Source organism: Aptenodytes forsteri, unplaced genomic scaffold (assembly GCF_000699145.1).
Source record: "Aptenodytes forsteri isolate BGI_AS27 unplaced genomic scaffold, ASM69914v1 Scaffold264, whole genome shotgun sequence".
Lineage (NCBI taxonomy): Eukaryota > Metazoa > Chordata > Aves > Sphenisciformes > Spheniscidae > Aptenodytes > Aptenodytes forsteri.
This window is the reverse complement of record NW_008795936.1, coordinates 1,167,940-1,311,346: the sequence shown is the minus strand read 5'-3', so window position 1 is coordinate 1,311,346 and position 143,407 is coordinate 1,167,940. Positions and strand designations below refer to the sequence as shown.

At 46.8% G+C, this 143,407-nt stretch overlaps 2 protein-coding genes across 4 annotated transcripts in view; one reads left to right on the top strand and one right to left on the bottom strand.

The window, feature by feature from the left end:
• MLPH (melanophilin) overlaps window positions 1–4,516 on the bottom strand; it is a 28,202-nt gene extending 23,686 nt beyond the window's left edge. The window contains exons 1-2 of one of the 2 annotated variants that reach the window (XM_009285112.1): window positions 4,398–4,516; window positions 53–274 (exon numbers count right to left, since the gene is read on the bottom strand). In XM_009285112.1, the coding sequence (XP_009283387.1) occupies window positions 53–274; window positions 4,398–4,507 (332 nt within the window). In that variant the 5' untranslated portion in view covers window positions 4,508–4,516. The remainder of the gene's footprint in view (window positions 1–52; window positions 275–4,397) is intronic. The other variant, XM_009285111.1, reaches the window with a different exon arrangement.
• Window positions 4,517–25,445: 20,929 nt separating this feature from the next.
• On the top strand, window positions 25,446–90,311 carry COL6A3 (collagen type VI alpha 3 chain). Of its 2 annotated transcripts, XM_019473623.1 has the most exons (46): window positions 25,446–25,634; window positions 34,368–34,514; window positions 35,432–36,049; window positions 39,894–40,496; window positions 44,617–45,219; window positions 48,073–48,672; window positions 49,981–50,547; window positions 53,256–53,876; window positions 55,021–55,620; window positions 56,230–56,832; window positions 57,246–57,848; window positions 59,507–59,853; window positions 61,051–61,129; window positions 61,483–61,628; window positions 63,031–63,123; window positions 63,558–63,611; window positions 64,621–64,692; window positions 65,663–65,689; window positions 65,807–65,851; window positions 65,950–66,003; window positions 66,186–66,248; window positions 66,656–66,721; window positions 67,404–67,457; window positions 68,108–68,143; window positions 68,654–68,716; window positions 69,023–69,085; window positions 69,795–69,857; window positions 70,536–70,598; window positions 71,372–71,422; window positions 71,962–71,997; window positions 72,103–72,165; window positions 72,313–72,375; window positions 73,018–73,050; window positions 73,157–73,193; window positions 73,301–73,312; window positions 73,474–73,967; window positions 74,619–74,718; window positions 75,220–75,918; window positions 77,161–77,269; window positions 78,024–78,304; window positions 79,589–79,849; window positions 81,659–81,733; window positions 83,894–84,073; window positions 84,386–84,439; window positions 89,083–89,253; window positions 89,457–90,311. In XM_019473623.1, the coding sequence occupies exons 2-46, from the start codon at window positions 34,427–34,429 to the stop codon at window positions 89,495–89,497; spliced, it is 9,654 nt and encodes a 3,217-aa protein (XP_019329168.1). In that variant the 5' UTR covers window positions 25,446–25,634; window positions 34,368–34,426; the 3' UTR covers window positions 89,498–90,311. The 2 variants fall into 2 exon arrangements, with proteins under 2 accessions (XP_019329168.1, XP_019329167.1); XM_019473622.1 differs by lacking the exons at window positions 25,446–25,634; window positions 34,368–34,514; window positions 84,386–84,439; window positions 89,083–89,253; window positions 89,457–90,311 and having other exon boundaries at window positions 35,976–36,049; window positions 83,894–84,128.
• Window positions 90,312–143,407: the final 53,096 nt, after the last annotated feature.

Below are 143,407 nucleotides of genomic sequence, written 5' to 3'. Positions count from 1 at the left end.
CCTCAGCACCGAGGCTCGCCTTGCCCCTTGCCCTCCATCGCAGGAGTGGTACCTGGAGATACGGCAGGGATCGCAGACCCAACCTTGCTCCTTCTTGTTGTAGCGGCTGCAGTTCTTGCAGGTGTAGAAGCGGCAGTCCAGGCATTGTCGCTTGCTGTTCAGCAGGAACTTGAAGGGCTGGAGGCAGTGGATGCAGTGGGTTTCGTTGAGGTGGGACTGATTCGTCAGAAACTCTCTCTTGCTGCTCTCCTGGTCAATCTTGCATTTCAGCTCCCTGCAGAAAACATCCCAAAACACAGGAACTTGGTTTTGTTAGCACTTCACTGCAAACTTTCACATGGCAAACCCCATCACGCTTCCATCATTTCAGGAATGATTTTCTAGGGAACATCCTGAGTCCCGCAGATTGTGGAAACAGCTGTAGGGCAAATCTAGTAAATAACATATCATGAGTTAAATAAGCTGAACAAAGAAGTGGGCTGCAGATTCAGGGCAGGTTACTATACATTAGGATCTGCTGCTGTTAAATTTAAGATTAGATTTGATTGTGCCAAAACCTGTCTTGTTTGCTTCACAGGGCATTGATCATAAATCCCAGGAATCTCAGGAGAGTGGGTCTTCTCAAAGTCTTTGGCTGCATCCCAACCCAACACAACCTTTGATCCTGAAGTCCAGCTGGGAATTAAAAGCTTTCTGGAATTCTCAGTTTAAAAAAAAAAAAGCAATCTGAGATTAAAAAGGATTAAAAGGGGTTTTGATCTAGTCCTTCAGTGCTAAATTCAGCAGAGACTTTTATTAAGGGCAGAAGTGATGTGCAACGAGGTCCTGGCTGTTCAGAGGACAGCAACTGGAGGAGATGCTCATGATGGTCCCATGAAAGCCTAGCCAACGTGAGCGCTTTCCAAGAGCACCTTCTCCTGGAACTCCATCACTATGGGCTTTCTTCACTATCCAGACCCGGCTGTTAGAGCAGGTCCCCACACAAGAAGGTGCCTGTGCGAGGCTGAACCCCCAGCGACAGCTAGGGCCACCTAAAACACCTGCCGAGCCAGCAGGGGCCCCCTGCGCTACCCAAAGGCTTTCTGTTTGTTCTCCATGCCACACGCTACCTCAGGTATGTTTGCCTTTGGGGCTATGGCTGAGAGGCAATATTTGACTTGTAGGAAAGGTCCTAGAAGGTTGTTTTCTGTCTAGGCAGGGATAGGAATCTGCATTTTTCAGAGCAGAAGTCAGCCTGGGCCAAAAACCCCAAGCAATCAGGTCTGGAGGCTGCTTCAGGAGTACAGCGTGGACCACGAGGCTTCTGGTGATGCTTCCGGTGCCCTCCAGGCACTGGGGAGATGGGCTGACAGCGGGGTGACGGCAGCAGGAGCCTTGCTGGCATGGCAGCGTGGTGCTGGGACATCCATGGGAGCAGCGATGTGGCTGGTGGTGGGAACTACATGAATGTAAATCAAGCTAATCTCTGTTTAACCAAATCAGTTTGCACATTAGGGATCAGCTCTCATTTTTTCTGGGGAAGACTTATCGCCAGCTCACTGCCAGCATGCCAGGCTGTGTTTGCTGTTACACTGGAGTGATACCAACTTGCATTAACTGAGGATCTGGGACACATAAAAATCAGTATAAAGACTGAACTGGGCACCTAGTTTTTATACTCAGCTATTCACCATCCTAGCAGTATTTCGAATGACCTAGTGCAAATGTCCAGCAGTAAATTTATATGTGACTACTAAAAACAAACCCCCAAATAGAAAACCCTTGGGTTGGGCTCAGTGCTCCTTTTCCACCCCATGCTCAGGCTGTTTCCAGAAGGATCCCATCTTTCACCAGACTGCTTTTTCTGGTTCCCAGAGACTGGTTGGATCCTTTTACCTCCCCTCCCTTGTCCACGAGACCTGCCGAAGGAAGGGCAAGTCTCAGCCAAACCAGATTAAAACTTGAAGGAACTGCATGCGTCTTGTCTCCTCTCGCTGGCAGGAGTGCAAGCCAGTCCTTTCTCCGCTCTGCTCACGGCAGAATAAATCAGCGGTGGTGGGATGCCAAACTTCAGCGGGGTCCAGCTGAGCTCCAGGCGAGCCATTCCAAAAACAGGGGGTTGCTGGCAGGGATGTTTATGGAAAGAAGCAGGGAGAGCCCCCACAAAGTGGCCAGTTTTTAATTTCTTGGGCAAAGCATTACCCTTGCATGGTTGTGCAGTTTCTGGCCAGCTGAAGCCTTTGTCTGTTGTGGGTGAATAGCTTCTGCCAAAAAGAAAACACAGAGAAGTAGCAGAAAGGGGAGAAGATGACCAAGCTGGCGGGGGACATTTCTTCAAGGCTTGCAGGTTGAGACAAGCCCAGTGAATAGAAAAGCAAATGAATAAAAAAGCAAATGAGGATGGTCAGAGCACAGGGAGCAGGGTGAATGGCTGCAGGGTCTCCCATAACCTCACATCATGTCTCAGCTTGTTACAGGCAGAAAATGCTCACGTAGCTCCGTGTCCGGTATGCAGGAGCGTGGCAGACTTTCCCAGACTGGTGGTCTGGTCTATGCCAGGTATTACAGAAATATCTAATGGATGGACTTGGCTGTGGCTGAGCCTGCGGAGAGAGGTAACCAAGCCTCAGATCAGGTAACGTGCTCTACCCTAGAGACTTGGGCAGTGCCAGGCACTGCTGGGTTAATGCCAGCCCTCAGCAGGGCAGGATTAAATGGCAAATTTAAAAAAACAACAACCCAGGACTGCTGGGACAAAGGGAACGTTGCTTAGGGGAGACAGCAGCAGGGTAGAAGCATCCTGAGACCTTCCCCCTATCCTGCACACCCTCTTGCACCTCTCATACCAGGGCACTCAATTTGGGAGCCTCCTGGGCATCAGAGCGGACCCAGATAAGCCAGTCTGGCACCAAGGTCAAGTAAGTAAGGAATTCACCTTGCCCACTTCTTTGCTGCAGGGCACAGCAACATGAATCCCCACCTCCTTCCTCCAGGCAGAGCTCAGATCCATCACAAGGCAGATATTCACCCTTTCCAGGGTGATAATTTTTTTAAACACCCTTGTCTGGTCTCCATCCTGTACTTCAGAGCTACCAGCAGAGGAAGGCAGTAGACGATGATACGGAATTATCTCTACCTCCCACACAGGCTGGGTTTTCTTAGGCAAAATAATAATCAGGAGGTTCAAAAATATGTGACTGAGAGCTTCTCATGGCTAATGGTGTAAACGGAGAGGGTCCCATGCAACCTTTCATGGAAACCCATGACAGCAAGCTTTCGGGGGATGCTTCGACAGCTCAGATGCAGATATCCCAAATGAAGAAGGATGACCCTCACCCCACACCTTTTCCTTGGGGTCTGATAGAGGAACCAACGAGCTTATGGTCCCTAGAGCAATACTGTGCCATTGGAACTAGCCCTGGCTCACAACATTTGGAGCTAGGAGCGTATGAGGGCTCGGTGGGGGTGCAGCACTGCCCAAACCCGGCCTGGGAGTGCAGGCCATCCCATCGGGATAATAACAAGAACATGGCCAGACCCTGAACAGGGATGCTGCAGCTTCTTGAAATAAAGTTAAGAAATTATTAAGTTCAATGCCTGATATAGGTAATGAACAAGGCCTAAAAACCCACAACTCCTCATGCTCAAAATTTAATCTAATCTGACTGAACATTTTTTAAACAGCACTTTTGTCAAATGCCCTATACATCCATTTGCTGCTCCAGTGATTTTCAATATTTTCGCAATCTGTGGCCCCTTAAAACTTTCCCAGAACAGCATGGCCCCCTGTATAGCATATTTAAGGCTACTACAACAGGTTTACTACTCCTCTCAGTTATTTTTCCAGGATCTTTCAGGAGTCTGTGGACTCCCAGGACCCACTGAATCACTGAATACCCCTCCTGTCCTAAACGCACGAGAATCACCATATGAAACAAAAGCAAGGGAGCCAAGCAACCTGATTTAGTTGAAGATGTCCCTGCCCACGGCAGGGGGGTTGGACTAGATGACCTTTAGAGGTCCCTTCCAACCCAAACTATTCTATGATTCTATGATTAAATCCCATCCTTTGCTCCAAGGTAAGGTCTCCCTGTGAGAGCCACGCTAGTGTCAAGCCCCACAAAGGCATTTCCTGAGCAGGGGCCAGATATTTGTCCCCATAAACTGTTGTAGTGACACCGATCCGCGTCACTGCCGATGGCATGGCGCCAGTTTGCACCTTTGCAGCCTGAATGCGTCACCTTGCCACTGATAACATAATCTATTAACCACTGGGTTTGATTTTAACAGCCAGGTCCTGGCTGTTCCTCCTCAATGCGTTGCTTTATTCCTACAACCCATATGCAACAGGACGCACAGGGATCTACGGCTACAGCTTGCTTGTACCCAACCTCGCGGTCCAGAGAGCAGATACTCACTCCAGCCGTTCCTCCTCTTTTTTCCGCAGATCAAAGTCCCGTTGAACGACTTCCCAAACATGCTTGGCCTCTTCATCGGTTAGCTTGGAGAGGTCCAGCTTCCTCCCCATCTCGTCCCGGCGAGTTGAACCCAGTCCTGTTACTCACTACCCCGAGCGCTCACTCTCCTGTACCCTGGGATGCTGACGGAGGGGGAAGAGCTCAGCCCCACCTCCGTGGCTGCCCCTATAAACAGGCAAAGGCAGAGCTGTGGGCAGGCAAGCTGGCTCCTGGCAGCACTGCAGCCGGTCTGCTGGGCGAGCCTGCCTGTGGAGGCGGGCAGCAAGCAGGACTGGCGTGGCGCCTATCTGCTGCAGGGATTCCCCGTCACCCGGGCGGGCAGCTCTGCCTTCCCCCGGGGTCCTGCCCAGAGCTGCAGGCAGCTCCAGACCTCGTCCGCCTGGCTGGAGTTAAAGGAGAAGTTTATTCTCAGATTAGCTGCCTGCTTTATGCAGGGTGTGTGAATCAAACGAAACCTTCAAACGCCTCCCCGGGGGAAGGCAGGCCACAGGGTTTGGGAGGGGGCTGAGCATCTCCGGGAGGAGCTGTGCCTGCACACCCGGGAGACCGGCTCCATCACAGTGGGTCCTGCCCCACCACCAGCCTCTGCTCTCCTGCTGCTCGCTCCCCGGCTCACTCTTCTGTGTCTGATCTCGTTAAACCAATTTCCCCCCCTGCCACAACAGCTTTGTAAGGAAAAATCAAGAGCATCTGGCTTCCCCCCACCACTACGGCCGCAACGGGGACTGGCCTCCCGCATTTGCTAACTGCTCTCACAGCAATTCAGGAAGCAGAGCTTTGCTTGTAGCAAACAGCTTAATTAGGACACAGTGCTCCCCTCATTTACAGTTAGCAAGAAGACATGGTTTGACAGGATTTTAAGAAAACTGCTAAACGTATCACATGCCCAAAGGGATATATATTGCAATAATCCAACTACCAAAGCTGGTCTCTTGCTCAGTAAAACACTCCCTTTGTCTCTGAGCAGGAATTCCCCAGACCTTGGATATTAAAAGAAACCCATTTCTCATCTTCATCAGAGTAAATACCGATACTGATGACACTTTTTTTCCCTGACAGGTATCTAAACAGGGAGCAAGATGGCAAGACCAAAGAGGAAAACTATTCTGCCTGGTGGGACCAGCCTCCCTGCCGCTCAGCCACTGCGCTTACCCAGGGGGTGTAGGGAATTATCCACCCCAGTAAGTCATTTGAAACAAAGATTAGATTAAACTCTATGAACAGGGCCAGAAAAGGATTTTGAATCCAAACTTGGATGAAATTTATGCAGAAAAGGTGATGATTACAGATGCAATGTTGAGCCTGGATATCAGGAACACATGATTTTCGCTGGAAGCCAAAATTTGATTTCTAGCTCCTCTCCCAGCAGAGATGTTATTCCGGCAAAAGCAATTAGTTTATTGGCAGGAGCCAGACATCAAGTTGGGCTGCTCCTTACATAAGCGTATTTGAGAGCCTGTGTGCGCCCCACTGCATCCGGATGGCGGAGCGGGTCAATAGATACTAATTAACATCACAACGAGACCCTGTTCCAGGGCCTGTCGGTACAATCACGCCAGGAGCTCCAATGCCGGGGTTTTTGCTGCCTGGGTCCGAATACTTTCTTCTCTGAAAGGATAAGGAGGTTGCATAAAATCGTGAAGATGTGGCCTGCTATGCCATGAAAATGTGAAAAATGCAAGTGCTCAGCAGTGCCAATACCCCCAAAAAGTGATGATTTAGCCAGAAAACCGCCGTGTGGGAAACATCCCAGGTGCAGGTCCACAGAATAAATTTCAAGTATTATGTTGCCCTGGGAACTGCATCTCTTTAGGGAAACTCCTCCCCCAGCTCGGTGGTGTATGTACCAGCAAAGAAAGACTTTTTTTTCCCTCTTTCAAAGCAGTTTGTTGAATTTTGTAGCAGTCCAGACCCAGCAACCACCAGCTTCCAGCAATCCTCTGGTTTGAGAAGGACAATTAAACCCGCCTGCCCACAGCTCTTTCCCCTATCATCCAACCATGAATAAAGGCTCCCAAATCTTATGAACTCATGCAAAAGAAAGAAAAAACAAACCCAGAGCCACTCCCACAGACACTACTGTATGTCATAGGGCCAGATGATGTTATATGAAGTTCACCAGCGCCTGTGGTGACCACACGTGCGTGGGGTGGAAGTTAGGAGTGGGGATGCAAAGCACCAGGTGAGTTATGTGTTTCCTGTTAGCTGGAGGCTGGAGGCTCAACTGGACCTCAAGTCCAGTTGAGTTCGGGGTCTAGGTACCTGGGTGGCAAAACGGAAGAGAGAAGTGTTACAAGCTAAGCCACCGGCTTTAACATGGATGTAGGAGTTATGCCAGAGACCAACGGTTCAATACATCTTAAATGTGAAATGCTGATGGACTGGGCCAAGAGTACTTCGATACTTCAGAGATCACAAGATCTAGGATGGAGGAGACTGCTGATTAGATAGGCCAGTCCATTCCCACTCCTCTACAGCTGGTGACGAGGGCACTGATCCCCTATCCTTCCCCGTGCTCCACAAGAAGACTAGACCAGATCACGACAGTCAGGTTTTTACCCCTTCTCTCTGGAGACTGTGTCCTAGCCTATCTCAGAGGGCTGGGCTTTAATCCACATGTCCAAATACCCTCCATTGCAATAGCCTAGAATAGCCTGACGACTCCTCAGTCATCACTGGCAGAGGTGGAGGTCTTTGCAAACAGCTTAAACACAGCATAGGCCATAGTAATCTTGTCTCGAGGCAGGGGATGGACAGCTGCACTATCCTAGGATAGTCCCATCTAGTTCGTAGTATAACCTAGGGTTTTTCACACCATTTTGACAACGATGAAGTGGAAGTTTTGCTACAGACATCAAACTCGAGCGATCCCAGCAAATGCCCAAGAGGGTCATCCTGACAATTGCAATTTTTTTTCCCTTTAAATCTTAAATGTAATTATGCTGTGCCTGGGATTTCAGCCTGCAGCGAGGACTTGGATTAACACTATCCATATGGAAAGCAATGCTGTGGAAGGGGCTGGAGGCTTCACCAGTTACTTTACCAGATGCTCACCTGAGCATCTATGAAGACGTGAAGAAGATCAGAGTTATCGGCTAAGGGCACTAACTGGATGTTCCTGTTCAGACAATTAGCAGGGTCAAAAATGAAACAAACACAGTTTTAGAGAGCTAACCACCTGAGAAACGAAGTAGCTTGTGCATGTCTAGGGTGCTTGCTCCAGGCTGTCTGAAGGCACAGGCTGTCATTGCTGAACTCATTCCTGCTTTGCTATAGCCCAGAGGGGTCTCTACCATGGTAAGAGGCCGATATCACTGCAAAGAAGAAACAGACCCCAAATGTCTGTCCTTTGCTACTGCCTGTCTGCTAAGAGATGATGTTGGGGAGACAGTGTAATGAAACAGATGATAACAAAGGACTCAGCTTGTCTAAAGGACACCAGAGGCAAGTCCCTGGAGACCAGTGGAGATCCACAGGTGTCAAAAAGAAGAAAAATCAAGCCTAAAAACAGCTTGGAAAAGGCTTCATTGCTGGGAACCGGAAAAGCAGACCATTCCCACCAGAGGGAAACCCCAAACCAGAAAGTGTCCTGGAGGTCTTGTTGACTGCCCACACAAGCAATCACAGCTGGCTTTTGCTTTTTAACTACCCAAGATGGTGATCAGGACAAAGGACCAGGAAGGGGCTCAACATCTTCCACGATGAAAGCCCTGAGGCCCCGGAAAGGCAGAGGACCCCAACGCAGGCCCCATGGACTAAACCATAGCCTCTCCAAGGCCAGGTGGGATGGTTTCCACTCTGGAAATCCCTGTATACCCTGAGCACCCTTACCTCACTGAATGGGGGTTTGGGGGCACATGGGAACCAGGATTTGAGCTGGCTTGTGTTCTGCTGGGAAGGGCTGCTCCTGGGCACCAGGTTGCAAAGTCAATCTCCTTTTGCCTTCAATATTTAAACACTGTAAACAGCAACCAAGCAGTTGCAAGTCCACAGAAAGAGCTAACATGAAAATCCTAAAATCCAAATCCTTTTTACCCTAAAACCATGCACATGATGCATTTCTCAGCCCCCTGAGGAGCACCATGTCATGTGGCAGAGGGGTAAAGATAAGCTATGCTTGGCACCTGACCAGGAGGAAGACATGACTTTCTGAACTATTAAGCAGAAGATAAGTGTATTTGAACCCTAGGGCCAGCGCCAGGCAACGGGGCCGGAGCTTGGCTACCCGTGACCCCCCCAGAGGAGGCGGAGGGCAGGCGTCGGGGCCAGTCACTGCTGCTGAAGAGCAGCTTGGCACATCTCTGCCGACCTCAGCGAGATGCCCTAATGGCAAAACTCTCCTTCCCTCACCCTGTCTATTAGCCTTATTTATTTTTTTCCTTTGTAGAAGCTGAAAGTTGTTCTGAGCTAATTTGTTAGGCCTGTACGGGCTCATCGTGCCTAAGTCACTGGCTGCGGGGGTGTGCCCATGCTGTGGGATGTTTTCAGATTATCGCTCTATTTGTTTTTAATAAACATTGAAACAAGTAATTATCTTTTCTTCTGTTACCTCCCAGTAACCCGCTGGGATGTGAGGCAGCGCTTCAGCACGCCCAGACCTGTCCAGGTGCATCCTGCTCAGAGATGTCTCTGCCTTTACTCCAAGCAGGGGTGTGGAGCAGGAAGGCATGTCTCGGGCTAGAGAAAGTTTGGACAGGCATATGATGGGGCAGATGCAGGCATGGAAATGAAGGTGCAGAGCGCAGGAGATGGGCCCCGAGGCTAGGGACAAGTGGATGGGCAGTGCCTTTGGCTTAGCCCCGTGGCCTGCATCTCCATGGATGTCCAGCCAAAACCCATCCCCTCCATAACCACGTGGCTTTTTTACCACTGTCCATGCTACTTGCTGTGGCTTGGGTTTGGACCAACCAGCACAGAGCCTGAAGAAGCTCCCTGTGATAGTTTGCCCTCAAAGGAGACCTGCTCCATTCTTGCCACCCAGCCCTGGGCACCTCCTGGCCGTGCCTGCCCTGGCAGCCATCCCCATGCTAGTCTTCCTGTGGTCTTAGGCAGCACCCTTCTTTGCTCTCAAGATGGGTGGCTTGGGCACCAGCCATGGGATTTGTTTTGAGCTGCAGCTTGTTTCCAGCCCGCTGACCTGCCCTAGGCTCTATTTTGAAGCTCCAGCTTTCAGGAGGCTCCCTGGTCCCTCCTGAAGCTGTCCCAGTGCTACATTGCCCTCCTTGTTCAAGACATGAGATGCCTTCCAGCTAGAAAAGACAGAGCATGTTGCTTTTCTCCCTGCCAGACGCGTCCCTGGAGGGATGGGGAGGACTGGTGGGAGGCAGCCGGCAGCCTCGGCACTGTGCAAGCATTCCCAGCAAGGTCACCTAAGGAGAGCCTTGCCGGTCGATCTGCTCTCTAATGAGTTTCCACGTGTCTGCCTCTGCCCCGTACCACCAGTGGGCACCATTATTCCCATCCTCTTTTGAACGTGCTGCTGGCTCCCATCGCCTTGCTGTGATGAGGTGGCCACTCGCCAGGGCTTGGAGCAGGCAGGGGGAGGGAAGGCAGAGTTCTTCTTCCAAATACGAACAGGCTGCAGAGGGGGAAGGGTGAGGAAAGAATCCTTCCTGCAATTATCTGGTCCCTGAATCCAGAAAGCTCCTTGCATTACCTTGTCTTGGCACCACTCCCTGGGGAGATGCGGGGAAGACAGGGTGCATCCCAGAGCCCAGGCACCTGCCATCCCTGGGGATATGACAGCCCAGAGGGCTGCTCCCTGCTGATCTAACAAGCGTCTGATGAGCAGGTTCAAGATAGGATCCGGCTCCTGTGCTTCTCATCACCGTTCCTGCTCATCTGCTGCTCCAGGCCACGGAGCCAACATCAGCCCTCGTCCTTTTTCCATCACTCACAGCCTACCCCTGCGGGTGACCATGCTGGGGTGCTGCTCATCTGGGTGGAGCTGGAGCCACTTGTGTCACTGCAGGATGCACACATTATATAATATTACATATATATTTTTTATGTATATATGATGCAGTGGTAGTGCAACCTAGCATCCTTGGAGACTTGCCCGGCCCTGAGGCTCTGCACTGCTGGGCAGGGCTTTTCAGCTGGGGCAGGGATGGCTGTGCCTGAACAGACCTGGCTGGGGCACAGGGAGGCTGCAGGAGGTGGTGGGGGGCAAAGCTGGGCTCTGCCTGCCCCTCCTGTTTCTGTGAGCTCGCACTTGAGATCGCCAGCCTGCTGCAGCGTGGGCTTGGTAGTGGAAATATTGAGGGATGAGGTCCTTCATCTGAGCATCGCCCATGAAGCTCCCAGCTAGCACCTCAGCAGCAGCTTTGCACCGAGGTCCCCCAGCTCTGGTCCTAGCCTATGTCCTCTGTAGCACCTCTGCCATCGCAGCCACGTGGGCAGGGCAAGAGGCCTTTGTCTCTGCCAGATTTTAGGTGCCTCCTAGTCTGTGAAATGCCAGCCACTTCTCCAAAGCCTCTGCAAGCCTCATCACCTCGCCGTACCTAAAAAAGCCCCCAGCAATGCCAGACCTTGGCTCCACAGAGGTAAACGCTGACCTGGCAACTTGCACAGCACCGAGAAGGCGATGGAAGTGAGCTGGCATGAAACTCCCCCAGCAAAGCTCTCTAAACCTCACAAACTACCCGTGACATGCTGGCTCCGTGGGATACAGTTCATCTCGTTTGGCCACCGGAGATGCTCAGATAAGTCATCTGCTTATCAACACCCTCGTGTTGTACCGAGTAATAAATGAACATAAGCTGCTTTTATTTTCCTCCAGCCATTGAGGCAGGCTGAGCGAGCAAGCTGGAGGGGAAACCAGAAGCCTGGCTGTGTTTGTGTGGTTTTGGGTGAGTCATATGAGTCCTATCCCCCCCCTATCTGAGCTGCCAAGCCCACTTCGCCCCTGGAATAACAGCAACGATGAGAGTGGGCTGGCGCAGGAAAGGCATTTGTGGCATGGTTTAAAATTGCAGGCTTTTTTTTTTTTTTTTTTCAAAGAGAGGTGCAAAATTGAAGTGTCTAACTTCTGGTGGCTTGAAGCAGGCATGACTTGCTCAGTCTGGAAAGGGGAGCTGCCACCCAGAAATACTCTGGCTGGAGGGGTAAAGGATGGTCTGCGGGACATGACAGAGTTGGCAGGCTACAGGTCCTCGGATTGACAGGAAAAGGTAAACTTTTTAGCCCATCCCAGCCAGAAAGCATGTTCCACTTCATAAAAGAAAAACAACCTCCCATGCATCTGTAGCTGTGGTTTCCTTCTTTGCTGGCATTTCTGATAACGCTCCAGCCACAGCCAGGCTCACTTTCTTGCAGCTTTTTCCGGTGTAAATCAGATTTCATCCTGGGGTGCACCCAGGGCTGGGGCATTGCGGGTACCCGATGTCAGAAAGGCCCCAATGAACAGCTATGGGAAGGGGAGGTATCCCCACATGGGTGCAGCAGTCAAAATATGACCAGCCCCAAATCCTTTCTTGTTTTGTTAGCTCCCAACAACAACAAAAGCGTCGTGCTGTACATCACCCTGCTCAGCATGTCCTTTCTGGGCACCCAGAAAAACATTGCTTGAGCTAAGAAGGAATAATCCACATGTAGGATTTTTCCAGTTCTGCTGGAGGCTAGAGCTGAAGCCCCCCAGCCGGTTGCTGGTGCAGACCCAGTGCCAAAAGGTGCAGTTGGGGGAGCCCGAGCAGCCTGGGGATGCTCCTCTGGAGAGAGCAGTTTCCTTGTGCCACCTTGTGGAGTCCAGCAAAAAATACAGGCAGCATGCATGGGAAGCCAGCACATGAAAAGGGACTTTTTATATTAAAAAGGGTTGTTGCTTTGCAAAGCAGCTCTCTTTTTGCTGCTCCAAAGCCGAGTGCTCTGATTTCTGATCTGTACATTAACCCTGAGAGAAATCTCCATCCCTAATGTGCATCTTGATGCCTTGCCATTCACTCTCTCCTGGTTGCCAGCCCAGGAGCAAGAATAGCTATCCGTCAAGTATATTAAGCCCCCCATCACCTCAAATGATACCTCAAGGCTGGAGGTATTTGCCTCAGCTCTGGATGCTGAAGCCACCCCCCTTACTCTGTTCAGAGAGAACAAGTCTGGGCCATCACCTAAAGGTGGAAGCATCCAAAGCACCGCTCGAATGAGCTCTGGGCCAGGAACATGGTGTTCATGCCCAAAATCACACACCACCAAACAGCTCTGCCTGTCTTCTTCCTATCAAACAGACCCAGGAACTCTTTTCTAGAGGGCCTCTCTAGTAAACCCCCTTTGCAACCTGAGGCAACCATGATCTCTGGTGACATGTTGCCCAGGAGCAGCTCAGCCAGGGCTCCTGAGCTCGGGCATGTTCTGCATGCTCCACCGCCCTGGCTTGGGGCTGGGCATGGAGACAAAACACTGGGATTTTTGTCTATAACGGAAGACACTGCATATTTCTCCTTCATAAACAAGTTTTTCACAGCTCTCTTGCCAGGTACTGTCAACAGCGAAGTGTCCTCCCCACCCTCCCAAAAGCTTAAACCATGGAAAAGAAACAAACACCATCTCTAACAGTCCCTCTTATTATTTTTTTTCACCTTTGGAAAGCTTTCCCAACCTCTGGGGAGGGCTTACAATTGCCCTTTTCTCCTCCCTGTTCCTTCTCCTGGTAGAGAAGGAAAATCCCAACTGCTATCCCATGACTGGTGAAGTCCGACCAGGGTTGGCCTCTTATGGGGGGAAAAAAACCAAATCTCCTCCTCTCTCTTCCTGGTATTCCTCATCCTACTTGAATACAGGCCAAATTGGCATTTCCCTGAAGAGCTTCAGGTCATTTATGGAAAAATCACTCCTGCTGTTAAATACCAAAGAAGATTTGACCCTTGTTTTCTGTACATCTAGAACTCCCTGCAGCATCTTCCTTTAAATACCACCCCTCTCCTAGTTAAAAAACCTCACGGCCAACTCTGACTTCGTTGTGATGCCTATGGGCCACCAGTTTGTGATGTGAAAGTACTCGTTTTTGGGGGAAAATGAGTGTTTTCCACTTCTCTTTGTGCCATTGACCTCTTTGATCTTGTCCTTCGGACCGAGAGCCCTGGGGGACTGAAGTAATTTCCCACCCTGTGTTTGTACAGCACCTTGCACAGCCTTGACCCAAAACAGTGCTCCTGGGCTCCACCAAAGCACAGCTGGAGGAAACCACTGCCTCCGAGGCACTCCTCGATACAGGACCTCGTATCTCTATAGCCATATAGGTCAGCTTAAAGCCACACAATGCAAAGGCAATTTACCTGTGATGCCCCAAGCCCCCAAAACATCACAAGAGTCAGCAACCCTTGGGAGATGTTGGACACAGAGGTGATCCCTGAACATCCTCTGAGCCTGTTCCCTTTTGTGGGGGGTTTATCCAGCTGCCAGGATGATGCCGTAGGTGCAGGGAGAGCATCCCACCCACCAGGTATCCAGTTACTGCATCATCTCGCTGGAAACAGTCCTCCTGCTGTTAAGGCATCGGACAGATCGGGCCTTCCAGGGAAACGAAGTGTCAGCACCCTGCAGACATCCCCACTGCCTGCTCTGAGACACAAGTCTTGGTGGGGGATCATTTCACGTACAATGGCTTTTCATTCAGCCTGCGAGTGTCTAATTTGATCCAGGGACTCGCAGAGCGGAGAGCTGGCGAAACTAGATGACCAGATGTTTTCTGAGGAGGCTTGCACTCCTCTGTGGCACAGTGAGAAGGATGTTAGTGGCAGCCTGCTCGAGAATATAGATCAACGGAGAAATTAGTGAGAACATGCTGCTGTCAACACGAGCGACGTACATGCTGTACTCTGTACATCACTGCACGTTCCTGCTCCACCAAAGCCTCCCTGCTGCAGAGCAGAGGAGGAGGTCAAATTACTGAACCAGTGCTTCAGATCCACAAAAATCCTTTGGTGTTAGCTCTGCAGCAGGTTGTCCTCTGCCCCAGCACTCTCCCTTGAACTGGGGGCACTGGCTGGTATTTTTATGTCCGTTTGGTGCCAGGTTTTGGAGGTAAAGAGGAAGCGGGATGCTCTGCAAGGCTGTTGTGGCACCCTGGTTCACCATGGCCCAAGGACTGGACCATGAGCTGCCATGCAGCAGTGTCCCCTCCTTGGTCTGGGCATCATGTAAATGCCCTGCCATTGCTCACCTTCTGGCGTGCGTGCACAAACCGGGAGGGGAATGGCAATTTGGAGAAGCTGATGGACAGCCTCGGACCCCAGCGCTGCAGCATAGGCTGTGCTTTTGCAGGGTACAGCCTTTACCGTTGTGCTTGAGCCACCAACGTGCATGCCCTGTACTGGAGGAATCTCTGGCAAAAGACGGGTTATAAGCTGTGGTCTAATAATACATTAACCCCCAGGAAGGTGCTGGCATGGCCACCCATCACTAGGTCAATCCTTACATCGTTAGCACCCAAAATGCTCTTGTCGCCAGAGAAGGTGCCCTCACTGAGGCAGAAGGTTAGGGGCAGCCTGGTGGAGGTCATGCTGAGACCAGCATGAGGAGCTGGAGCACAGGGGGAGGGTATGGGGAAATTTAACCCCCTGCCTTGTCAGCCCGTCGGCAGGGTGCTCATCTGACCTCCTCCCAGAGATAGCTGCAAGTTGCTTTTGTCTTCATGTTTGTGCTCAATGTGATTTTGGACGTACAGGTTAGGAAAGGCCTCACACTAAGGCTTAAGCCCCAGCCTGCCAGCAGCATTTCATTCGCAGCGGATAATGCTTCCCTTACAGGTAAAAAAGGACCGCAAACACCATATATATAGCACAATTATTTTCTGGTTGGCGATAACTTCACCTCTAATCAGCACAGCAAGAGAGGTTTGGGATAGGCACTCAAAATAAGCACCTTGAGTGATTAGCAAAGGTGGTCCTGCTGTGAGGCTTCCTCAAAGCCAGATGTAAGGATGAGCTCTGCTTCATCTCCAAAGCCATTTCTGGGGGGACAGGCTGGAAGATGAGGTTAGCCAGAAGACTGGGTCACAGCCATGGTGCTGTAGGTGTGCTGGCAGGTTTCACCACAGCAAGAGATGGAGAGTGCTTCTTGGAGTAGGGGCAAGTACGTGCTGCTGTAAGAGGCGATTTCCTCTTTCATTTCCGTGTTTTCATCCCAGGTAGGAAAATGCATCTCAGGAGGCTTGCGTTTGAGGGCAATGAACTAATTTACCTTTTACCTTCATGTCTGACTCACGTTAGGAGTGATTTTGGGACAGCTGGCAACCTAACAGCATTTCACTTTCCTGGGAGGACTGACCAAAACAGTAACTCACCAGACACCTGTCCTCATCGCCAGAAGCTCTACCTTTCCTTTGCAAATGAAGCAAAAGCTGGGGAGGTCCATCTCCCTGCAGTGCCTGCCTCCCTGCCAAAGCTGCTCCTGCACTGACAATAGGGAGCGAGAGAAAACTCATCCTCCATGCAAGATGCTGCTGGCACGAGACCCTGCAAAACAAAAACACATGTCAACGGCGGCCAGGCTGGATGTGAGTCTTTCTAATTCAAGAACAATAAGTTCGATGGATTGAGGAATCAAAGCTGCCAGTGCCAGAGGACAAAAAAGTCTTCAAAAGTATTAGATTGCTCCAAAGGCGGGGGGGAAGCCTAACGCAGATTAACTGTGATTTGGGGAGAGGAAACAAAATAAAGAAAGGCTGGTGTTTGTGGATAGTGCTCGTTGGCCACTTGGCATCTGTCTCCTCTCTATTTGGAGGACCAGAGACCCCTGACTGTTAGATAAAGCAGGAAAAAACACACACAGAGTAAAGCAATAAGAGCCAAGCGTTGGGACCCATCCCCAAAGAGGAAGAGGAGCATGTTGGTACGCAACCTCCAGTCTCACAAGTGCAGATGCACACTGGTGCATCCCATGGAGGTAAGGCTGGGCTTTGAGCAGGACCATCAGTTGCCTGAGATACAGGACCTTGCCCTGGCACGCAGCTGCCTTGCTGGGCAGCAGCACTCTGTCAAAGCTGCTGGGCTGCAGTTTTTTGCATCTTTACAAAGCCCAGAAATGGTCTGAAGTAGTGGGGTTTTGTGCCCAGCAAGCCTCTGCTGATCCAGCATTTACCAGAAGGTTTGGTGGAGAATGAGTGTTTAAGATGGAGAACGTTTGCTAACCCACCTCATTTATCAGACTGGAAAAGCAGAGTTTTGACTGCTCCATCTTTTTACTGAAATGATTCATTACCTGGAGGAAGGTGGACAGCCCCCAGCATGTTTGCCTTCAATCCAGCTCCAAATCATCCCCACTTTGGAAATTCACAATAAAACCATCTCACCCTGCAGATAGCCTGAGGTTGGGACAGGATGATGGAGGCTACATATATTTGGAGGGGATTGAATTAGACATGCTTCAGCTGTACTTGCTCGCAAGAGGATAAAGCGCTCCCTGTGAAAGCTGATCAGGCTTGATACGCTTAAAAACTCCAGCATCTAAGCTTTGGAGAGCAGGTTCAGATGAAAGGATGAGCGCTGGGCTGGACTCTGCCATTGCCGGGGGAAAGCTCACCTTTGCGGGCAAACCCTTGGGATGATGGCACAGAGTGTCCGTTGGCAGCTGGTTTGGGAGCGACAAATTAGGAGAGCGCATCATCTCCCATGGACTCGCCCTCTCCACGTGCCTCCTCCCTAGGAGTGGCGATGTACCATCCCAGAGGGAAGGGGCCAGCATGCATGGCCACGTTATTCATGGACCACAGGGAGCTAGAACAACTCCATCAGGCTTTGCTGGCACTCAAGCTTGCTCCTCCTGAGTTTTACTCACATAGATGCTCGGTCCCATAAAGATCAGCCCCGTTCCAGCTTACTTGTAGTTGACAGGTGACTTGCTGCTAGGTAGCGCAGGGATTTTTTAGGGACAAGCGTCCTGTTGTTCTGCCTTGGAGAAATGATGCAATTTTCACGTGTCCCTGCTGCAGAATGAATGAATGAGACATTTGATGGACGACACATTAGTAAGGCTGGCAAGCCTGCTGGCTCTGGGTTTTATAAGGAGCGCTGAAGGCTTTTTTTCCACTTGTTTCTGCCATGAGCAGTTAGAAAGGGTGATAAACAGCAACAGTAACCATGCAAAGCCGTCCCCACCTCTTCCTGCCTCGCGACAGGTTGATCTTTCATGTCCAGGGACATCCCTAGCCCAGGGGCTGCGGCAGGGCCCCAGCACCACAGGAGCTGCAGGTGCCTGCGGAAAGAGGCAGTTGCCCAAAGGGATGCCTAAGTTTGCAGGGAGGGGGGAAAGGTTCATTGCCACAGAGGTTGCCCAGTAATCGGGAGATGTTTCCATAACCTCCTGAGCCTCTGCAGCCAATATTTGCTCCCCAAAACTGAGGTACAGGACGAAAAGACTCAACTTCTCCTTTGGCTCTGTAAAACCACGCTGGTTTCCTCAGAGAGGCAGTTGCCCAAAGGGATGCCTAAGTTTGCAGGGAGGGGGGAAAGGTTCATTGCCACAGAGGTTGCCCAGTAATCGGGAGATGTTTCCATAACCTCCTGAGCCTCTGCAGCCAATATTTGCTCCCCAAAACTGAGGTACAGGACGAAAAGACTCAACTTCTCCTTTGGCTCTGTAAAACCACGCTGGTTTCCTCAGAAAAAAAAAAAAAAAAAAAACAAAAAAAAAAACAAATCCACTTGCCAAACTTACAAACTTCAGCAAAACAGCATTCTTTTCCCCAGGCAAATAATTGAAATGGTTGTAAAGTGTTCTAGGTCCCTTTCCTGGAAAAAAAAAAAAAAAAAAAAGTCAACAAACAACAAATCCACTTGCCAAACTTACAAACTTCAGCAAAACAGCATTCTTTTCCCCAGGCAAATAATTTGTTAAAGCTTTTTTTTTTTTTTAAAACACATTGTACACAGATTTTAAGTGGGAGCTTATATCTGTCATTTGTACAGCTTTGTATCAGGTGAGTTTTGGTTTTTTCCACCCCTGTGACACCTTTATTTGGTATTGAAGTTAATTCCACTTACTTACTAGTTTGCATTTGATTGTGTGTGAATAACCTGGCAGTGCTGAGGAACTGATATTTGCTTAAAGAAAAACTATCCAATTAAAGGTTGAGGTCGTGTCTGCGTCTCTGAGGCAGCTCATGCAGAAAAATACATTGCTCTAGAAATCATCCAGACCAGCCAGAAATGCACCCATACTTTGAGTGAGTTTTTAGATGAATTTGGGCAAAAAACTCGGCTTTTTAGCTCCTAAAGGAGCTCCAGCCATTTACAGGGGAAAACTCAGCATCTCCCAAATGACGCCTCATCAGCTCTACCCAAAGCAGTGAACGGCACAGTGGAAACAACACAGTTTTACCTCCTTTTTAGAAACTCAGCATCTCCAGATGCCTCAGACACAAACATCTCAAGCACAAGTTGTTCCATATGCTCAGTGCAAATCACAGACAAGCCCCTGAGGAATAGATACATACCGACCGCATACATGCTCTTTCCTGTTTTTTTTTTTAATGCTAACTCCAAACAAAACAGCTATGATGTGGAGACGCTGTTTATATCAGCTCCCCATCAAGCGACGGGATGTTTATAAGGGAGGGAGCAAGATTATGTAGCCTGGACCCCTATGCCCACCCAGCGGGACTCCCTGGCACAAGGAGCCCCGTGTCACCCAGCTGGGGACAGCAAGGACCCCCTCATGCAGGAGAAGATGAGAAACAAGTGCATCCCACCCTGGGGTACCTTTAGCAACAGCAATGCCAGGATGCAATGCAACATGAGGATGCTCAGTAACTAACGCTACTTTTTGTTATCACCAAGGAATATGGTGTCACCCTCTGTGTTGCAGCAGATCCGTGATGTCCTTGGGAGCAGCAGCCACCTCTGCCCATCACAACCCTCCCCAGGCAGGGGAGCATGCTGCTGTGGGAGGCAAGGCTTTGCTGCCAGCACCCCGCCAGCTCCTGCAGTTGCTTACACCCTCAGGAAAGAAAATACCAGTCCTATATTAAGGCCCAAGAGACCGGAGAGGGACTATCAGGTGTGGGATGAAGCTGAAGGAATTAAGCCCAGGGAGGAAACCAAGAAGCTACATGATGTGAGAGATGGAGAGAGGAGTGGGGATTCAACCCTGCTCAAATCCATGCGATCGCCTTGAGCAAGATGTGGGTTTTTTCCCAGCTCTTTTCAATTCAGGGGAGTGGCCCAATTTTCACAGCTGAATTAAACCTGTTCAACTTAGCATTGGCTCCAAAGGTTAAGAAGAAGCAGTGTTTCTGGCAGATGACCTGGCAGGAAAACACGGTGAGGGCTGATTAAGAACCTGGTGCCCCAGGGGAGAAGCAGCAGCCCTGGCAAGGTTGGGGTGCGGGTCATGATCCCCATGGGGTGTTTCAGACTCCAGCATTGCTGCTCCACTGGCTTTGTTCTCACCCTACCCGCAAGCAAGAGCTGCTCGTGGAAAATGCCATTTATCATGGAAAAACCCACATGGGCAAGATAAAAATACATATTCTTATTCCTTTAATAGGGAACCCTAACAAGAGCATACCCCCCAGGGACTGGGATGTATGGTACATCAATACAGAGCTTTACATTTCCAGTGCTGTCCTCTCCCTCTTAGCATAACACACAATTTTTTTCTCTTTACTGCTGGTGCACAATGACCACAGGTTTTCAATGAACTGGCTACAGCAAAACCTCAGGTCTTTTCCCGCCTGTATCTTCCCAACTAATATAACACTCATTCATGGGTATGAATAATTCCCTATAATTCCTCTTTGGCTCGTCTGCCATTACGTCATCCTGCCTGCGTGGGCAGCGAGTATTTCTGGCTTTTCCCCGACTCCAGCTCTTTTCAAGCCACCTCACTTCCCTCCCCAGTAATTAGTAACGGTTTTTTTCCATCACAAAATGGGAAGTTTCATTGAACCGTTGAAATTCAGCCCATTTCAAACAGATTTTTATGCAGCACAAGACTTTGAAGTTGCCACAGGACGTGGAGGCCAAGACTTTGAAAGATTTTTTGATCCCCTTGTGCAAGGCATCACCTGGAAATATCTAATGCAAGAAAACAGGAGCAACGCAAAGCAATGTCTGGCGACGTCTGTGTTGGCCAAACTGCATCTCATGCATGCTCCCCAAGTTATCTTTTATTCTGAAAAAGAGCTCAGCTAGCATCTTTCCTAGAAGCCGAGCATCACGGTTCACATTACAGTTTACTGACCTACAAGCTGGGCATTGTGTTAGAGGGGAAAATATTCACATTATTTACATATTTGAGAGTAGTTTGTTCTTTGTCATCGTAGACACTGAAAAGCCCTTCCAGCAGGAGGGCTTTCTTCAGGATGCAGTTGGTCAGGGCTCCAAGTTTCTTTGAGTTACAATCTCTCCTATAGGCCACAGATTAAGAGTATATATACACTCAGATAATACATGCAGCCCTGGTGTAGATTTGCTTTTATTGCTTCTTCTGGGGTTAGCCCGTTGCCGTGATTTATTAGCAGTATTAGCCTCAGAAATGTTACAACAAAACAGGCATCCTTTCAAGAAATCACTGATTTATAAGAAGAAAAACGTTTTCTAGCATACGCAGAGATTTTTAAAAGCTTTGCTTTGGGGAAAAAAAGACACACAACACAATGCATTTCAGTAATTCTGATAATAATTTATATTAATAAATAATAATATCAATAAAAATAATTCCTAATAAGCCCTACTAGGTTAAGCTTTTATCGCACCTTTGGTTTTAAATGATAACACTTAAGAAGCGGGAAGAAAGGAAGGAAATGACTTTTCAATTAGCCCTAAACAATTTCTCCTCCCAGGAGGGTTTTTCCTCCAGTCGCATGGGAGATGCTGAAATTTTTCGTTTCCTTCTTAAGGTTTTTCCTGCTGTTGCCTTTCAAAATTGTAGGAACCAAGACCAAAAGACTCCATCCTGCGCCTGACACCACACAACAGCTCTTTCTCCTATAGCAGTCACACTGATCACCACTTTTTGCCCTTCACATAGCTAGGGAGGCAAACCCCGCTGTCTTACGGATAAGGAGCTGAGGCAGAACAGACAAATTACCTGTAATCGAACAGCTGGTGGCAGAGAGATCCCAAGATTACAGTTCCCCCAGCACTACCCCAAAGAGCCCTGGGAATGCACTAATATCCACCCCACCGACCTGTGCTGGGGCACAAACCTCCCTCCCCTGGTGCCAATTAGGAGATGTGCCCTTGATTGCGATTAAGCCCAGGTTGCTGGGATGCTCATAGCATCCCCAAGGCTTTCCCAAGCCCCCTCCTAGTGCAGCCTGTCCTGAACCCGCTTATCACAACTTCATCCCTGAAGATGGGAGGGAGATTTTGCTGGTGTTTTAATTTCTTCACCAGGGCTGCGGGATGGGAATGGCAGAGCCAGATGGCTCTTCTCTTGCCTTAATTCCCACCCTGACCTGCCCACCTCACTTTCTCCCCACCCTCTCTGCATGCTCTAGAGATGCTCCTGCACTTTCCTCCTGCCTGTCTCAGTCGAGGGTGGTATCAAACGTGGCACAAATACATCGGGAGACATTTGCGTAGAGGCAGACAGACAAACAGAAAATGTAGGAGAAAAGCAGAACCAAGAAAAGCTTCAGAAAATATTTCCTGGACAACTTCCTAACCAGGGTGCTGCTGGTGGGGGAAGTATTTGGACAAAAGCAACGGCAAATCCTTTGGAACTAATGAAAGCCATCTATTGTGAGCAAAATGAAAATGCAATCTGCAACCCTGCCCTTGTTCTAGCAGAGCAGCTCTGCCTTGCTTTGCAAGCAGGAGAAAGAGCTTGTTCTTTGAAATAAGGGTGTGAGGGCCACAGCTGGACCCCACACCTCCAGTCCACTGTGCAGATGCTCAGACTGGTGATGGAAAAATAATGGAGCAACCCTTGGTTTTGGCGGTACCCACCAATTTCAGAGTGAGCAGCGGCCCCATCTTGCAGGAACAGGTTTTATTCAAGGGAAAGAAGGTGACCTTGGGTTTGGTGGATGCCCGAGGAGTCTCTGGAGGAAAAGCCAGCAGATGGTGCTCAAGGATGGAGCCAAGGCAGGATGCTCCTGGGTGTCCCCACGCATACACGACCCAGAGCCGTCGGCCCTGTGCTTGTGTGAATCACATAGGGGAAATCCACAGAGCATTTCTTAAATTGGGGGTAGAAATGGCCCAGCTGAAGCATATCCGCACACAGAAAAGAACTGCAAGATTTCACCACTGCCTGTTTCACTGAAATTTTTTTTTTGAGGGTCCCAAGCTGAGACCCTTATTGTGGGGATGGGAGGACATCAAGGTCCCCTTTGCATTCAGGCAAGGATATAGCACACAAAGCTTTTTTGTCATGGGTGGAAAGAGAATTCCTCAAAACCCTCTTCCTGACTCATAGCATTAATCACATCTAGTTATTAATACACCATGGGGGAAATCTTGCTAAACTTAGTCCCAGCTGTCTCTAGAAATTACCAATGTGATGTGATTCAGTCTTTTACTACTGACCAGAGAGGATAGTTTTGGTGTCTGGGGATGGAAAGAAGTCTGTCCCTGCAGATGTCACCCCTTCCCGGGGTTTCACTCACCCCTGGAATATCACAGCAGCCATGGTGGGGACCTGCCCGGGTTCCCCACTGCTGCCGTGGCAGATGGGGACTGCTTTGCAGGGGGTCGCCAACACAAATATAGAGGGAACTGCTAAAGGAAGGATTGGAAAGGATCATGAGTGGAAGAAAAAAAAAAAACAACCACCCCAAAATGCCATCAGCATCCTGGCTGCCTGCTCTCCCCCTGTGCAACAGTTACAAAGCCCCTTTCTGGAAAGGAAAACCTTTCAGCTTGGTTATTAGAGTCATGAAGGCAGTCAAATGGGAATTTAAGACCTCTCGTAGTCTCATTTAACTATTGGAGCACTTGGTAAAAGTCACTTCAATATTAAACCATATTAAGACAGATTCTGCACTGCAAAAAGAATAAATTCTAACTTCCAAGTTAAATATGTTCTCAGTCAAGCTGTGATAGGCATACAATGCAGGTCATACGCGTTTTGCCAATATTGTTACATTACTTATCTCCTATCTTCTATCTTGGCTGTTTTTCACTACTGTTCTGGGGTGGCTGGAGCTCTCCCATGTTTTATTATTTTGTTTTTGCCAGTCACTTAAAACTGTTTTCCTGCGTTCCTTCATTGCCACGCAGAAAACTCTGGTTTTTTAAGGTTATCTGAACTAATGGCAATACAGATCCCAGTTGCCATTGAGTTGATATGACCAAACCATACTGGTTTCCACTGGTGGTGGCAATCTGGAACCGCTGGACCCCACTCGGTGGATGTAATTCTTGCCGAGTGTGTCGTACAGGTGACAGCAGGGCTGAGGTGCACAGGAAAGGTGATAGCCTGAAAGACCAATGGCAGGAGAAGATGCAGGGCAGCACATCATCTGTGCCTGCCTGTTCTGTAGGAGGCTGGCAACAGGGTGAGAGCGCCCATGGCCACATGCTGCTGCTTTATGGGGTTGGCCTGGTGCCACCGCAGCATCCCCACTTGGGCTTTCCCACCTGACAGCTGAATTAAGAAGGAAGATAATTTGGTTTGGACACTTCTGCCAGCAAAGTGCACCTCCATCGTATGTATTTTATCCTTTAGCAGCTGTCTCTCACCCATCTTGGCCACTGTTACGTGTTTGTCATTGCTTTCTAGTGGACCCCATTTCCTCCATCCCCTGTTCAGCTGCCTGCCAACACCCAGCGAGGAGCTGCAGCTCCCTTTGGCCAGGCATATTTATTATTTGGGAACACCCTGCCTTTGAGCTCCAGCTCACCAGATTTGGGGAGGGGGACATGACACCCTGCTCACTTTTGCGCACACAGCTGGGGATGTTTGCACTGGATCCCTCTGCAACATCGGCACTCAGTCTCTGCAAATGCCAAGCCAAGCACCATTTCTAAAATGAGCTATTGCATCAGTTCAAGGGCTCAGCACTTTCCTGAAGCATTCTAGCTATTTCTTTATGTAGTTCATCTTTCAAACAGCACAAAACCTAGAGCAAACATAATAAATCCCCATTTGAAATGAAGAGAATTTGACTATTTGATGCCAGGGACACCATCTCAGTTCCAGCCTTATATGGAACCAAACAAGGGCAAGAGATAAGAATTACTGTTTCCATACCACCATTTCTTGCAAAACACAACCCAGTCCAGACTGAAATGTTTAACTTTGGCCAGTGACATGCTGTCACTTGAGGCAGAGGAATAAAATTAGCCCCTCAAATATGCCTGAAAGGCTCTGCCTAATAAAAGGTTAAAGGTATTTTTTCACAGCACATAGGTTTTTGAAAAAAAAGTCACCAGTCAGGAACATTCAAACTTTTACTTGAAACTTTCCACTAGGCTATATATACTTTAAAATATTTATCCTTATGCTAAAGGGTTAACTTTTATTTATAAGTTATGCTATAACATAATCCCCCCACTTCTTCCTCCCCATCTGGGCAGGTAAAAAAACATGTTATATGTAAGTAGGAAACTGCATTAAGAACAGATTCTCTCACCCTGTGCACTGATGCTCATAACCGTGCAGGGGGAGAGGCTGAGCTTTCCACAGCCTCAAGCATCTCCGTGCATCAAACGGCACTTCGCTGGAGCCCTGCGTAACTTGGTATGGTCCTTGGCACATCCTGGCTCCTGCAAACATCCAAGTCCAGCCCTTCCCTACTGAAAGGCATAGTTAAATCAGCTCCTGCAACCCTGCAGGACTTTTTTCTTTTCTTTTTTTTTAAAATATATTTCTTCTCACTGGTAACAGGGAGAAGCATTTTGGAGACAGCAAGGCCAGCACAGGAAGGGGAAGCCACACAGCACAGAGGCGTCCCCCGGGGCGGGGGGACCGCGTGTGATGAGCAGCTCTGACCTCAGCCCCGGGAACGCCAGCACCAACCATCTGGATCCCATTTGCGACGCCGGATCGCCCGGCCCCCCAGCACTCCTGCGCCAGCCGCCTCCTCCGGCCTCGCTCAGACCTGCAGCGGCCGTCTCGCAGGGACCAGTGCACCCCCATTTCCCTCGCCCCGCCAGTGCTTGTACCCCACCAAGCAAGGCGAGCGGGGACTGGGAAGGCTGAGCAGCGCCAGCACACCATGAAGCAAGAGTGAGAGGTGCTTTGCAGCGGAAAATCCTGGAATAAGCAACTTTTTTGGGGGTTCGCTCAGGGGTAAGTGTTGCTTTCTGTGTGGGAGCCCTTAGCTTGGGCTCAGCAGCTGCTGAGCTGTGTTTCTCCTCCTCAGTGGGGTGTTAGTCTTTGGGGAGTTTTCATGGAATTTTGGACAAAACCCATCCCATGCACAGAGCGGTGTCCTCAGAGGAAAGCTACCCCCAGGCTTGCATTGTGCTTGGAAAAGCAGAGCGATACAGCCTGTTTGCTCACACCAGGAGCCTCCTCCCTGAGCTGATGCACCGCAGGTGCATGGGGACACTCTTGACCCCACCAGTGCAGGGGAATTAAATTCATTCAAACGCACCAAGTAGAGCATTTCCCCTGCTGCTGCAGGATGGTGCTTGCCTTTGATGCCTTGAAATCACCGCAGCAGCAGCAGCTTGGTGGGGTGGGTGTCCCAAGGAGGGCATGTAGTGGTTTGGGGAGCTGCTTGGGCACAAGGAGGTGGGTGCATGAATGGGACCCTGCAAGGAGTCCAGCTAAGGGGGTGTCTCACTGCCCCTTTCTGCTCCTGAGGCATGCCCCCAGGGCTGGGGGTTGTTTGATAGCAGCCCTCACCGCTCCTGCCTCAAGGCAAGGTAGGATGAACTGGCCAGAGATGCTTGTCAGCCTGTTCACCCCATTCAGGTCCTGCTGCTGGGAATGTCCCTGCTGCTCCAGGGTGGGCCAGCACTGTTGTGGCTCCAGGGACAATCCTCATCCTCTCGTGGTCATCCACAGAGAGGGAAATTGGCCAAACATCGGGTATTTTTCCCCTGCCAAGGACTCTCCAGCCTTGCATGGAGCCACCTCCCCTCTCCACAGCCCCCATCCCTGCTCCCTCCTGCCTTTCCCCACATAGCCCCAGTTGCCCTCGGCTCCCTAGGGCTTTGCACACAGCAATGCTCTTGCTGAGGGGGCGGCTATGACTAATCATAGAGACACCCTGCCACTGTCCCTCTTGGCTCAGCAAAGCCCTCCCTTCCCAACTGGAGTCCGAGGCAAGAAAGGGTTGCAGCCAAATTGGTTTCCTGACTAGGCACAGGGGCCAAAACTGGCTGGAGCAGAGGTGGCCAAAGCCACTCTGGTTCCAGCGGGTGCAATGGGAAACTCTCAGCTCATTTCTGGTTACTGTGATGATTCATGTACGCCCTCAGGGGAGGAATACTGCATTTTTCAAACTTCTGGCTTTACCCCATTACTTATTGGTTTAAAAAAATGAAAAAAATCAGTATTTATGGTTGGATAATTACTGTGCTTATATAGTGCTGTTTCTGGGGCACAGCCACTCAGTTTGGGAGCTTTGTGGAGGCTAGAGAGATGTCTCCAGCTGGAGGCTCTTGCAGGGAGCTGGGGGGACTCCTCCAAGGTCATGTAGTATTGTGGTGGCAGAGCAGAGACCCAACTCTGCATCTCCCCAGCACCATCCCTTGGCTCACCAGTACCAGAGCTCCTGGAAACAGGCTTTCCATCCCAAAACTTATACCCTCATTCCACCTTGGTCTTCGCAGAGAGGTTGACCATGACCAGGGTGCGATGGCATTTTTAAGTCAGGAATGCAGGGCTGCACACTTGCTGCCACCGCATCATCCTTCATTCATTCCCTTCCCATTCTTCAACAGTCTCCCTGGTTCCCTTCCTGGTTTTTCAAACATCTTTACAACTTTCCATTCAAATGCATTAACATTCCCTGATTTCAGGGTGAGCTAAACCAGCCCCTGCTGTATTCCCACATGTCAAGGAGGAAAAAAAAAAATGTTGTTCCTCTCCTAAATTTTGCTACGTGCCTGTCTGGGAACAGGAGGAAAGGGAAGGGGAACATCATATTCCTTCCATCAGTGCAAACTTGGGTAACTGCAGAGTCTTGCCAGCCTTGGACTGTATCATCCCAGCCTGGATGCATTTGATTTGCAAAGGGACGAACCTGCCTCCGCATTGGGCATGCACAGCAGCAGGGCTGGCTGCGGGTGGCATTGCATGCCTGTTCTCCACCGTGAATCGCAGCCAGCCTTACCCCTCCATATGCCTATCACTTTTTCCACCTTTTTAAGTGATCTGTGTTCCACATTAAGGAGCCGATTTGTTTGGGTGGAGAGGCACTGGGAGGCTTAGTTTACTATACATAAAGAGTCATTGATCTTTAAGGGAGTTTCCTCTTTTTTTTTTTAGCAAATGGATGCATTTGATTTGCAAAGGGACGAACCTGCCTCCGCATTGGGCATGCACAGCAGCAGGGCTGGCTGCGGGTGGCATTGCATGCCTGTTCTCCACCGTGAATCGCAGCCAGCCTTACCCCTCCATATGCCTATCACTTTTTCCACCTTTTTAAGTGATCTGTGTTCCACATTAAGGAGCCGATTTGTTTGGGTGGAGAGGCACTGGGAGGCTTAGTTTACTATACATAAAGAGTCATTGATCTTTAAGGGAGTTTCCTCTTTTTTTTTAGCAAATATTCCCTTTCTTATGAACTACTCTATTTTAGTCTCAGTTTTCAGATAAAAAAAAAACCAGATTTTAAGCCAACAGCATGCTTATAAGAACAGAAATGAATATGTGATTCATATTAAATGTTAGCATCCAGGGAACTTGCCTGTGTAGGATGTGTGACATAATTCTGTCGCTTTGCTGAACGCTGGTTTTCAAAAATCAAAGCTCAAGTGGCTTGCAAAAACAGGAAGATTTTCCACCCTTTTAGACTTGTTTGCTTTTAACACTCAGGTCTACCTTTGTAGGAAGAAATGTTTTCAGGAGCAGCCCTCAACCCAACAACCCTCACCTTCCCAGTGCCATCAATGCCAGATGGCAGCAATGTTTATGGAAACACTTCAAAAGAGCTGGTGCAAATTGAAAGGGCTCCACTCGACTCCTTGGATCCATGAATAAATTCAGAGTCTGTTCCATACAGGTCATCCCAAGTCTCTAGAAATAGCCTTGCTTCTCTGGAGGCTGTGTGGCCAGGTGATATTTGGTGCCGTATGATGAAGAGGTAGCCAGGTGCCTAGAGGCTTGGGAGGCTTATGTCCCTTTTCAAAGGTGACTGAGTTATTTCACAGGGAAAAAATCATGGCATTTAGCCTCCTAGGTGTCCAAATCACTGCTAGGAGTGGCTTTTGGCTAATGTTTTCCCCAGCTCAGAGCTCTTAACAGTGCAGAGAAATTTAAGGGGAGATTCATACAACAGAGAGGAGCATGCATCACCTCCAGAGGGCAATCTGTGCTATCATGGCTCCATATCAGGATTTCAGGAGCTGTTTTTCCTCCCTGCTTGCTCCACAGCTACAATGGGATGTACATCCCACTACTGGGACTGCAAATAGTTGTTCTGAGTGGCCAGTGTCCACTTTCAAGCCACTGGCAAAGCTTACAGCAGCCTCATGGCTTCACTGCTGCCTCCAAGTGACATGCATATAGCAGAGAACAGCCAAGTCAAGGGGACTTCAGGCTGAGCAGTTTGGTTGGGAAACAGGGTGATGATGAGGCATGGGGAGATCCCCATGAAGCAAACACAGATGAAGGCAGAGGCCCCTTGGTTTTGACCCTGGCATCCCCATGGAGCAGGCTTTTAGAGGGCTCCGAGGATGCTCACAGCATTTCATCTCCCACACCATCTGTAGGACAATGTTTTACCTTCCTTCTGGTCCTGCCTGATCCCCTTGCAGAAAAGCTGTTGGGACCCAGGTGGAAATGCACATCTTTCTCCCAGTACAAGATGACCCACCCCACAATCAAAGGGAATTTAGGGCCACAATTGCTTTGCAGGCTTCTATTCAAGCTATTTTGGGGGGATGCGCCTGGGGCTGGGCAGGAAAGTTGGACCACATGTACTTTGGCTGAGGGCAGTGAGGTATCCCAAAGGTCCTTGGCTGTGCCAGCTAGCAAAGCTGCACAGGCTGCCCAAGGCCAAGCCCAAACCAGGCCATTTGTCCCCAGAAGAGCACATGAGTCATGGCTCTGCTTACTGTGGTTGCTTTGGGTCCTCTGTTCTTTCCCAAAGACTGCTCACCTCCCTGCAGCAACAGCACTGTCATGGGGAAGGAGAACTGATGGGAACAGATTTCACAAATAAATCACTAGTTTTGGATTTCCTGGTTATCACACCCCAAGAGTCAGTTCTGCCCAGCTCAGTCCTTTAGTCTTGAAGAAAAGCATCAGGCAACTACAAAACACTAGTACAGAAAACCCATCCGACAGCTTGACCTGTGCTATCCAATTGCTTTCTCTTATAGTCCAGCAAGATAGATAGCATCAGTGCTTGAAGCACTGCCCAGCTGGGAGTTCAGGTTTAAGAGGTATTTTGCAACAACATTAATTATTCCCTCTACCTGCCATAGCACCCATCCATATCTATGCATGACACACATCACATTTCTATTCACACCAAAGCCATAGATACTCCCCCTCCCTCTCAAAGCCAGCCAGCCCAGCTGAGAGGCACATGTAATGAATCAAAGTGATATGTAACAGCTGTAGTAATTTTTCTGTCTTTTATGTTTTGCTTTTTTAAGTGTACTCATCTGCTTTGCACTTTTACAGATTTTATTTTAACTACACTCTAGTGAAAAAACACACAAGTGAATGATTGCTTAGAAAGTGAATTTGAAACATCCACTCAAATAAAAAAATTATGTAAAATATCAGATTTTATGCACAGAAAAGTATGCAATAAGCAAAAAATAGCTGCTGGGAAAAATATTTAAGGAAATCACTTCATTGCGTTAGTGGTAGAAATGAGTGCCTTTTGAAAGCATTATTAGTAACAGATGTATATCTTCTGATGAAATGGAGGACATACCATAATATTAAGAGGTCACCACACACTATATAAACTCTAGACAGACATAAAAACTTCAGACTATTGAAAACTACATGAGTTAATCTTTTAGCACATGAATTAAGAGACTGGCTCCCCAGGTTTTGGTGCTAATTCTTAACAGTTCAGGAAAAAGCTTTCCTTTCCTAAAGGCACTCAGTAGTTAGGTTTTTCAGCATTTTTTCCCAGCTTGCAGTGGTTATATGAAAAGCTCCACAGGAACTTTCACCTCCCACTTTTCATTTAAAAAAAAAATATCCAGGATGAAATTGCCTTATTGAAAATAACAACAATCCAGGAGAATAAAGTTGCAAAACAGATACTTACCATAATGAAGAATTAAAACAAATTAGCATAAGTTCACATCCCTGGTTTTATCCTCCACCCCCTGCAAGCCAGTGCCGCCTCCAGCTTCTGTGACCAGTAGTAATTTGGGCCACAAAGCAAGGACACATTGAGCAAAGCAAGTTACTTGTTGTGCCTCACCGAGGCAATCCAAGCAAGACCTACCTCCAAGCAATAAAAAAATCACATCCTTTACTGTCTTAAACATACTTTGCTCACTGAGCCAGAGACTTAGTGTTGGCTCAGTCAAACCAGATCTGAGCAGAGTTTTGGTTCAACCCCCCAAAAAAATCACATTACCTCTACAAAAAAGCTGCTGTCTTTGCTTCTTCTCAAGGGCTATCCCCTACAGAAAGATCATCTCCTCACCTACCCCTTTCTGCAAGCACCCAACTCTTCCTCCTTTGCTAACAAAGGTGCTGTGGAAGGGGGAATATAAGGGAAAACCCTGATCAGGAACACCTGTGCTTAAATGCGCCTCTTTTTCCTTAAGTTGTCAGTCAGTCTCTAAGAGACATCAATCACCTCTTCCTGCAAAACTTTGCTGCTTCTTTCCTTCTAATAACTAATCTCAGGTCCTGTGATTTTAGGATGGTTTTGGGGAAGCATAATGCTAAAACTCATCTCTTGTTGATGAACAAGTCCCTCTGCTTTCATATAACTAAAAATACCATGATGGAGGTCACAGAGAAAGCTGGAAATAGATCTGGAGGCCACCTAAAGGCTAAAATGGAAAAGAAGGTGACTAAAAAGAACAACGAACTTATTATTTCTTGAAAAAGACATTGTATTTCCCAACTGGCCAGGGCAAATAAACGAAAGCTGAGCCTGAGTGTTGTTTTAATATACTGTAATATCCAGGTTTATCTCATGGTGCCCCAAGGGCTGACTCATGACTTTCAATTGTTTGGGTTTGCCAGGATGGAGGTACATAAAAAATAGCCGGTGGTTTCTCTGCCGCAAGGCTCTGGGGCTGAACCATGACCCAAAGGGACCTAATGGAGGTGGGCTCAGCCCCGATTCTCCCCCAGGCTCCCTGTTTGAACATGGGCAAGGCAGTTCTTCAAGAGGTTTCAAGCCATAGCAACCCTAAAGATGTAGGTGTAGATCCACCATTGAGTTTGGAAATCCCATTCAATGTAAAGCTCAGTTGCCCACCACTGTGGGACAGTCATGGGGGGTGTTGCAGGCAGGGGAGATTTCATAGCACCAGGGAGATTTGCTTTTCCCTTCTGCTGCGTTTCATGGCTGTAAACAGCCCCATAAGTCTCTCCGCAGCTGCTCAATGTTAAAATCAAAAAACCCTCAAACGTTTGCTTCGGTCCTGTGATTTATTAGCTGGCAAGACATTAATTTTCACTGGTTTATCTTGATGCTCTGTTCACCCCCAGCTGTTGCAACTGCAGAGGGATAGGATACCAGCAGCTAATAAACAGGATGGTAACATAACTTCCTGCGTTTCGGAAAAGAAATACTAGCACTCTTACGGCGTACATTATTTTAACGGGCTGTTTTTCCATAGCATGCATTTTATTTCACATTTTTCATTCATTGCTAGCAGCATTTTTACTCCCAATGGATGCTGCAAAGCAAGTCCATCTCAAAAAACTTGCAGCTCTTCCATAAACCTCTTCTGCCCAGAGGGGAGATGCTCTGGTGGGGTTGGATGGGTGGTTGTCACAAGCTCAGTGCTTTTTGCAAACCTCAGCTCTGGGACCTACAGACCTTTCTGTATTTGCGTGCTCAGGGGACGAACCCTGCCGTGACACCCATGGCTAATCCTGCACCCATGGGGAAGCAGAGCCCAGCTTTCCCCTCCCCACGTGTCCTTTGGGTGAAACTAGGTTTTCTGGGAGCAAGCTGTAAATTAGGGGCACGGTCCAGCACAGCAGGTTTGCTCCCACTGGAGGCACTGGGAGGTTTGGCTTGGACTCTGATAGCCGGGGGGATGGATGGGTGCCAGCTAACAAGGATGATTTTTTAGTCTCTTTATCAATGACAGCGATACCTCTGGGCTGCAGCAGCTGCCTCTATAAATCAAGGAGTTGCCAATACCAGGGAAGACTTGTCACGTCTTAATCAATGCTGCGTGCTAGCTGCTGGGTCTGGATGCCTATTAAATGTCTTTCCATCTGGTGCTATTATGATTATTATAGACAAATGTGGGGGGAAAAGTAGAGTCTAGCTTTTGCCTGAATCATGCTATATGGCATTCATAAATGCCGTCTGGAGCACACGGAAGAGCGAATGCTGCAAACCCCTTCTCCCAAGAAGGACCAGACCCCAACCCAGCTTTGACATGCAGGGAGCCAGTGGAAGTGTCAGGATTGCATCGGGTTTTGGGAAACTAGGTGGACGTTGTCCCCTCCTTTCCACTGAACCCCCCTCTGATAGCCCTGAGGAGTGTCTCTTCAGTGGAAGATGGATCAGCTGTGCAGATGTTTGTTTCCAAATTTTCCCTAATTCCCAGCACTTCGTTCTGTTTCCAGCTGTGCCAGTGATGGCCATCTGTGTAACTACCATGGCTTTCCTTAAAGAGCGGGTTAGTCTTCCCCCTAGCCCTCTTTGGCTCTTGTATTGGTCATAACTCTCTGGATTGATGGAGTTAGCAAGGATGGTAATAAAAAAATCGATTTTTTTTTTTTTTATGATGATCTGGTTAATAGCTTGATGTATTTGTATCACTTCTGGCTCATTTGAGTAATTGAGCTCCTTTTGGAGAATGAAAAGTATTAAAATCACTGCATTCCCTTTCAGGAGGATATTTTCTCAGTTAAGCAATCCTTGCTGGTTTCTGCTCTGTAGACTTGGAAATGAGGATTAAATAATAAATTGCCCATCTCTATGACAACAGATACACAGCTTTCCTGAAGGAGACATTGTTTCAGAAGGCTTGCCAGGTGGATCACAGATAAGAAAACTGCATAAATTATATTTTTGGCTCCAGCATGTAAAATATTATTCTTGGTGCTTTTCCAAAATGTGATCAGCCGGCGCAGGCTATTCTACTGCTGGGGCTGCGAGCTTGAGGGAGTCCAAGGGCTTTTTGCTGTACAGCCAGAACATGTGGCTCACTTGGGTCTGGAGTAATTAAATTTCCATTTATATGTTTGGGACAGCTGAAAAGGTGAGCTGAGGCAAAGAGGGATGTTCAGGGCAATTATTATTATGGTATTTGTAAAAAATAAAATAAGAAAGGGCAACAGCAAGAGGGAACATGTTGGCCAAGATGTTTCAGCTGGTCATCCATGGGTGAGGAGGATAAGAGAAAGGCCATCATATATTTTGAGGGTTGGTGGAAGAAACCTAGGCTGACCACTTTCCTATATATTAGGTATTACCTGGGACAGCATAGGCAAGAAGCAAGCCAGCTAAGTCCACAGGGATGATTAAATGCCAATTATGTGAGCGATGATTCCTCTTCCAAAGAAATGCTTGCTCTGAAGCAGACTTTGTCCAGCATTAATTTTTTTTTTCCTGCTGAAGTGCCACAAAAGCATTGCAAAATCACATGGTTTGGTTTTTCTATCTCGTCCCTCATCTGTGCCTGGCCAGCACTGCTGCTGTTTCTCACTCTCCCTGTTTTTCTCCCTTAGGTCTCACATTGGGTGCTTTGAAACAAAGAGAATAAAAGGAAAACTCAGATAAGACCAAAATGAGGAAACACCGACATTTGCCCTTTGAGGCAATGTTTTGCCTGCTACTCTCAGGCTTTTGCTCAGTTCGTGCCCAGCAGCAAGCAGGTAAGACCAGACTCCTTTACTCGACTTCACCCCCAAACAAACGTGCTGCTAGTTCGCACTGTTTGGTTTTCAATATGCATGTTGATGGTACATTGTGTTTTATCTTCTGCTCCTCAGCTCCCACTTGGCTGAGGGTCCTTTCGGACCCAGACCTTAGCCAACGCACACGGTGCCTTCCTGAGCATGTTGCTGGCCGGTGGTGTGCCTTTGAGGATGCTCTGCGGGGGATGGGGGTGCGGGTTGTGCACCCAGGGTGGCCCCAAGTGGGTTTTCTCCTGGGCAGAGCTGTTTTGCCCTCCTTGCATGTGTAGGAGGGCTTTTTGCAGTGAGAAGAGCACTGCTGCCGACCTGCAGAAAGGTTGTTTGGTTTTTTAAGAGCTGGTGCCTTTGGGACCAGAGCTGGTGTCACGAGGCGGGGTGTTAGCAGCTGGAAAAATATGGAAAACTCATGCCAGCACCCAGGCTGCTTAAACCAAGCAGCCCTTCCTTCCTCAAGCACCGCCGCAGAGCCAGCAAAGCCCTGCGTCAGCAAAAAATGTGCAGGAGACCATGGGCAGCTAGAAGCTGAGCATGCCTAAATTCACATGTGAAGCTGCAGGCATCTTTGTCTGGCTCAGGGCTGGTGTCCAAACCTGTGCGGCGAGGGTCTGGGAGGGGAGAATCATCTTGCCGCCTCCTCCCTGGGAAGGGTAGGTCGCATGCTGTCCCTTCCTGTCTCCCAACGCCTGCGGTGTCAGGGCGCTGATAGCTGCCTGGTTTTTCTCCAGTGCTTCTTGTTTTGTTGTGGGCAATAAGGGGAAGCTAAGCTTCACTTTCACCATGTGAAGGAGGCTGTCGGTCGTTTGGGTGAGGAGGAGGAGGAGGCATGCTTGCGCTGACCGATAGAAAATCCTAAACCCCCATCTGTTTTTTTAAAGCTGTCAAAACCGTTGCTGTGGCTGATATAATATTTCTAGTGGATTCCTCTTGGAGCATTGGGAAGGAACATTTCCAACTTGTTCGAGAGTTTCTGTATGATGTTGTAAAAGCTTTAGATGTGGGAGGAAATGATTTTCGCTTTGCCCTGGTCCAGTTCAGCGGAAACCCCCATACAGAGTTCCAGTTAAATACCTACCCCTCTACCCGAGACGTCCTGTCCCATATTGCCAACATGCCTTACATGGGGGGAGGCACCAAGACTGGAAAAGGATTAGAGTACCTAATCGAGAACCATCTCACTAAAGCTGCTGGAAGCAGAGCCAGTGAAGGCATCCCCCAGGTTATTATAGTTTTAACGGACGGACGATCCCAGGATGATGTGGCTCTGCCATCATCTGTCCTTAAATCGGCCCGTGTAAACATGTTTGCGGTCGGCGTGCAGGATGCAGTGGAAGGGGAGTTAAAGGAAATAGTGAGCGAACCCTTCGATATGCACCTTTTCAACCTAGAGAATTTTACTGCTCTCCACGGCATAGTTGGAGACTTAGTGGCAAGTGTCCGTTCATCCATGACTCCAGAAAAGGCTGGGGCCAAAGGACTGGTTAAAGACATCACAGGTAATGGCTGACTGCTGATGGCTCCCATCAGCATGGTATCTGCTGGCATTGCGCTGTTTAAAGCCTTTGTAGGGGCAAGACTGAGATGGACGTTCAGAGGTTTAAAAACAAAGGTTTGAAGCATGTGGCCCCGTGTTTGTAGCTATCGAGCATGCTGTTGTTTGCAGACCAAGCTGGCATCCCTGCCAGAGCTGCCAGGAGTTAGCGCAGGAGCCCTTGGATGGGCAGCGGCCCATTGTGGCCATCCTTTTGCACCCATGGCATGGAAATGCAAACATAGGGAGCTCTGCAGAGCTATTAAATTGCCCCATCCTATCCACTCCCAAGGCAGGCAAATAGGGGATGAACACACCAGCCGTGATGGTGTCTCTTTGAGGTCCTGACTGAAAACCCTCTGGAGACCGAGAAGGTCGCCGCTGGCTGCAGGGATACCATGCGGGATGTCCCCTTGCAGCTAGCGGGCGAGATAGGCAATGTGCTACTCCAGAAAGTCACATTCTTGGCTGAAGACAGCAAAAGTAGTTTGGTGGAGAACTTCTCTGCTGAAACCCCATCCCTGAGCTGGCCCTTAGCCTCTCTCCTCATCTGCTTGGAGAAGGTGTGTGTTGGAGAGTCCTTTTTGCAATGCCACTCAAATGCCTTCTTTACAAGCCGATGGCTTCTACTTGCCGGAGCACTGGACCCTTCCTGTAACCGAAACCTCTCTGCAAACCATGTTGGCTTCAACGGATCTGCGCTGACCGCAAGCTGGGGGCCCAATTTGCCTGGGAAAAAAAAAAGACAGTCTTCCTCCGTCCCTTCTCTGTTTATGAAATTTTAGCGTGGAAAGGGCCTTCTGAGCAGCTTTGTTGCATTTCAAAACAGAAGTCCCAGAGATCAAACCTTTCTTTTTATTCCTGAGACTCCATCTGAAGGTCAATAGCTTGTGGGGTGATGTAAGGCAACGGCAGTGTAATGAGGCAGTGTAACATTAATCCCCCTGTGTTGTCTTGCCTGATTAACCCTCACGCCAGCCCCACTGGGTGCTCTCCATCACTGCATGACACCGAGCAACACCAAAAGGCTGTGCTCACATGTATTTTTATCGTGCAAAGTGCTTGACAGGGCAAATATCCAGATCACGTGAAAGCCACAGGGAAGAAAAGCAGCTGTCCCAGAAACATGACATAAGGTTCGCCAATTCTAAGAAAATCATATCAATATATGTGGAAAATGAATGTTATACCCAACCTGCTGAGAGCACTGCAACAGCTGTTCAGCATCTTTGCCATGAAGGACCCCAGTGCTTCCCTGTTGAAATCAATAGGGGAATTGGTCTTTGGCTGCTGGCTGTCCTACTCTAGGGCATGTCAGCAGGTAACCCCATAGTACATAAACATCTGGATTCACAGACATTTCTTTAAAAGCTTTAAAGGCAAATTCCTACTTCATGTATATCATGCATGATAGTTCATTTCTACTCAAAGATCTTTTTTGCAAGCATTTCCTTCCCCCCATAACACAAATCTAAGCTAATCCTACTATTGTAGTTTTGCCCCTGTGTGACTTGCATGGGCCATCTACGGAGTATCATTAAACAGGGGGAAAAATGTTACAGGTCCTAAACATTGGATGACAATAGTGTGCAAAGCATGGTACGAGTAACTGTTTGCATAAGAATTTAAGAAGTCATTTATTCAGCTGCTAACTCCATGTAGCATTAAAATGTATAAAAATGCCATGGATGTTATGCTAGAAATGAGCCCTAGTATGAAACAGAAATGTAAAAAAAAACCCAGTCCCATAGTACTTCCAGTATAGAGTACCAAAGCTGTTGGTCTGTGGCAGTCCCCAGAGCTGACTAGCGTAAGTATGAAAGTCAGCCCCAAGTTTGCCCTGATGTATTTGTTAAATCTTAGCTGTCTGTCTCATCTGACCCTCCTTGCTTAGTCGTGTAACAAGCATGCTTTTATTTGTTCTCCAGCATCAGCTTGTTCCATAAATGTGCACTGAAGTACAAGGTTTTTTACAGTGATGACAAATTATCCAACGCATCTGTTTCATATCTATTTTCTCTCCTGTGGGAGCGACCCGTGCTGCTGTGATGACACACATTGGTGTCTGAAATCTCGTTCCTCAAAAAGATGTCCAGGGTATCTAAAGCAGTGCTGGGTACAACCGCTTTGAGATTTCCCTTTCATTTATGTGATGAAGTAGAATGTGTACATCCCAACTGAAAATGACACAGTAAAGACAACCCTAAGCACCCCTAAATTTCAACTCAGTGATGGAAAAATAAATCCTGGAGCCCTTTGCAATTCTGAACCACGTTGGCGTTCTCCAAGCCAACACTGGCTATTGAGTTGGCCCAGGGAAGCAATGATGCCCTGGAGACCTTCTCCTTTGTCACTGGAATTGCGGCATTATTTGAATCTCTTGGTGGCAATGTATGAAAACATTTACTAGAAAAACAACTAAACAGGCAAAAAAAAAAAAAAAAATTGACACCGCTGGTTAATAGCACAGACCGCAGGTTTATTCCTGGTCTTGCTAAACTACATGCCAGCTTTGCTACTGGTTTCACCTTCAGCTTTCAAAAGTTGAGAGCTGGGTGGGATTTCCAAATAATGCTTGTCATTCATTTGCAAATAGTCTGAAATTTGATTTCTTGACAAGATTGGAGAGTAATAGCATGGAAACATCTGAGCATGCTTTGGGGTCTTCTTCCCCCCCTTTTTGCAAGCATACGGCTCTTGGTGATGTTGATGGTAAAATTAGTTGAGCAAAAGGAGTAAGAGCAGATACCAGGGCATTTTGGGTCTGCTTTGGTAAGTCTCACAGCAAAAATGCTTCCCCCTCAACAGCCATGTTCATGCCATATAGAAGTTTTGTTTGGTGTATGTATATTCTCAGCAGATGCTTGCGATCATCTGGGTATAGTCACAACACATAGAGTTGGATAATTGTGTCATGACTGATTTCATCACCCTGTTTTAACCTGATTCTGCATTCCTTGATTGAATACCCAGAGTCCATATGAAAAATACAGACCAGACCTCTCTATCGATAATCAATGCATCTTTGTGCAAAATAATTAAAGTAAGACAATTTTTACGTGGCATGGGTTGACAATTGTGCGGGTTAGCTTGCTGTACAAATACCATCGTGTGTATGCTGGCAGCTGGTAAAGAGTTACAGTGCAAGAATAATAACCAAAACATTTTCAGTTGTTTCTAACAAATGCATTTCAAATAATAATCCTTCATGGTGGGAGAAGCCAATATATTCAGCTGCTGTTTTTAACCAGAAAAAGAGCAGAATTGCAACAGAGAGGCTGAAACTTTTCAAGCATCCAGGAAATGGTGGCTTTTTTCTTCAAAAAAAAAAAAAAAAGAAAAAGAGACTGCAATGAGGAAAACCTCCTATGAATATTACTGTCCTCACCTGCTATCTTCAGGGTGAATTACCACCAAAATCCACCTTTTTCTTTTGGCTCTGTCTAAATATTTGGACAGTACTGGCCACTGATGGAATGGATCTAGATATCCAAAAATTATATTTTGCCAAGTTTTCTTCTCGCGTGCCAATAATGCTGACCCCTGTGTAACTGCAACCACCGGCTCAGGTTGTGTCTGCTCGAGCCATCTCTTGATGGGTAGCGGATGCTACTGGGATGGGGCTGGGAGCTCGTATTCAATCAGAATGCAGAACTAAGAGGCAAACATCACCTCCTCAGTGAACATGTGTTTTGTTTTCTCATTTTCGTGTTTCTTACTGGTTTTCCAAGAAACATGTCAGAACACTGTACAACTGCATGTAATCACTCATTTTAATGCTTTCACCTTTTGCATTTCTTTTTTTAAAGCTCAAGAGTCCGCTGACCTTATTTTCCTTATTGACGGATCAAACAACATCGGAAGTGTCAATTTTCAAGCCATACGTGATTTCCTTGTAAATTTGATTGAAAGCCTCAGAGTTGGAGCTCAGCAAATACACATTGGGGTGGTGCAGTATAGTGATCAACCCAGAACCGAGTTCGCTTTGAACAGCTACTCCACAAAAGCGGATGTTCTGGATGCCGTGAAGGCACTTAGTTTCCGCGGTGGCGAGGAAGCGAACACCGGTGCGGCACTGGAGTTTGTGGTGGAGAACCTCTTCACCCAGGCGGGAGGCAGCAGGATAGAGGAAGCGGTGCCTCAGATTTTAGTGCTGATAAGTGGTGGAGAGTCTAGTGATGATATCCGAGAGGGCTTGTTAGCGGTGAAGCAAGCTAGTATATTTTCATTTAGCATTGGGGTCCTGAATGCTGACAGTGCAGAGCTGCAGCAGATTGCTACTGATGGAAGCTTCGCATTTACTGCCCTGGATATCCGTAACCTTGATGCTCTTCGAGAATTATTACTGCCCAACATTGTTGGAGTGGCCCAAAGACTCATTTTGTTAGAGGCCCCAACCATTGTGACTGAAGGTATGTATGCCTTTCTAGACTGTTGCATTTCGATGAATCGATGAATGAATGAGGTTTTGCACGCTTTAAAAACATTTTTTTTTTAATTTAAATTTTTTATTTTTGCAATGCATCTCTCTGGTCTGGTTATGGAGAAACAATGGGAAAGACAAATAGTCCTGCGGCTAATGTGCAGAAACTCATTTGCCCAGTGTGTTATCTTTTGAAAACTGTGAGGTTTTGTGTCGATAACTGGCATGGCATGGGGTTTTGAAGGTCACAAGCAGAGTATAAAAAAGCTCATATAATCCTTATCGGGATATCTAAGCACCCCGGGGGTAAATACTGTAGCACTGTCAATTCTGAAAACATTTATGTCACATAAGCTTACATTGTATGTCAGTTGAAAGTGTCATGAGAATGAAATTTGACTAGGAAAACTAACAGGGATGTTAAATGGATCTGTCACAGAGTTGAAGTTATCAGCTTGCTAAAACAGTAAAATTCTGTACCTCATTGAAACTGTGCACTATCCTTGGGAAAAGAGTGAAACTCCTGTGTTGTTGAACTTAAAAGCAAAACAGCCGTTAGTTCTTCTGAAGTGAAATCCTTACCTTGCTGATATATATTTCCCTTCAATCCATAAGGTGAGAAAGTTTACAGCTTTCCATGAGGCCATGGGAAATGAAAATGTAGGTGGCAATATTCCACTTAGGTCACTTTGTCACTCTTAAGTCCCCATTGACATTATTTGTGGACTAGCATTAGCTTGGGTGCAGTAGAATAGTGAATATCTGGTGATACTCACTGTAGGTGATTAAGAGTTTCTCACCCTACGGTTTTATGACTAAGTTAAATTTACTGATAGAGAGGCTTTATGAAAGACACAATATGTTGTATTTCAGAGGCCTCTGGAAAGGGCCAGGCTGGAGCTGCTGCACTTAATTACCAGGACGCTTAATGCAAACAAAACTTTTGGCATTCAAGTGCCAGTCTGGCATTCTGTACATACCGTTCAACTCATGATGTATGTTGACATATAAAACTGCATTCCAGATGTCTTTGCTGATGCTGATCTATGTTTAAACATGATTGCTATCCTGTGGCTCAAATCAAAGGGAGGAATTTGCCTAAAAGATCATTTTATGACCTTGCCTTGATTATTCCAGGAAAGAACATAAAGAACTTTTGCTTGTAGCACCCCACAAAAACCGTATTTAGCTAAATAAGCTGAAGTCTGCATGTCTGGCTAAAATGTGCATGCCAGGACCCATGCAAGTCAATGGAAAACCTCTCTTTCTGCCCCTCTGATTTTTAACAGTTTGAATGGCAAGTTTAAAAATGTTGGTACGTTTGGTTTCATCTGCATTTGCATATTTTTCACTTAAAATGCCAGCTCATTTGCAGAAGGTACTACAGTAGCATCAGCCTGTGCAATTACATATAGATGGATATGCTAAATGGAGAAGTGGGTATTTTCAAAGGAGCTTTAGAGAATTTCCTTTCCCTAGCATCCATGGAAATTAATTTTGACTGGTCTGCTTGATTTACATCAGTGCCTTAGAAGTCTGCAGCATAAAGCACGGGTTTGGGAGACGCACTGCAGCCCGAAAGGGATGCCAAACCCATTGAGGTGCCAAGCATTCCTGTGAAATACTGAAGTCACCTCACTTCATTTTAGCACTCCAGCTGTACGCTAGTCTTCCTGGGATGAATGGGTGTCTCAAAGTGCCTTTCTGCCTCTCTTCTCCCCTCTCCTTTAGCTAGTTGGGGAGCCTGGATGATTAAATTAGATGAGCTGCTTCACCAAAGATAGCTGAGATGGCAATGAGGGAACTATGCAGGGCTGGGTTCAATGCTGACACCCTCCAACATTCCCAACTTTTAGAGTCAAAGATATAATGCTTTGATCCCAAATCCTTTGAACTTCCTGGGAGACTTGTCATCAGCTTTACTGGGCTCTGGATCAGACCCTATAAGATGTGTACAGCCTTGCCTAAATGCTTTTGCTTTAATTGTGTCCGTTGAAATTAGCACAGTGTTTCTTCCTGTGGGTTTTGGTTTCGGTTCTTGCATTCCTCTTCTCTAAGGAAACATACTGCAGGATTTGAGAGCTGCAAGTGGAATGAGTAGCGGAGGGAGCTATTCCTTCCCAGCCTCCCTCATCTTTGCAAAGCCCCTTTGATGTTTCCCACAAACTTCTATATAAAGTCAAAAGTTTCCAGGGTCTCCATTTTTGGGTATCTAGCTGCTGACAAACTAAGGAAGCGCTTTGGACATCTCTCCTGGGTGACACAAAGCCAGAGATTTCAGCCCTTGTTATCCATTTGGAAAGTTTCCTGTTTTCAGCTGTCTCCTCCATGGAGTAACTGATAAGGTAAAAAAAACTGTCTGGGGGGATGAATGCTGGAAATCATGGCTCTGGGAAAAGGATCATTTAAACGAATTCTTGTTGCTTTTTGAGTAGCTCTGTTTTGACAGCCTGGGCAGTCAACTGCAAGCCACCAGCAGCTCATGTGAGGCTGTGGCTCGGGGAGGGTACCACCACATTCACTTCGTGCAGGTTCTCATCATTTTGTGTCCCACAGCACCATGGTGGACTATTTTAAGCTTCAAATTTTGACAATCAGTCCTTAATCAAAAAATTTCCAGCAAGACTTGCTGGTGGAGGCAGGTCTCTTGGGGTCCAAGGGCAGAGGGGGCAGCTGAGTTGCAGATGGCATCTCCAGCTCTAAATCACTCCTTGGGGTAGCCCAATCTCATGGCACTCACCCGTAATAAGAAACCTGACAGAGACCAGCCTTTGGGAGCACTGCTTTCCGTGGCCAGGTGGTGTCCAGCCAAGGAGGACTGCAGCCAAAGCTTTGTTCTTTGTTCAAACCCAAAGTAAATAGCCTCCACGCAGAGGAGCCCTGATGGGCCGAAGGGCTGCCCTTTTCCATCCAGGCAGGACAAGAGAGTGTTTGCTACCACTTGCCCTGAGGGGTGTGAGGTCTTGACGATGCTGGATCTCCTCTTCTCCCAGGCTGTGCACTGGGTGTAGCAGTGAGCCTGGGAGGTGATAGACCTGCCATCTTGAATATTGACCCCATCTCAGGAGCTCTTAGGTGGGCAGGCGATTTAAGGATACCCCAAGTCCAATGTAATGCAATGATCCATAATGCTCTAGCGTAACTTGGAAGCACTACAAGGTTTCCTTTTTCACTTCAATGGCATGAAATCAGAGAGGTGATGATGTGAGTGGGGTTGTCTAAAAGATGGTGTTAAGATTATCTCCCATGATGATCATGTATAATGCTTTTGTCATAATGGTATTGGTTTTGTTAATATTTACTGTTTTTTCATGTACATTTGCTGTATTAAATATGATGATGCTTTGGTTCCAATGCCACACAACAGGTTTTTTTTCCTCCCTAACTATCTTCCTTCAAACTTAGCCAGGGAACTGGAAAGCTAATTGTGCTCTTTCTGTGTCCTATGCCATCGTCAATAATAAAGTTTCAGAGATTACAACCTAGGGGAGCCGTTTTGTTAAAGACATGGCAACCAGAATATAATTCAGCTCTTCCATGACTGGGCTAGCTGTGCCAAGAAAAATCGTAACTTGTTTTTGTTAGATAAGGAGTAAGATGTAGGATGTGAAGACCCAAAGTCCAGGTATGTTGAGCAAGTGGAGACTGTTCTTTACTTGTGTCATTGCTCTTGGGAACCTAATGCTTCTGAGACCAAACCACGCTCTGGCATGATTCAGATGGCTCCACTGCAGATAAAGGGAGCATCACCTGCTTATTTTATCTCATGTGCCAGCTGAGCACCAAGCTTTCTCCTGACTGTTTGCCTTTCTTGTTTTGACATGGATATGCATTTTAATATTAAGTTTTATAAACAATGCAATTCTTGCAACTCTTCAACTCTTCTGTGTTTTAGAAAGGGGAAACATTCAATCAGATTTCTTGTTAGCCCTCTGCTAGAACCTAAAAAATAATTCTGTTTTGAAAGCAAGACCCTTTTAAAGGTGTTGAGAGTAACAGTACTTCAAGCAAACAAGAAGTCCTAAACGTTGCTGAACTGTTGATGTAGAATTGATGCGCAGAGTGTGGTGAAGGCTCCTGCTGACACTATGTTCATGTGTTACTTGCAGTTATTGAAGTGAACAAGAAGGATATAGTCTTCCTGATAGATGGCTCAACTGCTTTGGGGACTGGCCCCTTTAACGTAATTCGTGATTTCGTTGCCAAAATTGTCCAAAGGCTGGAGGTTGGACCCGACCTGATCCAAGTCGCGGTGGCACAGTACGCAGACACTGTGAAGCCAGAGTTTTATTTTAACACCCACCAAAGCAGAAAGGATGTGATGGCTAACGTGAAGAGAATGAAGCTCATGGGTGGTACAGCACTCAACACTGGCTCGGCACTGGACTTTGTGAGGAACAACTTCTTCACCAGTGCTGCCGGGTGCAGGATGGAGGAAGGGGTGCTTCCCATGCTGGTGCTCATCACTGGCGGTAAGTCCAGGGATGCCGTTGACCAAGCTGCGGCAGAGATGAAAAGGAACCGGATAGTGATCCTTGCCATTGGGTCGAGAAACGCTGACCTGGCAGAACTTCAAGAAATTGCCCATGAGAGAGATTTTGTGTTCAACCCAAATGACTTCCGTGTTCAGTTCATGCAAACCATTCTTCCTGAAGTGCTGTCGCCTATCCGGACACTCTCTGGAGGACTGATTATCCAAGAACCACCATCAGGTAATTAATTACCTTTTTCTAATTAAGGAGATATGGTTTATATGTTTGTCAACTCATATTCTAGGACATGTAGAGATAAGCGGGAAAAAAGCATCAAGCATATGTTTCAGCATAGCTATATGTTGTCTCTTTGATTTGCAAAATGTGCATGAACAGATTGGTGAATTTGGTAGCATGGTTGTTGTTACAGGTTTGTCATTCCTCCCTGGAGATTTTTGTCCCATTCCATATTTGTCACCAACATTTAAAGGACTGGACGTGGAAGATGTGCTTTACTAGTTAGGTACTGAAATTGTTCAGTGGAGGCTTTTTCTCTCACTTAGGGTTTGTGTAACCTATGAACAGGACACACTGTGAATGTTATAATCTCTTCCCCAGTTTGAAAATCATCTGTAGTGGATATTTGCTCAAGAAAGCTTAAAAGTTTCTCCTGAGTGTAAAGAAAATAAGCAAGTTTGTTCATGGAAATGTTCAGAGAAAGCTAGGTGTTGGACTGAAACTCACCCTTTAAGAACATACTTAGAGTTTTCTTATCATTTACTCAGCCTAAGCCCTAAGAGACATACGAGACTATTGCGGCGTTGATTTTAATTTAACCTGTTTAGATGATGATCCAAAGCCCCGTGAAACCAGTGGATTCTTTTTACTTGGTCTTGCCATTGACATCAGTAGACTTTGGAAGCAATCCGATCGCTAGAGTCATGTCTTTTGAGGCAGATTCCCCTGCATTTCAAGAGGTGTTCTAGCAGCATAGATTTTATACCAAATTTCTCAGGATTTCTTCCCGATAGAGATGCTTGAGGTTGAGTTAATGTTGCGCTAGATCATATTTGAACCTTGCATTTCTGTCTCATGGCATATAAACATTAGAAAAACAGGACTTCTTCCAGCTCCCAGTAAGGTCAACAGTGAGGTTCCCATTGGCTTAAGTGGGTGTCAAACCATGTCCATATTTTTTCTAGTTTCTCCAAGTAATTTAAAATTGTAAACCACAGTGCAAAAGAAACTCAGTTTTTGGAAAGGGTCCTTAAAGAATTAAAGCCTATGACTAATTTACATGAAAAGCAGACATTTTAAAATCAGTTTGCCAATACTTGTCCTTAATTAAGATGAATATCACGAGACTTATAATTTAATAAGCTTTTTTTCAGAATGTGTTTCCTGCTAATACAGTTTTGCATGGCTATACACCAAACCTGACATTTTTATTTTTCAATGTAAATTAAAAATGTTCCTATACTTCCATGTTCTTTAAAGCTCATTCACGCAGCTTCTCTTTTTTTCCAGTCCTTTTGCTCTAGTGTACTCACAGCTATTCACGTATACAATAAGCAAGCAATCATATCCTACTCCATAAAATTACTATTATTAGTAACATAACTGATTTTGACACGGGGCAGTCTGTTACAGTTCAACTACATATTGTCTCACCCTGGGTCTTGAATGGCACTTTTCTGGGAAAAATTAAAAATACAGAAAGCCAAGGCAATCTGTAAAATCTGAGAGCAATGCCTGTACTCCGAAGAACCTTTTTCTCCCTTTCGGTTTTAATATCTCAGTATTTATATATTTTATATATAGGACAGCAAGCTTACAGGGACAAGGCAAGCTAGAGAGTTGGATGAATATAGCCATATACCCATAGGTAAATGCTTTAAACAGAAAGATAATGAACAGAATTAACAATGGGCATAAATATATTCTCAGATAACTTATTTGGAGGAAGGTATCCGGGGGGGATGCATTGGATGAGCCCACTCATCAGTTCTCTGAGATCTTATTTAAAGTTTCAGCATTTTGGTCTGTCGTCTGGACATGACGCGTTTAGAGCAAAAAGCACAGGCGGATGATCTTGTCGTGTCTTTGGGGTGATGTTGCAGATCTGTGTCTTGGGGATCAGATGCTGAGAGACAGCTCAGGAAGGATTTAACCTTAAAAAAGGAGCCGAGAACTGGCTGGTTACTGCCAAAAGTGGGAAATTTCTCCCCCTTCAACAGCCCACAAAATGGATGTCTATAACTGCAGACATCAAAATACAGTTTTCTGCATCAAATGCAGACATCAAAAAGGCAGGTGTCTCAGGCAGGTGTCTCAGGCAGCCGTTGCAGCCTTGTCTGGACCAGCTTTTCTAAGCCTATTAGTAAAAGCTATTTTTAATACCCACTCAAAACACCAACCAAATTGGTTACTTGCCAGAAGTGTTTTCCCATGCAAGTGGAGCCTAACTGCACCACAGGCCAGCTGCTGCTGGCTGTGCAGCATGACCATGAAAATCACTGCAGAGCAGGACATGGTTCTCTACACCTAGGGATGCATGGGAGCACGTCCGTGGAACGGGGGATTGCTTAATAAGGGAGTGATAGCATTGGGTGTCAAAGCACACTTTAGGTGCCAGAAAGCAGAAATGTTCCCTAAAGCTTCATTGGAAAGCCCCAGGTAAATGCGTGGTGACTTGCAGATAAGCAAGGTGTCTGTAGGCGTAATTCGGTGTTGCTCCACCAAAATCAATGAAGCTGCCTTTTACCAGCTAAGGATCTGTCCCAGAGCATGCAACTCTGGCATTAGCAGCCGTTGAAAACATCTGCCATGACAGAGGCTGAGCCCTGTTGATAAACCTGACTTTTAAAAGACTTTTCAATACAAGTCAGAAACCTCCCATGCCCCATTAAGTAATTTCCAGTAAGGTCCTTGTTATTTCTGTGCTGATCACACTCTTTCTCTTCTCTTTTTCTCTCCCCTTCCTCCTAACAAGGTTTACATGCGTGTACAGCATATGCTGTATGCACACATGAAAAAAAAATTCTATTTTTGTTTTCTGTGATGTCTCATGTTATTTTCTGTGCTCTACTGCAGTTCAAGTAACCAAAAGGGATATCATCTTTCTTTTGGATGGATCACTCAACGTCGGAAATGCCAACTTCCCCTTTGTGCGTGACTTTGTTGCCACCCTAGTTAACTACCTTGATGTCGGCAGTGACAAAATCCGAGTTGGCTTAGTGCAATTTAGTGACACTCCTAAAACCGAGTTCTTTCTATACTCGTACCAAACCAAATCAGACATAATTCAACGTATGGGGCAGCTGAGGCCCAAGGGGGGGTCAGTGCTGAACACTGGCTCTGCACTGAACTTTGTGCTTTCGAATCACTTCACGGAAGCTGGTGGGAGCAGAATAAATGAACAAGTGCCTCAGGTCCTAGTCCTGGTGACGGCAGGGAGGTCTGCTGATCCCTTCTTGCAAGTTTCCAATGAATTAGCTCGGGCTGGAGTGCTGACTTTTGCTGTTGGAGTTAGGAGTGCGGATAAGGCAGAACTTGAACAGATTGCCTTTAATCCAAGAATGGTATATTTTATGGATGATTTCAGTGCTCTGGCAGCTTTACCCCAGGAGTTAAATAAGCCTATAACAACATATGTTAGTGGAGGTGTGGAAGAGGTTCCACTCGCCCCAACAGGTAATACCTACCTTCCTTCATGTTGACTGCATAAAGTTAATCTTGTTTCTCTTGACTGTTTGTTCCCAATGTACAGCTTCACATCCGTCCAAGGCCCTGAGTCATCAAAGCGGTTAGGGCTGTGCTTAACCATCAATACGTGGCTTGACACTGGCAGCTCTTAATTTTGTTCAAGTAATTGTTAGCACACTTTAAAGACAGCACAATTTTAAGTCTTTTGGCAGGTCAGGACCAAAAGAGGATCTGAGTGAGTCTATGCCCACCAGTCACTTACTCAGGTGTTCCCTTTCTGTTGTCGTAATAATGTCACAACCTGTAAATGCATTGTCTGCACTAGCTCAGGCAATGGGAGCATGCACTTTTGTCCACAAGGAGTGGTATGGAAGTGTTAAAATCATGCCAAAGACCACAGAGGATCAGAGGTCTAGTCAGGTACAGGTGGCCGAATCCTTCCCCAGAGCCACTTTGTCAAAGTGCTGTTATCAAGCTGTCACAGAGGGGCTGAATTTGACTTCAGGTATTCAAAGTTATCCAATCCAAAAGCTGTTGGCAAGTTTAACCCTTTTTAAACAGGTATTTGCTCACTAATTCCCTTATTGTGGATATGTGCAGATGAAGACATAAGAACAGGAATGTTTAGTATGGAAAGGAGACCATCAAGATTAATATGAAAGATGTTAAGACACACAGATATGAGATGTTTGTTTTTGCCTTGGATATTCAATGAGATTAAAAGGGCATCAAATGGAAACAGGTAAAAGGCTTTTTCTCCTCCCAAAGGCATAACTCGCCTATGGATTTAGATGCTCCTTGTGATGCAGCTAAGAGAAGTACTTTAAGAGAATACAGAAAATGCTTTGTGTGTGTATGTATGTATGAATTAATGTCTATTTCTTATCTATTGAGCCTTTAAATAGAAAAAAAACCAACGAACCCTCTACTGCTGTTGTACTTCATGTCTGTATTGTCAGCACATTGCTAGACCACAAACATCACTGGCCTAATCTGAAACAGCCAATTTATGACACAACTGATATGATGTGATACAATATATGATATGACTATCTGGTGCCTGAATTTATTGAGTCTTAGGATAGAGGTGTCCTTGCTTCCCCTTCTTCCTCAGATAAATAAGTCAAAGGTACTGTTTAGTCCTGTAGCCTTTGAATACTTTGGTAAATGAAAATCAATTGCTTTGCATATTGAAACCCATCTAATTTGCAGAGAAGTTTCTAGGATGACGTTTAAGAAGAAAAATGCCTTCATATCTTTTTTTTCCCCTCTTTTCATTTTGTGAATTTATTCTAGAAAGCAAGAAAGATATTTTATTCCTGATTGATGGCTCAGCCAACCTCTTGGGTAGCTTTCCTGCTGTCCGGGACTTTGTACACAAAGTCATTTCTGACCTGAACTTGGGTCCTGATGCCACACGAGTAGCTGTAGCTCAATTCAGTGACACCATCCAAGTTGAATTTGACTTTGCCGAACTCCCATCTAAGCAAGACATGCTTCTCAAAGTGAAAAGGATGAAGATAAAAACCGGGAAGCAGCTGAACATTGGAGCTGCGCTAGATGAAGCTATAAGGAGGCTGTTTGTGAAGGAAGCTGGAAGCAGGATCGAAGAAGGGGTTCCTCAGTTTTTGGTCCTCCTTGCTGCTGGGAGATCAACCGATGATGTGGAGCAACCGTCAGATGCTCTGAAGCAAGCTGGAGTTGTGACCTTTGCTATCAAAGCCAAAAATGCTGACCCTGTAGAGCTAGAAAGGATTGTTTACGCCCCGCAATTCATTCTGAATGTCGACTCCCTCCCTCGGATTTCAGAGCTTCAGCCAAACATAGTCAACCTGTTGAAAACTATCCAGCTTCAGCCAACAGGTACAGGGACCCCCGGGATTTCCAAAAGGCGGAAAGACACCACTTACATGCCCCCCTCAATTTGGTAACAGGGGCAATTGGGTCTGGTGATGTTTAAAACGATTATGTAGAAACTGCTACTGTACTTGGATTTTCCTCTGGTCAGACCCTGATCCAGCAAAGCATTAAAGTCCAAACTGAATTTTAAAGATGAGTAAGGAAAAAGCTTTTTGTTTGGCTGCAAGAGCTGCAGTAGGTGCTGTTACCAGTGTGTAAAACATGGTACAAACCTGAAATAACAGAGAGTCGTTGCCCCAGAGATCTTGCATAAATTGATGTGCAATGCTGGGCAAGGGCTAGAAGAAGCAAATAAAGGCTTGTCTCGATTTCTCTTTCCATCCTCCCTTTTCTGGAGGAGTGGTAGGGAGTAAGGAGCACTGCAGCGTGCTGGATTCACTCTTACTCCGTTATTTCTTACGGCATATGACGGCAGTTTCTACATTTTGTACCTACGCACCAACAAATTAGATGGTCTTGACTCAGTTACCATTACAAGCTCAGCAGATGAGTATGGATTAATTGAAGAATAAAAAAAAAATCATAAAAAGAATCACACGGCCACAATTATAAATTCACACTGTGGTACTGGAAATTATGCATTTCCAGCTGTGTGATTTCCTGAGGCAGCCCTAATTTGAGAATTAACCTGTCTCCCAACAGCAGGTGGGGACAAGGAAAAGTGTAATAACATCCACGTCATCTCTCCGTAAAAGTCCTGGGCAGATGGACTTAGAATCATAGAAACATAAAAAAGAAATAGGGCTGGAAGGGATCTCAGGGTGCCACCTGCTACATACCCCTGTCCCCAACAGGCTCTTCTTGTCCAGAACCAGCTGACATTGGTCTAATCTGTTCTGAAAACCCTCCAGTGGAGGAGATTTCCCAGCCTCCATAATCAATCTATTCAATTGTTTTTATCCGTATCAGTAGATACTTTTCCTTAATGTCAAACCTCTGCCTTCATAGTCATAGTTTAAGCCTTTTACATCTCCTTCAACTCAAGAAGGATACAGATGTCAGCTCATTCCCGTGTTTCATGTGACAGCCTTTCATTTACTTTAAGCTTGCCATGTATGTCTTTTCTCGGTCCTTGTGTCACCAGCTGTGTATCCAGCTCATTAAATCTTTCTTTGTAGGTCTTGTAGGTTTTCTACCTTTTTACCCTTGTCTCTCCAACGTCAGCCTGCTCCAAATGACCAGAACGTAACAATGGTGTCCCCTGGTGATCTCCTACCCCATCATTTCCATGCGGAGTCATTGCCCTTCCCATATTTGTGCAGCTTCTGCCTCAACATAAACTAGTGCAACTAGTGCTCTTGAATTGCATCCTCCCTTTTCAAACCACTTCTGTCTTGTTGAGATCATTTTGAATCCCTTTGACCACCAAGTACTGTGAATAATTGTGCTAATTGCTCACAAATAGCTGCATCCACCTACTTTTTCTAGTATTCTTGGCTAAAAGAGAGCCACCTCATAAGAGTACCCATGTTATTTTCCTCTTTATCTGCTATCCAGAGACTTTTGCTAGGAGTTTCTTCCCCTGCTCCTGAACTTTAGAGGAAGTGTGTGAAGCAGGGATACACCAGGCAATGTCTGCTCCCTCTTCCTACCTGTATTGCTCAACACAAGCTATATTAATATTCCAGTCCAATTCATTAACCCACCAAGTTTCCAACATTCCTCTTAAATAATAAACTTGATTTGAAGTTTGCCTTAAGACTTCAACTGCCCTTGTTAACTCTTTATACATCTAGCATTCATAAGCAGATATTTTAAGATTTTCTTCAGAGACACAGATCATGCTTCTGCTTGTCCCACTTGACCCTGCTATAAACAAGCCAATGGCACTTTTGGAGATGCTATCCATCAGTTGCTGTGTTTGAGACACAGTGATGTTTTCTGCTTGGCTGAGCCAAAGCTTTGCAATTCTGTAGTCAATAGCAGAACGCGTCAACAGTTCTCTGACCTTTGACATTTCACGGTCTTGTTTTTTTTTTTTTTAAAAAGAATGTTTAGTCACAATCAACATATTTTTGTGCTTCAAGTTAGTAAAAAAAAAAAAAAATCAGTGTCTAGCATTTTAGAAAAGCATTTCAGCATTTTAAGTTGGATGTCCTTTCCAGCAAATTCTTATTTTATCTGAGCATGTGCAGGATTATTTGTTTCTAAGTTCAGTGATGCCTCAGAAAAGCTTTTCTCTCCCTCTCTTCACCGGATCCCTGTGGGCACCCTCTCTGCAGTATGTTGTTTCATCCAGAAACTCAGTTTCCTCTGGGAGCAAAAGATCCCTAATGCCCCAGACTCCTGCTGCATATTGCAAAACCATGTGCCAGCTTCCTAGCCCCCTTGGGAGCAGACAGCTTCTCCCAGCCTCAGGTAGGAGATGGCACCTGGAGTCCCTTGGCACCCTATTTCCTATGGGTCTATGATTCTATGACTCGGTGGGTAAGGCACGGCACACGTTGCACTGTGGTTTCCACCAACTTCCACCCATCTGCCTCTTCGCCAGGGATTGCATCCAATGGCAAAGGAACCAAACCACCCGTCCTGACACCTCGCTTTCCCCTCCCTGAGCTTTTGTACTCCTTTGGTTCAATGTATGCGGAGAATAATAATCACTGCAAAGAGAATCTCACTTATTCCCCCCTTCCCTTACATGTCTCAAACAGTAGTTGAGAGAGGTGAGAAGAAGGATGTGGTGTTTCTAATTGATGGCTCGGATGGTGTCAGAAGAGGTTTCCCTCTACTGAAGACCTTTGTCCAAAGAGTTGTTGAAAGCCTGGATATCGGTCGTGACAAGGTCCGTGTCGCCGTCGCACAGTACAGCAACGTCATACAACCTGAGTTCTTACTTGACACCCACGAAGACAAAGCAGATCTCATCAGTGCCATCCAGGAGCTGAAGGTTATGGGAGGATCTCCTCTGAACACTGGAGCAGCCCTCGACTATCTCATCAAGAATGTGTTCACGGTGTCGAGCGGCAGCAGGATAGCAGAGGGCGTCCCGCAGTTCCTGATTCTGCTGACCGCTGACCGGTCCCAGGATGATGTGAGGAGGCCCTCAGTGGTCCTGAAGACGAGTGGCACGGTGCCCTTTGGCATCGGGATTGGAAATGCCGACCTCACAGAACTGCAGACGATTTCCTTCCTCCCAGATTTTGCTATCTCTGTGCCTGACTTCAGCCAGCTGGATACAGTGCAGCAGGTCGTCTCGAACAGAGTCATCCGACTGACCAAGAAAGAGATAGAGTCACTTGCCCCTGATCTGGTTTTTACATCACCCAGCCCAGGTGAGAAGATGTTTGTGTCTGCACCAAGAGCCAGCGGCAAAATATGATGTTTAGCAACATCATGGTTGCAACACAAACTGAGAAAAACAAAGATGGTCACAGCTAAGACTCCAAGTCCATCTTGGTCTCACTGTTGATGTACTTAGGGTTGGCAGGAGCTGTGTAATTAAGCTGAGCCACCTTTAAGCCCAGTCCCTCAAGGTGATCCATGTTGTATCCACATGGAAAACCCACAAAGTGAATGCTATGACCTTAATCTTATTTTAAGTTGGTGGATTTTTAAGTCCATGCTATTCCTCCTGGAATGGAAATTGCGTCATTTAGATGCTACAGGGACGCCTTCACACCACTATAAATCAAGGTCAGCTTTCTGCTAAATGTAAGACCTGCTGATGTAGCTTACATTTTCCACACTCATTCACTGGGGGAAGGGAAACTGGAAGCGGGCGTCAGGAAAAGGATCAGATCTTCCATTTCTGGTCTCACTTGGAATGAAATCCAGACAGCATGTGCCTGGGATGAAGGGTATCCACCCCAGATCAGTCCCTTTGAAGTCCACCATCCTACTCTATCTGTTCCTTCCCTTCAGAGCCACACTGCTTTCCTCCATCCCCATTTATCAGTGTGATATTCAGCAATAATCAGGCTTTGACCTGAATTACCACTGCAGGAAACATTTCATTAGGAAGCAAAAAGTCATCCTGGAAAGGCAGAAGCTGGGAGAATAATAGGATAGAAGCTTTCCTAGAGAACAAAGCCAAAGAAAGAGGGGTGGTACTGAGTGTAAAACAACCCCAGGCTGCCTGGCAACCTGCCCTGAGTAAGGAGCATCACCAGGCTACATTTCTTTGGGTGGAGATCCCACAGGAATTATTGTTGCAGGTTTCCCCTGCTCCCTCTTGCTTCCTTTGCTCTGGAAGTTGCTGTTCTTGCACTGCCTGGGGTCTGCACTAGCAGACCAGTCCTGTCTCTGGGTTGAACCCAGAGCTGCCTGCTGGGGCTCCCAGGAGATATCACAGGCAACAAAACAACGAGCATCCTCCCCATAGCCAAAGGCATGGGCCAGTGGTGTAGATGATGAGCTTAGCTGCTCTCCATAAGCAATGCCTCATGCATCTTCTGACCACTGCCTTCTTTCCTGCAGCGGGAGTGAAGAGGGATGTCGTGTTCATGGTTGACGGCTCCCGCTATGCTGCCCAGGAGTTCTACCTTGTCCGTGATCTCATTGAGAGGATAGTGAACAACCTGGACGTGGGCTTTGACACCACCAGGATTTCAGTGGTCCAGTTCAGCGAGCATCCCCACGTGGAGTTCCTGCTCAATGCCCACTCCACCAAGGATGAGGTGCAGAGTGCCGTGAGACGGCTGCGGCCGCAGGGTGGCCAGCAGGTGAACGTGGGGGAGGCCCTTGAGTTTGTGGCAAAGACCATCTTCACCCGGCCCTCTGGGAGCCGCATAGAGGAGGGCGTCCCTCAGTTTTTGATCATCCTCTCCTCCCGCAAGTCTGATGATGACTTAGAGTACCCATCACTCCAAGTCAAACAAGTGGGGGTGGCACCTATGGTGATAGCGAAGAACGTGGATCCTGAGGAGATGGTACAGATTTCCCTTAGTCCTGATTATGTATTCCAAGTCTCCAGCTTCCAGGAACTGCCCAGCCTCGAGCAGAAGCTGCTGACTCCTATTGAAACGCTGACTGGGGACCAAATCAGACGGCTGCTGGGAGATGTGCAACCCCCCGTAGGTAAGGCTCTGTCAACACCAGCTGCCTCTGGGCTGCTATTCAAGTAAATGTTGCCCAAATGTGTAAATAACTTTCCATCCCTTCTCTATAAACCAACATTTTCCTTAGTTAAAAGCAAAGGTGTAGCACATGTACAGTTTTAGAAGGAAACTTTTAGATATATGGAAATTCTATCCAAGTACCTAAACACATTACTTATGATTTTCAAGTCAAGTACCTAAATAAGTTACCTATTTTGATTTTCAAGTCAAATACCACAATGTGTACAATTGCCTATGCCCATTTAGCAGCTCTCTAGGAAAGAGACGTAAAGCTGGGGCAAAATGAAGCTGAAAACATTGAAAAATCCAGAGAAGAGCGTTAATGAATGAAACAGATAAGGTTCTGAGTAATGCATGCTTCAAATATTAGGCAGACTGCTAACACATGCATGCACACTTGCACACAAGCCCTTTTGGAGAGGGTCCCTGAAGCACCATGCTTAAAGTTGGCTAAAATATGCTGTGTAGTTTTACATCACACAAGAGCAGATAGCACAGAAATCCTCCAGCAAAGCCTAAGCTAAGACTTGGCAGGCAAATAATTTCCTCTCTTCTTGCTTCCCTGCAGATATTTCTGGTGATGAAAAGGACATAGTCTTCCTTATTGACAGCTCTGACAGTGTTAGGCCTGACGGGCTTGCTCACATTCGGGATTTCATTAGCAGAATTGTTCAGCAGCTGGAAGTTGGGCCAAACAAAGTGCGAATCGGCGTGGTGCAGTTCAGCAATAATGTCTTCCCTGAGTTCTACCTGAAGACCCACAAGTCCAAAAATGCTGTCCTGCAAGCCATCCGCCGCTTGAGGCTTAAAGGGGGGTCCCCCGTGAACGCTGGCAAAGCCCTAGACTACGTGGTGAAGAACTACTTCATCAAGTCTGCGGGGAGCAGGATAGAAGATGGAGTGCCCCAGCACCTAGTCGTCATCCTCGGAGACCGGTCCCAGGATGACGTGAACAGGCCTGCTAACGTGATCACTTCAACCAGCATTAAACCTCTGGGTGTTGGAGCCAGGAATGTGGACAGGGACCAGCTGCAGGTCATTACCAATGATCCTGAGCGTGTGCTTGTGGTACAGGACTTCACAGAACTCCCAACTTTAGAAAAGAATGTGCAGAGCATTCTTGAAGAGCTTCCGATACCTACAACAGAAACCCCTGGACCTTTAGGACCTGGTAAGGCTGCTATTCACCCTGTAGACTTTTCTGGACAGAGATAGAATTTGTATAATGTGAAAATGATTCTTTCCTATGCTCAACATAACACTTTTTGATTCCCAACCATTTAGTCGCATTGCTTTAAAGAACACTTTGAAGAAGATCTTGTTGAGCATAGGAAAGAATAGAATTAATTTGAAATGAGATGAGGGTGTCTATCACAAAAACAAGTAATGTTGTATGAAGTATAATAAATGTGTTGTATAAAACCTTTCTTCTTGTACAGATGTAAAACCATGTCAAAGACCGATGAAACTAAAAAGGTAGAAAGAAGAGAGAAACACACCACTACTTCACAAAACACTAAGCATCTTAAATATTATAGATGCCACAAACAATTCTTAACGGTGTTTTCTTTGTAATCTTTTCAGGAGGCAAAAAGCAGGCTGACATTGTGTTTTTGCTGGATGGGTCCATCAATCTGGGGAGGGATAACTTCCAAGAAGTTCTCCAGTTTGTCTACTCTGTGGTGGATGCCATTTATAGGGATGGAGACTCTATCCAGGTAGGACTGGCCCAGTACAACTCAGATGTCACCGATGAGTTTTTCCTCAAGGACTACTCCACCAAACCTCAGATTTTAGATGCCATCAACAAAGTCATCTACAAAGGCGGCCGAGTGGCAAACACTGGCGCAGCCATCAAACACATCCAGGCAAAACACTTTGTGAAGGAGGCCGGCAGCCGAATCGACCAGAGGGTGCCCCAGATTGCCTTCATCGTCACGGGTGGGAAGTCGTCAGACGACGGGCCGAGTGCCTCCTTGGAAATCACGCAGAAAGGCGTCAAGGTATTTGCGGTCGGCGTGAGAAACATTGACCTGAAGGAAGTCAGCAGGCTGGCCAGCGAGAGTGCCACGAGTTTCAGAGCATCCACAGCCCAGGAGCTGTCTGAGCTGAATGAGCAGGTCCTGGTTACGCTGGAAGCCGCTATGGAGGAGAAATTGTGCCCAGGAACGACAGACGTTACAAGAGGTAAGCGCGATCCTTTCATAATGTGCTCAGGTCATTCCTGAGTGTGTCTTTTAATATCCAATGTGTTTTGGTGGACTTGTTCAGCCTGCTTTTTGCTTTGCCTATAGCCTGAGGTGCAGCATGGGCTCAGACCTCCTCCATGAGCGTGGTGGTAGGCTGCAAGCCTTTGGTACAAGAGCTGCCTGTTTGTGTGCTTCAGCACGTGAATGACTGGTGTACCATCACCGCAGAGGTGCAGTCGTGGTGGAATAATTTCAGATATGACAAGCAGGCACTAAATCACTGGCCTCCTACCACCGCATCGGAGGGGCTCCTTTATTTAGCTGCCTTTAGACTGAATCTCACTACCTTCCTCCCCAGATGTGTAGGCAAATGATGCCAGTAGCATGTTGGCAGACCAACTTGTTTAGTGCCAAAACAAAAAGTGATGGTCCTTGTTTTGCCCACTGTGTTTATAACAAGTCAATTGGACTCCTTGGTCATTCAGTCCCTGGCATGCATGGTGTGCTGGAAATCAGAATTTCTCCTGCCCGATCATCCAGGATGCCCACTTGATCTCGTGACAGGTATATGAGAAAACGCTAGGGCACGAGTGGTTGTAGTTTAAGGTAAAATTGCCCTAAAAAGGAATCCCACGATTTGGCTACTTGGAGTCAGTAAGCAAGCTGGTATTGCCATCAAACCAGACTCCCAGCAGCTGGTTTAACTTACTACAGTACGGCAAATCCTACTCCCAGCACAACTGACCATAGCTCAACCCTCTGGCTTTTGAGCAGAGGCGTCTCCTGAGCCTCTGGAGAAGCTGAAGGAGCGCCACAGCAGCCCTGAGCTGAGCAGCAGCTCCAGCCAAGATGAAAAACTGAGCACAGAGAAAAGCAAACTGCTGCTGGTGGTAACCGTGAGTGCTTCTCGAATGCAGCACCAGTGTGATTAATATCACAGAAATTTCAAACACCTCCCTGCTTGAAAGCTCATGTAGGTGCAGGAGATGTTACATCCAGATGAAAGGCATCCCGCAGCCTGATTTCCCTGTGCTCCAGACCAACGGGCAGCTCGGTGGCTGCAGGGTGGCTCCAAGCCCACGCTAATTATTCCTGCAGAAAGGCAGACTGTGCATCACCTCCTGAGCTTGAGCTGAGCAACTTCAATGCTTCTTTCTGCACTAATTCCCAGCTATCCCATATAAATCCTAGCTATACCTTTCAGGGACTTGAGATCAGTCATCTGATTGTCACCTCCCTGTACATCCCCCTGACTGGAGGACAGTTGCTTCAAGCACAGGCAGAAGGTGCATGCACACTGTGCAAGTACTGACAGGTTTTCATGCAGTGGAGAGAAAGCAGCAGTCTTGGTTGCCTGATGAAAATGCAAAATTCTGTTAGACTTGGTTTAGTAGGCTCATCCCAATGCTAAGCAAGACTTGCACAGGAAAAAAATTTTAAAATTAATAAAATGCAGATTTTTCCCAGGTTATCATTGCTATAACGAAAGGAAGCCTTGAGGCACTTGTGTATCAAATGGTGGCAGTTCTCGATGCAGAGAGTGTCTTCTCTAAAGACTAATAGAATAACTAGGAAAGTCATTATTTGAAAAGCAATGGTTGTATTGCTCAACAGTGTGACACTCTCTTCTCCTCTCTTTCTGCATTTCCCTTTCAGATTGCGACTTAGATGTGATACTTGGCTTCGATGTCACGGATGTCGGGCCTGGCCAAAATATATTTAATTCCCAGAGAGGTCTGGAGTCCAGAGTTGAGTCCGTGCTGAACAGAATAACGCAGATGCAGAAGATCAGCTGCACCGGCAACCAGGCACCCAACGTCAGGGTAGCCATCATGGCCCAGGCTCGGGGGGGACCCGTGGAGGGACTGGACTTCTCCGAGTACGAGCTTGAGCTCTTCGAGAGGTTTCAAGGCATGCGCACCCGCGGGCCCTATTTTCTCACGGCAGATACACTGAGGTCCTACCTGAAGAAATTCAGATCTGCACCCTCCAGCAGCACCAAGGTAAGTCAAAACCAAGGCCACTGGGATGGTGTTGGCCAGGAAAGCTGACTCCTGATGTATTTTAGTTGGCAAAGCAACTGTAAATTCATGATAAATTAAATAAATAAATTTATTCATTAAATAAACAAATTTATTGCAGCCAGTACCCATGAGCACTGCTTGGCTGCAAACTATTCCTTTCCAGATTTTCCCTGTTCGTGCTTTAGGAACAAACAACTGCATGGTATGATGTACCTAAATCTGGCACAGAAATGCAAAGTTTCTTGGCCTGGAAAGGGCGTAGCAATTCCCCCATCTCCTCTCAGATGAATCATCCCTTGGAAGAAGGCCCTTCAGGTTGCACATTGATTATGTTTCACACCTGAAATATTCTGGGTCCTTGTCCTGGTTTCAGCTGGGATAGAGTTAATTTTCTTCCTAGTAGCTGGTACAGTGCTGTGTTTTGGATTTAGGACGAGAACAAAGTTGATAACGGACCGATGTTTTAGTTGTTGCCCAGTAGCTTACACTAGAGTCAAGGACTGTTCCAGCTTCCCATGCTCTACCGACTGAGAAGGCTGGAGGTGCACAAGAAGCTGGGAGGGGGCACAGCCTTGTCCTGGTTTCGGCAGGGATAGAGTTAATTTCCTTCCTAGTAGCTGGTACAGTGCTGTGTTTTGGATTTAGGACGAGAACAAAGTTGATAACGGACCGATGTTTTAGTTGTTGCCCAGTAGTGCTTACACTAGTCAAGGACTTTTCAGTTTCCCATGCTCTACCGACTGAGAAGGCTGGAGGTGCACAAGAAGCTGGGAGGGGGCACAGCCAGGACAGCTGACCCAAACTGGCCAAAGGGATATTCCATACCATGTGACGTCATGCTCAGTACATAAACTGGGGAAAGCTGGCCGGGGGGGCCGCTGTTCAGGGACTGGATGGGCATCAGTCGGCAGGTGGTGAGCAATTGCATCGTGCATCACTTGCTTTATATATTCTTCTTATTATTATTACTATTAGTAGTAGTATTTTATTTTATTTTGATTATTAACCTGTTTTTATCTCAACACATGAGTTTTCTCACTGTTACTCTTCCGATTCTCTCTCCCATCCCACGCCGGGGGGCGGGGGTGGGTAGTGAGCGAGCTGTGTGGTGCTCAGTTTAACCTCAGACTGAAGTTAAACCATGACAGTCCTGACATAAATTTGTTTTTCTCCCAGGTCATAATCCATTTCACTGATGGTGCAGATGACTCGATAGATCAGCTGGAGGCTGCTTCATCTGCCTTGCATACAGAAGGTAACTTTTTTACTCTTCAAGGCAGTGATTATAGTCCATGTTAACATGTGGCCCATTTTACCACCATTTCTCATGAATCCACCAGCTTTTGATAGTAATGAATAAGGATTTCATGATTTCTAGATGCACTTGCTGTTCTTCATTGCCTTCCTGTGATATTTAGCTACCTTGCTGGCACTTAAGTGTGAGGGTAACTTGCACTGAATGTGCTTGAAGATGCTTGTTCTCGATTGAATAAGCTCCGTTTGCAATCGAAGAGGCGGATAATGACCCGTCCTTACAGGGGAGGGTGTGCAGGCTCTGCAGAGCACCTCGCCCCATCACACAGCCCCTTCTGCTTCCCCCCGCCTCAGGTGTCAGCGCTCTCATCTTCGTGGGGCTGGACCGAGTGAGCAATTTTGACAAAGTGATGCAGCTGGAGTTTGGTCGTGGGTTCACCTACAACAGACCTCTAAGAGTTAATCTGCTGGACTTGGATTTCGAGCTGGCAGAGCAGCTCGTAAGTAACTTGGCACAGGCAGCACTGCCTTGTAATGCTGGAGGAAAGCCGATGGCTGGATCTCCTGCGGGGCTGAACCGTGGCTGAATTACACCCTCTTGGCTCTGGTCCTCTCCCCTCCCTACCTCACGTCAGCTCTTTTAACAGATGCCACAGCAAATAAAGTTAAGAGCAGATCATGGTGCTGCCTGGTCTTGTACCACTCCTGGAGAAGCTGTACTCCAGCCAAGGCTACAGCGCATTAAGCACGATGGGATTAGGTCAAATGGGGTGGGATAAGATGCCATCAAATGCTGCCATGCCAAAAAGCCCGCCCTCCGCCTATATTTATACCGTTGTTTTTTTTTAACCTTGTGGGTAATGCACTGTCATGCCTTGTCAGTGCTAAATCTCTTGCAGAAGCACTGCTTTCTAGGTTTCTTTCCCCGAGCTGATACACTGCCTGTATTTCAGACATGCTTTTAACAGATGAAGGAGTTATCCTTTCTTCTTCATAGATTTACTTTCCTCCCGTGTATGTAGTCCCTCTCGAGTTTGTTGAGTTAATTTGGTATCAACCTTGGTATGTCCAGTTCCTCCCAACTTCACATCTGCTACCAGCATCGTTAAGTTCCTTTTCCAGTAGATTTAATAAGATTGGGCTTAACCACTGATCCATGTGGTAACCTTGCTGGGCCCTTCTCTGCAAATCAAAGTGCAGCTACTTGGGAGTGAACCTTGGTTTTTGGGATAAAAGCTGGTCTTCAGCCCATCCCCAAGTAATTCAGTTGCCTAGGAAAATCCTTTCAAAATGTAAATGTGCAAAGCTGGCAGGAAACGTTTGCAGCCAGCAATGTACTTGGCAAAGAATGTGTTTTTTTTTCTTTCTATTGGATGATGCAAAACCAAGCTGTGATTTCTCTGAATCTGTATCTTTCTTTTTTTTTTTTTCCTTTTTCCTCTTTTGCTGTGTGCTCACAAATTGTTCTCAGCCTGCAGGTTGCTGGTGAGCTACTCACTACAACAACTTTCTTGTGGCCTATTCCACAGCCTGGATTTGTTTCTCTGGAGATGAGATTGCTCTCTTCAGTGACAGGCACTGCTCTGGGGACTGATCTCCTACTAAATGCTCTCTACAAATTCTGCCCCACACGGTTCCCATTTAAACCCTTGCCTCTGATTCCAAAAGATAATGTTGACTGCTGCTTCCTAACCTTGCAACCTAACCAGTCTGCCAACACACATCTCTTTCTCCTGCTGTCATGAGTGGTTCAAGGCAGAGACACCCCAAAATGCTGCCAGACCGATGCTATGCTTGGCACAGAAGCAATTGCACAGACTCGAGGGCTTGCAGGAGTTATGGTGTTGGGGCTCTGCTAGGTTTCTAACACCTTCCCATTATGTCATGTGCATTTTGCTGCAGGACAACATCGCAGAGAGGATGTGCTGCAAAGTCCCATGCAAGTGCTCAGGGCAGAGAGGGGACAGAGGTGTGCTGGGCCCCATAGGACCAAAGGTAGGTCACTTCATCTGGGGATGAAGGGTCCCTGTGAAGGTCAGTGTCCACCACAGTGGTGATGGGTGGGTGATGTGCAGGCTGCATATGTTGTAACGGGTGATGCTAACGGGAAGGTCATCTCCACTTACCCCCCATTTTAAAACTGGCCCTGGGCCATGCACAGCGGTTGAGAGCTGCTCTTCTTCCCTTTCCTCACAGCCTCTGTGTTGTAAAACAACCAATAGGGCAGGGATGAGTGGCTGGAAGGAGGGGGTGAAGTGTCTTGTGAAACAATTTAAGGATGTCAAAGGGAGGTGGTTTCTCTCATAAACTTGTTTACACAGATGACCAAGCAGCTGCTTTGTGCAAATCTAGGGAAATCTTGAATATCAATTTAGAGGGAGATCACACAACTATGAAAGAAATGCAGAATCCTCTCTGTTGTCTTCTAGGGTGCCACGGGTGATCTTGGCTATGGAGGCTATCCTGGTGATGAAGGAGGACCGGTGAGTGATTGCCCCTGCTCTGCACAGTACTGCTCAAATTAGGGACCTCACCATAGTGAAGTGTTTGGAGGCTCTTTCACTAAATATTTTCTGCTGGGGATGTGGGCGTGAATTAGACAAAAGAGCAAGCAGAAGTTTGTGTTTTCCCCCACCTGATGGTCTGAGAGCTGGTCCCAGCTGCTCCTGGGAGAAGGTCAGTAAGGAGCTGCTTGAGAGCTGGAGAAGGCATGATGGGGGGAATAACTCCCATTATTTGATGTGACCCAGCTCTGTGCTCTTCCTCCAAGGCAGGTGGGAATGTTTGCAGCTGTTTCCCAACACCTGTGAGCAGGGCAGGGTGACTATGAACACAATAAAATCCCCAATGTCATTAAAGCTGCAGCCTATGCCAAAGTTATCCATACTAAATGCAGCTGAAAGATTTGAGTTAGTCCAAGAATGGGACCAAGAAGGGGTGTTTCTATCCATCACAGTGGCAGACAACATGAGTCCCATGACTTCTTATTTCATGAATCCCACGTCACCCCTGGAATAAACAACTCCCCACGCATCACACCCAAGAGGTGAAGCCGAGGCCAAGGGGCTGGCGGTGCTCATCGCTTTTCCAATAGCACGGGCAGGGTCCAAATGTTGCTGTCAGATATCGCGTGCGATGCAATGTTTTCCTGGGGCTTTAAGGTCAGGATGGGATTAGACGTCTATGCAGAGCTCTGAGGGTTTCATCTTGTCATTTTATTTTTGAAGGAGAAGGTTTATAAAGCTCTCTCATAGCTGAGAGTTGGGGAAGGATGTTTCTCTCTCAGTGATGAAGACTTGCAGTTGGTCTCTACATGAGGAATGTTGTGGGCAGGAGATGTGGGGTGGCTGGGCGTTGACCTTTCAAAACCTGATGCTCTGTTTTGCTCCTGCTTCCAAGCCACCTCCTGCGCTTGCTGATGCATGTGGCTAGCTGAAGAAACGCACTTAGCAGGCAAACCCTGACCGTTGCATTTTCCCCTCCATGCCACAGGGTGAGCGTGGACCACCGGGTGTGAACGGGACACAGGGTTTCCAGGGATGCCCCGGGCACAGAGGAACCAAGGTACGTGCAGAAGGAGCCTGCACAGAGCAGACCCAGAGTCCAGCTGGTGGGAGTCCACTGAGGGCAAGTCCTGCTGCTTTAGGATGTCACGCAACAGCCGCCAAGTCCACTCGAGTGGTGGTGTCCACCTGGCCAAGCACCAAGGCTTTCAGAAGGTGTCATGGCTTTAGCATTGCTATGAAGAGCAAAAGGGCAGCCCAGCGACCCAGGCTCAATCTGCAGACAAGGCTGATTTATTTTCTGCAGTCTGGCTCTAGGGGAAAGATGTGAGAAGAGAAGGATTTGTTCTTAACAGCAAGAAGTGGCATGTGCGTGTCTTGGCCCAGGGCTGGGACTGCGTGTGGATGGAAATCTGATGTTGGGGAGGAGGGAGAAAAGTGAGCCACGGCTGCTGCTTTAAAGAGGAACCTTGAGCAAATGGTTCAGGACAGCAGCCATGTCACAAGCCAGAAAAGGTGGTGAAACGTATAATATTTTTGGGAAATATTCAGCCATATTAAGGGGATGTTTCCTACCATTTGCTCTGATGACAGGATCCTCTGGCAGGGAGCAGAGGAGTGCATGAACCAAGCCCATTAGTTGCCGCTGAGATACTGAGTTTCTTTAAAAAGCTGTCCAGCCTTGGACAAAGCCATGGAAACTGGATCTGGATTCATATAAAAATGGGTGCAGGGAGAAAAGAAAGTTAGTGGAGAAAGAGTTATGCCTAAGGAGTAAACTATTTTATTGGATCACCTGGCTAAAACCCAGGATGCACATATTTCATCTTGGCATGAGTGTTGAGAACGGAGCTGAAGAAGAAGATTGGCGTAAGAGGAATATGGGGCAGTTGATCCCTGGTGCAGCAAGCCCTGGGGTTGCCCTGGGCCTGGCTCTGGGTCAGCCACTGAGCACAGCTCCCCTTCCCCACCACTTCCCATGGCGATGAACCAGGCAAAAGCAGAGTAACTCCCTTTTCTAATCTCTTTAGGGCTCTCGGGGATTCCCAGGAGAGAAGGTATGGAACTATTTCCTCATGCCACAGCGGAGAGCGTGAGTGTATGGATGCATCAGTATCCCCCTCCCTGTTCCCCTTTCCCTCAGTGAGCATTTACCCCTTGCCTCTCTTCTGTAGGGCGAACTGGGAGAAATGGGTCTGGATGGCATTGATGGAGAAGAGGTCAGTCATTTTAATTGCTTTTCTCTTTATAACAAGATGCTTCAGTGGCAGGGCCCCAATAGTGACAAATATTCTTCTAAAATATTTTTCTTTTGTAGGGAGACAAGGGTTTCCCAGGCTCTTCTGGAGAGAAGGGATACTCAGGCAGGAGGGTAGGCTTTTATCATGTTTACGACGGGGCTAAATGATGGTGAAAAGGTGGATTTGAGCCAGGGGAGGGTGGAAAGCCATCATTCTCCCCTTGGGGCTGAGGACCTGGGCAGAGGTGTGCGACAGCAGAGATGCTTTCAGCAGGCAAGGGCTGCTCTCGCTAACTCTTTGTGTCTTCCTGCAGGGTGATAAGGGAATTAAAGGCGAACGAGGAGAACGAGGTGACCGTGGGCTCCGCGGAGACCCGGTAAATATTGCTAAGGCATCCTCTTGATTTTCCACCCACTTTCCACCAGTCCTGGGGGTCATCAGCAAGCATGCACTCAGGCTTATTAAATACCACTTGACAGTGGCAGGTCCAGTGACAGAGCAAGGACTCAGAGATGACATGTGGGTAACACATGCCTCTTGATACCAACCTGTCAATCACTGTTCCATTATTTTAAAATTCCCCTTCTTCCTCTTCCTCAGTATTATTATTTCTCAGTTGAAAAGCTGTGTCTGTCTGAAAACACCAATAATACTTAATCTAATTCAGTCAAAAAAGAAAAAAAGAAAAGAAATGTTGGTTCTGAGCTATAACAGAGCAGTTTATAATGTCTGACTTTCATGCCCCACTTACACAGATGTTTCTCATTGCTGTATTGCTTTCAGGGAGATTCAGGAGCTGATAATACTCAGCGGGGATCCAGAGGCCAAAAGGGTGAAATCGGACCAATGGTAAAGTTTCTTTGTTGTCTTTTGTTGGTTTTTTTTTTGTTTTTACAATAGGATGGGACAGAGAAAGGAAAAAAGATGCTGCCAAAAAGGTGCAAGTTTCTTAAACTCATCACGCCTTGTCAGATGGAATATTTTGCCACTAGAAAATATTGTTGTTTTGCAACTAAAACTTTCTCTGGGAAGACATCAGCTTAGAAGATGTTTTGTGTAAAAAGTGCACTTTTTAAATTATTATCATTTTACAATGCCTTTTGGGATATTGTCACTGAAAACAACTTTGTACTTGGAAATTAACTTCATACGTTCTTGCAGGTTATATACAAAAGCAGAGAACTGTTTAGATGATACCAAATCTGAATGTCCTGATTCACCTGAAACTTTTGGAAAAAAACCCTACATGCTCCTTGGAGAATTTCAAACCCCATTTGTTTTCATATCAGCTCAGTATAAAAATGTGTCTTAAAATGTCAGAAGGCATTTCCCAAAGAATGGGACTGTCGGCTTGCGCTAGCTCAGAAACTTGATGGAAAGTCTCCATGAGTTGTTAGAAGGATTCCACTGATGCGGGAATATCGAGTAACTTGTGTGAGAGTGCGAAAGGACCCATTTTTTGAGAGTTGAACCTCTTTTCCCAGTGCCTGCTCATCTCAGAGCTCTTACTTGAATTTTGCTTTTCCCTTAGGGAGAGCCGGGACCGGCGGGGCTGGATGGCCAAGACGGTGGAGTCGGGAGGAAGGTGAGCTGCCAGACCCGCCGTCAGTGGGGGTGGAGCTTAGATTGACAATAACTTTTTCCCTCCTGCCTTCCCATGTATTTTGTTTCACAAGCGTCAGGAGCTCAACCTAAAAAATAAAAAAGGGAAAAACCCCAAAACCTCAAAAGGAAAATGCCTGGTGGTTTGCTGACTTGTATAGACTTTAAAGGTCTAACCCTGAATTTATTCCCATGCAAGTAACTCAGTGCTCGGATCAGTGGAGTTACACCTGATTTACTCTGGCATATGCATCTGCATTTGGCTGCTGGCTTTTAAAAGGCAAAAACCAAACTGGAGCTGGTGTAGCTGGGACATCTAGGGATACATTCCCTGCTGCTCTGCTGCTGGCTGTCCCTCGGGGCACATGGCCCAGGGACTGTGGCATGCTCCTGCACACATGAGGGAGCAACTTGTGGTGGAGGGTTGGGGGATGCGGGGAAGGAGAAAACATGCCAAAGTTTGATTTCAGAGAGCTAGCCGTGTGGATTTCTCTCTCCCTCTCTCCCCAGTAGTTTAAACTATTCAAACATAATTTTGGACTAAGAGGAGTGGCAATACATGGATCTAAAAGCAATAGAGAAATGTGTGCTTACATACTTGCGTAACAAGTCTCATCATTTCTTCATTTGCAGGGTATGACAGGACGAAGGGGACTGATAGGAGTTAAGGTAAGTGGTGATGGGGATGAAACCTGGGGCTCCTGCCACACCACCGGCCAGGCAGCCACAGCACCCAGAGGGATATGCCAAAAGAGACATGCAGGCTTTGCTTCTTCCTCTCTGCCTCCTCTCTCCTCCAAATTTCCCTCCTCCTCCTCAGGCTCATCTCCCTGTATGCTCCTTGCTGGACTCAGTGCAAAACCAGCTGTCCACTTGCCTGGGGCTGCCCGTCCTCTGCAGCATTCTCTGGTCAGATGCTTCATCTCTGCGTACTGCTGGAGCAGCGTAACAGGGCCAAAGCATAAAGGAGATTGATGCCTGTTTATTGCAGGAGCCAAATTACCCAGCCAGTTCTGTGCTCATTCTCTGCTATAACCATATTCTGCAAAAAAACCCCAAAACTCCTGTTATTCCCTGCTCTTTATGCAGCTTTAAATGCTCTGAGATCTCCTTTTCCTCCCCATGGTGTTGACCACGTCCCCCCATGCTAACCTGTGTTGTCCTATTTTGCACTTCAAGGGTACCAAGGGCTCGCTCGGTCAAGCAGGGCCAGCTGGAGAACAAGGCATGAGAGGGCCACAGGTCAGTGAGCTTACAGCAAAGTAAATGTTTTACCTCATGATGCTGTTGCATCATTTCATTGCAGCCACTTCCTCAAAGCGTGTCAGCAGCAAGGACTGTCAGGATTTGGGTATTTTTGGGTGTGCTGTGGCCTGGCTGTCCTGCCCCAGGACATCAAGCCTGCCACTGCATTCGCGCCACCCAAGGTGTGATGTGTTTGTAAACCTCTTGGGCGCTGTAGCGTTTGCTTTCCCTTGCGATCTTGTGTAGCACTGGTGTGTTTCTGCCCATGTGTGTTGACACAGTCTCTCTTTTCTCCCGGCACAGGGTCCTTCTGGCCAGCTTGGCACGCCAGGCATAAGAGGAGAACAGGGCGTTCCTGGACCCAGGGTAAACCCTTCTGCTGCTTCTCAGCCATTGACCCAAATATGCTCTGCAAGAACATCTCACTGAGCTAATAAGATGCAGCCCATGTGTCTTTCCATTCCCCCCTCTAGGGCTCTGATTCTGTTTCACTCTCTTATAACACACTCTTCCAGTATGATTCGCCTCTCAACTTATGCTAAAGATTTCTTGATCAAGAGTTACAGAAGAGAAAGGTTTAAAAGCAACCACAAAGGGGTCAGGACTTCAGCGTTTGGCCCATTATGGTTTGCGATCTTAATTAAAGAACATCCCTGAGTGACGGGCAGGGTATCCATGATGTTTCAACCTCTAAAGCCAGAGCATGACCATCTCACATGCTTGCTGGGGGCCCCCCATGCATTTATTTCTCCCTCCTGCTGCATACCCCAGCAAGACTTGTGGCCATAAAGCCAGACACATCTTGCATTTCCCCATCCTTAGCAGGACTTTGCCCCTCCTGCTTACACCTCTCCCAGGGGGATTCTCTAGGGACAATATAAATTGGTGCTGACATTTGCATTGAACTGACCTGGTCCTTCCTGACCATGATTAGACTTCTGAATTTCCTAAGGTGCTTTGAGAGGCACCAGCCCTAGTAGTTAATACAAGATTTCTATGGTCACCCAATCCCCTAGTTTCTGGCACCCAGTTTTCTTGACACATTGCAACATGTATCTCCCTGTTTCCATTCCAGGCTGGTGGTGGACCACCAGGAACCCCAGGAGAGCGTGGCAGGATCGGTCCCCTGGGACGAAAGGTATGTCTTCACGGGCATTGGGCATCAGCAACTAAAACAGCAATGAAAAGCTTCTGGATAGGAGTGAGCTTAAAAAAATACTTGAGGTGAACCTCTTGGAGAGAAATTAGCTTGTTTTCACTGGCTTGCACAGTGTGGAGTAGAGCAAGGTCTGTGCTCTGTTTGTTTCATTAGGCTCCCGTTTCATTGAACAGAGAGGCAAAAGTAATTGAGTAACTGAGATTCCCAAGTAATTTTCCAGGGCAGATTCTCAGCTGATGCCCATGTGGGAAGATGGTTGTGCTGGATGTCTCCAGACCCTCTGTATGGTTTTATCTCTCCAGATTCACACACACTGGTTCATTTCCATGACTGCTCCACTGTCCATTTGCACTGACAAAATACCCAGAGCTTGGGAGCTTTTATTTTTGCAGTGTTTATAAAAAGCAAACACCATCCTGTGGTGGGAGCTGGCTGGTCTCCCATGTCCCATTGCTCAGCTTTCCTGAGGTCACTAAAGGTCCCACTAAAGAGCAAGCATTTTGTAGCATTGCTGGCCATGTAGGTCCAGTCATGACTTTCTGCTGCAAGGACCACTGCAGACTGGTCTATGTAAAGAAACCAGCATTGATGGGGTGGGAAAAGCTCAGAGTTGCCTGGAGTTTCAGCACATGCTTTAACAGATGCTCCTGTTTTCAGGGTGAGCCTGGGAACCCTGGACCCAAAGGGCCAAATGGACAGCAAGGCCCACGAGGAGAGATGGTAAGTGTGGCCATGCACTCACACCTTTAAGGATGCTGGGCTGAACCCTCTCCTGTGGCAAATGGGCCACAGCCCTTCGCAGCAGAGGGTTTAGCTCCCATATGGACTTTGCGTCCTCCATAGTACAATATAAGAGAGGGAAATCAGCTTTGTCTTCAGCTGGCATGAGCACAGCTGGTAACGGCAGTCCCTTCACAGAGGTGAATTATATTCACTTGAGAAGTGGCTTTTAACATCTCAGAGATCAGTCTGCAGGGCAGAGGCTGTCCAGAGTTGCTTGGCCTTGTCCTGGCTCATTGCATGAGGCATGGGTAAACACCCTGAGCTGACCCTGTGTGCTAGTCCGAAGTAACCTATAAAAAGGACCTATGGACTAAGTGAGTGCTTTCATGGGGCCTGATTCTCATTACTCTGTATAATGAGGAGCCAACTGAGGAAAAAATGGTTTATGCCAAGCAAGGAAGGACAAGCTTGGGTCAGACAGAGCTATAAGTACACCCCTAGCATTGACTGACCTCCTAACCTGCTCCCCATTGCTGGCTTCCACCCGGGTTTTACACATTACGTGTGTATACTAAGCAGTTTTTAATTCAAATTTGTAGTTTTGGCACCACCTTTTTGTGCTTTTTTTTCTTGCGATAATTTAATCTATAGAAGGAGTTCTCAAAGGCCTGTGGCATCAGTGGGTTCTTTCTATTGATGCCGCTGGATCTGTGAGGTTTAAGCTATTCACATATGACTGCATATTAATGACTTTGGCTTTACAATTTTAGGGTGACGATGGACGAGATGGAATTGGTGGCCCAGGTCCTAAAGGCAGAAAGGTAAGTGTATGCTCAGCGTGCCCATCTACCAACATGAGTTACCAAGGACAAGGAAGTAGCCAAGGTCCCCAGTGCAGATGGGCAAAGGCAGAGCCTAGGTGAAGTCAGATACATATAGGGACAAAAACCAGCCCTATGTGTACCCTAGTGAGAAAATCAGGCAAGACTCTTCAAACTTTTCCCCTCTGCCTTTGTCTTGGTTTTGCCTATGTAAATCAGCTTCTCCAAGGAGGAAGCATAATGTTTTTGTACCTTTTAGCCAGAGAGCCCCATGAATGTCTGTGGGACTTTGAAAACAATGCGCCAGCATCTCTGACAGCTCCTCTACAGTTGAAATTAGCCTTAGAGGAGCAACCAGACCTTAAAAAGAGCGGCTATTTGCTTTTTATTAATCATATGAGGAATAAAATTGCAAAATGAATTTGCAGGCTCTCTCTCTTTTCCCTCCATCGTTTAATTCCTTCAGTTGTTACAGATCTGCCTGCAGAATCAGGTTCATTTTCTAAAACATATTCAAATAAACCTTTATGTTGTTTCAGGGAGAACGTGGCTTCATAGGCTACCCAGGGCCCAAGGTACAGTGCAGCCCATGAGCTATGCATTCATTTTCCAAGCAATGTAGCCGTTACCTATGGTCCTGTGCAGATTTAGAGCTACCATTTGTGTTTTTCCTCAACCAGGGTGGACCTGGTGACCGCGGTGGTGCTGGAGGCCCTGGCCCTAAAGGAAACAGAGGCCGCAGAGTAAGTTGGACCATGACACAATTTTTCCCTTCTGCATGAACGGCCTGGAAGATGTACACATCTTTTCCCCCAGGTATTGACCCACGTTCCTGGGAGTCCCCCTGCAGATGTTAATGGAGAGGACTTCTCTGCTCTCTCTCTCTCTAGGGAAATGCAGGAGATCCTGGGACACCCGGTCAGAAAGGAGAGGTTGGATACCCTGGACCATCTGTAAGTGTTCATTGCATTGCTGATGGAGCCTCTGGCTTCCCCCCAGAGAGATTCCTGACGAGAAACATGGCGGTCCCTATTGGTGTCAGGGGTTGAAAAATATGCCCATCACCATCTCCTGCTAATTTCAAGTTGGGCAAATTTCTGTTTATTTGTCCTAGATGTGTCTCTATAAATTCCTAACTAGCTGTTTATCATTGATATCGTTCACCCGCGCTCAAACTGCAATGCAGGAAAAAGTCGAGAGACAGGCTCTTATCAGGCAGTAGGATTTCCCCTTGGCAATATGCCACTTAAAGCTCCTTCTAGGAAGTTCTCAGCTCTTTATCATTTATCACCCCACACAGGATATGGTCCATGACCAAATCTGACTGGCACAGAGCACCCTAGAAAGGCCAAGGTGACTTGGCTTGCTTTGCACATGAACATAGAGCATTGTAAATGTCCCTTTTGGGTTTGGCCTCAGCCAGGTTTACTCCTCACAGGGGAAAACATTTCCTCCTGTTGCTGGAAACACAACTGAAAACAGGCAGGTTTTCCCTTAGCTTCTGCATGACCTGTAGTTAAATAATTATTCCAACTGGGTTCATGGGGCACCCTGAAAATACACATTGCACTCAATTTTACTTTTTTTCTAAACAGGGACTTAAAGGTGATAAAGGAGAATCCAGAGATGTAAGTGTGGCATCATTTATCTCCTGTTTTGAAATACTCTTTTGTTGGCTGTGTCACATATCTCTTCTTTTCCCTTTCTCCCTCTCTTTTATTTTATTTTCTAAAGCAATGTGCGCTTGTGCGGAACATCAAAGACAAATGCCGTGAGTACATCAGTGCTTTGCTAATTCCCTGTCTCTACCCTTGTATGCCCATCACATTACACGAATGGCACTGACCAAACTGCTTTTTTTCCCCATCTTTTCCACAGCTTGCTGCTATGGTAAGTCACCTTCAGTTCTCTAAACCCCAGCGTGACTTGTGCCAGAATTGTTTCTTTCCCTATGTATATGGTATGAATGATTTACCCCTGCCGAGGACGTGGTCCTTGCACCTTGACAACTATTTGGGGCACTATTTGTTCCCTACGCACGTTTCTGGCAGGTCCCAAGGAGTGCCCTGTCTTCCCAACTGAGCTGGCCTTTGCTATTGACACTTCCTCGGGAGTCGTGAGGGATGTTTTCAACAGGATGAAGCAAACTGTGCTCAGAGTGGTCAACAACTTAACCATTGCTGAAAGCAACTGTCCTCGGGGTGCCCGGGTGGCTCTGGTCACCTACAACAATGAGGTCACCACAGAGATCCGCTTTGCTGATGCCAGGAAGAAATCGAGCCTCCTCCAGCAGATCCAAAACTTCCAGGCAACCCTGACCACAAAGCCACGCAGCCTGGAGACCGCCATGTCCTTTGTAGCCAGGAATACCTTCAAGCGTGCCCGAAGTGGCTTCCTTATGAGGAAGGTGGCTGTCTTTTTCAGCAACGGGGATACGAGAACCTCCCCGCAGCTCAACGACGCCGTGCTGAAACTCTACGATGCTGGGGTCATGCCTGTATTCCTCACCAGCAGGCAGGACCCGGTTCTCACCAGAGCTCTGGAGGTTGGGGTCATTCACCCTTTCTTTCATTTTCTGCTCATGACCTCAGTCTGGTTTGCTGGGGACATTGATGGTGTTTGCTCCTACAGGCAGTGGTTGACTTCCACAGGCCTTTCAAGTGCTTAGCGCTGAGAAAGCATTGCTGGCCAAACTCATCCAGCATGTCTATTAGGAGAGAAATCTAAAACACGGTGCATGCTGTGAAACGCTAGTGAGGTTATGATGAGTCATTTGTTTCCCAGACCATGGCTCCAGGGTGCCCGGTGTGGTATGAAACAGAAGAAAAGACAGTCCCCATAGCAAGAAGGGTCTGACAGAACGGCAAAGGGTGGGAAGGTGGAAGTTTGGTAGCTTTGTTGGCCCAGGGAGAGTGGGCATACAGAGATTTAAAGAAAAAAAAAAAAAAAAAAAAGCCCCAGACGAGCACGCTGAGCACTGGTTCAAGTGCTTGACCCTTTTCTTGGAGTTTATGTCTCTAAACTAGTCCCACTAACTGATGTTGGGGGCATTAGGCTCCTCCAAATGGGATCCACCAAAAACAGCGTGCTAAGTAGAGAATCTCTTAGAGTTGTGGATTACCCTCCCCTACTTTGAGCTGAAAATGACAGAAGGCAGCATTACTAACACCATGTTTTTCTGTTTGCATCTAACCAGATCAACAACACAGCGGTTGGACATGCAATTGTTCTTCCAACCAGCGGCAGTCAGCTGAATGAAACTATCCGGAGGCTCTTGACTTGTCACATTTGTCTGGGTAAAGCATCCAATTTCTCCTCTAGACAGTGCCAAATCCTTCTGGTTGCACAGCAGTCGGTTGTCAGTGGTGCAGAAGGGAAGCCCAGTTGGGAGTCAGCCCTTTTGCTGCTGAAGACAAGGGATTCTTATTCTTAGGTTGAGCAGAAAACATTGGCATCGTGAATGAGGCTTGCTGGGCATTCTCCACTTTGTAAAGAGAAGCTCCTTTTTTGGCTGATTCCTACTTTTACAGCCCAAATACCGATAGCTAAACACTCTAAAATATGGCCTTCTGCCATTTATGACAGAGTGCTTCAGGGCTCCCTTTGGACAAAGGAGTGCATAAAAATACTAAATGCGTAACTAAACGTGTTTTGGGATGAAATGACTTTGATGTCAAGTAATGGACCAGTGAATGTCCATGGCTTGGTAATATTTCATATGACACGAGATTATTACAATGACGAGGGAGGGTCATCTTCAGTTCCTCCAGGTGAAATCTACTGTATTTCTTCCCTAGATGTGTGTGACCCTGATCCTGTCTGTGGTTTTGGTAGTCAGAGACCTGTATTCAGAGACAGAAGGGCAGCCCCAACAGATGTAGACACTGACATAGCCTTCATCATGGATAGCTCAGAGTCCACCACCCCTCTGCAGTTCAACGAGATGAAGAAGTACATTTCCCACCTCATAAGTAACCTGGAAATCAGCTCTGAGCCAGAAGTATCTCAGCACCATGCAAGAGTGGCAGTCCTCCAGCAAGCTCCTTATGAATACGAAACCAACTCAAGCTTCTCACCAGTAAAAACTGAGTTTTCACTAACTGATTATGGATCCAAAGAGAAGATCATTAACTACCTTCACAACCAAATGACCCAGCTCCATGGCACGAGGGCTATAGGAAGTGCAATTGAACACACAATAGCTCATATTTTTGAAAGTGCACCAAACCCTAGGGATCTAAAAGTCATAGTTCTGATGATGACCGGAAAAGTGAATAAACAAGAACTTGAGTACCTGCAGAAGGTTGTTACTGATGCAAAATGCAAAGGGTACTTCTTTGTTGTCTTGGGCATTGGCAGGAAGGTGAATGCCAAGAATATCTACAGCCTAGCTAGCGAGCCAAATGATGTGTTCTTCAAATTGGTCGATAAACCAGGAGAGCTTCATGAAGAGTCCTTACTACGCTTTGGGAGACTGCTGCCGTCTTTTATCAGAAGTAAGTATAACATCCTGCAGCCAAAGTATTATGGAAGGGGCAACATGTGACCTCAGAGGGGTTAATCAGTCTACCTGCCTGTTGGCTGAGTGGGCTCTAGCCTGACCACCTCTTGGGGCAGCGGGGCCCACTGAAGTTAGTCTCTTTTTATATGTTCTGTACTATTTGGTCTGTTTGTTGCTGCTCATAGGTCTACCTAGTTGAATATGTCTGGGTTTTGTTCACTTTGGCCTCCCCAGCCCATTCCATGCAGTCTGTTGGTCTGCCAAGTAGAGTTTGCACTTCTGTCTGGTTTGACTTGGTCTCCGTGGGCTCACCTGTGGGATCTGACCTAATGCTGCCTGGCTTGCTGGTCACATCTGCAACATATCCCATAGGGTCTGGTCCTGCTGGGGCTCTTGGCTCTCTGCAGCCCGGCAGCCTGCTAACACTCCCCCCGAGCTCCCTGAACACCCAGCAAATCTTTCTTCCCAACTTCAGCATAAACATCATGCTAGCAGGCATTTGGATGGCTCAGGCTGAGATCTGGAGTTGCTGTGTGCAGATTTAAGGACCAGATAAACAGGATTCTTTGCTCAGGGATAAATCATGCTGCTGTGTTTGGGATGTGCAGATTGTGCCTTGAAAATCTGCATCTCAGCTTAGCTAGAGACCCCAGGCTGGATCTCCAGCTAGAGCCAGCTGCCAGAGATCCTAAACAGACCTGGCCAGTAAGGACAAGAAATGGGCCTTTTCTAGGAAAGATAGTTCTATCCAAAAAGTCCTGAAAATCAGGCTACTGGGCTAATAAACCACTGATTCGGGAATGTCTTGCACTAAATAGGAAGCAAACATGAGCACATCTTTCCCTGGAAATAAATGTTTAGGTTTTCTCGGTTTGCTTTTTCCATTTACCACTTACAGGGTTCCTGGAAACTTCTAACTCTTGAAAAAATATTAACTGTGTGGTTGGAAGTGCCTTGTTGTAAGAAAGCTGTTTACATGTGACAGACTAAGACATACAGCCCTCTGGTATCTTGTAGTTACTGCCTCTCATGTTTGTAAATTGGAATAACAAATCTCCCAGCCCATGATGCTGCAGTAACCACACCAAATGTCAAAAGATATTCCATAGCTTTTATCAGAGCAAGCAAGAAGACAGGAATTTTTTTTAAATCAAGAAGAAATATATGTAGTGTGTTGTTCGTAGGTAACCACCATCCTCAACACCAGTGTTTAATGCCAGGCTCTCTCTGTCTCTAGGTGAGTTTGCTATCTACCTGTCTCCAGAGATAACGAAACAGTGCAAGAGGTTCCAGAGCGATCAGCAAGCCAAGAGCCAGAGCCCCGGGCACGCCGGGCACAAAGCAGTGTAAGTAGTGGTTTGTCTGCGAGAGAATGAGCTTTGCTAACAGCCTGTCTGGGGGAGAAGCCTTCACTTCCCAGTCCCTGTTTGGAAAAAGGAAGAAAAAGCAACTTCAACGCTAACAATCAGGATTATCAGCATTTTACTAGTTCCTTTAGTGCTGTGTCAAAAGAGCAACAGATATATCTACTAAAGAAGGGTAGACACGTACACATATAATTTTAAATTTGGGTTAAATTTCATATTTATATATATATAAAGGATATGAAGGAGGTATATGCTACTGTCATCATGCAGGTCAGGAACTCCAGAAATTACTATTAATTTGGGGTTTTCCACTCAATAACTATTTTCAGAGGCTGGGCTGCCCTGGACTATCTGATGTTCAGGATCCATCATAGAATATATCCTAATATTTTCTGAACAGAAGTGAAAGCTTGTGTCACCAAGACTCATTCGTCACTGGCACAGAGCTGTTCTGGCTTTAGAAGGTCGAGCCCCTTGAAATCAGGCATGCTACAGATCTGTCTACTGAATTCACTCTTAAGTGTGTAAAGTTGGTGTATAGACAGACTTGTGCCCCAAGTGATAGGCAGTGCTCTGCAGCACTTTTCACTGCTTGGCTGTGGGCATATCTAAAGCTGACAGAGACTATTGACCTTGGGGGGAGTTCTTGCCAATGTCAACTCCTCTCCACTTCCAAAATTCTGCTTATATAGGGGGGAAAAAAAAGCCATATCAGCTGCTTTTGCTTTGACAGGTACATGGCACCCAACGTGACCATAAGCCGGACCCTCAGTGCCAGCACCACGGTCAGTGCGAGCATCAAGCCTGTTGCGAGCGCCAACGCCCGTGCCAGAACCACCACTGCCAGCACCACGGCCCAGACCAAAGCCACCGACCAGATCACAGCCAGCACTGTGGTCCAGGTGAACACCACTGCGCAGAGCACAGCAAACACTGCCGCCCACGCCAAAGCCACCGGCCGCACCACTGCAAGCACCACGGCTGCTGCGGCAGGTGGCAGGAGAAGACAAAGCGGTACGTGAAAGGCTCTCCCCACGTGAGCAGTGCCTCTCGCTTGTCTGTACCACAGTGGGTTGTGGCTTTCTTCCCTCCCTGAGAGGATTATTCCTATGGGAAATGCCACTAAGAGGCCAAATTTCGTGCTTGCAGAAACAAGTTTTTAGGTGCAAAACTGGAAATCTGCACTGGGGGGTTAAGGCTTTGTCAACTTATGTTGAGAATTTTGTGCAAAACTGGGTGGCGGACAGCCTGCCTCTAGGCAAAATACAAGCAGGACATCTAAACATGAGACAATCCATCATCTGCTGCCTAGCTCAGTAGTACAGCAACAAAGCACTTCTCTTTCTAGTGTGGCCCATTTGCTTTCTATGTTTTCCTTGTAGTATTACCCCTTGGCTAAGTTTTGCTATTTATGGTGATTCATACAATGACATTGTTTTAATTCTCTGTTAGCTAATATAAATAGTTAGTTCAGTTAGTTCAACACTGAATCAGTATGGAGACCTATTTGGGAATGCTAAAGCTCTTTCATGTGAGCACAGTTCATATAAAGGAGTTTTCTCACGTGTTTTTGCAAGGGGCTGCAGGCAGCTCTGCACTAGCTGAAAAAGTAACAAAGAACATGTGTCAAAGCACAGGGACGCTTAACCAGTCAATGAATGCATGTCCCCATGTAAATAATAAATAAAAAGCAATAAATAAAAGCAATCAGCTTTTGCAAGGTTAATGCTTTCATCAGCTTGCGGGGAACAAACATTTCCAGGTGTTTCTTGCTCCACTGTTGCTTCCAAGCAGCGTTTATAAAGGTCTTATCCGATACTCTGCCATAGCAGGAAAACCTTTCCCTAATAGCTTTTTTGACCTGTCTAAGGTTATGTTCAATCTTAAGCAGGCTTTGCTTGAAGATCTTTAGCAGTTCAGTGAATCCATTGCACCCAGAGAAGGATCTGACTGGACATGTTTACAGTTGTTGGGAAAGTTGTGCTGGGAATCACATTTCAGGCTGTGTAAATTTTGTAAAAAAAAAATTGATTTGCTAGATTGCAGCAGATTATTAAAAACTAAATAAACCACTTGGTAAATCATCTAGGCTATGAAAAAAAAGCCTCCCTGCAGTGTGCTGGGTTGGGCAACTGAGACAGCAAAGTTACAACCCGGTTTGCACATGCCACAACTGGCTGCAGACAACTTTATTTGCTGTGGACTGGGGAGGAGACCCTGCAGCACTGAGATACTTTTTCCTTGAGACCTTTCTTTCTCAAGTCCTTGCTTAGTGTTTCTTCTGATTTTGCATTGCAGCAAAGACCCACGACATCCAAATCACAGATGTCACTGAGAACAGTGCCAGGCTGCGCTGGGCCAGCCCTGAGCCACACAACGCCTACGCTTTTGATATCACCATCACCTTAGCGCATGACCACTCTCTCGTACAGAAGCAAAACCTGACTGGCACTGAGCACGTCATCCGAGGACTCAGAAGCGGACAGAAATACCTTGTCGTCATTACCGGCTACCAGAAATCCCAACCCAAAGTAACCTACACAGGGACATTCAGCACAAGTAAGTACCTCTTGAGGAAAACACACAAACATTTATTTTTTCATAAAATGGACACAAAAAATGAAAAAAAAATGGAAAGGATGGGGAATCAGTTGGTACCAACAATCCCAGCCCTGGCAATACTCAGTTGTGTCACTGCATGTCTGGCATCCTCCAGACCAGCAGCAGGACTTGGTTATGAAACGCTGCAAATATGTTACTTTGGCAAATGCAAGCTGACACTTCAGTGGTGTTAAATTGACACAGATTGTGGGAGAATTAAAGCCAGTCCCAGAGGGGGGTTTGTCTTATTGTGTGTGCAGGAGGCTTTGTGCAATGGGTTTTGGTGGGGTCCAGCCGGCGCTGCTGCAATTAATAATAAGAGTCAAACTGGGTTAACACAGAGTAAATACCGTCCAGCCTGATTGCAAAATAAGCAAGAAAAGCTTCTTCTCTGATTACCATTTCCATAGCTACCTATCTGCTTCGCATACTATATTATCCAAAAAAACCCACAAAGAAGATATTAAACGGAGGGGTTAATCCTTTGGGGATCCACGCTCCATATGTACAGATCACATGTAAACCTCACCAAACTCTTTGGCATGGCCAAAAGTTGCTATGTAAGACACAGCCAATTTTTTTTTTTATACAGTTTGGCATAGAGGTGACTTGGCTTGGTGGTGTGGAGAAGTTTGCACTGGTCCTGCCAGTGCTGCATCTGGCTTCTTCTGGCACTTCAGAGCCAATGTCAGTGCCCGCAGAGAGCCTTTCCATTGGCTTCAGTGGGTTTGGATCAGGTCTGAAGTCTCTTACCTTCACGAGCAATAAATGTGCCCACAAAAATGTTGAGAAAAGACATCAATGTGTAGAAGTAACATTTGCATGTGCTGAGTTGGAGCTCTCGATGCCCGGGGAAGCTGCATTTCCCATACAGTAAATCTCAAACAGAAACAAACTGGGCAGGCAGCAGTGATGCCACCTATGCCCACAAGCTGTGACCTGTACGCTGGGTAGCACTGTCCCCTTTACCTGCACCCATACCCTCCACCAAAGAAAAGCAAATCCAACTCTTTCTGTGTCTGCAGCCCCCACCTGCCCTCCAGCCCCACGGAAAATGAGCAACGGGTTGCCCTGGAAAGGGGCATGATGCAATATGGTGCAGTCATGCAGGGCATGATGCAATATAAACCATGATCTCCTTGCCATCACAAGGGATTTCTTCCTCTGGTGACAGTCCTCAACAACAGAGTTCCTAGAGGGATGTGAGGCCGTGATGGGAGGAATGTGGTCAAGGAGAGGCGTGCAATACATGGACAGTTCTTGAGGGCTGCAGGGGAACAAGAGAAGACCCATCATGGACTATTTGCTCCCCTGGAGGATGCCTTTTTTCCCTGCGGTCTCTAAGGCCAGAGGGGCAAAGCTAAACTGGCTACAGAGAGGCCACATCTGCTCCTCCAGAGCCCTCCAGTTGCATTCTGTGGGGTGAGCAGGGGCCATCCAAAGCAGTCGTGTGGGGCCCTGGGGATGCTCCTTCACAGTCACCCCTGAGGATGAGCTCGACTGTGCAGCAGAGCCGCTGGCTGGGGAGAGCAAGGTGAACCCATCCGAGTGTGGCTGGGTGGTTGTGGGTTACTCATCCCGTCAGCTGCCTCCAATAAACATTTCTGCAATGTATGTGCTAGGGTAAACAGATCTAGACCTGACTCCTGTGACTTGTGTGCGTCCCCTGTGCCAGAGCTGGGGCCAGTGAGTTTGTTTATGGCTGTGCCGAGGGCGCTGCTGCAGATCCCCTTCCCCTTGGCTAACCTCGCTGCTTCTTCCCCCCAGAGACCCCGGCGCAGCCCAAGGTGTCCCTGGCCAACATGATGCTCAACACCGAGCCGCTGGAAGGACCTGAGAGTGGTGAGTATGGGCGATGGTGGGAGTGCTGGGCTAGGGTCTCTGCCAGAACCCTCACCGAGAGCCTGGCCATTTGCACCGGTCTTCCCCTTGCCTGCTCCTAAACTTGGCCTTTCTCAGACCCCCGCTAGGACCAAAGGATCCGTGAGTCCTTTGCTTTGCAGAGCCAGCAGATTATGAGCTAGATGACAGCCTTGCCCATGCAGACCTGAGCCCTGTATTGGGGTCTCTGCCCCATGCTGGATCCAGAGCCCCGTGAAGTTGCTGTGATCTTCATGGGGGACTCAAACCAGGTCCTGTCTCCGTCGCAAGGATGGGAGATGAGCCAGGACCCAAGTGCTGGCTGCTCTCCAGGGACAGGCTGTGCCCCATGGCCTCTCTGGCACACGTGGATGCAGAACATCACCTGATGCTTGTTCGCACTCTCACTCCCCATTTGGGGCAAAGAATAGGTCTTGGCTCCTTGGTTTAACACACAGCTCTCAACAAGGGCTTGACCAACAGCCAGGGATTGCAGGGGAGTTAGTGTCAAACATTTGCATAAATTTGGCTAATTGGTAGCCTCCCTCCAGTTTCACCCATCTGCCCATCCCCTGTTTCTCTGCCACCAGTGGTGTATGTAGTAAACTGCTAAATGAGCAAGCTGTCACCTCCTACTCTGGTGTTAATCCCGTTAACCTGTGTTAATAACCCATAATCGCTATAGTTGTTAATACGTCATCTCATTGCTTTTGTTGACATCAAGCTCATTATATCAGTGCTTTTACGCTCAGTTGTACCGTAAGTGCCAGGCTGCAACCATTCCTCCAAGGGTCTGGAAGGGCTCTCAGCCTTCGTAAAATAGCACAGCCCTGTCGCAGGCACCAGCTACGGATCTGGCATCCAAAACTCATCCCTGAATCATCACACTGATGTTTTTCTTTAAGCATTTTGCTTGCACTGTGGCTCATTTTCTTCCTGAGGTGATTTGAGAGCATGAGGAGATGTTGCTGCTCAGTGCATGCAGCCAACAAGAGTTGCAAAGCTGCTGTTGGGGCCTGGCTGCTCGTGTTGGAAGGTATGAGCATGGATCTCATGCCTGGCTGGTGGTACCAGTGGAGCTTGCTGCAGCGGAGGGGCCAAGGGCTTGTGCTGGGCAGGGACCATCTCATTTCTGCTTTGCTGCATGTCCCATCATCCCAGAACTTCCCATGCATTCCTACTCATTTGGTCCCTCTCCCTGGCACTGACATCCCCTCTGAAGCCTTCAACTGGCTTGTCCTATCCAGGTGACATGCACCCCCATGGCTTTGTTTAACCCCTTGTGTGCCAGCCCTTTGGAAACAAGGTGTGCAGGCTTCTGTAGGTCTGCCCGAAGGAAAACGGATGTGCTGTGTGCTCACTCTGTGCTTCAATGCAGACCTCTCAATTTCAGCTCCTCTTGTTGACCCACTTGCAGCAAATGTCTCTGCCCGAGGATTTATGGCAGCTGGCAATCTGGGGGAAACATTCCCCGAGGATGCTAATCTGAAGTTTTTCAGCAGGCTAAGGACATTAAACAGGGCAGGGGATTTGGGATGGGTTGTTTAGCTGAGTATTCTCTAGTTCTCTGTGCAATGGGAGAGACCCGTGCATAAATCTTCTGACAGACCTCAGAGGAAGCCCCAAATTCTGCCCTCCTTATATAGGCAAAGCAGATGCTAGCACGGATGGCCTATCTTTGCTAATAAAAACTCTGGGATTTGGACCTAAATTATAATTTCTGTGCAGGAAAGGAACATATGTTTAAATCCTCATCAAGCCTTAAAGTCTACCAGGTGCGGCTTGCCTTTAGAGATAAAATAAACACACTTAAGGATTAAAAGTTACTAGCAAGACAAATAGCTTTGAAAATAGATGGGGGGAGTTGTGTGAGGGCCCGATCCTGTGTGCACCAGCGGGGAGTAAGGGGCTCCCACCACCTTGGTCCAGGGACTTGGGGCTTGGATGTGTGATGAAATCAAGAGCAGGGAGAGGCAAGCTGGAGGCTGGGGAAGGTTTGCATTCAGCAAGAGAAATCACACGACAAGGAAATGCCACCAGTCCTGTACTGGGCTTTTTTTTCTTTTTTCTTTTAAATCTCTTTGCTTTTTCAGCTTTTAACCCTTTCAGAGTCACTTAACCTTTGCACCTTTTGACATGCAGATTGGCCAGACCCTTGCTTGCTGGACTTTGACATGGGCATGCAGTGCAAGGACTATCAGATTGTGTGGTTCTTTGACTACAAAAACAAGATCTGCAGCCAGGGTTGGTATGGTGGCTGCAGTGGTAATGCCAATAGATTTGAGGCCGAAGCTGAGTGCATTAGCAAATGCTTAAAACCATGTAAGTACCACATGGGGATTAATCCTTTTGTATTTTATCATATTGTCAAATGATGTTTGGATCGGAGAGAAAACATCGTTTAAAATCCAAACCCGCACACTTTTTCCTCCAGCAGCAGCTGAGAAAGCCATGCAGCAGCCACCCCTTGAGAAAAGATTATGAGGCCGAAGCTGAGTGCATTAGCAAATGCTTAAAACCATGTAAGTACCACATGGGGATTAATCCTTTTGTATTTTATCATATTGTCAAATGATGTTTGGATCGGAGAGAAAACATCGTTTAAAATCCAAACCCGCACACTTTTTCCTCCAGCAGCAGCTGAGAAAGCCATGCAGCAGCCACCCCTTGAGAAAAGATTATTGTCAGGTAACACCCAAAAAAAAAAAAAAAAAAAAACCAAACAAGAGTGCATTAGCAAATGCTTAAAACCATGTAAGTACCACATGGGGATTAATCCTTTTGTATTTTATCATATTGTCAAATGATGTTTGGATCGGAGAGAAAACATCGTTTAAAATCCAAACCCGCACACTTTTTCCTCCAGCAGCAGCTGAGAAAGCCATGCAGCAGCCACCCCTTGAGAAAAGATTATTGTCAGGTAACACCCAAAAAAAAAAAAAATCACAAACCAAAGCAAATCCATTATTTCACCTTGACCATTTCATAGCATGCATCCAAGCTTGTCCAATACAAGATCACCAGTAGTATAGACTTGGTTTTCATTTGCTCTTTGACATGACCACGCCCTACCATCTGCTTTGCATGAGTGCATACACCTTGCATGCGTGTTGTCACACCAGGACATGTTGTGTTTGCACGACCTGAGTGCAAACCATAGCTATATGGCAAAATCACGCACTGGATTTCGTGAGAAGCGTGGGGTTGCTGAACTGGAGCAGTTTCTATTATCACTGCATGACTAAGGAATGCCACCGCTCAGTGGTGTGCCTTTGCTGAGATGCAAAGAATTGCAAATGTTTCACTGCCTGTAACCAAAACACTTGATGGAAAATTACTCCACGGGGCTTGGATCTTGTGTGCAGATGTTTTCCTTTTGCATCAAAAGATAAAAATCAAAGTTGAGGGCGGAGTCCACAGGAAAATGGCAATGACCTCCTCTCCTCAAGGAGTTTCTGAGATTAAGGGTTTGCATTTACAAACCTCTTCAAGACCTGGGAAGGAAGTAGAGACTTGCAATCACCTGTGTTGGTTCAGCAAGGGCTTGGGATGGGAACCTGACCCCAGCAAAGCCTTGCTATCATAGCAGCCTCCCCCTTCTTAGTAGTGTTTCAGGGCCCTTTGCAGAGATGAGAGAGAAACCTAGGAGTGAAGCAAGCTCTGGTACCTACTGGCAGGGCTTTAATGCCCTTGTAGGGGCATGACAGGGTTTGAATAGGCAAATTAAGGACCCCTCCCACCCATTTGATTTTCTTAGGTGTATTTTAGGCTCCTTAAATCAGACTCAGGAATTTTTGTCACTGACAGCGGTGCAGCCTGAGTCCAGCTGTGGGTGCCCCTGCAGAAACATGCAGGCAAGCAAGGAGGACGAGGCCACCACCAGCCATGGAGATGCCTGGGGCAGCAGCTGCTTGCAAATGGAGATTGCAAGGTGCTTCTGGGCTGCAAACGGGCATCATGGACAAAGATCCATTGGTTGCAGTTTGAGGCCTTTTCAGCCAGATGAAGCAGCGTATGGCTTGTGCAGAAACCTGCAGCTTCAATCTAGAGCCGGATTTCATCCTCACAGAGCAGGGAAGCCTCCCTGATGTGTTTTTCTCCAGAAGGCGCGTGTTTCTGCTAGCCCCATCCCATAGACCAGCCCCTTCTGATCATCGTCACATGCCTTGATGATGTTTCCAGCAACTGTTGTTCAGGCTAAAGTGATATTTCATGAACTTGGCGCCATTCTGCCCTGGGCAGATATTCAAGAAAAGCAACCGAGAGGCCTTGGAGGGATGCTCATGTCTCTGCCCACCCCGCCAGGGTCCCCTGCTCTATTCACCACTTTATTCTCTTTTTGTTTTCTGCAAAAACAGAGCTTGAATCCACAATGGAAAAAGAGACTTGAGAGTTCACGTGCAGCTCAGCTTTTAGAACGCTGGGTGTTGGGTCAGGCTCTTGGTCAGCCCATACCAGGTACCGGAACCAGGTGCAACACAGAGAAATGAATTGGTCTCCCAAACCTTAGGGCTCTTTGGGTGCAAAAACGTGCACCAGACCCACCTCCCATTTGAAGCCTTTTAAATGCTGTGATAACCTAATTATTTAATTTTTTATATATCTATATATATGTATGTGTATATATATGTTGTGTTGTTTTTTTTTTACCATGAAAAAATTAAATGTAAGTGCAACTGAGGAGCCCAGACACATTTTCTCCACAGGATGAATTAAAACCCCAGCTTACGGTGGCTGCCCCCACCTTTTGAACCTGCCAGAGCCAGCCACAGCTTAAAACACATTTTAGCTCCCTAGTTCTTGCTCTCCATCAGTTCTTTGACATTTTTGGATAAGCTTGTGTTTCATTTATTGTTGTTTGGGCTTGGGGTTTTTGGTAGTGGGGGAGGTTTTGGTTAAAAATGCCATCCAGAGCAGCTGCTAGGTGGTGTTTGATGGTGCTCTGAAACTGGAGAGTGGCACAAGCCCCTGTGGTGTGAGTATTAGGGCAGGCAAACTGAATATTACAATTCAAGTGGATTTTCAGCAGCTTTCCTGAAGCCAGATCTGCCTCTTAAGTGGTGGTTGAATTTCCCTCTGCATCTGCTGATCCTGAAGGCTGCTTCCACTCTCAAAGGGGATGAAGGGGGGGGGAAAGCCAGGCTGCCTGGACTCCGTGCCGCAGAGAAAAATTGTATTATACCTCTCATCAGCTGAATGTTTTGATTACTGGTTGGATTTCCGAAAGGGTACATGGGATTTGGGGTAGAGTCATTCTTGTATTCACATCTGCTGGCTTTCAGTGGTTTGGAAGGCCAGAAAAAAGGGAGATGGACTTTGGAAAAAAAAAAAACACCTGAATAATAAAAGGCAAAAAGCCTGCCAAAGGCATCAGGAAACTTTTGGCTGTAGGAGCCCAAAAGCAAAGCTGAATTGGAAGGTCAATACTGATTTCAAATTCCAAAGAAAAACTGAGATTAAAAAAAGAAATCCTGCTTTAAAAAGCTGCATTTAGAATAGGACAAGGGGCAGGAGCATCCTTTCAGATGTCTTCTCTCTCGGAAAGGACATATTCCCAGCTCCTCCTATCTAAACAGTAAAGGCACTGCACAAACAAACCACCTGATCTCCCTCACGATAGCAGCAGTGTGGACCACTTGAGCCTGACCCCTTTGACCACAGCGTTGTTCTGGCAGCTATCTGTTCAGTCACTCACAGCACGGAGGGAAAAATGCAATTGAAATGAGCAGGCAGAAAGAGTTTAGACATTTGGCAGGGGCTGCCCAGAAGCATGCCTGACGTTGGTCTGGGCATTTCCACCTTCCCCCTGGGAGCATCCCAGCCTTGCTGCAGCGTTCCTGGGCTCTGGGCAGCCGCCAGCACCAGCCGCAATTTCCTTTAAAGTAAACCCGCCGCTGGGGCTTTCTTATTGCCTAAGGGTCATTGCCAGACCTACTTTCTAGTCGGGATTTCAGGGATAATCTTTTGCACCCTTCTTCCCATGAGAACTTTAGAAGTGTTTAGCATGCCTTTGTCCTCATCAGACCCCAAAGAAACTTGCTTGCAAATACACCTTTTTATATATTCACCCTATAGCTATATTTTCTTTCCTATATTCACTATATATATTCCCCTGTATTTGGGACTATTAACCACAATTTAAGAGACAAGTCCTTTAAGTAGCTTGATTTCTGGCACCTGGTTTACAAAAGGCATGATCCTAAGACAAGATTATCAGAAGATAACTTCAAGACCTGAATTTCCCCAGCAGTCGTTGCTGGTGTACTCTGTATACATTGATTTATCTTTGCTTTTGGAAAAAAAAAAAAGAAGGTAAAAGATTTTTTTTTTTTCTTAATTAAAAAAAGGGTCCTGGTTGCAAATACCCCTCTAGTAAGAGGAACTCCACACTTTGCCCATCTGACTCCCCCTCGCCCCCATTCATTTTTCAGTGCTGGCTGTTTTTCTGATACTTGTTTGACTGATGACAATGATTTTTACTCATGTCCAACACTGGACACCAGCAGCTTGAAGCCGTACCACTGATAAGTGGCAGTGATGAGCATGATACCAGAAATTTCTGGGATCTGCCTGACTCAGGGCTATGGTAACAAGGCTTTTCCAGGACTAACTATGATGGCTGAGGGTTACGCTGCGCTGAGCAGAGGTGGCATGAGCTGCTTTTGCATCCCTGCCTGCAGGGGATGTCTTGTTTGTGACTTGATGGTAAATTAGTGGCTAATACTGGATTTTTTTACTGTTTTTATTAATTTATTTGGCAATTTCATTTTAACACTTCCAGGTACTTTGTTAGTTTGTTCCCCGCTCACCCAGCAAGGGATGCAGGATACCACAGGGCAGTGTGTGGTAGGTCCGGGAGCATCTTCACATAGAAGATTTCTCTTTTCAGGGGAAGCCAGTATTTTTAATAGGAAAATGATGGTGCAAACACTTTTTCCCTTGCAGCCCAACCAGTCCCCTCCCAGTTCTGAGACCTGCCAACTAATTTCCTGCAAATCCAGGGGATCTGCAGACAAGCGCTGCCGTGCAGCACTCATCCTTCATCTCAGCATCGCTCTGGGGCTGCATGACAGAAACAGGGCTGAGGGCTTGTGGATGAGGGCTGGTGTCCTCTTGGGCAAAGACATCCAAAGAAAGACCTTCTCTTTGCAGACTAAGAGGTGGATTTAGTCACAGGAGATGCGCAAAGTCTATGCTGTGATTGCCCTTTCTGAGCTTGCATGCCAGCCCTGCTCCCAGGCATTTCTCTATCATGCACATACATTCAGAGAGACTGTGTTTCATCCAGGACTGCTGTTGCTGACTCTTCTTGCTCCTGCTTTTATCCATAGTTACAGATATCTGCCGGCTGCAAAAAGACGAGGGGACCTGCAGGAACTTTGTGCTGAAATGGTACTACGACCCTGAGACCAAGAGCTGCGCCCGGTTCTGGTACGGTGGCTGCGGAGGCAACGAGAACAGATTTAACACACAGAAAGAATGTGAAAAAGTTTGTGTCTCCGGTAAGCAACTTATGTGTGGCTGGAGAGGGGACTCCTGGCATTTCCAGTCTGGTGCACGGCTGTAGTGACCTTGGTTGCGGTGCTCTGCACTCCATAGCAAGTCCTGACAATTAACTCCGTTTATCTTCCCTCAATATTCTGCACAGCTTCCCATGCACGGAAAAACCTCATTTATTTTCTCTTTCTTCATCAAACCTTTTCAGGTAACATCAACCCTGGCGCGGTGACGATGATAGGAACATAGAGCCAGTGACCTGTTAACACATACCTCTGAGACAGCCAGGAGCATCAGCCATTGCCACCTTACCCCTATAGAAGCTAAGGGTATAGACTACCTTGCACTGTACTATTTCATGCTTTTAACTTCCAAGCAAACCTTGAAGAAAGTGTTTTGCTGCATGACCTATCAATATGGTGCTAAACTGTTTGTGGACTGAGTGCTACATGTGTCCGGGTTATATTGTATAGCTTCAACATTACCAAATATTTACCTATTGCAGATTGTTATTGTCTCTGAACACATCTCTAAATTACCCTTTCCTTCTGATTCTGGCAGTCTGCCTATCTAAGGCACCGTAAAAATGAGATTAAAAAAAAAAAAATTTCACTGCAACTGTTACATGCTTGCTTTTATTGTTTTCATAACTAAGCATAACTTTACAGGGAAAGCCTTTGTGTAAGAGAGTAGCTAATTCTGATAAACAAGCGGTTCAATTTTTCATTCTTCCTTTTTTTTTTTTTCCCTCCTTTTGCTGGATTAGATTTCAAACTAGATCTCTTGTATGCATTTGTAACATATGTGGCCAACCGAGCAAGGAAAAGGAAGCAAGGTTTCCGAATGCAAATGCACTGCTGGGACCAAGGCCTCAGTTAACAAATTTTTAAATTGTGGTGTAGGATGCCTCTGGCATTCTTCTGATGTTGTATGTTTTATAAAATACAAAGCAAAGCAATTTGGGGAGGGGGGGCGGTGGGTGGGAAGGGGATTTTATTTTTATTGTGGATTCTGTGTCAGGAAGTCTATACAAAGAACTTTTAAATAAAGTCTAATGCAGGTTTTGAGAAATGCATGTTTTTGTCTTTGTAAAAGCCATGGTGGGCATTGGTGGAATCATTTTCCAGGATCTGGAAGCCATTTCTTTGGAGGGAAATCCCAGTGGTCCTTATACAGAGGATGGATATTCAGGGGGACATCGCTGAGGTGCTGCTGGTGTCATGGTTTAACCCCAGCTGGCAACTAAGCACCACGCAGCCACTCGCTCGCTCTCCCCCAGTGGGGTGGGGGAGAAGATCAGAAGAATAAAAGTGAGAAAACTCCTGGGTTGAGATAAAGACAGTTAAATGGGTAAAGCAAAAGCTTCGCATGCAAGCAAAGCAAAACAAGGAATTCATTCACTGCTTCCCATGGGCAGGCAGGTGTTCATCCATCTCCAGGAAAGCAGGGCTCCATCATGCATAACGGTGACTTGGGAAGACAAACGCCATCACTCCAAATGTCCCCCTTTCCTTCTTCTTCCCCCAGCTTTATATGCTGAGCATGACGCCATATGGTGTGGAATATCCCTTGGGCCAGTTTGGGTCAGCTGTCCCGGCTGTGTCCCCTCCCAGCTTCTTGTGCACCCCCAGGCTACTCGCTGGTGGGGTGGTGTGAGGAGCAGAAAAGGCCTTGACTCTGTGTAAGCACTGCTCAGCAGTAACTAAAACATCCCTGTGTTATCAACACTGTTTCCAGCACAAATCCAAAACACAGCCCCATACTAGTTACCATAAAGAAAATTTAACTCTATCCCAGCCAAAGCCAGCACAGCTGGTAACCTGGAATTTTCCAGTTTGGAAAAAGGTGGAAACCGAGATGTCTTGGTTGTGAAATTTCCATCCTGGAGAAATTTAAAGTGCCCCACACTTTGGGCTACCACTTTCTGAAGCATTTCAGGTGGGTCTTCAAGGACCATGACTTGAGACACTCCACATGTTGTACATGATGCCTTTGAAAGCAGTCCTCCCAACAGGATTTGCCTTCCATAACACCATTTACAAGACTAAATTAAGCTGGCCAGACACCTTAGGTTCCCTGTTCAATGCTGCACATGATCCACAGGGGTCCAAGAGGCTCACGTTGACTTGTCCAGGTGAGTGGGGCTGCAGATTCATTGTGGCAAGGGGAGCGTGTAGGGCTGCTCTGGGCTTTGTCCCCCGGGGATTTACATTTTTAGGTGTCCCAGCTTTTATGCCATTCCTGACACACGGAGCAGCCCAGCTCCCAAAATTTCCTATCAGTACCAAGTCACTTGCACAGGGCTCGGGGACGACAGGGACACTGCTCAAGTGGGGATGAGCTGAGCCCTGGCAGCCGTGCTTTGGAAGCTGCACTGTTTATTTGGCACCCTCTCCAAGCACATGACAAGGGCTTCATTAGAAAAGAGGAGAATAGGTAACTTTTTTTTATTTATCATTATAATTGGCTGTTGCAAAGGCTGCACCCAGCTGTGGCCGCTCTGGAGGACAAGGCAGCCTGCCCTGCATTTCACTGTGCATGGGGGCATGCCCAAGACCTCCTTTTTTGCTCTCATGGGGTATAAAAGTTGCAGCTAGGTTACAGTGACCCACGAATCATCCTTCCTTCCAGCCTCCCACCCCTCTGCAGCATGGGAGAGGTTTTCCCAGTGCTGGTGCCGCCTCCGTTTCCCAGGAAAGCTACATTCAATGGACCATGCAGCGCTCTGGGATGTGAAGGCGCAGGCTGGGCTTTCACAGCGTGCTGGGGAAGCAGGCAGCTTGGGAAGGGGCCCCCCCATCCCCTCCCATCCCCTCCCATCCCCGGGGTTGTGGGGCGTTGCAGTCGCCTCTCCCGAGCCTTTTAAGGAAGCATGTTACACCCCGGGCCCCCGGCCAGCGGCCACGCGGGGTTACACATGGAAGTCAGCTGCAGCTGGGAGCGCATCTGCCAGCGTGGCTGCGGGACCAGACCAGGAATAAAAATAGCTCAGCCCAGCCCGGCAGAGCCCCGAGCAGCGTGCTCCACTCCTGGCTGCCGATGGTTAGCCCTGACATCTGTGCCCCACTGCTTTTGGGTTGGCCTTCACCATTTATTAGCATCCCCATGCTGCAGATCTGGCTGGCATCCTCCCGGTCGCCAAGCCCCCCATGTTAGGGGAGGGGGCTGCTCCCCTAATGTGTTTTTTTCAGACAAATTAGCTCTGGCTAAATAGTTCCCATCCCTTTGTGAAACCATTGCTTTGCAGCCTCCTGAAAGAAACATGGGCACTGTGTTGACGAACTCAAGAGAGACGTGATGGATGTATGTGCTGTAATCCAGAGGACACAGTCCTTTAAGCAGGACTTCTTATGCAGACATCCCATCTGAATCTCCTGCATCAAAAATGCCCATGACTTTGAAAGGTACAGCGTCAGTCTTCCACCCCTGCCTGAGAGTGAAACAGCAAAGACGTAAAAGCTGGACTCAAGCCCAGCATTTCCCCATAATCTGAGGGCACGTTGTGAAATAAAAGAGCTTCACTGGAAGCAAAATGTCCTGGTGAAGACTTGTTCTGTGGTGCAACGCTGTTTAGAAAGTCTCTGTCTTTTGGCATGAGCCCTGAGCAAGCCACTGGAGGATGTGCCCCATGGTTGGGCTGATGCTCTCAAACCCTCGGGCTGTGGCCTGAACAGGACTTGCATGCCTAAAAGCCTGCTTTCTTGAGGCACATCAAGCCTAATAAAAGATACTATCGCTCCCTATAAACTGCATCTCTCATAGCCAGACCACAACAGCTACATCACTTCTGCTAATTGCCAAGACATCTTGTAAAAAAGTTCAGCATCAGTGGAGAGGGTAAAGTGGCATCCTCCTCCTACTCTGACCTGCTCGCATCTTCTTTTGGATAGGCTTGGCCACATGTTTTAGCATAACTTGCCTGTGGGACTCATGCCCTGAGGCACTTTGAAGCGATGCTAGGAAGGTCTGACCATCGATGTAGGCAGTAGGGGTGGGATATGGTTGCCTACATCTAGGCATGATGTGTCATTTCAGAAACTCTCGGGCACCAGTTGCACAATGCATGTGGGGTCTCTATAACCTTTACCATGTCTTCCAACCCCACACAGGTATTGTCAGCCAACATTGAGCATCTTGACTTGTAGCAGGGGCCCACATTTAGACAATGAGGACCCACTCCTAAAAGGAGGTGTGGATGCAGGAGGGGATGTAGGACTTTGTGGCTTCCTCTGGGCAACCTTAGTGTGAAATACTTTGTGAGGAGGGTCACCAGTAAAATAAAGGCTGGTAGCTCTGCTGCCTGGGACAGAATTAGCATTAGGACTTGAAGACAAAGCATTAAATCCAAGATTTGCTTGAACTTCATGCGGGTCTCCAAGGCAGGGTCAACCCAACCTACACCAGCCCTGCAAAGTTTTGTCTAACTTGTTCCCAGAAAACTCCAGAGATTTAGGGCAATTCCCCTAAAGGGTGAGGAGTGGACAGTCCCTGGGACAAACTATTACATGGCTTTTGCAATAACCAGTCTCAAATCTCACTTGCTGTAATTGAAACCCGGAGGGTTTTGGATGAACGTGCTGCCCTTGGATGCAAGTGAGCTACCAGTCTGCTGGTGAAAACCACAGGGTTCAACAGCAGAGCAGAGACATGACCTTTTATGATACTGATAGTATCATAAAAATGAAGAATAGGACATGTAGCAGAGTTAAACATTGCAGCCAGACCTTTAAATTTAGGATAGCACCGGCATTTGATGCTTGGTTAGGTTCTGCTAATGTTGTAGCTTTGCATTTAATCATAGCCTTCCTGGGAAACCTTTACAAGGAGAGGCAAAGTGGCTCTGACACATTTTATTAGCCAGTATTAAATTTATTACATCAGCAGAAGAAACCAGTCTAGAAGTATATAGATGTACACATGTACCTGCCTAGCTCCTTTCAGTTAAAGTGGGTTTTCCAGCAATGCCACGCCAAAGCAATGCCCTACACCTCGAGTGTTGACATTGCAAGGTCAAGAGTTTAAGGAAAAGGATGTCTTCCACACCAGGCATTCCTGGAAATTAGGATGGTGTCCAAGTGCTTCAGCATAAATGCAGATAAACTTGAAGCTTCTGAGCCTGGAGAAAGGATATTCAGATAATTAAGACATAAGCCTGGGCATTTCCTCGGCCACGGGTTTTCTGTGTGGCCATCGCCCTACCCTTCGTCCCTTCTTGCTTCAGCCTCCTGCTTGTGAGATGGAAAAAAATACATCTCCCAACCCTAAAGTCATTAAACCTCTGTGTAACAAGGAGATGATAAGCTGAGATAAGTGGATTCAGAAGATGCTACGATGTTAAATCTGCACGGTTTTGTGGGTGTTCATTTGCTTACAGCTCCTGCGTGCCCCTAAGCTCTTTGAGTGAGCTCCCAGGGTGCTCGCTCCCAGGGAGCAGCATCCCACAGGGAGCTTGCCGCAAGCAAGTGCTATTCCCACAAGCTGAGCTGACTGCTGCTAGCATGCCGAGACTGGCATCCCAGATGGCTTTAAATCCCGAGATAATTTTAAACCCATGACAATTTCTCAGCCCTTGCCACCCGCCCAGAGCCCCAGCCCAGCAGCCAGGGACCGCTCACAAAATGGCAGCAGGCAGCTTGCTGGAAGCGCAGCCTTTCCAAAAGCAAAACCCACAGCTAAATGGGATGTGGCGGGGTAAACAGCCCCAGCAAATAGCTGGGACTGCGCTCCAGCTGTGGGATGATTTACAAGACAGCAGGAGCGGGTCTTTTCTTCAGTTAAACAGAGCAGATCAGAACCAGATGTCTAACCTTTATCTCGATTGCTGCGGAGACGGAGGAGCAGACAGGGGAGAGAGAAGGACGTTCGAGTTTCCATTAGCTGCCGCTCCGCTGTCTTCCAAAGTCAGCTCATAAAGAAAAATGAACACCATCAGCCAGGAAACTTTGCTTTGGTGAACTATATGTTTTGTTTTGACCTTCGCTGCTATAGCGACCACGCCGAAATAAAAGTGCAGCCGGCTGCGATGACCTCACCATATTACTCTATTAAAATCTGTTATTATAAAGATATAACCTGGGCAGATGATTGAAGATTTGCACGTAGGCATGGCTGTGGTCTCCGGGAAAGTGGGGCTGGGGAAGTATAAGTGCAGGGGGAATGAGGGCAGGAGGTCGAGGCACCCATCTTTTGGGATTTTTCCCACCCAAGGAGCGAGACGAGTGAGAGAGAGACGTGGGAGAGAGACGGGATCTGCCTTGTGTTCCTGGGGAAGGGGCGACTTTTGGCCACCCGTGATGAAAAGCTTTTGGGAAGGCTGTGCTGAGGGGAGACCACACTACGTGGTTTCACAGACCAGTGCAAGTAATGGGGATTTCCAAACTGAGAGCCTGAAGCATGCACTCTCCTAGCTCAGCAGAGTTGCACATAGGCATGGCTGTGGTCTCCGGGAAAGTGGGGCTGGGGAAGTATAAGTGCAGGGGGAATGAGGGCAGGAGGTCGAGGCACCCATCTTTTGGGATTTTTCCCACCCAAGGAGCGAGACGAGTGAGAGAGAGACGTGGGAGAGAGACGGGATCTGCCTTGTGTTCCTGGGGAAGGGGCGACTTTTGGCCACCCGTGATGAAAAGCTTTTGGGAAGGCTGTGCTGAGGGGAGACCACACTACGTGGTTTCACAGACCAGTGCAAGTAATGGGGATTTCCAAACTGAGAGCCTGAAGCATGCACTCTCCTAGCTCAGCACCTAGACAGGCAGGGAAATACCCTGGGAATAACATCCAGCTCTCGAACTCATAAAAAGAGGCTTCCAAACATAGGGTGAAAGCACCCCAGTGTGCTGCTGGGAATCTCATCTGAGATGCAAGTGTCTCAATTTTAGGATAGTCTAGTGGGCAAATGCCAGTTAAGCTATCACTCTTGAAAAAAGATAGACATCATTTAAGCATGTATACAATAAATATATATCGCTTGTAAATGGAATCAGCAAGATCGTGAGCATGGTCAATGAACTGAAATGGAACTGAAAGGCCTGAAAAAAAGTTGCTAGGGATGAAGGCAGTAGTTTGTTATTTCTAAAGCACTCATCTAGCTTTCCAGCAGTGATTAATTCTGCAGATGGGGAGGTTGCATTGGAGGTTAATGAAAAAAAATGAGTATTGCATTAGATTGACTGGAATATTGCAGAGGGCATGACACAGTCTGCTTTGGAAATAAAGGGACCTCTGCGGCTGCTCTTCTACGGCATACGTGTTTCAGCCTCCCCTGCCTGTCTTGCTGCTGCTTCCCTACTCCAGCCCTTAAAGCATCCTTGTATTTACTGATGGTTTAATGGCAGCGCACGTAAATCTCGGATGACAGCATTACCGCTTACTGTCTAGCAAATAAAAGCTTAAACAAGTGCCATTTGGAAAGGAAAGTTGAATACGTTCACTCACTGCTCACACCTTTTTCCCCGGAAATCTGGCAATTTTTGTGACAAGAACAGTTTTCTAAGTAAAAGATGATCAATGGTTTAAAAGAGGTGTTTTGCAGCAGGAGGATTAAATACAGTGAGCCTGACATTTCCCATTAACCCACAGTTCTGCTGATCTCATGGCATTACATTTTGCCCCAGTTCATTTTTTTAAGTCTGCTAGAAATGAGAAATGATTTTGGAAAAGCCAGCGAGCTTGACCCCTCGCTCCTGCCCTGGGTGCTGGTGTCCCCACACGGCTGGCTGGGTGAAATGGCCAGCTCCCTGGACTCCTGGGCTGGCAGCACTCGGAGTTATGCAGGGGTGGATTTTGGACAGGCCGGCTGACAGTTTGACACACAGCAAAAAGTTGCCAGATCCTGAAGCCGTTTCCAAAATAATTACTCAAAATCCCCACCAACCCGGTTGCGTTTTAAGACTCCTTCATTTTCTCTGCACTTTCTTGCTCTGTGTCCCCCATCCCTCTTCCTTGGGATGCAGACCATTGGCAAAAAGCTCTGCATCGCCCTCAGTGCCACCCCAGCAATGGATGCAGGTGGTCCCAGACTGGCTCCTTACTGAGCTTAGCTATTTTATTTAATGCTATTTCTCCCCCAGGATGGAAGCAGCCATGGGAGAAAGGCAGAGGAGCACCTCCAGGAGCAGCCTGGAAGCTGCCCTCCCTCTTCACACCTAAAAGCCTGCCGATGCAGAGCAGGTTGTAGGTGTCAATCTGGGACTAAAAGCAGCAAGCCGTCCAATGGGAAACCTAAAAATGCAAATGTTACCCTGAAAAACTTCAGTGGACAAGCCCACAAGGTCTCTGAGGATGGTTACAGTGGTATAACACAGACTAAGTGCAGTGTGGGAACCTCGGAGCTCGTAAGTAGCTGCTTTAGGTATCTGCATATTGCCCGTTATTCTCCTAGCAAGGAAATTTACAATTCTCCTCCCAAGGGAGGCTATTTCTTGAAATAGGCCAAGTCAGAGCATCCTCACAACGCAGCCCAAAGAGCCCCTTTTCGCCCACTTCCCAGCAGGACAGGGTGGATTAGCTGGGTTTAACAGACAAGTGCAAAAGCCTTGTTAGTGCTAGAAAAATATCTCCTGTTTGGAAGAACTTAACAAGCTCTGAAGCACTTGGTATCGAAGCCAGCTTAATCCTGAAAGTTGGAGGCGAGCGAGGAAGCTGGGCGTCATGCCTGCGCGGACTCAGGGATGGGGTTAACCCCACATTAAAGAGCTTGACTTGAGGGTTACCTCCCATTTTTAGTACTTTTTCCCCAATCTGACCAAAGCTTTATCTGCCCCATTTTTCTGCCTCCAACATGGGCCAGCCCCAGCTGCCTTGGGAAGGGGTGTGAGCATAAGGAAACGGATGGTGACCCTTTCCACATTGGGCTTGCAGCACCCCATGGCTTCGGGAACCAGTAACCATCACCTGCACATCTCCATTTAACACCCCAGAGGGTGTTTTTTCCCCCAGTTATGATGTGCCATTCAATAACTTTTTAAATTCCTCTAAGGCGTCCCTAGTCCATTTGACCCCTCTCCATCTGAAGCCCCCAGTTTGAGACCTCAGTTTTGGCCACAGGCATTTGAGCATTGCTGAATTAGGAAGCGGTGCACTGAAAACGGCATCTTGTTTCTACCCCTCTTCTTCTGCCGCTGCAACAGGCAGCTGCTGGAATGCTGCCTCCTTTTTTTCTTTCTTTGTTTAATTTTATTTTTGGGAATAAAAAGGCACTTTTGTTTGTAGTCCAGAGCCAAACTCATTGCAAAAGAGCAGGCTGTACTCTGGTCAGCCCTGTGCATCATCCCTACAGCTGTGTTCCATCGCGGGGCCATCTAATGCTGGTGGTCACGTAAAGATGGGGAGGAGAACATTCCCCTCTTGCAAATTTTCTTTGACAGCCTGTCCCTGTAAGTGGTAAGCTCAGCTCTCTTCCATGGGTCCTCGAGGATTTACCAAACCAGTGCCATGCTGATCCCTGGGTGCCCGTGTCCCCGGCTCCCCTCCTTGCAGGCATGGGCTCAAACCTTTTCCCAGGTGGGTTTCCCTATGCAGGGGCAGCTCCCCAGTCGGGGCCTCATCCTGACTCGTTTCGCAAAGCCTCCCTTGCTACTCTGGGATGCTGCATGCCCCACAGCTGTGCATCCCACAGGGCTCCTCCAGGCATGCGAGAGGCTGCATGTTATGAGTTTTCCAGCCTCAGCAGCAGCATGAGAGGAGCTGGCACAAGGGGTGGCCGCCATATACTGCCAAAATCCACTAACTCCCAATGAGATTTCATCATGCCTTTGTTCCCTTGGCATTTTTCAGCTACACATGGAAATCACCTGGATGATTGGAAGCTGGGGACAGCATCTTCTGCACGGCAGGGAGCAGCGTGCACGGCCAGGGCTGGCTTGAGTTGACCATGCCGTGCACGGCAGAGAGAGGTCCAAGACCCATTTGCAAACTCTCAGCCTGCCAGAGGCACAAAAGTAGCTACAAAAACTCGGTGCAGCGGCAAATGCTTGAGTCTACCCGCAGTTCTGGTTTAACATGGGTTGAATAACCCTTTTGCAGGTGCAGACTAGAGAGGATGAGTAGAAAGGATTTGTTTCTGCAGAAAAGGCATCTCCTAAACTGCTGCCTCCTCCTCCCCAGCCCCAGCTCCATACGTGTCTGTCTGCACCAGAAATCTCAGGAATTTCCACTGCACAGCTCTCAGGAAATCTCTGCATTTTTCACAGACGTTTCTACAAAGGGACACCGATTGCACAAGACGGTCTGAGCGCTGGGGAAGGGAGAGTCCAGAAAAAGAAAAAAAGACAAAAATCCCAAGCAACAACTCTGTTTGGAAAAAGCAGTCAGAAGTTTGAAGCACATCCAGACCACTGCTCTGGAAATCAAGCTGAAAAATCTTGTGACATCAGGCTCTCTCAGGAGGTCGCTGCTATTTCCCAGCTGTAAAGCCCTGGGAACATCACTAGCGGCCCGCGGTGGACTTTGGAAGAGCTGGAAAGATGATGCTGTGGTGCCAAGCAGCATCTTGCAGCAAGCTTCCCATTGAGCACCACCGTAAGACTCTTGCAGCACAGTATTGGAGAGCACAAAACACAAATAATTCTCCATCGGTCATGAATTTTCTCTGAAGGTACAACACCTGAAAGTTGAACATGTGCAGGGCTGGACAGAGAAGGAGAGGGCATCTTCGAGGCCTCCTTCTTTGCTTCAAAGATCTCCCAACGCTTGGGGACAACAGGGGATTACATTTCTTAGAGTATTTTGAAATAAAACCAGTGCAGGTTTGTATTGCACAGAGACGAGGGTAGCAGGCAGGTCATGCAGATGTGGAGCAGGAGATGCAGGAGAGAGACGGTCAAGTGGAAAGGGGGCTGAGAAGGTGTTTTCTTTGCCTTTTTTATGTACATGTTCCTGTGCATCACTACATCTGTGCCTGAGGCAATCTCCCTCTCGCTCAAATGAGTGCAATTTGCATTTTTTAAAACAAGCACACACTTATTCCAAGAAGTGTTGCTGAAAGTTTATGGATATGTTGCAAAGTCACTTGGAAATTGATTGAGATGGTTATCCCAAGGGAGACAGTGCAATCCCAAATTTGTCACTGATTGCATCCCCCAGGAATAATACCCAATTGCCTTATTTTGGGAGTTGGCAAAAGGAAAAAAGAAAATTAATGTTAAAATATACGAGAGGTTTGTCCAGCGTGCTGAGCAGCTGAAGGATGATGGATACGCACAGACATGAGAGATAGGATGGAAATGGAGGAGAACACAATCAGCCAAGAAAGCAGTAAGCCTGGGCCTCAAAGGGCATCCAGCTTTTATGGTGTACATCGTATCCCCCTACAAGCCATTATGCTGCTGCCTAATCCCGCTGCTCCTGTGAGATGCTCTGCACCTCCTGTGAACTGCTGGGACCCCTCATTGCCCGCTGCCATCCCTGGGAGTCATGGTGACTTGGCCATCTCAGACCTTGGTGGCCAGGAAGTCCTCCTTAAACATAAGGAGCTGCCCAACTCCTCCCTGGTTTCATTTCTTTGAGTTTTTTTTTAATTTTTGGTGAGAAGAGAGTCTTTGCAAAGGGATGCTTGTTTGCAGAGTTAAAAGGCAGCTTACAGAGGAGAGAGCATGTCTACAAACAGCCAGGGCAGTGCCTGCACACCAGAGCCATTCACTTCCCCGGGGTCCCTCCTGCTCACCCTGCTGTCAGACCACCCTTCCCTCTCTCGGGCAGCTACCATCACTTCCCTGTGCTGGCGATTTCATGCCATCATGTTGCCATCAGCCTGGCAGGAATTGGGGGGGGTTTACATCTCTCTCAACACCCTTCTACAGGCTTTACCTCCTCGCAATGGGGTGGGCTTGAGCCAGACCCCAGGGCCCATCACCCTGGCCTCAGGGCAGCCAGCCCCGCTCCCCTCTGCGGGGTGCAGTGATGCCTTTCCCTTGAGCTCTTCCATCCAGCAGCCAGGACCGACCCGAAGCTCAGACCCCATCTGACTTTTGCAATCCCTTCCCAGCCCCACCAGCAAAACAAGCGCTTGGCTGTCTGGATCTGCCCCTCGCCTGCCCTGGCTCTGATGGCACACGGTAGCCCCGTGCTTGCTGGGCTGGGGCCGGACCCCAACTGTGGCCGGCACCGGGCTGAGCCGTGGCTGAGCACCGTCTCGCTGCCTCCCACACAGATCCGGGATCCAGCAGCGAGCCTCATTAGCTCATTGCTGGGGTGCTGCCAGCCTGACTGATGAGGGAAGGGAAAGAGAGAAAAGGCAGCATAAGAAAAAGGAGGACTAAAAAGAAAAAAGGAAGGGAAATAAAAAAGAGAAAAGGAAAAAGGAAAAAGAAAAATATATATGTATATAAAAATAAATAAAAGAAAAAAGAAAAAAGAAAAAAGAAAAAAGAAAAAAAGAAAAATGAAAAAAAGAAAAATGAAAAAAGAAAAAAGAAAAAAAGGAAAAATTTAAGGCCAAGTCCACATGGATCTACAGCAATTCACAGAGGTGACAATGGGTGGGACGGGGACTGGGGCAGGCCACCGAGCCCAGGGAGCCCCTTCTCTGCTGAAAACAGCCTCCCCATCAAACCCAGAAATGGGGGAAAAATTCATATTTGCTTCAAAGCCTTTTGAGCCTATACAAAGTGCTTTGAGCCCTGCGAGTTTTTAATATGTGTACAAGCAGATAACTCTGCCTCTCTACCCAGGAGGGGGCAAAGGGGCTGACCGTGAGGCTTGGGGGGGGGACAATGGCAGCACACACTCAGCCAACAAGGGATGCAAGTAAATAACCCACTGTTTGGAAAAAGGAAGTGTTTTTAAAGACCCTGCTTGGCTGGTCTCCTCTCTGAGCTGGTTAAGACAGGAGGATGATTTGTGGCCATGAATCCCCTCATGAGATTTGGAAGAGGTCCCTTGCTGACATTACGGCTGCTGTCTTTTACTTTAAGGGCCAGCCTGGTTGGAAAAAAAGGAGAATTTGGTCAACAACAGCAACAGCTTTAATATTTGTGTGATTGCCATCATCTCCTGTGGCTCCTGCACGACCGGGACCACCACTTGAAGACAGGGTCCCACAGGAGAGCCTACAGGGCGGCTCGTCGCCTACCTCTCCATATCACAGCTGGTCCATCCAGTGAAAAACATCGTTACATTTTTCCAGAAAAACTGCACAAATTTTGCAGAAATGTGCTTCAGCCACAGATGAACTCTATTACCAAAACCCCACGTACTCCTCATTGCTCTATTTGTGCACAACAGCTGTTTCTCTCATCACCTTGTACAATGGTCATGTTTTGTGTCCCTGTTCATGACCTGCTTCCCTGGTTCAGCTACAACATGGCCTGATGGCATCATTTATTTTGGTATGTCGCCCATCACCTGTACCTCGGGTGATAAACCACTGATAAAACCTCTTAACCATCCTCTGAGAATCGTAAAAGCATCTATAAGGTAGGATTTTATTTGTACCGTCCCTGTGGGAGCCAGCTCGGAGGACACCCATGGGCTGGCTCGTCCTCAGCACCGGGCAGAGCACAGCAGTGGGGGCAGATTGTATGCCAAAACCCAGCAAACCACGCAAACAAAATCAACGATGCCAACACAGGGTGAGTAAGAAAATCCAGCCCTTGCATAGCTATGGCTGTCCCACCTGTGCTGCGATTTTCTGGAAGTGATTTTATTAGCGAGGCAAGGCAGATAAGGAGCCTGTCCTCCTGACGGCAAAAGCAGCCCCGCTAATCTCTTGAAAATGTGCAAAAAGCGAGCGAGGTTCAAGCGTGTTTTAAGCTGTTTCTCATTAGTGTGGGAACCAGAGGCACGCTGCGAGGAGCTCGGGGCAGAGCAGGGGGGCTGCTTCTACGTGCATCGCCCGCCGGGATGCTACCCTGCCCCAAAACGGGGTGACCGGTGCACCCAGCCCCACTGGGACGAGGCTTTCCCTCCTTCTGCAGTAGCGACCCTTCTCATTGCGGCTTCGTTCCCATGCCCGGGGGTCCGGCAGGGACACCCCGACCTCACAGCTCGTCACCCAGGGCCGGAGGTGAAAAATCGGATTCACAGGCAGCTCATCACTGCCACACCACTGCCTGAAGCCCCTCCAATGTGCCAGCACCGGGGCCAGGAAGAGCCAAACCCTGTGCACAGCCAAGGGTCAGGGCAGGACACCCACGAGAAGAGATGGGAGGGTGGGGACATGGAGAAGGGAGTGGAGCGGCGATGTTTTGGAAGAGCAAAAAGAAGGAATGAGAAGCACGATGTGAGAGCATCGGCCAGCTACCGAGGAAGGGAGATGCATGACTGAGTGCATCGGCCTGTTTGCAATCAGCCCAGAGGTGGTAGCAGCCCAGCCACCAGGGACACACACAGCAAGTTGGAAATCTGCTGGAAAAGGGCTTCAGGGAAAGTCTTGCGCTGACGTGGAAAAAGATGTGATGACCTCACGCATCTCTTCCAGCCCTAGGTTTTATGGCGCCAGCACACATTTCCTATTAAAAATGTGAACCTAATCTTCCTAATGATGAGCACCAGGTATCGCAACCACAGGAAGCATCACGTTCATTCCTACACTCACCCCACGCTTGTGGGAGTTTAAAAAAACACTTGTCCTGCCTCAAAATCAAGGACAAACCCCAACAAAGAGCAGGGAAATGCCTTTCCTCCTGTGTATTCCCAGTCCGCGTGTAAAACCAGTAAATTACTCTCTGCATAGGAGTGGAGATGAATTAGATTGCAATTAAATTGCAGCAAGGGAATTTTAGGTTAGGTATGAGCAGAGGCAGCAGCTTTGCTGCCGTGCACATGGTCCCACATTACACCATCGGGCTCCATGGATGCGGTGCTTCCCTCCTCGGGACCACGCGTGGCACATATAAGAGAAATCCAGGACTCGTCTGTCTGCTGAGCCACATTCATAGACCAGGACCAGGCCTTTTAGCAGCTTGCTGGAAATAAGGAGCGAGGCAAACCACACGTTCAGGAGATGCCAAGGGCTGCACTAGCATCTCCTAAACCTTTTGTAGCCCAGAGCAGGATGAAGTCTGTGGGCAGGCACATCCCTCAGGCTCCAGCTGCGGTGAAGGGCATATGAGCTGGTCGTGGTTTTACGCATCAATCTTCAAGGTCCACCAGAATGAAACCAGCTTGTGAGCCTCAAATAATTTGTTTCTCTATTCGACAGTGAGCAGTGGGAGAAGAGCAACCTCTTGTACAGTTCACGGGGCTGCAGTGGATAGGGAATCCCCTTTCCTTGGTGAAGAGCCCTTTTCCTGACAAACCAGCCTCTGTGCAATGCAATTAGCTGTAATTAGAAGGCTATGGGCCAGTGGCAGTATGTTTGCACTGCAAGTCACCGTGCCAGCTGCACTGCTTCGCCAATGGGGCCGGCTGCTCTTTCTCAGCTCCCCTCTGCTGCCGGTTTACTTTCGTGCTCAGATGTCATGGGGTTGGGAGAGCTTTGAAAAATAATTATTTTACTGTTTAGGATTATAAATTGGTGTTGAAAAGTTGGAGACCAAAACTCATCCAAGTCTTACTGACACTATCCTAGACCCAGCGTAAATTGTATCTTTTTTTGTCTAATTTTAACAACCTTGCTAGGAATCAGAAGGCAGAAACAGTTCAATAGTTCAAGTTCCAGTGAGTGCTGCAACTTTGGGGACCAAGATCTTCCCATTCCCAGACACCTGCCCTGCTCTAGGGCCAGAAATCCTGCAGGTTTCAGCTCCCATGCAGCCCTATATGTTCAGAGAGCGAGTAGTAGGAGTGCCACCTGCTGACACTAGAGATTACATAGCATCCTCTGTACATTGATCCCTCCTCTGCTGAGGTCACCTCGCCTGTCTCCAAGGCAGAGCCATCCACCGTGTCCAGCCAGCACTTGCCTTAGGGAAACACTGCTGGTGATGGTGATGGTGGTCCTCACCCTCTTGGAAGGAGAGGACAACACTGGCTGCTCTGATTTTGGACCCATCTGCAAGGCAACGGGAGGAAGAGCTGTAAATTAGGGGGGAGGCTTTGGAGGGGAACTACCATGCTGCAAGCACCTCTTGCCACACACCCAGTTGGTGGTAGAGCATTTTCAGGGCCTTTTATTTGTAGCTGGTGGTTTTGTATTTTTTTGATATAGAGAGGCTGAGTTAGTTACTCTCTGGAGAGGCTCGAGGGCTCACAAGGCAGTGCGGAAACCCCATCAGCATCTCCCCACAGAGCGGGGAGAGCGAAGCCTTGGCGGGGTGGGAGCAAGAGGAGGAACTTTCTGTTTAAAATGGAAGATATTTTATGACCCCCTTCTTGTAAGGCCAGTTTCTCCTGGAGGCTCACTATGCAAACCCTTACTGTGGCCTTACAGCTTTTACAGATTGACTTTTCAGAGGGAAAGCGCAGCAGCAAAGCCCCAGGCCATTTCGACCCAAATCAAGGTCTGGTCCTTGCAGGGCTCTTGACAGCCGGGGAAGCTTTTGGGTGTCCAAATGCTGGGAAAGGGATGAGTGCTTAGGAGGGAGGAAACCTCCTTGCAGCCCAGGTGCAGCTGATGCAGCCCCAGACAGATTTGGACCCCCATAAAGCATGAGCGGCAAGACCCTCCCTGACCAGCACCCCAAGGATACCCAGGAGATGCACCTTTTCCAGGGCAGCCCCAAGCCGTTTCTCTCTGAAAAGAGGAAAATATACTAGGTTGGACTCTGAGCGATTCAGAAGGCTACTACTTATTTTAAGCAGTAGTCTCATTTTCCTGGCCACAAGCTGCTTTTGGGAAGCTATTTGCAAAAATGACATATGGTCTTTTTTTTTTTAACTCACAGTGCACTCATACCATCCCGGTCATTAACCAAGCTGCTAAACAAGCTTTGATACAGTCACACACTGGATGCCCACTGCAGCCCTACCAACGTGGCTAATCCTCAAGAAACAGTAAAAATAAGCCAATAACCCATCCAGCACCCTGAGCCCTTGGCTGTGCCATTGTCCAGAATCTCAGGGGTTGCTACCGGCTGATCCAAGGCAGAATTTCTAGTAATTTCCTCCAATTAGTATGTTTTTCCTTTACTTCATTTACACTGTTTTCTGCAGAAAGCTTTACCGCAGCGTGCGGTTCCTCATGTTTTACAGAGACAGCCAAACACCTTCTTGCAACAGCGACTGACTGCCCAAGCTGGGCTTAAAGAAACAGCACTTTCTAGTAATACCTTAATCTAGTAATACCTTAATATGGGAAAAACTTTGAGCTTTACTTTTACTTTGCCCCCCTCTGTTTACCTTGGGACTTTGTCGTATGGAGAGACATGGCAGAGCCCTTTACTCATCCAAAATCCCTCTTCCACCTCCCAGCGGCACGGGGTTGACTGCTGGGCTGAAAACGTGTCCTCAAAAGCTTCGTTATTTGGCTGTTTTCCCTGTCATTTTTCAGAATAAATGTCCAGGCGATATTTCACAGCAAATAAAAGCCAGGCGTGAGAGCCCGACTTTCCTGGCAGCCGCTCGGGACGTGAAGCTGGCAGGTAACCGCATGCTGCTGGCCTGTGCTGGAAAAAACGCCCCTGTCCCAATTCTGAACTGATTCAAAGCTGAAAACCTTAATCCTCCCTCCCTTAACCCTCTGGACAGAAGAAAACAAGTTTTTCTATGAAACAGCTTAAAAGCAAAAAAATTAGTGAAAGCCTAAATACCCCACTTACTTCTCACAGGGGCAGGAAAAATCCCAAACCCCGAGGAGAGGGGTGCAATGCTGAGCTGGCTGGCAGCAAGGTTTCCGAGCTCCTTCCCCACCACAGACGCAGATAAGAAGCAGGTAAACCCCAGCACCTAGCACGCAGGGATGTATTACCAAGGCCAGGCTGATGGTTGAAGGAGCCAAAGACATTCCTTCTTTCTTTCTTAATTTTTAAAAAAGTTCAGTCTTGCACAAAAACACCATTTTTGAAGGATTCATCCCCTTGGTGGTGTTGGCAAATGCCACCAGCCACCCCGCTGAGACCTTTTTTGCAAGGGCGCATGGGGAGAGATGGGCTTATTCATCCCTACAACATGAAAACTCGACTGCAGGCTGACTCTGATATCTCCCAAAGAGGGAGAAAAAGCAGAGAGCTGGCACCTGGGCGAAAGGCAATAAAATGAACATGGCTGGGAAGTGGAGAGATCCGCACCCCTGGGAGCAGCCAGGTTTCCTACAGCTCACATCGGTGGCGGGGAGACACGGCTTCTTTGGGAAAAAGCATCTGCAATAACGCACTGTGCTGGGGGACCGCACAGGGACTTCAGAAAGCATAGCTTGGAAACTGTCACCATAGGTCTAAATATCACCCTAAATACACACCTCCCTTCCCACCGATACAAAAGAGCCTGTTTCATACCACTGCAAAACTGGGTTTGCATTCTCTGGCTTTTGGGATAGACTTAAGCTTGCTGAGCCCAGCTTTAATGTTATCAGGTGCGTAACAGAGCACAATAGTCCTGCAAAGTTCTTTAAAATTCATTAAAATCCTTGGAGGAGGAGCCATGTGGGTGCTGCTCAGTTCCACGTTTGCTGGGCGCCTACTAAGCCAGGGCTGACAAGTGTCACTGAAACACGTCAGGCTTTGACCCAAAATCCCACGTGAGAGCCAAAGTCTCTCTCCTGACTCCTCTTTTTTTCATCCCACTGTCCTATACATCCAGCAGCTGTCCCTTCATCTTCACTTACACTATCATCAAACAGCAGCAACGATAAAAAGAAATTTATTTCAGTGGGCAAGAGCCTGATGTTATTTTGGCAAAGGGAAAATCACTAGGATAAAAAATAAAAACCGCAGAGAGGTGGTGCGGGTCACCGACGAGGTCGGCTGGAGCAGACCGTGCGTGCTGCCAGAGCGGGGGCTCCCCATGCTGCTGGAGGGGACAGCGACGTGGCACGGAGCGCAGCAACGATAAAAAGAAATTTATTTCAGTGGGCAAGAGCCTGATGTTATTTTGGCAAAGGGAAAATCACTAGGATAAAAAATAAAAACCGCAGAGAGGTGGTGCGGGTCACCGACGAGGTCGGCTGGAGCAGACCGTGCGTGCTGCCAGAGCGGGGGCTCCCCATGCTGCTGGAGGGGACAGCGACGTGGCACGGAGCACCCACCTGCCATTACAGTGAAGCCCTTGAACAAAGCACAAAGCAATCTACTTTGTGCTCAGGAACAGCTTCATTATGGGATGAAAATACTACAGGGGATAAGTGGTCCATCAAAACAACCTAAAATTAAATAAAAGTCAGCTTGCTGGATGCTTTGGAGAGTTCACTCCTTGTATGTGCACCCTGCACCCAGCCCACGCACACTGCTGCGGCAGTGCCGGAGCTTGCTCAGTGGTCCACATCCCTCTGCCGGGATTTGGGACCCCCAAACCTGGGGTACATTCCCTTTAGGCACACGAACAATGAGGAAATGTGTGCCAGTCAGCCAGGTAGACCACCGAGAAGCCAGCCCGCTGTTTGCTGTGTATTTTTGTCGCTGAAAGAAGTAGCTGGTCCCCATCCCGGTACGAACCTGGCAATGAGCCAGGGAGCGAAGTTCGCAAAGGAAAAGATTCAATTATTTAATTCAGCTCTTTAATATTCTGAAAACGAACACGGGCTGCCAAATCAAACAGAATTAAAACACTGGCACAAATGGGAGGGAAAAAGCTAAATGAACTTTTTGATTTATATGTTGGCTGAAAGCCTCTCCCCAGAGATGCCTTTCATTTAAGGCTTTTAACAGTTTGTCTCACCAAGTGAAGACAATAACGATAGTGCTCACGTGTTGGGATTTTTGTGTTTCCCTTTGCCTTCCTGCTGGCACAGGACGCCACAACCCTTGCTCACGCTGGTGGTGGGGGATCAGTCTCTTGTGCTCAGAGAGGAGACAAAAAGAGAAAGAAAAGAGCAAAAAGCAAGATTTTTAAGTCCAGATTGATCTAAGCACACGGCGTCTCCTCCACATGGCTCTGTACCTCCACTTAGACCCACACAGGCTGCCTCTGTGCTCTTGGCAGAAGAGGATGTTCGTCTCTCCACCTTTTGGAGAGGTGTAAAAGTCCCTGCCTCGTGCTTTGCCACGCTCCAGCATCCCAGTGCAGTGCAGCAATGTCAAATCCTTGTTTTAAAGCACTAGTACCTTATGTACTAACTGCTTCTATAGCAGCTTATGGTTCAATTGCGTTTTTCACTTCTTTTTCTTTTGAGATTAATGATTTTATTAAGTGGTTTATTTGCCTGGTACAAAATATTCACAAACAAAAAAGAGAAAAACAATTCTTCCATTTATACATTTACTTTTTGGCCAGATACTTCCAGCCTTGCAAAATAACAGATTCAGACAACTTGGGTGGGACTGTTTGCTGTTACGGCTTCAAGCACAGGGACGCCCTGCTCGGTGGCTGGCAGGGCCACAGGACCAACACAAATCCTGCCTTCTGTCAATGAGGTGGAAGAGGTGACACGGCTTGATCATGGTGAGGACCAGGCAATATCAGAGAGCTACATAACTCCTTCAAATGAATGACAGCCAGGTAGATACCAAAAGGGAAAACCAAAGTGTAGGAAGTGGATGGCGAGAGGCACGATTTGCCTGTGTCCGGAGCAGGAGCATGGTGCTGCTGATGGTGCGATGACCATCTAAGCAAGGCAAGAAACCTTCCCCCCGTTCAGCCTCCACAGTCTAAGGGATTGGTAGCAGAGATTAAGCTGTCCAGTGAGGCAGGGCATGAGCTAGGAGTGAGGTGACATGGATTTTATGGGTCCCTATTCCGGACCAGCTTGCTGCACTAAGATGTTAGGAGGTGATGCTTGGCCCCTCACTGACCCATTTTGCCTTTTCTTTCAGCAAAGCCGGGGAGCTTTCTGCAGTGTTTGCTGGGGCCTGAGCTGAGCTCAGCTGGAGCCAAGCCACTGGAAGAAGCAGAGGTGTGACCTGGTTTAACATGAAAGTCCTGGGACAGTGTTTTTACAAGCCTTCCATTGGTTTGTAGGAAAACATTAAGAAAAGGTAGACAGGAGTGACAGCAGGTCCTGGGCCGGCACCAAGGACTGCTAGCACGTACCACATGTTCCTCCAGCCATCTCCAAAAGGACCCTGGAGGAGCTCAGGGGAACTCAGTCGCAGGAAGGCCATCAGGGTGGTACATGCAAGCGAGGACACCCTTGTCTTAATGCCTTGGCATTCCCCACCATCCCTCTCAGAGCACAGAAAGGGCAACAGTTCTGCTTCTCTTGGGCTAACCTAACCTGTGTGTGCGCATCACCAGGGAGAAAATACAGCAGGGCATTTTTATTATTTTTTATTTTGCAGCTGGGCTAAGTCCATCACAAGGGTGCAAACACAGACTTAGACTGCAGGTTTTTGGAGCAGGACTATCTCTTTGTCCTGCAGGTGGGTTTCTGCACTGGCTTTGGGGTGCTCCAGTACTGCCCACCAAACAGCAACTCCCCATTTCCCTCCTGGGACAGAAAAGGAAACCACATATGATGAGTGAAATTATACCCAAGGCTAAAACCAGTCTCATTAACAGAAGCACAAAGAAGAAACCAGCTTCACTGACAGCTTTGAGACATGCCTTTGCATGCAGGGAGAGTGACTACTGCCAGTGCCTCTAGCAGGCACCATGGTTTCTGAAAAGAGTGCAAGTGCCGTATTTTTTATATATATATATAGTCTTGGTCAGCTATCTCTAGAGTCACTAAGTAATGCAGAAGTGAGGTATCTACTTTGTTATCTCCATGATTGCACTATCAATATCAGCCTTTTCTTAATTTCCAGGTTGCTGCTGAAGTCTCCCAAGCCTGCACTGTGCTAGACACCAGCTGGGAGTTCCTGGACTAGCACTGCCTGTTGGACCCAGCTCACAGAGTTTGTTGACCAAGCAGCTCTGAGATAACACTCAGCTGACCTGGGCAGCTTAACAGTAACAGACATTTCCCTGAGCCCACGTGGCCTCGCTGCACCAGTCCTTAAACAACCGCCCATCTGCATCTCTCGGGGCTCCCACCCTCCAGCAATGGGCCAGCCGGGGCTGGTGGATCAGGGCAGAGGTTTCTGGGCCAGCCCAGGAGAAAGGCTGCAAATGCCCTTTGCTCTTGCTGCTACTTCTGACCAATACTGGAAAGTGCTGGATGGTTTTTGGCCTGCCGCAGAGAAACAGCTTTCGCCTGAATTTTGCCCGAGATTGCTCATTTTCAACTGCAGCCTGACATGCAAAAAGTTCTCCTATTTCAGATGTGATTCTTCAGCGTTTTCTTCAGCCCCTGAACCTCTCACACGATTGCACTGGCACCGAAGCCAGAAAAGTTTAGTCATGGCCTATGTCCCTCCTGTGCCAAGGAGGACAGAAATGAAAACAACCACATTCAAAGCCAGTCGATGGACTGAATCCCAGCCCAGAGCTAACGAGACATTTACCCATGGAATTTACCCTAAGCAAGACAGCATTAGCCACACAGCCACCTTCTCAATTAAATAAAAGGAACCTCCAATTCCAAAAAACTTAAGCTGTCAGGCCAATGAGCAAATAGGAAAAACCCACAAGGTGAGGACTTTGAAAAGAAGTTTGTGTTATCAAGTATTTCCCAAGCACGCAAGAGCTGAGCTCTGCCTCAAGGAAATGGAAACGATCCTCCCTCCCCACAGCAGCCTATGCTGGAAACCTCATCTCTCCCTGCTTTCCTGCCCCAGCCTTGCCACTGCCCCTCGGGAAGCTGCGCTTCCATCGCTGGCTACAGCTCTTCCAAAAGAAGATGAGTCAAACCTCGGGAAAATCCTGATATTACCTTAAAAGTTGGGATTTCTAAAGAAAAATTTGTGTCATCTTTATTTCACTTATTCCCATGGTTTTTAGGGGTTTCATACTGAAGTTTACCTGTGAATCCTTTCCCAGGAAGACTGGAGACTCCCTGCGAGCTGGGATTTCAGGGCAGACCCCAGACCTTTGAGCTGTATATTAAAACTGGGCAGCTCCACAATCCTAGTGACCACTATGGTTTTCACTCTCTTTTTTTTATTTCTGAAAGAAAAGAAAGAAAAAAACAAAGCAAAAGAAAAACCCATTAACTGCTTCCCTTGTTTTTAAAGCAGAAATTCTAGTCTGACTGCTGACACCATCTGAACCAGTGTCTGCTGCAGTTAGTGCTCAAGAGGGTGCTGGAGTGGTCTTCTATGGAGCAAGGGCAGCCGAAATTCAGGCCTCCTACACTGTACCTCACTCCTCCGCCCTCCGGCTCCATGCCCTGCTTGGCCAGGTCGCTGTGCTGGAAGACTTGGCTGCAAATGTCCATTGCATGAATCAAGGCAAGAGTTTGCCCCTTTTTTCTGCTGAAGAATCACGCTGACTTTATATAATATGTGTGTATGTATCTACACCTAGAGACACATAACATGTTAATCCATAGACTAACTTCAGTAATGAGGGTTGGATGTGCATGAATGACTCCACTGATTTTTTTTCTGGAACAGATATCCCTGTTCCTGATCCCTGATCTTAAAATAAGCGGAACAATAATGTGAAAGCAGCCGTGTGCTCCCTATTGATCCTGACATCCCTGCCGCTGCTGCGGCTGCTTGCCTGCACCCTGCTAGCAGCAGCCCGACCTACATTAGATCTGCATCTCTTCTGATTTTTTTGTATTTTGCTCACACATTCAGGACAGGAGTAAAGGAGGACCGTGCACCGTGTAAGAGAACAGTGAAGCTCGGTGACTTGCTAACTAGCTCTGGTTTAGCTGCACAGCCATGCCTGACACTCCAGTGGAAACATCTGCATGGAAGCGCGACGTGTAGCTTTGGCTGTGCTGGTGCCAGATTTGGTCCTGAAACTAAGCTCTGGAAGGAAGCTGTGGAGTGGATGCAATTTTCATTGATTCTGTAGAAAAACTGATTTTTGCAGACCTTCTTTGAAGGTCTCGAAGATCTCCATTGCGCCATGTATAGGGTGATATAAAGCAGGTCACAGAAGGGCTGAGAGCTGGGGTGACAATCACATATGAAATGCCAAGCTGAGCTAAACTGCAGGGGCAAGCAGTGAAACTCCACATGATGCATCACAAAGAGATGAGTTTTGCCAAAGGGCTCCAGAAAGCCGAGACAACAGGTCCGCAGATACCGTCAAGGAGCTTTTGGGAAGAAAATGCATGGGGGAGAGAAAATTCTGGAGAGATGAGGGGCTGGGCAAAGTCATAATGGGGGAATGAATGTGGAGAGAAGTTAACTACAAAATAAGAGCTTGCATTGGTCAAATGGCTAAATTATGGGGAACTTCATATGGAAGGACAAGCAATTCAAGTCCCTAGTCCTTAAATGGATAAAAATGCTCAGATACCTTGGAAGCAAGGTCAGGACGAATGCCGTCCACAAGCTCTGGCAAGGCAGAGACTGCACGATTGATAGATAGCTGTGGGCAAGACACTCTGCCAGCTTCAAGGACATCTGGAAGGAACTAGTGTCCAGAGCTACTGCTAAACAAATATGCTATCTGGCTAAATATCTTATCTGTAAATACGTTCATGATACAATCCTGCTCAGCCATCTAAGGAAAAAACAAGAGGTAAAAACTGTGATAGCAGAACACGACTGGCACCTTGGGCTTCAGGTAGGTCAGGTTGTCCAAAGCCTCGCGGCAGGGCTAAAAATGGTGAGAGTAGTTAAAACTAAAATAAAAAAAAGACTAAAAACAAAAAACAAAACTAAAATCAAAATCTTGGGATCCCAAGCAGAGAGAGAGGCTAGCTGCTCCTCTGGCCTTGATGGATCATTCCCAGGATGAGGAGTCCCATGGTATATTTGGGTTTCCTCCACTGTCACCTATCAGTCATTTTCCCCACATTGCACAGACGGACCCTTGACTGCTCTCTACCATTGAAGAGCAGTCTTTTGCTGCTAAACTGTGCAAATAAGCTCCCAGTACAGGATTTTCCAAGTTCCCATTTTAATTTGTTGTGCTAACAACATGCCCAAAACATTTAAGCCCTGGTGAATATCTGCCTAGCAGTAACAGACTAGCTGGCAGAGGTTGGATTCCAGAGAATCATAGAATCATAGAATAGTTTGGGTTGGAAGGGACCTTTAAAGGTCATCTAGTCCATCTAGAACAGTAGCTTCTTTTCAAGAAAGATACACTATTTAGGTTAAAGTCAATTTATTGGCAGTTACAGTTAAATTAAGGGGATTTTATAGGGTGCAAAATCCCCCACTACTTGTCAGATCTATGGCAAATAGTGCTGTTCTCCTTCCCTTGAGCACCATGGGGGCTGGCAGCAGCATGCTGCAGTCAGTACCATCCACTTGCTGATCTTGCCCCCGAGAGTAATCCTTGGCCAGGAATAACATATGGGGATATTTCCATTTTAGGAAGTAAGCTGTTATTTCACTTCATCTGGCCAACATTGGTTTACACAATTTGACACTGATGAGGGACAGAGCCGTTGCACAACACACTCTACTGTCTACAGTACTTTCAATTTTCAGCAGATCTCCCTGTCTCCTTTGCACTCAGTGATGGTTGCTTAGAGCGGTTACCAACAGAAAGGCAGATGCAAGGACTGATTTCAGAACAATCTTCTTCATAACTGGAGTGAACAATTATTGTGAAGATGTGAAATACTGCTTTGAATCATTTACTACTAGCTGGTAAGTGACATGGCTTTGATCTGAGCTGCATAACATATCATCTAAGCAAGCAATCACAAGACAGAGTGTACAGAGAAACGGTCCCTCAACAAGGACACAAAAACCCCACCCATCCCACTGAAAGCTAAGGGACAGTAAATAACACAACGGCAGGGATATGTTTGAATGACATCTGCAACAGCTCCGAACTCAAAGATATATGAACCAGGTAAACTATGTGCATGACCAGTCCAGGTCAGCCCAGCCCCCTGCATCTTCACTTCATCAAGGAGGCAACCAGATAATTTTTGCCAGATATCCAGTTTATTGCACTTCTGCTTTGCTTTGCAATGCTTCTGCAGTGACGCTACCATGGGGCTGGACAGAACTTGCCACCTTGCAGAGCCCCCAGCCAGCTTTCCCGACCGACGGTGCTGCAGCACACAGCCCCACTCTGCTCTGCTGCATGGTCACAACCCCACAGAGTTTCATCAGGGGCGTGAGGGAAGGGGGACTGTGACAAGGGTTTCTGCTTGCAGATATGTCTCACCAAAACCTGGCTTCATGCTAGCAGCTGGGCCCAGCTAACATTGCCATGGGGCAACGTATCTGGCAGAGCCTTCCTACCACACTGAATTAATTGCGACCCAGGGCTGCCCCAACATCATCAGTGTTTGGCCACCCACCAGCATGTGCCTCCAAAGGAGGCACCTCTGTGAAGAGTGGTAGCAACCGGACATGTGATACAATGAGACTATCAGAAAAGTACTGCTCCTCTTCCCCTCAACAGGGAAGGAAAGATTGCTGCATCACCAGAAATGGTCCGGCAGAGGATATGGCTTCCAGACCACTGGGACCATGAGGCACCTGAAGACTTGTTTATCACTTTACACACTGACAGGCAGGTAGCCATAATGAGCTCCAGAGACCTCATGTTCAGCCCCAGACCTGTAAGGAAGGAAGAATAAAGGGATGTAACCTTAGGGATCAGGGCTGTTTCAAGGTAGGACATACACGCTTGGCCCAAAGCACACTCAAGACAGCCGCTTTGATTTCTCTTTGAATGCATTAATGTGCAGAGCGGAAATATCTGGCGTTCAGCTGGGGCAACATACAGCACAGCTGGGGACCCTAGAGGAATCTGAGGCTTTCTGAACCTCTTCGAACACTTCCTTCTTTTTTTTTCTCCCTTTTCTTTTTTTCCTAAAAAGTGTTTCTTTTCCCAGGGAGAGATATTAAGTTCATGATGTAAGAACTGTGGTGAGGGCTGTACTTTAAGTAAATAGGGATGTGCAATCACAGAAATATGTAAAATTATGGGAAGAGTATCTTTGTTAAAATTAGTCTCCTCTCACTCAGCATTGTAGAGAATTGATCTTTAAATCCAAACTCTGCCTTCAGATATACACAATGTTAACCAAAATTTGCAAGCATCATTCGTATGTGGCCAGATAATTGTGCCTGGCTTAAAACAATAAGTTTTGCAGGTTTTACTCTATTCTTGTACTGCATTAAAGCATGAGCCAGCTGCTCAGCAGCTGGGCTGGCTACTACCAACCCACAGAGGTACTGGAGAAGTAGAGTCACTTTATCCTGCCTTGACAATGAAGAGACCCAATAAGAGGTGAATATATTTGCACTTCTGGGACTTCTCACAGATATAATAGAGTGTTTGCAGTGTAACTGAAGACTTTTAAGTCTGGAGTTTCACAAAACAGGGGAGCCTCTACCTGTGCTTCCCCCCAGAGTGGGACTAGGGATGTCCAGTGTCCCTGGATGCCCATTTTCCATGCATCCACCCCAGCAGTGGCTGTTTTCTTTCCATCCTCACCCACTAAGATCAGGAGCCTAAAAAGAGCCTGGGCAAGCTCTTTACTTCTCTGTGTATTGTGCTAGACTGAGCTGAGGCTATGGTTCAGTATTTCTGAAGACTCTTTTGTCACACTATCTAGTGACTTGCTAAGAAAGTGCACCAAACTCCTTTGAAAAGAGAAATTAGGATAATATAGCATGCTGCAAAGATCCTAGAAGTTAAATGCCCACCTAAGCTAGGCATGCAGGACTCTATAGCCGACGGAAAGAGAAAGAAGGAGCCACACAGGGTGAGTCAGTCTGTCCAAAGATAGGTGGGAGGGATGTATATTTGAGCCAGCCTGCCATTCCCTTGGGAAGGCAAACCCCACTTTGCAATTTTTGAGATTTTATCCCAACACCACAGTAATTTCCAAATGACTTTTGCCCTTTTTTGCAACATGTCCAATTTCTTCAGGAGCCTTCTGGAAGAAAGGGCCTCTATGCACGTAGGCCATGAGTCATTTGGAGGAAAGGGAAGCCCCTTGGACCTGGGGACGTAACTGGTTCACAGAGCTGCTCGTAAGTCTGAAAGAGCTGTAGGCATCCATGGGCACAGAAATCCACACAGGGGCTGGGGGAGGGCTGGGAACGGTGACCAGTTAGGTCCCGAGCCAAACCAGGGCAAGATTTTTGCTCAGTGAGTCCGATGACCATGTCCGTTAGGGACAATTAGGAAGGAATTTGACAAGAATGTCACCAGGATAACAGCCATGAAAATTGCTAGCAAAAGACAGAGCCAACGGAGTGGAAAGAAGGGAGAGAGTCCCCACAGAGTATATCCCATGTACTATCTTCCCATCATTGGGAAGTATTCATTGGACATTCAACAGGCTGACGCCAGCTCAAGTTTTCCGATATGCTCCTTTTCATCCCTGAAGAATACCACAGGCTTCTCTTAATTCAGTCTCCCTCAGCAGAAATTAGAAGTTCAGGTTACACGGAAATAGTGGACTGAGGTTTCAGCGCACACAGAAGCTTGCACACAGTACGTATTTTGCCAGGTTGACAGCCCACATGGTTGACACAGTGCCCGTGCCGAGGTATTTCAATTGGATACAAGACTGTGAAAGAAAGCCAGATTTGGTGAGGCATGCTTTTTTTTGCTAAATTTCTCCCATTTCTGGATAACCTTGCTGGAGGCCTGAAAAACCTGCAAGTGGCCTCTGCAAGGTCACTTCTGGACACTGGGAGCAGGCGGGAAGTGGCAGGGAGCAGCGGGCATTACAGGAGTGCTCTGGGTTTGTGGCTACATGAAAAACATCTTTGCTAAGAGATGAGCACATCTCTCCATCACCGCTGGTGGTCCCCACACCAACGAGCAGCTCAAAGGCTACTGAATGACAAGAGGTGGAGAGACAAACCACAGGGCTGGGTGGGCCATGTGGAATGAAATTTTCAGCCGCAGTCATCTTCCTTACTTCTGGTTTCCCATCCTGGTGAAAACAAGGGTGTAACAGCACCAGTAAACAGCTTCCCACAATGTGTTGCATTAAGAGGGAGTGGGACAGGTCGTTGCTGTTGGGTAAAGACAGGTTCCCTTGTGTGCAGCTCTCCTCATCAGCTAACGTAGATGTGCACGTTGGTGGCACCGATCTGAAACTAGGACAGATACAGCTGGTGAAAACCTCGCAGAAGAGAGGAAGCCAGCCCAGTGGGTCAAGTCCTATCCGTTACCAAATGTACAGGGCGGACATCCCAAAGGCAGGCAGCAGCTCCTCCAGATGAGGATCTCACATGTGACTCCCATATAAATGTCTGGGGCATAAGTTTTCTGCAAGGCGTGGTATTTTGCATGCTGGCATTATCTCAGTTATGTGAAGGGGAGGGTGGAAAGTCAGCTAAAAGCACTGGGCCATATGCAAAAGAAAGTGATGCAATGGATTTCTTTCTGGGGGAAAAAAACCAACAAAAACCCAGCAGATTTTAGAAATAGAGGTTCCTTAGGTAAAGATAGCCCTGGACAGCTGCTATCCCATGTAAACCCTTGCATATCACCAGCACCTCTTCCTCAGATTAAATAACTCAGACTCCATTCAGAAGTGATGTATGAACCTAAGAAACAACAAAAAGGTCTAGGACTTACGTATTGACTGACATTCACCTCTGTATGAAGCCACAGGTGCCACATAAGATATCTGCATAATCTCTCAAAAGGCTGCCAGGTGAAACTGGACAGACTTTAGGAAGGATCAATTTTTACCAGCTGAAGTTCTTTTAAATTCACTGAATTTTCCTACTGCCCAAATGAGAGAGTTGTATTACTGCAAGAACTGTCCAATGTAAGTTTTTATTACATGATAAATACAAACAATGACAATTCATCTCATGTTACAAATGATTCTGCTACTGACATGCTAAAATGTTGTCACAAGTCTAGAGGACACCAAAGGTTTAAATATACTGGTCTGGGGTTTATTTCTTTTGTTGGAAAAGTATATAAAAAATAGGAGTTGTCCATGGATACATTTGGGAACACTGGAAAGATGTGGATAAGTGCCTTTATGCAATCCACTAGCATGAAGTAGTTCTTTCAGGTTCAAAGAGCAATCTCCAAAGTTAAAACTAGTGTTTTTGTCAGGATTAATCCCTCTTGGCTTTCAATAGGAGCTCCAAAGAGACTGAAAGGTCTATTTACCCACGTCACTTGACCTCTTGTTTCTCCTGAGTTTTATTAACAGTATCCTGCTTCGATGGACTTGCTTTGAACAGCACATCAAAAGTGTTGTTAGTGTAGGAGTTAGAACTATATTTGGTTGCAGGACCTTGCAACAGGAAACATTTTTCCTAGAAAGCTCACAGAATGCTAAAAAAATACATGAAGAATGGAGCTGGCCTGGCCCAAACATTTGGTAGGTGAGACTTGAATGAAGCAGACCCCTGGCAAGCTGCATGCTATCATGCTATCTTAACAGACTGTTTATTCTAAGCCTGGGTAACTGCAACATGATGAAAGGCTGGAGGCTGGACTATATTTCTCATCTTGTAAACAAAATTAAAGGCAAACCCTTTCCTAAGATCTTTTACTTTAGCATTTGTTTTACATGTAGCAACACTTCTGAATAAAGGCAAGACATGACAAAGCATAAATGTCAGCCTGAAATGTCCCCAGACTCCTGGATTTCTATGGGAATCTGGAATTTAAACTGGGAAAGCCTGAGGCAGGTTTCCTTGAATAAAGAAATAGCTGTTTAAAAGGCGATTAGAACACTTTGAAATCTGTAAACCCAAACAAATCATGCTGCAGGGTAGTCTGTCTCCAATCACCATATGTGTAAATCTGTCCTAAAGCACTAGCAGTGTTGTGCATCTACTGAGTAACGTGCCCTCTAATTCCTTACATGGGACTGTAGGCATGTCTCCAGAGCAGGCAGGAGTTGCAGTCTCTGCTTCAAGCCAGACTCTACTGCACCAGATTTCTACTTCAGCATACCACAAATATTGCAATGCCTACCCTTGTGTTGCAGTCTGGCTGGGCAGACCTTGCCATTTCATCCAGTTTCACTCAGATGGAGTAAAAAAGTTTGCTGGCAGTGAAATCAGGCTATCCTTCGAATGAACTGGAGTAGAGGCCATACATACGGTGCAAAGATGCACTTATCTACCTGAGTAGGACCATCAAACCACAATAATCTGTTTAAGCACTTTATTACTCCCAAGTTTGGCTTTTAAGTTTGGAACAATCCTGGTAAGCCACTAACTGAGCAAATTCAAAAAGATGCATGTATTAACCATCACTCTTGGGATAACCTTCAGAAAATAAGAATTTTGGATGGGATGAAGCTGTTGAGAAAACAATTTTATGCAGGATATCGATTGATCTCCTGCGATGCTACAGCTGAAGATACCACAAGTTTCAAGAGAGGGAGGAAAACTTCTGTTTCCTCAAGGACACAGCAAAGCTTTAAACAACAGGACAGAGTGGTTGCTCCTGAAAGACCTTTACAAGATCTGTCACTACAGAAGGCTGGGATCTGGAGAAACCATCGGCAAGACAGAATGAGAAACACAGGTAGCACCTGCTGGAGCTGCTGGGGGTCCTGTTGCTGTGTGGGAGTCCTGGGACCAGTGTTCATGATTTCATCTCCCTCCGATTCCCTGCACAACCTTTGGAAAATAATTCCTCTCTCCATTCCCAAATTCCCCAGCCATAAAATAGGGGGATTAACAATATCTCTCTTGGCTATTTTATGCAATTACACCAGGCAGGGACTCTTTGACTCTGTCTGTATGGTATCCAACCTCAGGGTCAGATAAAGCCCCTGGGTGCTGTTGTAATTCAGGTACATTTAATACATGATATGAAAGCAGTAACGTTAAATTACTGCAGGTTCTTACTGCCAGACCACATGGATCATGAAATAGGTTTATAAAGGGACTCTTGCACTAGTGAAATGAATGCATCCTTATCTCTGCAAAAAGAATCACACGCAGGTGGGCTGCCAGGTGTAATTTTTGTTCTCTGGAAAGCCCCAATATTTTTGTATAAGCTTCTGGATGGAATAAGGCAAATTAAATAAAAAGTGCATTGTGGAAATTTATCAGTGAATTGCTTAAAAAAACCCAGACATATCAGTATAGTTTCCTTTAGTAATGCTAATTTTTTTTCTGATAACATAAACCCTCTCCTTTTTCAATGATGTAGAAATAGTTTGTTGCAATAACAGTAAAATAATAGAAGAGACTATTAATATACTATAAAAATAACATAGTATATAGCATACTGAAGTCATATTCTAATAAAAGGATCTCCATCAAAAAGGCAAAGTAGCACATAAAAATGAAATGTTTTGTTAGTGTCAAAACAAAAACTGTACTGTCAAAACAAGGAAACCTACGCCAGCCTAAGAAAACTAAGCTCCCTTTCTTGGCTGCAAATGAAACATCCAGACATTTTTTTATCATAAGCCTTTTTGCCTCCCACTTGAGTCAGGCTCCTGATAACTGATTCAGGAGTACAGCCTGATCCTGCCTGTCCCAGAGAAGTCAACGGCTTCCTTGAGACAGATGTTGATGGCCCGTTGCAAAACTGCGTGAGCAGAGCACATCACAGCCTGCCTCCGAGCATGCACAGCTGCCTTGCGGGCAGCGGATGATTTCTACACAAGCACCTGACAGCAGCACTAAGTGCCCTTGCCCCATACAAGCACTTCATTAAGGCTTCAGGGGTGATTAGGTCCACGGGACCCCATGTGCTCCTGGTAGGGCCCTGCTTCCCTTCTGGAGGTGAGCTTTTCCTAACCTCCAAAACACTCCTCAAAGGGACAGCGTGAGTATCCCAAAACAGAGTCATTCCACTGGCTTTGGGTCAGATTTGCAGAAAGCAAATGAAATCCAATGCAAACCCTTGAGCATTTCATGGAAAGATTCCCACTGGCTTCAGCAGGCTTTCATTTGGCTTTTTGGGCTGCAGCCCAAAACACCACATTCTTGAGATAAGAGGTGGGTTTAAGCAACAAGATAAGGTCTCCGAGATCCTTGGCTGCAGACAGAGGCAGTCCTATCCCCTATCTGAGCAAGGAGCTGAAAGGCACCCCTGCATGGCACACAAAGAAAGAGGTAATGTAGACAGCTATGTTGTTTTTGCCTTTGTCATGCAAATACAGATCATCTCCCCAAGTGCTCAACAGCTTGAAACAGCTGTGTAGCTTCCTAAGGCAAAACTGCCGGAAGCCACTCCACTGTACTATTTCATAAAATACTGCACCCTGGTCTGTTTTCTTGCAATATGTATGTTTATTATTTGTTTGCCCTACACATTGTACACTGCAGAAGTATTTTCTATTTCCTGGCAATCCTGAAAACCATTAATGACCTCAGAGCATAACAGATAGTCTTGCCCTGCTTGTTAAAAAAAAAAGGAGCAAAATTTGCAACACCTGTTCAAAGTCCTATGGCCAGCTCTGCTACTGAGACCCAGCGGTCCAGAGGGACCCAGCTGCTCAGCATACACACAGCCTGTCCCAAGGCATGCTGTGGGCTGAGACACAACCTTCAGGGACCTCCATCTCTGAGGGCAGATTGCCCAAAGTTTTTTGCAAATATGCCTGGTTAATTTGTGACGTGCAGCAATGCTATTTAGACACACGTTAGAGAAGCTGCTCTGTTCCTCTCCAGTTCAGGCAATGGATTTGCATGAAGTTCAGGGTTGCTTCATGCTTTGACTGGTACAACACATGCTGTGCTTTCACACTTGGACAATTTAGAGTCAAATCCTGTCTTCTTGACCCTGGTGCAACTGCTGTGATAGAAAACCTAAAGGGGAAGAACGGGCTGATCCTGAGCAGAGAGAGGAGGACGTGCTCATTCTCTCTCATTAAAAGGGATACCACAGGAGCAGCTACAGCCAGGACCAGGCATGCTCGGAGACATACACAAGCATAAGAACGAACAGCCTCTGCTTTAGAGAGCTTACTATCCAAACAGCTAAGGAGAAAAGTACTATCCCACTTAATTGCTGGAGAGCTGAGGCAGAGAGGGGTTTAAAAGGCAGGCTTAAGGTCACATGGAAAAACCTCTGGCAAAGCAATTATCTAAAGTCACTATCCTGAAAGAAACCTAGCATCCCATCCCAGCCTTTCACACACTCTCTCTGCCTGAACTCCAGCACAACTCCCACACCGGATCTGTCCTGCTAAGGGTGCCAGCAATGCTGGGGAAGCATTTTCCTGCTGGAGAAGAAAAAAAAGGGTGGGGTGAGATGAGACTGATTATGAGGGAATTGGGGATCATCATCATCATCATCATCATCATTGTGGAGTTTCAGACTTTTTTTTGGTCTCTCTCCATTTTCAGCTTTGCAGATGGAGGAGAAACTACAGCCATCACCACTGAAAGTTTTCCCTGGCACTTTGACTGTTGCCCTGACTCTGACCTCTCTTAGAAGCAGAGTTGGGAAGAGAGAGAAGCCAGCAGCTGCGAGCAGCACAGCCATGCGGCTTCCTTAGCTGCAGCCTGACATCAGTCAGTAGCTAAGTGCCTCTCTTTCTCTGTATGACTGATAGAGGACCTGGCTGACAAGGATGCAGTCGTCCTCAGTCCTAACTTCTAGAGCAGACGAGCTCCTTTTCACCTCATTAAAACCCTTCTTAGAGAGCCAGCTTCATTTGAGAAGGCACCTAGAAGTGGCTAGAGGAGTCTGGCCTTCAGCACCCACATTTGAGCAATCCTCCTGTTTCTTTTAGGATTTCAAATTTGCAACAGCCCCTTTATTTCTATTTCTCAATTATTTTGTAAGCAGTAAGTTTCTCGCGGGCAACAGACCATCCCTTTGACCTTGCTCACGTAATACTGGGGGTGGTGGGTGCTATCACTGCACAAATAACTCAAGGAATTTCACAACAGAGCCAATGCCTGCTCCCTCAGATACAGTCTTGCAAGACAGCAGTGCCTGTCAGAGTTGCTGGTTGTTAGGATTACCATAACATTTTAAGGTCTCACCACAGAGCTCTCTTACCTCAGGGATGTCAGGTGTATTCAATCATCTCCCAGTAGCCACCCCCAGTTCTCCCAACAGCTGCACAGAGAGGAGAATACCCACAGCCATGAGTCAAACAGCAATAACAGTTCAAAGATCCTAAAGTCTAATTTTCTCTGTCATTTGGGGCTTTTTCCCAAGCCTGCTGGCTGCCTGGGACTCTTCCCACTGACCTAAAAGGTCAGGGATTGGGCAAATGCAACTAGGCAGGGACTGCATCCCCACTAACTGCTGAAAAGCATCTGTCTGCAAGGTGAACATCTTGGGGCAGGGTGGACTAGGACTAGCTCCTCTGAAAATGTTCCTTTTTAAATTAGTTCCTGTCACACTGCTCCTGCTGCCTCTTGCTCCTGCCAATCAGTCTGTGAATGGAATATGTTACCAACATACCAAAACCTGCTTGCTTGTACAGGGTGCAGACCTGCACCCATTTCACTGCCAGGGGCTTGAGCCCACCCCTCCTATTGAACACAGCTGAGCTCGCAGGAAGGGACCTTGTTCAGGCATGGCCACCCCATCTGCCACTGACATGCTCCTCACCACCATCAAACACAGCAGCGTTGACTCAACCTGCTCACTCACCTCCTTTACTGCAGGGAGCAGCCTCTGCCTCTGGTGCAGCAGGCAGGCAGGCAGTCTGCTCCAGCAGCCCCTCGAACTCCTAGGGTCACCTCTCTTTCTGTAAAACCAGCTCCTTTCCTCAAGACAGAGGATTTCCTAAAAGGGAGGAGCAGAAGAGGAAAGAGGTGAAATTCTGTTTTTGGTTAACTCCATCCCTCCTGCCTGCAGTCAGGGCTGAGCTTTTATCTGGTTCCCCCAGTCTTCGCAGAGCAGATCCTGGCAGTCCCTGCCCTACATTGGGGTCTTTGCTTACTACATGCCACAGGGTTAATTCCTGCTCTCCCTCTCCTCCCCACGTTTCGGACCACACTGCACAACCTAGTCCTCCACCATGGCATTAAACTTCTCCGGGAGTTTGGGTTAAAAAGAACCTCAGAGAAGGTTTTTGGTAGTGGCTTGGTTTTTTTGTTTGGGTTGGGTTTTTTTTTTTGGTGGTTTGTTTGTTCGCTTTTTTCCAATAGGAAAAGCCCTCTCACAGCCTTTCACTGGTGATGGTTATTCTAACATGGTCCACTTGGAAAGCTGACCGAGGGCAGGTGAGCAAAAAAGATAAAAGTAAGAAGCTGGATCCAAGTGGCAGGTCCTGTGGAGCACCAGGATATCGCACAAGGGGCGCAGGGAGGTCAGCTCTTGATTAGAGGGGATTCTGCCTTTGGCAATGACATGAAAGACTGTCCTCAGGAGAGGTGATTTCAGCTCCTGGCTCTGACACGGGCCTCCTGCCTGACTTGGCCAACTCACTTAATCTTTCCCCCTTTCTCCAATGGCAGCAATATTTCTTTTGCTGTCTTGTCTATATATATCACAAGTTTTTTGGAGGAAGGGTAGGGTTAGGCATGTGCTTTCCGGGTTTTGCTGAACCATGGCTATGATTTCCCAGATCTGCTGGGTACCATCCTAATGTCTGCCTTGCTGGCAAACTGTAAATGCCCCTTCAGCCCAAAGAGGATCCTGGCTCTGCTTAGGTTTTTTTAAAACCAATTAGTTATTACAGACATGTCTCAGCTATAAAAAGAGCCTCAGAGAAGGTTTTTGGTAGTGGCTTGGTTTTTTTGTTTGGGTTGGGTTTTTTTTTTTGGTGGTTTGTTTGTTCGCTTTTTTCCAATAGGAAAAGCCCTCTCACAGCCTTTCACTGGTGATGGTTATTCTAACATGGTCCACTTGGAAAGCTGACCGAGGGCAGGTGAGCAAAAAAGATAAAAGTAAGAAGCTGGATCCAAGTGGCAGGTCCTGTGGAGCACCAGGATATCGCACAAGGGGCGCAGGGAGGTCAGCTCTTGATTAGAGGGGATTCTGCCTTTGGCAATGACATGAAAGACTGTCCTCAGGAGAGGTGATTTCAGCTCCTGGCTCTGACACGGGCCTCCTGCCTGACTTGGCCAACTCACTTAATCTTTCCCCCTTTCTCCAATGGCAGCAATATTTCTTTTGCTGTCTTGTCTATATATATCACAAGTTTTTTGGAGGAAGGGTAGGGTTAGGCATGTGCTTTCCGGGTTTTGCTGAACCATGGCTATGATTTCCCAGATCTGCTGGGTACCATCCTAATGTCTGCCTTGCTGGCAAACTGTAAATGCCCCTTCAGCCCAAAGAGGATCCTGGCTCTGCTTAGGTTTTTTTAAAACCAATTAGTTATTACAGACATGTCTCAGCTATTAGCACATCATTAATCAACATATCACAAATACAGCAGCTTTTTTGCTATTTCAGGGCCCTCTCCAAGGCACTATTCTAATTGTTGATGACTACTTCACCTATGTTCTTGTGATGTGCTTTCTTGCTTTGTGTTTTTGGATGCAGTTTTCTCCCACTCACCTCATGAAAAATCTTGTTTTGTCAGAAAAAGAAAATGTGTTTTTATTAGAAAGGAATTTATCTATATCAAGGAAAGGTTTATTTCAGGTCCAGGATAAGTTTCCTAGTTAGACAGAAAGAGCACAGCCCAGCATATGCAGTGCTAACCTGAAGAGCAGCAGACTAAATTTTGATTAATGCATCTAATGAGATAGAGCAGCACTTTAAGCCTTTCCAGACCCCACAAAGGATTGGGATCAACTAGGGTATTGACTCTTATTGCCATTCTCTCTGCCCCCATCCTCATCTGGGAGAAAAACTAACCCTTCCAGGAATATTTCTCAGATGGCTATTATTATCATGATATATAAAAACTGTTCTAGAGGCAAAACACCATTTGGTGTTGATTAGCCTTGATTATAACTGTGCAATCAAGGTACTGTTGCCACTGCTCTGAGCCAAAAGGTGCACCCTCTCTGCAGAGCACCTATTAGCATCCCTCCAGTGGGAGATGATGGCCATCATGCTCTGACTTGGGCAGCAAAGTGAATTAAAGGAGCTGTGAGGAGTTCAGCTCTGTCTTCTCATTCTCTCATCTATGGCTGCTGCCCTGGTTTCACAGAGCCAACCTGGTCCAGAGCAGCCACAGTGTAAGGTGTAGATGCGAGGCTTGTTTCACAGCCAGTTTTCCCCATCTGCTTCTTGCATCTCCCCTTTATGTTACATTTCAAGCAGGATGCCTGGAGCCTTGGCCTCAGTGTCTTTATCCCTGCTGTGGGAAGGAAAGATGGGGATCTTGTTGATAAGTGTGACCTTACACCAAAGCAAATCCTGCACCTTTCTCTTTGGAAAGAGACATTTGGCTCACCAGTTTTCAAGCAGTTGCTCTCCTAGTTTTTCAGCTTTCTCTTCTACTAACACTCAGTGTTAAATATCTCATGGTTAATTTCAGCTGTGACCTAAAAAAGAAAAGGAACTACATTCATTCTTTTTGTATTTCTTTCCCTGCTCCTGAGCCAGCAGGCAAAGCTTTATGAGCTGTTATTTTTCCCTCCCACCACCCTCGTGCCCTGAAGTTTGCAATAAGCATTTGCCTCAGGATTTCATGCACTCAGCCCACGAGAGGTGCTTGGCCTCTTACGCTATGAGCATGATGCTGTCCAGGTCTGCACACTGTGATTCCCAAGAAGACTGAAGCCAAGAATTGCATCTCAGCTGCTGATAGGCAATCAGTTCCCATTAGCTTTCCAGCGCGCATCCCCAGAGAGTGATTCAGGGCTTGAAAACTGACGCCAAAAGCCAATGGCTCAAGACAGACAGGAAACAGAACAGTTTCTATTTAACAAAAAGAACACTCCTGAGACAGGCAGGAATGAGAAGGAGGAGGGAAGGGCCTTTCCAAGACTCTACCGTGGAAAAGGAGGAACCCTTGGTGTTAACAGGGCTGCCTTTTGTCTCCTTCCCCCTTGATTTCTGCAGGTCTTTGTAACAGAGATGAACATAAGCGACAGAGCTGAAGGCTCTCTGCCAGTTTTGCTGCCCTCATATTTCTGTTTCCATCACCATAATCCCAAGGAAATCCAGATTAGCACCTTTTCAGCAATGTATATATTTATAACAGGACCCTTGAGACACAATGCTGCTTCTGCCATAAAAGCAAATGTCAGTTTAAGAACAGTTAATTCTATTGACTAGAAGGGAGTAACAGCACTTATTTTTGTTCGCTGGCAATATCTAACCCTTTAAGTGATATCAGATGGGCATGAGTCAACAACCTAGCCTTGAATAATGTGCCGCTCAGACTGCCTATAAATAATTTTACTTTCCCTCTTTCATATAAAGCTAGCTCCTACAACAGCTATGCACAGCCAAGGGGTCTGTTTGGGACAGACACACACATGCCTGGAACAAGGGGGTATTGAAGTAGCTGCATTCCCCCTCATCTCTTCCTGCCAGAGGGGCCACTAAAAATACAGTAGCCACCGGGTTGCTTTAGCTCTCATTATGGCTGGGTGGTGCAGGAGCAGAGAACAGCTGCCAAATTCTTCATATCTCCTTAGTCTCGGATGAAAAAAAAGCTCCAAAGCAGATGATAATTAAGCCCTTAATATTTCCAATAGATTTAAAATATGGCTATTTTTACTACACAGACATGCAGAGCCAGGAACACACACTACACGCAGACAGGGAGCGGCAGCTCTATTCTGCCTGCTTAGACAGCTGGAGTCTTTACAGTGGTACATCTGGGAGATGGAGAACTTAAATAAAAGTTGGCTTTAATGGAGTTTTCACTCAAACTTCAGTACTTTGCTGAGCCAGGTGATATTGAGGATACTGAATTATTTTAATCAGCTACAGGAAAAAAGCTGCATTACCTCTTTTTGAGGGGACACAACATTTTCTAGTTGGGACTCAAGGAACAGGCCCCAGGAGCAATGAAACTGAAGTTGTCTTTCTGCAAGAACTGGGCCCAGTTAAACATGCCTAATGGCCCTCTGGGCTAGCTAGCAGCAAGGAAGTGATATAGCATCATACCCCGCTGGCTGTCATTCCTCAAGCCAATGGAGAAGACAACCATAGGCAGCTGAGTCAGCCTGGGGTGAATTCTGGTGGGAGTCTAGACCATAGGTTGTAGATACTACACCCATTGAACTGGGGAATAATCCGCTGAATGCTATACCCGCTAGTGACCTGAACTCTGTATCTAACTCTACAGCCTAATGACAGAGATTTCAGGCCCAGGGGTGCTACTGGTGATAATTTTAGCAGAAACCTGTTTCCCCTAAGACTAATATCATGATCTCTACTTTAGAGCAGAGGCCGTTCACAAAAAGTCCTGATACTTCAGGACCAAGTTTCATTTAACTCAAGATTACACATTCACCTATCTGAAAAGTTAATCAACTTTTGTTCAGATCATTTCTTGTATATCTGTTTTATAGGATAAACAGAGGCAGGAACATTCAGGCAACTTCACAAGAGCTCTCTGCTCCCATGTTGTGTGCTGAAACGAATGGGGAAAGCTTTATGTTCATTTAGGGTCTCTTGTTGGGACTTCCTTTCTTGTCTCTAAAGAAAATTCAGGATGGTGAATGCCAAAATGTTGGCTGCATCTGTGGGAGTTTACAAAACTCCTATTGTTGCTCTAACCCCAACCCATGGAAATTGAGATCATTCACCACTAATTTCAAGACAAGTGGAGCTCATAGGGTAAGTGCTCTGGAAAAATCCCATCTTACATCTCTCATTCCATTGCAGGCCATACATAAGAGATTAGATGTTTGGAAAAATGTCCCATGGAACCTGGGAATGATAAGGAGGAGACTGAGATCATGCAGTTAGGGTAGAAACTGCCCATTCCTTATCACATGTTAGTAATGAAGGTCTAGCTTGTGCCATGATGCATAGCAGAGAATAGAAGCTGTCAGAGGATTAACAGGACATGATTTTGCAACATGCAACAAAAAGTGTTGCCAGCAGAAATCAATCTTTGTGTCAAATACTGTATGTACTGGGGCAGGGTGACCAACTCGGCTGAGGGGTCTACATTTGGTGACTGAGTCATCTCTCTCTCAACCTGTTGAATGAGACCCAAAGGTTTTCCCACTTGATTTGACAGAAATAGATACACATATAACAACTCTGATTGCAAAGCAAATTTCCTTCTATTGCAGCTCAGACAGGGCCAGATGGTACCACAGAACATTAATCAGTCTGTGGGATTGAAAGAGGTATGGTCATATTTCTTTACATTTGTGCTTTTTGCCTGCCCACAGACTGAGTCTGAAAGGCATCTAAGATTTTCTCCATTAGTCAAAGATTTCAGCAAGTATCTGACAGACCTGCACAACGCTGAATGGCAACTCAGTGAAATCCAGCTCTTGGAGGGCTGTGCATATGACATACAATCAATTCGTGCATCTACAGTAGATATGAGCCTTCCACACAAGAAATAGACTCATTGCTGCCTGAATATGCTGGGAAATCCCAGAGCAAACCGCAGCCGCCTGGGAAGGGGAGGCCCCATGTTGCTGGAGATCATGTGGTCCAGCATGTAAGGGATTACACAAACAGCCAAGAAATCCCCAGGGAGGTGTAGTTGGCACAAAATTTCCCACTATTGTCAGCCCTAAGAACAGAGCTGAAATGAATGAGCACAGTCCGCTCATACAATAATGTAATGTAACGTTGTTCATCCAGTAACAGTGCTCTGAGACACTGTGGATAGCATACATGCTCCCACCTGGACCAGATTATCCCACCCTGCTATAGGATAGTCTCTCTCCTACAATTTGGTGCTACATTCTTTTGTTCTCCACACTTAGCTACTTTCCACTACAGCCTTGACACTAGGCACTGCATGTCCTTCAGTTACAAATTCAGAGACTAAGGCTAGAAGGAAGCATCACATTACCTCAACCAAACACTGGTTTTAATCCAATTATCCTTAATCATGCCTATCTTTTGATCTTTGAAGTCCACGAGGGGTGAAGAATCTACCATTTGGTGAAAAGTAAAGGAGCTATACATAGTCCAAAGAGTCAAATGCAAAAGAAAGGTTAGTAGAAATGTCTTCTTGTTTTACTCCAGGGCTAAATTTCTGTCCTCCCATAATATTAGAAATACACAATTACTTTGGAAGCTGGTAATGACTGAGATCCACAGAAAATGAGGTCTTTTGACCTCAAATGATCTTAGAGGTCTTTTCCAACCTCAATGATTCTATGATTCAAAATCACAGACCTAGATAAATGCAAGGCAACGTCTTTCAAGTACCTACGCAAAGGAGAAAGCCTAAAGGAAGAAGCGTGAGGCACACCTGTATAAGGAGGAAGACAGACAGAGCTTTTGGGGCACAGAGCTTGCTGAAGAGTTGGGAGATTTCTGACAAGGAAAATGTTTGTTTCTTTTGAGATCATAGCAACAGAACACCACATACATCGTGTGTAAGTAAATCATGATTTTTCCAAGGAATACCTCTCTCCAAATAATATAATCAATTTCTCCTCTTAATGGAGGAAAAAAAAAACCCATATGAACCTGCCAGGCCAGAGGGACAACACTATCCTCATCCAGCACGCCTTCTGTTTTCCCAAAAGCATTTCCCAGCTTTAATTCCAAGGTGGTGAGTCCTCTCATCCAGACAGTTGAGCAGCCTATTCACAAGATACATAAATCACAGATAAGGATGTGACCTAGCCGGTTCTTGGAAACAATACAAAACCAATGTTGCTTTGCTTTCCGCTGCTTCCTCCAGGCCATCCGCTGCTGGGTGCTGATCCGCCAGTTTCTGACCTGTTTTCAGCTCAGATATAAGCCATTCTCCCACAGCAGCTTTGCAGGCAGCAGTTACCTTTGCTCTGGTCTCCCTTACCTGTTACAGTCCAGCAACCCCGCAAGCCTAGATTAAGATGGGGGATTTCAAGAGACTGGGAACTCTCCTCCAGTCGTTGGCTGGCTTCAGTTTCAGGCACAGACCGTTGGAAAGCATCCCAGGCTACTTCCCATCTTGTAGTAAGGAATGCATTTCTACTCTTTGACCATCTCTTCTCCCTGCAGAACACAACTGAAGAGAGTTACACCATAGTATATCTGGATTGCAAGAAACTGAAACACTTCAAACCTGTATGCTACTTGTATAACACACAGAAAACAAGGCCTTCTCCAACACTAGCAGCAAAGTGGGGAAATAATTGCTCCATGCAAGTGTTTTGTCCTACTAATTAGCTCCTTCACTGATTGGCAGTTTCAGCATTGGCTCAGGAAAGAAACAAAAGCAGAGACTAACCATAGAACCAAAGATGAGTTTGTGTAAACTGGCACCATTTCATTGCTATCAGTCTTTCTCTACTGATTACTGATTACTCATTGTGTTGGATCCAGTGAAAGGCTTGTGTATGCAGGCAACGTGAGATGTCACCAGCTACCCTGAAGTGAGCTGGTATCAGAAAACTTCCCAACATGAAGAACAAGGTCACTATCAACAACAGTCACACTCCTGTATATTTCTGTTTGCATTCCTTCTTTCTTTTCCAGCTTCTTTTGCCCTCGCAAAGCAGGGCAAAGGAGGAAGCAGGAAGAAATAAACGTTATAGCTATCACCTTCTTTTTACATTCTATTATTTCAAGTGGCTTCTTTGGAAATACTTACAGAGGTGTGATTCCCATTACAGACTAAGCAGCTGTGACTCTGCTATGTGGGAAAACTGAGTGAAAGTCACACTAATCAGAAGCTTAATTGAACTCTTCTGCTCAGCCTGGAAATACACACTCTCCTAGGTGTACCTGTGATATCTGAAAAATTTTAAGGCAGAGACTAGTAGTAAAAAAGCATGTAAGAACCTGGAGATAAATAGACTCAGGTAGTTCCTGGGTTGAAAATTGCTGAAGGACAGGAGAGTGTAAGGGGGAAGTATCACATATACCAACCTTGAGCTTCATCTTTCTCAGGCATCCACTCATGGCCACTGCTGTAGACATGATGCTGGACAAGATGGACCCATGGGCCCATCTAATACAGCTATTCTTATCAGAGTGGGTATCATCACATCTGCAAGTAACAGTATTATAACAGATCAGACTTTAAGAAGAACAGTTAAAAACATTATCAATAATTTTATAGGAGACAAAGACTGGGGAGAGGCAAATGATAATAAGGACAGGTCACTGATACACCACATGTTGAATTATTCCGTACACTGGTGTTTAGCAGCAATAGAGATACACAGAACAGAGCCAGGGTGAAGCTCTTCATCCTGGGAGAATGCATACTAAGTGGTGCCTCAGGTTTTATTACTATTAGTTGACTTTTCCTTTTGCTATTTAGAAGTGATTTAAAACACTGAAAAGTTAGTGGCAAATGAATCAGTCAGGCCTGTACAGATGTGCTGTCCAGTGTCTTTCCAAAGATTCTGATGTCTGTGAAAGCAGAGGGGGAGTTTTTCTTTAAATTAACTCTCAAGGGGCTATAATTTTTCCAAAGTTGAAGACTATAATGAGATAAAGGAGGGTGTTAAAAAGATAAGGGTATTTGAGAGCACTAGAAAATTTTTTAAAATTTCTGAAAAAAATTCAACAGAAACAAAAACTTTACATTTCATTTTACAAACACGTTCCCATTTGGTAATTAAGGAACTGATGCCAATGAAGTCAAGCATGAGTGATGCATTGCAAACTCAGGGCCACGCACACAGTTTACTGTTTCTTTGCTCGCTGATACTTAAGAAAGGAAAAGGGCATGCCACAATGCTGTTTTAAGTGCACATTGAACAGACATTGCTTTTTAGTTGATTTGTTTGAAACTCATGATGGTTGTGAATCAATCATAGAAGTAGCAATTAGGTACTGAAAAGTGCATACAATTACCATTCACAATTTAACATCCCTAAAGCGATGCAATCTTAACAATACACTTAAATTCAACAATATCAGTTCGATTCTTACCTCATCTTCCATCCAAATCCAATAAATACATAGTTCGGTGGAGTAAGCCCGGATGATTTTATTAAAAAGAGACTTCAAAAAGTTTTTGGTTGAGGGTTTCCATACTGTATCCAGATGCTTTCATGACTTCATAAACATGACAAAACTATGCATCCATTCTCATCTCTGAATGCCCTGTTCTTAACAAAATAAAAACTTTGAGGAAAGCATCATCATAAAGAAAATCTTGATTGTTCTTGGAATATAAACAGAGGCTTTTTTTTGTTTTAAGTTTCAAAACTTCAGGTTCTGAAAAAACAGAATGGACCTTTCTCAGTAGATAAAAAAGTATTTTTCTAAGTAAACATACTGATAAGAATGTGTTCAGAAAAGCCAGAAACATTTAGAAGGACTTTTTAATGGCTGCAGTTGCTTTGGGAAGCTAATTCCTTTGAGCCCATTTGTTCATAAACGCAGCAACTTGCCAAAACTCTCCATCCTCATTCTCGTATTCAAATGATTTTGAAAAAAACTGTATGCTATCCATTTCAATGTATCCTTTACTATTTAGGTATAATCAGAGAAAAAAATGACACTTTTGAGTGTACAAAAATAATTGGAGCAAGCTCTTGGGATATAAACAGAGGCTTTTTTTTGTTTTAAGTTTCAAAACTTCAGGTTCTGAAAAAACAGAATGGACCTTTCTCAGTAGATAAAAAAGTATTTTTCTAAGTAAACATACTGATAAGAATGTGTTCAGAAAAGCCAGAAACATTTAGAAGGACTTTTTAATGGCTGCAGTTGCTTTGGGAAGCTAATTCCTTTGAGCCCATTTGTTCATAAACGCAGCAACTTGCCAAAACTCTCCATCCTCATTCTCGTATTCAAATGATTTTGAAAAAAACTGTATGCTATCCATTTCAATGTATCCTTTACTATTTAGGTATAATCAGAGAAAAAAATGACACTTTTGAGTGTACAAAAATAATTGGAGCAAGCACAAACATTACAGGAGCAGGCTGAAATGACCAACTACATTGCTATTCAAGATAAATTATTTTAAAAGGGGAAGGCAAGGTTCAGTTGTAAAGAACTTAAGAATCTAAGATGAAAACTGTATCTCTGGGTGGGAAAGAGCTCAATCAGGACTCATCCTTTAACTCTCATCCAAAGCATTACTCCAGTAGGATGCTCAGACTTATGCCTAACCTTAAACACAGCGTCATTGGGCCCAAGACCTCCTCTCTGCCCTGAGGTATGTGCTTACATGTCTTGTTAAACTCAAAGAAAAGCTTCATGATGAGAACTTGTCCTATCACCCTGCCAGCCAGCTGACTGTCTCAGACCTTTACAGCACCCGTGTTCAGCCCCTTCACTGTGCTTCAGCTGTGGCTATGTGAAAGCTCAGCATTAACACTGGACAATACCTATTGACTGCAGGCGCCTTTTTTTTTGGCTCAGGAACCAGCCTTATTATTTGGTCTGCCTTTATTCAGCATTCCCATTGCCTGTGCAAGGCCAGGGAAGAAGTGTGTTAGCTCTTCCTGCAGCATTACTCAGAGTGTTGTTGGTGTCTGAGTCACGGCTGGTTTGGGACTATGGTCTGTGTGTGATTAGTCACTGGAATTTGGTGGGAGGCTATATTTAATAGCACCCTTCACTCCAGAGAAACAGGGAGCCAGAGAATCTTTAAGGGCCACAGATGCGTTATAAACTCTTTCCACAACCGCGAAATGTAGCCAGCAAGAAGACAGCCAAATTAGCAAACAAACATGTATGTAGGCGAGAGGGCTGTACTGTTGTACCCCTGTTCTGTAACATGAGCAGAGCTTTAGCCAAGCATCACATCTCCTGGCCAGCATCTACAGTGGCACTGCTGCCCTCTCACTGTGGGACCACTTACAAGAGACCCTGCAAGCACTGGACATCCTCACTGCCTTTGGTGCCAGACATACCAGTATGAGAGACGATCAGATCAGCACCTGAATGGATGTAGAATACATGCCATTCAGCTGAAGCTCTTGCTGCTCACTGCTGTGTCTCCAAAACACAATATAAACGTAGAGACTCCTACCTCAGTGCTTTGGACAATTAAGTAAAAAGGCAAAGAAAGCAAGAACAAGTGAAGAGCGTGCTGTCAGGATAACGTCAGGACTAAATATCAAAACAGAAAAAAGTCTAAAAAAATCACAGCCATGAAACTGTGTATCAGTAGGAAGGGATAGGATCACACACGTACATGGGCTCTACTTGCTCTTCCAGCACAGCTGAGATCTGAAGCATCTTTGCTTCCCTTTCTCCCTGACCACCAGCAAACAGTTTTACTAAACAAGTAAGGGTCTTGTAGTGAACTCAACTAATGCCAAATCTCTACTTTCCTCTAGCATTGTCACCAGCTTCCCCCAAGTCATTCCAAGCTAAACAAATCAGGATTATTGTCTGTTCATGATCCAGTTTTCCCATCTGAAAGAGGATAACTGTTATAACTTTTTGCTCCACAGGGGCCACTGAAGACGTAGCTATTAATACTTAGAGATACTCAGACATAAGACAGAATGGCCCTCAGCCAAAAGTTACCGCAGTCAAAGGAAGATTTCAGTGGAGTTCAGAGGACTCAGTGCTTTTAGACCTAAACATGAGAAAAAGAGATTGGCATCAGCAGTAACACATCACAGTAGCTTCATGTCACAGAAGAGACATCTCCCAGTGATGAAGCTTGTTCAATATTTTAAACAAATTTGAAATGTGTTTAGTCTGGAAGTGATTACTTTGCTTATTTGGATGCATTTGATGTTTGGCCACACACTGCAAATATGGTCAGCTGGCCCAGTTCCAACCAAGGAAAAGAGATCACAGCACCATAACCAAAAGTGCGTTACATAGGACTGAATAATATATCCACACCATAATTAAAATCCCACAATTTAAACTGTGGATCCGATGTTTTATGGTGGCTAGGACAAACATGATACATGTTCTTCATTTTCAAATATTGCAGTGTTTCAGGATACATGGGAAAGCAGATGTTTTTAATAGTCTGAACCCTTAAAGAAGCTTATTCTTCCAAACTAACTACATGCAGTCAGGACTGAGACACTGCTGCAGGAATGGGTCAAAATGTTCCATCTGCCTTTACTCCAGTGGAAAATGTTTATTCTGACCAAAACAGATATTTTCACATTAAGACTTATTTTTCTCCAAAGCAGCCAGATTATCAATTAGATGCAATTAAAAAAATCTATTTCCTTTTTTTTTTGTTTTGATTTGTTAAATCTAAAGGTTTTCAAAGAACAGTTCTTAAGAAACCATATCTGGGGGAAAAAAAAAACCCAAATCCTACATTCTCCGTCAGTACTTTTCCCTCATCACACATCTGACTACAGTACGAAGCTGTGTATCCCTATGGATATGTTTATCACTCAACCTTTAATGGCACAGTTACTGCCTACTATGCCTCCATCCTTCTGCCGTCCTTACTTACACAGGTTAAGTCCATGGATACTGCTGAGCTACGCACCCACTGTGGTGTCACCTGAGGTGGCAGAAGCAGACCCAGGTGTAAGGGGACCCCGCGGCCCTCCTGTGTACTAACTTAAATCTGTTTGAGAGAGTTGCTCTATGCATCCACTGACGTGGAGGACTTTTCTTCACATGCAGACTGGAAGAAATAGTGGACAGGTTGAACCTGAGGAAAAAAAATAAATATCTGAGTGCAATGTTTTCTCTATGGCCTTACATTAAAGCTTGCTTTCTTTTCTAGCCTGCTATGGAGTACTGAATAGTGGACTTACAAAAACCCTCAATCACACAGTGCTGCAGGCATATGGCCCTCAAGTTGACTGTGTGCCAAAGTCACACATGAAACTGCGTGCTGCTCAGGCATCAGTCACACTAACAGCTGGGAGAGGTTCAAGCAAATGTAAGGCTACCAATGAGGATATGCAGAAAGTGGGGGGAGAGCACGAAAGCAAACCTAGAAGCAAAACTGGAGAATATCAACCACCAAGGAAAGAAAGTACAGAGCACTATTACAAGCAAGGACCTCGGGAAGCACAGTTTTACAAGTGGGACCACAAGCATTTGACACAGGAAAGCTTTCAAAGTAAATGTGGGATGGGTTTAGATCAGAAGCTATAAAGCCCATCTGCCCCGATCATCTTACACTACTAAGAGAGAAGGGAAAGATGTCTGTTGGAATATTGCTTCTTCTTGTCACTCAGAGAATGCAGGCTGCGTTGATGATCCTCCCCTCCTGCCCAGCACAGAAGGCAGTGACCCCTCTAGTTAAGCCAACAGAGTCATCTCAAGAGTAAGCAACCAGGAAACCATTTCCAAAAAAGTTAGCTACTCACAGATCTCTCTGTCTACATCTTCCACTGTGTCATACCCCTGAGACACCTACCCCCAGCTCCCTGTGCCAGTCAAAAGCCCTACCAGGTGAAGATGCTTACATACTGCTTGCTCTGACATCTCACTTGAGATCCTCTTTTTCACTGGAGAGGGCTTAAACACACATGGTAGGAGCACACAGTAAGTACCAGGCAACAGGCTATGAAGAGGGCAGGCAGGCTGCTCTTGGTGCTTCTCATTCAAACATATAGACTTGGTATAAAGTCCCTTTGCTGGAGCGGGAGCTGGGACTGAGCCCTCCCTTCAGACCGGGCAGGCATTCAAGGTGCGGGGCTGAGCTCTGCCTGCCTCTCACACACAGCAAATGTTGGGCTGGAAGAGCTAGAACTGCTCTGCAGTCAGTCTGGGCATGCTCCCAGCACGGGAAGGGTTTGAGCAGTGAAGGCAAAAGGCCTGTCTCTATCTCTGAATAAGCTAACCACCTGATAATGGGAGGATGCTGCCTTCTCTTATGTAGATTTGGTGGAGGACCTCAGCCATAAGGTAAATCCTGTGATCTGGGCTTGCATTATTTGGTCCAGCGAAGGATGGAGCCAGGTTGTGGAGGTTTGGGACCTCTTCTGCCACAGCTGCATCCAAATCCTTAAACACCAGCCTCCTTTCCTAGCGGCAGCCATGCTGGGCACATGCCACACCAGATGGAAACGTTATAATGATACAACATGGAAAGTATTGCAATCAGCTCATGCTTCTGACGTGAGACAGCTCCTGAACAGGAGGACTTGATGAGGATCTCAGTTTTGTATTCAAACACTGAAGACTGTGGTCTAAATATTGCAAGCTGCTCGCTGGTGAACACAGTGCTCCTATGAATGCCAGCTCAGCCACACTCGGGAGGTGTGTTTTCCAGGCATTTGTAGGAGCTGCACAGCTTAGGTGACACAGGACATTCATACTCAGAAGTGCTGAGAGGACTATGCTTTGAATTAGGCCTCATGGGGGCACTACCAGGTTACAGAGATGGCAGGAAGAGAACGGTGAGCACTAACAGAGAGCAAATCCCATTTATTCCCTTTCACAGGTTCCCACTAAGCTGTCCAGTGCCACATGAGATAGGTGCTTCATTCATCAGAGCAACAGCTCAGGTCCTTCATTTTCTTAGACCAGAGGTTTTTATCTGGAGCAAATTGCAGCTGGATTGCATAGGCAGAGAGCAAGCAGCCTGTGGCCCTCAGGGGCAATCTGCATCGGATGCAAGCAAGACAGACATCAGCAAAGCCTCTCCCTCCCAAACCTCAGGAAAGATGCAATTGCATCATGTGAAATCCCTTTAAACACATTCCCTTGCTTTCCTTTGCAGTGACAGCAAGGAGGGAGGAACTGGCAGGGTCCCTGCTCCCAGCTATGCACTCCTAATCCAGATGAATTTTTTTCCATCCTCATTCCCAGAAACATTTGCTGTGGAAGAAGCCAAGCCTTTTACTGCTTCCAACTCCAAAGATGCTTCTTCTGCATCATCCATTTTCTACCAGCTGTTTGAGCTCATGACCAGAGTTAGACCAGAAGCAATACTAGAGAGCTGCAGGACCCTGACTCCCTTTGCTGCACAAGCAAGCCTCCTCCATCCCAGGTACTTTGGCCTTGCCCACCCTCTTCTCCACACTGATCAGATCCTGCTTTTCTCCTTTGGGTACCTCTTCCAGCCCTGAAGCATCTGCCAAACTGCTCCGAGTTTCCCAGCAAAGCCCTGGCTTCCCTGGAAAGCCCCAGCTAGTCTACAGCTTGGAGATATGCTTCCCTCGCCCTGCCTACAGCACACCATCATGGGGGAGAGCATCACCTCACCCTTGGACAGACAAAATTGCAGAGCAAGACCTGTCCTTTTCCTCAGCAACAACATAAGCTATTGTAGGTAAACTGGATGCTACTGTAGGCAAAAGTGTCTTTGAACTTGGTCCATCAGCCCTGCTTGGTTTCAAAATACATGATATACACCAGGAATTGAGTACTGCAACAGGGAGAAGGGGTGTATAGTCACCTTGTAACTCAGGCTATGAGCAACTGGCCAAGAAAATGTAATGGTAGATAGACCCTCAGGAGATGTGGGCGCTCTTCTCCACATTGCCGCTTGCCCAATGAAAGGGCTTACGGAGAAATCAGCTCCTTTCTCAGGGCTTCTCTTTCCTCCTCTCTTGTTGGCATTTCATCTGTTTAGCCATCTCTGAGCCAGGACCTGGTTCTCACAGGAAGCAAGATCTTCAGTGATTTAAGAGAGCTGTCCTCCCAGCTCTTTCCATAGCAAAGGTGGCACAAAAGAGAGAACATCTGCTCCTCAGGCACTGTTATATCCAGCCCAGTGTATGAAGAGCTCCCTTGGGCACACAGACCAGGTGTTGCTGACCTGCTGATGTTACATTCACTAGGAAATAGCACCAATTACTTTGGGTAGGAACTGGAGCTGCTGGGGAAGGACACACACTGCTGCTGCTCTGCCAGGAAGCAGTGACCTCCCAGCAGCAAAACAAAGCAAGCAACCACTGTTCTTACCTTTTCAGCTCGGTGCTCAGTACAGCAAGGCCTTAACATCTAGCAAGGCAGAAAAAGACGATGTGACAGGCAAACTCTTGCCTACATGATCTGAAAACCAGGAAAACAGACCAGTTCCCCTGTCTCCCAGCTATTCACCCCCATTTGCTAAATGAAACCCTAAGTGCCAGGTCATATTTTCCAGTCCTGCGAACGTTTTCCCTAGCTAACCAAAACCAAATAATAACGATATGAATTATTTTTCTCTGTCCCCCCTCTCCTGAATTCCCACTCCACAGCTCCTCATCACACCTGGTGCTAATTAGAGCAGACTGTGAAGTTCACTACATCTGTGCAAAAGAGCAGGGGTGGACAGACACATGACATGAGCTGTTACGAAACCTCCAGGTCCCAAAGAACTGACCCATATGATGCTGATTGCTTCTTCAGTCACTTCTTTTGGAGGAACTGCGTGGTATTTATCTTCCCATGAAGCTTACTAAAAAGAAAAAAAAAAAGAGGAGCTTACAAAAAAATAACCTCAAACATTCTGAGGGGGAGGGGGTTATTTTGTTCAAAGGCCTTTCACTAATAATCCCCTTAATAACAGGTTTTATTTGTTTGTAAATGTTCCCTTTCACTCAGTCATTTGATGGCATCCCTGGCAGCGACAGCCCATAATTCTTCATAGCATGTGCGTATGTCTGCTGTTTGAAGCAGACCTAATTAAAGCAAGACTTGTGGTTTGAGGCTCTAGCATTTAGTTCAGTGTACAAAAAGGAAAGGAGGGCATCCATCTTTAAAGTAATAGTATTCCTATTAGCATGGTAGCTCACCAAGACACAGAAAAATCCCGAAAAATGAAGTCACCCATTTTGCAAAGTTCTTCCTAGAACCACCCTGGAAAATGTATGTCACCCTCTTGAGTACGGATTCAAACTCTGACCCTAAGACCTTTCTATCCATTCAGATCTGCATCCTTATCCACTCTTCCTAAGCAATAAAACAACTGTAAATTCATACTGGGAAGTAAATATTGCAGTACCTCTTTTAGAGGCAGATAGACAGAGTAATAGAGCTGATTTTACAGTGATTACACTGGAAAAAGAGTGGTACACAGTGCTTCTGGGAATCATACCTGAAGCTCCTTGCATCATATCACAGTTTGGATAGAGAGGAAAAGTGTGCCTTTCTACCTGGATCCCACTGACCTCAGTGCAATGCACTGAAACCAGTGAACTGCATCTTATACACTAGTCGGTTTGGTGTTTGGACTCTCTGGTCTTGCAAAGCCACAGTGGAAACTTCATGCAAACAAGTTTGGAAGCTGTAGGACTTTGGACCAGCTCCTGAAGTCCCTCCTGTTCTCTTGGCTTGGCTACCCAGGAGGCTTCTGGAGAACAGCATCAGGACCCTAGATTAATATTCTCAGGAAAAATTTGAGGAGGAGGCCTGGCAAGTAAGTTTTCACTCTCCCTGTGATTCACAAGGAAGCCAGACAAGGAATGTCTCCATCAGCAGACAAATGGGCTAGGCTTAGTCGCATCTTTAATGGTGACATATTTCTTTACTAACTGCCAGTTAGTTACTGGAACAGCCTCAGTACAGAACAAGAGTGACTTCTAGTGCAGTCCAGGGATATGGCAAGGGTTATTGCTTGGCATTATCCCTACATGTGTTTGACTTCAGCCTGTGATGCCTAATGTAAATTAGACTTGGTCTGAACTGCAAAGTGCCTGTAAAAGTGCTGGGGATGATGTTGCCCTGATGAAAGCCAAAGCCTGCTCACGTTGCATCTTATGGACATGGAAAGCCAGGGCATCCAAGGTAACTTCATGAAGAGACAGCACACACATGGCTGCTTGTGGCAGGAGTAAACTGGATTTCCTAACTCAAGAGCTAAGTCAGCCTCTGCAGAGAGCAGTCTTTTCAATTATGGTGATAGATATACCACAGCCTGGGTTTCCTTACTTACAGTTTAAGAGCTGAGAGTGCTGCCCTCTCCCTGCCTGATATTTCTGAACGAGACTGAAGCATCTCCTCTCCACTCCCCTCACTGACCCTTCAGACCTGCACTGGCACCACAGGCAGGAACTGAAGGCAGCTTGGCGCCTCCTGCACCCCGTGATCACAAGCTGTCCTCACAGTCAGGCTGCCAGGCAAACAACAGCCTCACAGGGAGTAAAAGCAGCCGGACCAAGCTGACCTGCATACAGAACAAGTGCTTAGCAGTCCTGCCCAGGAGGTCATGCTGCATTCGGGCAGGCTAGTTACACTGCTGCTTCCACAGCCCAGGACCCTCTGCAATTCCTTTTGCTGGAGAAGAGCATAAATATTTTCTGAAATCAAAATGAGAATTAATAAACATAAAGAAACCATCTCCACCTCGGGAAGCATCCCGGCCACAATTGCTGGAGATTTGGAGAGTATCTGGGGGAAGTATTGCTACATACATGCTTTATTTTTATGCTTTCTCCAGACCTCTACCCCCGGACCGTGCTAGGAACAAGATACCAAGCCAGGCAGACCTGTGATCTGACCCAGCAGAGCCATTCTTATGCTCTTAAA

Excerpts from the sequence above, each read along its gene's own strand:
- COL6A3 (XM_019473623.1), top strand. The coding sequence starts at position 34,427 with ATGAGGAAACACCGACATTTGCCCTTTGAGGCAATGTTTTGCCTGCTA. Across the intron at positions 71,423-71,961 it reads CAGGTCCTAAAGGCAGAAAG|GGAGAACGTGGCTTCATAGG; the intron begins GTAAGTGTATGC and ends ATGTTGTTTCAG. Across the intron at positions 72,166-72,312 it reads AAGGAAACAGAGGCCGCAGA|GGAAATGCAGGAGATCCTGG; the intron begins GTAAGTTGGACC and ends CTCTCTCTCTAG.